The sequence below is a fragment of the Vicugna pacos genome, unplaced genomic scaffold, assembly GCF_048564905.1.
Source record: "Vicugna pacos unplaced genomic scaffold, VicPac4 scaffold_129, whole genome shotgun sequence".
NCBI lineage: Eukaryota > Metazoa > Chordata > Mammalia > Artiodactyla > Camelidae > Vicugna > Vicugna pacos.
Window position 1 is genome coordinate 2,485 of NW_027328809.1, and position 144,179 is coordinate 146,663.

Sequence of the window (144,179 nt, forward strand, 5' to 3'; positions counted from 1 at the left end):
TATTTGAATTGAATTGTTTGTTTTTCTTTCTTATTAAGTGTAAAAGCTGTGTACATATTCTGGGAATTAAGCCCCTAGCAGTTTCATTTATTGTAAATATTTTCTCCCATTCCATAGGTTGGTTGTCTTTTTGTTTTGCTTACTGTTTCCATAGCTCTGCAAAAGCTTGTAAGTTTAATTAGATCCCTCTTGTATATTTTTGGTTGTTTTTCTATTGCTTGAGTAGACTGCTCTAGGAAAACATTGCTGAGATGTATGTCAGATGTTTTGCCTATGGTTGCTTCTAAGAGGTTTATAGTGTCTTGTCTACATGTTTAAGTCTTTAACACATTTTGTATTCATTTTTGTATATTCTGTGAGGGAGTAGTCTAACTTCAATGATTTACATGCAGCTGTTAAGTTTTCCCTACACCATTTGCTGAAGAGGCTGTCTTTACTCCATTGTATGTTCTCACCTCCTTTGTCAAAGTTTCAATGACCAAAAGTTTGTGGGCCTATTCTTGGTAATTTTGTTTATCCGTTCATTGATGGATGGATATTGTTAGTAACTTTTGGCTACTCTGAATGATACTGCTATGAATATTGATGTGAAATTTTTTATGAGAATATGTTTTCATTCTGTTGGCTGTACATTTGCCCCGCCATATCTGTAGTTTCCACTACATGAATCCAGATGGTTGATTGTAAAGGGACTCGAACATCCTTGGATTATGGTATCCAGGGTGTGGGGTTCCTGAAACCAACCCCCCAAGGATATTGAGAGATGACTCTATATGTAGGAGTGGAATTGCTGAGACATATAACTCTAAGCTTTTGAGGAAATACCAGACTTCTCCAAAGAAGCTGCAACATTGTTCCTTTCCCCTGGCCACATATGAGGTTTCTCTGCCTCCTGAACGACATTTGTTATTGTCCATGTTTTGGTTATAACCATCCTAGTGGGTGTAAAATGAGATCTCATTTTGTTTTTGACTTCCCTAGTGATGCTGAGCATCTTTTCATATGATTATTGGCCATTTGTATACCTATTTAAATTCGTGGTAAATTTAAAAATTGGGTGTATTTTTTTGTATTGTTCAGTTGTAAGCATTTGTTATATATCCTGGATACTACTCTCTTATTAGATACATGCTTTGCAAAATTTTTCTTCTATTCTGCACATTGTCCTTTAACTATATTTTTTTTAAACATTAAAACAATTTCTTTACAAGGGAGGTAGTTAGATGTAAAGATTTATTTTATTTTTTTGCAAAGCACGCACTCTCTGACTTGAGATACCCTTTTCCCCTGTCATTTTACTTTCTTGATGATGTCCTTTGTAAGAAAAAGGTTTTAGTTTTGATGAAGTCCACTTTATCTGCTTTTTCCTTCTATCACTTGTGCTCTTGGGTTTGTATCTAGGAAACCAAAGCCTATCCTAGGCACACAAAGATTTATACTGTGTCTTCTTTTAGAAAGTTTATAGGTTTAATTTTTACATTTCTGTCTGTGATCTATTTTCAATTAATTTTATTTGTTATATAAAATATGGGTGTTCAGATTCCAGATTGATTCTTTTGCCTGCAGATACCCAGCTGTCCCTGAACCATTAGTTGAATAGACTATTCTTTCAATGGAGTGTTTTTGGCCCCCTAGTGGAAAAGTGTCTGTAAATGTAAGTTTTTCCCCGTGGGTTTTTATTGTGTCTTTTAGATTTATTTATCCAAAATTATGCCAGTATCATACTGACTTAGTACTATAGCATTTTAGTACACTTTAAAGTGAGTCCTCCAACTTTACTCTTCTTTTTCAAGGTTGTTTTTGCTGTCCTGGGCCCCTTGCACGTCCATGTGAATTTTGGGATCAGTTTTTCAATTTTGCATAGAAGTCAGCTGGAATTTTGATAGGGATTCCACTGAATATATAGTTCACTTTGAGGATTCTTAACATTTTTAATAATATTGTCAATCATTCCATGAAAATGGAATGTCTTCCATATATGTAGATCTTTTAAAATTTATTTTGTTGATACTTCAAAAAGTTCAATGTACAAATCTTGTAAATTTTTGTTAAATGTATCTCTCACTTTATTCTTAATGCTGTTGTTAAAGGAAAGGCACAGTTTCTTATGGGTGGTACTATATATCAATCTTCTTATTTCTAGAATTCCTTCACAGCAAATACCCTAGGTATATATTTGCTACATAAATCTATCCACAACTATTCCCCGCCCCGTGTTATAAGAAACCAAGACCCAAGGTAAGCTACTTGAAAACACCTATGTGGAAGTGAGAAATGAGACTCTTGGGTGGGTCTTTGTGCAGATGATACTGAGAGCTTATTCTGAATGGCTTCTTCTTAATTACTTTTAAACAACCCTTTCAGTGTATTTAGTCAGATACATTAAGATTATGCCCTTTTGATGTGCGGAGTAGCTAAGACTATAATTTTCAAATAAATTCTAGTGAGAGTGTTGTACTTGAAACCTAATTTGCATCAATCTTTGAAGATTTATGTTTCAGGAGCTTTGACTAAAGAACAACTGTCTTTATTCTATAATGAGAAATAAATGCTCAAGCAACATGTAAGAGTTTGAGCAAACTGCCCCCGCTCCGTACTGCTGGGTGGCTGCAGCTGTAACTGGAGTCAGCACTTACCTCTCCCAGTATGCTTGTGCTGATCTACTCAAAGTGGTTCGTCCAACAGTTTGTCAGTAGTCTGTTGGACAAAGTCATAAAACATTGATTGAAGGTTGCTAGAATGCAATATATTCTTATTAATATTAAGTAAGCACATATTGAATGCTTACTGTATGATGGAATTGTCCCTCAGCCTCACATGAATATTATTTCTCTTGAAACCTCACATATTTCCTTGTTATTCTCACTTTACAGATAAGGAGACTGAGAATTAGGTCTTCTCTCTTTTGGGGGGAGCTCATTATTAATGATGGGCAGTGGTAAGGAAAAAGATATTGATTCATCATGAGAAAACATTTTTGTGAGAGTCAGCAATGAAGAAGATGAACACTGAAGAAGGTGATCATTGTTCGAGTGAGACAAGCCCTGGGTTGTGCGGAGTCAGCATCCCTGTCCTAGACACGGCACGTGTAGAGCTGCGTGGTGGGTGAGGCGGCGCGGCCGTGCAGGGAAAGCGGATGCTGGGGCCTTAGGCTGTGCTCAGGCCTGGTTGGGCTTTCTCCTAAGGGGAGTGAACCATCATTGACAGATTTTAAGTAGGAGAGTGGGGTGCTCTCATAGTTCATATTTGTCTTCTAGAATGTTTGGAAACATTTAGAAGGCTTGGCAGGAGATGATGTGATGAGTCAGAGTAGGGTGGCTGCGAGGTGTAGCAGTGTCCAATTTTCAAGTGGTTTTCAGGCCCAGGCTTGTGGCTTAGTAGCCGTGTCAGTTTGAATGACGCACGCAAGGAAGTGAAACAATTTATCTAATCAATTGAAGCAGTGATGTACCCAATTCCCAGGACTATTGTGGAGATCCAGTGAGATACACTGTGCAGTGTGCAGCGTGATCTCCAGCAGAGGGTCAGTGCTGAGTGAGTGCCAGTGAGTATCTGGTAGGTCAGTTGAGGGTAGTGGGACTCGGTGTCTGAGGATATCTGGTCCCTGAAGGAGGGGTCCTTTCACATCTGTGAGTGATGGGCCTGAGTTGGGAGACGCAGGGAGACCTTACCCTCCGACCAGGGGCCCTGGTAAGGACGGCTATTGGAGGAACACCGTGAAGTCAGCTCTTTGCATGTGGAGTTGGAGCTGCCTTTGAGACAACTAACTGCAGTGTCACGAGCTTAAAGAGGAGATCTGGGCCCAGGTTGTGCATTTTCCTAAAATCTCAACTCCTAAGGACACCGAAGTATTGATCACTGAACGTGAAGTCATACTTTAAAGGACAAACGAATAGTAGTATTATCTCTGTCATCAAAGCTCACGTCTATTTATTCATCACTCACTTTGCTAATTGGGTGCTTACAGAGCTCACTTCACCGTCCTCCCGTGGGCTCAGGCTCCACAGAAAAGAGCTGGTGAGACTCCCTCTTTTCTAGAATAAGACACATTTAGCTTGTAGACTTCTGTACCTCGCCAGACTTAGGAAATTAGTTTGTTGGTTTAATTGTATTTTCTGTTGGCCATGTCCTGACAGGAGAGAAATTTTACCTCATGGTCATGTTTCAATTAGCTGTTACTGAGAATTGCTGATCTGATACATAGTGTATGTATTATATTAACTTTGTAGAGTAGTTATCATTTTTCTGTGTTTGCCCTTTAATTTTGTTTGCCCCTTCAGTGTTCTATTCTTTTTGGGGCCTTATTTTTTTTTAATTAAAAAATGTCTGTTAGCAGTTAAGAAAAGAAAAGCAAAGAAAAAATGCACATGAGAACTAAATTTAGAAAATGTCTAGTGTGTTTTCTGTCTCGGCAATGGAGGGTACTAGAAACTCCTGAAAACCTTCATTACACAAGTTCCTTAAAATGCTGATTGAGAAATAAAACCTTCCTTCCTCATCTTTCAAGCTGCACAACTCATTGTCAAGAAAGTGAGGGAAAATTCTCAGAAGCCAAGACAAACGGGAAAGCAGGGTTTCTGAGAGATACATGAGCGTTAGAAGCCGTGGTGTGCTGGTTGGCTCCTGAACTGATTTTCAGTTGCCTTGACAGGAGGGAAGGATGTGAGCCCCAGACCTCTCACACTAGGAGTTGGATGGGTGATCATATAATGGGCCAAGCCCATCCTGAGTATCTTGGTTTACTAAAGGGTGAAATAGGAAAAAAAAATTCCTCAAGACAAGAAAGTAAGAAAAGTCAATTTTGTTGGAAGAGGGGAAAAATAACAAATCCAAAGTAAGGATATAGTTTAAAGCTGTTCTGGCATGAGAGTGACCACAAACTCCTGGCAGAAAAGCACAGCTACTCCTTGATTGATAAGTTGTGTTTTGAATGAATCAGTGAACAGCTATTCCGAAAAAGGCCTCCAGAGTCTTGTGGATCAATATACTGGACAGCAAACACCTCTCTTCCAAGGTCTCATTCAAATAACCAGAAAGGTTTTAAAGGAAACTAACAATAATCTGAGTTGTATTTATTGACATTACTATATGCTAAGAATTCAGAGGTGACTATGGAGTTGTCTCCTCTTTTATGGACCTTATTTTCTCTTTGGGGAGAAAAATGACATAGTTGGGTATCTTGGTGGAGGGAGGTGTTAGTCTGTTGCAATTAGCCAGGAGAGGAGATTAAGGAAACAGTGAAAGATGGGTGAACTTTTTAGCTGAGGACAGTCTTGTTCACTTGGCTTTTAATTGCAGGCTCAATGAGCTGTCACTGGAGGGAATAGATCTTACGGAGGATGGACTTAGCTCAGGCCTCTTTGGAATGGACAAGTGAACCTGGAAAAAGACAGTCAAATCTGTGCAGACATTAAAGTTCACTTGAACGTGCTGCATCCCTGAGCCAAAGATAGGACAAATATGCAGCAATTCTTGAGGACAGAAGAGTGGTTTTTAAGGTTCTCCAAGAATGAATCCCATGGAACCGAGATGGCCAGTTCTCAAACTGAGAATTTGTTCTTTGGACGGTGTACCCAGCAAGGGTATTGGCCTTTTATATGTTTCCATTTGTCTTTAATACATGTCTGTTGATGAGGACATGGGCACAAATGTTTGACACCTTGTCGAGGCGATTTTGGATACCTGCCTAGAAGCACGGGCACAGTTGTGGCTGCTTCATACATCTTGCAGCCCGTCCCTTTCCCCGGCTCCGTGATCACGGCAGAGTGGTTCCTTGTTGACCTGTCCGTTTCCTCTGTGACATCATAACCCTTCAAAAGACCGGAGCATATTAACTTGGCTTTGTTAAAGTCAAAGAAACAGATCAAATATGGAGTCAGATTTATTCTTTCCTATTTCAGTAGTACCATGGAGATGGCAGTTTGGGCAGCTTTTTGTAGTGTCCTGGAGGCTTTCTCTCTCAGCTTCTGGGTGCCTCTATTGAAAACCCTTCATTGCTGTCTGGCCTGCTGGTAATGCACACTGCCTGTTTTGCCCTGAAGATGTGTTCTGTTTATAAACTCATCTCTACTCCTTGGAAAACAACTCAAGAAAAACTCAGTTGGTTTTCCACCAGCCATGGGCAGGGGTGAGGTAAACCGTGTTATTATTTCATAAAATAATAGTAATAATAGTAATAGTCATAGTAGTAGTACTTGTAGTAATAGTAATAATAATAATAATAATAATAATAATAATAATAATAATATTAATGGAAGTCTTAAAACAGGACAGAGCACATTGGAGAGAGTCAAAAAATGCTTTCTGGCTTAAATCAAAAGTGATGACTAGTGATTCCATGGCTGCTGTATTTGCTAAGCTAATTACTCCTTTGCTCCATTACACATTTCTTTTATCTGAAAAAGAAATACAAGGAAATGGTTTAAAAAAAACTCAAACAGAGCACAAAAATACACAAGTGAAAGAAGTTTTCCCTCATCCTCTGTTCTTTCAGCCCTCTCTGGAGATGCCTCTGTTTACTATCCTTTGGGTGCTTTTCCAGATATGCTTTGCACATTCCCACCTATGTATGTAAATTCCTTTAAAATTTTAGTTATTTTTAACTTAAAGGGGTTTAAATCCTCAAGTGGCATCTGGCCGGGTAATATAACAGAACAAATCTGACTCCATATTAGATTTGTTCCTTTGAATTTAACCCTATGCTCTGTCACCTAGGCTTCATCTTGCTTGTAAAACAATGTTGCCTAGAGCCTGAAATAAACAGGAGACCCTATTCTGAAGGCTCTGACCTTTAAGGATATTTAACACTTTTTCATTCATTAAAAGATAGCAAATTGCAGAATAGAAAATAACGTTTCTTTTGTTGGAGGTTTACAGGGATCTGACCCACGCAGATAGCTGCAAGAAGAAAGGATTCTAACAAGAAGGAATTCCTACACTAAGAAGTTTGCACTAACCAAGCACATAGGAAAGGAGCCTGAATTGTGACTTGGGGAGATGGTTTTCCAGGACATTAGTTTGCCATCTAGGTCTACAGAAACTTGCTATTCCATGCCCCAACATCTGGTCTCCCAACTTATTGGCCTGTCCTGCACTGAGGAGAATTAATTTCGACTTGGTAACACTCCTATCTACCTAGAAAGCTGGGCACTGGAGCTGAGTGTTATGGAAACAGGCCAGCCAAGACAAAAGCACCAATCGGAGTGTTGGAGTACTCAGAATTATTATGCCGGTGGGCTCAGAGGGGCTTCGGCTCCGAAGTTTTGAGTACCTCCAAGACGTGCACATGAGGTTTTAAAGGCTTAGTTACAAGTAAGGGGGGATTAGCCAATAAGGCTCAAAGAACAAAAAGCAAGGAATAAGTACACTGGAGCTTATCAATTTGTAACAGATCACATTACTGACACTTGTTGAGCTTGGAATTACGAGTTAGGTTGTTAGGCCAATAAACTGACACTAAACTTCAGATTTACGAGATAGCCCAGCATAATTTAGATCAGTAAACTGACACTTATCACACTTAGATTTGTGACTTAGCTTGTTAGCCCAGCTGGACTTTTCCTTCACATGAGGACAGCTCTCCCACACCCAGGGAACTACTGTGAGCCCTTGATGTTTCCACTAGGGTGGGGTATGGTTTACCCAGGAGGGATGGGGACTATGCACCAACACTCAGGCAGTCTGCTCTGTCTGGGGCTCTGATCTTGTACCATCCCGCTCCCCGCCAGCCCAACACCTGGGACAGTGGAGCTAAGGCAGAGATCCTGCCTGCCTGTTTCCCAGCGTGTAAAAGGGGAATATGTGCTCTTCCCAAGGTAGTTCTGAGCGACAACACCTGCGGGTGCTTGGTTCTCAGAGCAACAGAAAACCCAGCTCCGCGTGGGGGCAACGGGTGTGATCTCCCTAGGGTTTCTGCAGAAGCATCGGACGGAGGGTTGGATCACGGTGGTAAAATTGAGCTGCGGGGCTTGAAGGGTAACAGAAGGGTACAGAGGCAGGTCTGCCGCCTAGGGGTGCCCCAGAGGTAAAGCTTTTTTTCTCCAACTCCTCTAAGACCCTCCCTTCTCCAGATCCCTTCCTTCTCTCTGCTCATCCTGTCCATCTGTATCCCTCCAATTTTCCCGTCCTCTCCACCCGCTCCCATCTTCTCCCTCCCTCGCTGTCCCACCTTCTCTCACAGAACCCAGAGAGGATCGCTGGCCCTCCTGCGCATGCGCAGTCAGTGCCAAGTGGTCCGCTGGTTGGGAGCTCCATATCCGAGCCGGGGATCGGGCCCAAAGGCTTCTCAACTACGTCGCCCGGTAGGCCTTTGGTTCCTGCCTGGGGTCGGGGCCTCTGACTGTGGAAGTGCAAGGTGGGGGGCTCCTGGGAACGGGGTCAGGCGGCTGCGGGAGGGCGGTCCGCCTGTCACAGACCCCAAGGGCGCTAGTCAGCCCGTGTTCAGATGAATTGCTCAGGCCAGACCCCTCTGCCAGCGCCACCTGCCCCGGCGTCCCGGCCACAGTGTCCAGGGCCTGGTGTGCACCTGCCATCTCTCACCCAGCCGGGATCCCCTCAGTCCGCGGCTGGCGTCCCCTTCCCCTCTCCCTCCCGCTAGTCCTCTCCTCCCGGGCTTCCTCTTCTCGTCCGGCGGCCCGTCCCCGCCCCTGGGCGGGCTGTGTCCCGGGCGGGCGGGGTCTGCGGACCCGGACGGGGGCGGGCGCCTGGGACTGTGGCTGGGGCTGTCCTCCGAGCGAGGCTGCAGCCCGCGTCCCCCTCCCCGCTTTCCCTGCCCCGCGACCCCGGGGCTGCCCTGCTCTCCCTTTCCCGCTCCCTGAGGACCAGCTCTGTGGCGTGGGCGCTGCTACCTGGGCTGGAAGCCTCCGGCTCTAACGCCCAGCTTCTCCTGGTGGAGTCGGGAAAAGGGAGCGTCACTGCTAAGCGAGGTTCTGTCTCCCCCCTCCATGTTTCTGCCTCAGGTAAGTACCTTGAACACTTTCAGGTGTTATGATGGCGGTGCTTGTTGATGTCACGTGTTTTTATAGTGAGAGGGATTGCAGTGGTGAAAGCAGGGCTTGGTTCTGTTAAAAATGTGCTGAAGGCATGAGGCTGTGACATCCTCCTTCCTTCCCTCTCCCAGGGTGAAAGGAGTGATCCTCGATTTTCAAAAGATAGTTACAGTCCCTAACTAGCCCAGCCCAGCTATTGTGCGTTAACAGGAACAGCACCACCAGAGGCCTTGGAGACCCAGGGATATTGCAGTCCTAAAGTGCTCCTGGCATAGTTTGGCTTGTTTAGGTTTTTTGTTTTTCTTAAATTGTGGGACAGACTAGTGTATAAACTGAAAAATAATTGTCAAGAAATAATTTTCATAGGACAGTTTTATTGTGATATAGTTCACAAACCATGAATTCCATCCATTTAAATGGTACAATTCAGCAGCTTTTTGCATATTCACAGTGGTGCATCCATTATTATTCCAGAACGTTTTCATCACTTCAGAAAGAGCAGTGGAAATGAATGACCTATCCACCCCTCCCAAGTGGTGGTTCTAAAGAAATTTCTTGGCTATTCCTGACCATAAATTAACTTGTTATATTCCAAGAAAAATCTGGTAGGAATTCTAACCAGAATTGAAATGAATCTGTCTATCAAAACAGGAAGAATTTATAACTTTATGGCATAAACTTCTTCTACCCATGAATATATCTGGGACCCTATCTTTTCATCTGACCAGAGCCTGGCCCATGTGAAGTTCTCACTACTTTTTGGGCTTGTGAATGATGAGATTCTATACATCGTTAGTTGCAACTGTAGCCTTTCACAGAAGAGAAAAGTAACCTCAGTGAAGCAAGTGACTCTCTGATGGTCAGAAAGAGTGACAGCCAGTGCTGGAGTGATCCAGTGGACTTGGTGTTTGCAGCTAGATTTCTCGACCACCTACAGTTAAGGGGATTAGAGAGTTCTTTTATTTTTTCTTAATGGCGTTGCATTTATTTTTACTTATTTTTTAAAATTATTTTTTATTTAAGTGTAGTCAATTTACAATGTTATTTTCAAGTGTGCAGCAGAGATTCAGTTATAAACATATGCATATGTATATATATATGTTTTAGATTGTTTTTAGTATAAATCACTACAAGAAATTGAATATAGTTCCCTGTGTTATATAGCAGGCCCTTGTCATTTATTTTATATTTACTAATTTGTATCTGTTAATCCCCCCTTTCCTGCCTGCTAAACACAGTTTGCATTCTATGTCCATGTGTCCATTACTAGGAGCACCGTTTTTCCTAGTAATATATGCTCTTTTGCTGCTTTCAGTTTCAGTAATTCCATCTTATCTGTGGGCGCTTTTCTTCTGGTGGCCTTAATGTGGTTTGCACACGTGGTAATAGAGATCTGTATTTGGGAGAACCCCAGGCCTCGTGTAGTCCCTGGTACAGAGTGCCCACTGAATTGATGCTTGAACTGGGAAAAAAGCACAGTAAATGTTGGAATTTCCACTATGGTTGAGAATTCTATAACCTCTTTTGACAAACTTAATATTGGCTGCACCCATTGTGGGTAATTTGGTGGAAATTCATGTTATGGTGGTGAAGAGACGGGGCCTTGTATGCTTCTTCTCTTTCTGTTTTCTAACACTCATTCTCCTGGGCCTTCCAGATCCTCCCCTAGAAGTGCCAGGTCTGGCTTGGTGCTGCACTGAGGCAATATTTGTTAATAAGGCCCTTTCCTCATCTCTTCTGAGCCTCCGGTTTTTTCTCTGCACAATGAGGGCTTAGACTAGATAACTACTTTTCAGTTTCTTTTAAAGCCATGTTTCCTTTGAGAAACAGAAAATGCAAATCTCTCCTCTCAAACCAACCCTTTAGATTTTGAAAAGTCCTCCAAGGAGTGACATAGCTCTTTGTGGAAAATGAATGTGATTGTGATTCCAGGTGACACAGAAAAGACTCTTCAGAGATTGATTGCAGGGAGAGGGCAGGAAAGGGGCAGTATGTCACACTTTCTAGTGTGAGCACTGGAGCAGGGGCTTGGATTTAAATACGGTGTCTGACGTGGCCTCTCTCTAATCTTGTAGTATGTGATAAACTACTCTACCTCAGTTTCTTGATGTGTCAAGTTGGGGTGATAATATTTTAAGGCTTTTGTGAAACATTATGCACATAAGCCATTTGTGTATGGGTAGAAACAAGACCTGCTAGAGATTCAGGGATTTGTTTTAAAAAAAAAAAATCTTGTCCATAGCACTCTGTCTGTGTGTATTTAGTAGTTCCTGAAGGGGGAGGGTGAGTCTAAAGTCCATCGTGGGACAGGTGGCCCATGATTCTCTGTGCCCCTGAATGCCCCCTCCTCCCCAGTCCTCTTCCTCAGTCCAGGATGAAGTTCCCTAGTAGATTTACTCAGAGGTCTTGTGAAAATGGCTATTCATTTTATTGTTTCACCAAGAAGGGCTGCCATCATGATCTCTGTGGTCAGGTTTTGAAGGGCTGCCATCATGATATCTGGTAAGAATTCTATGGAATTGGGTGTTTCTATTTAATGAAAAGAAAAAAATTACAAATAGAAAATTAGAACAAGGATGGTCACATGGGCTCTTGGAAGTGGACACCATTAGAAGTTGGAGGGACTAGTGGGCTCAGTGGGAATGTTAAATGAGTGTATCTCATGGGCTGGGCATTGTCCTATTTGTACTGTGTGTTCCTTATTTGAGACAGTGAGCTCACCTAACCTCGAAAACCTTTTTAAAAAATTAGACTTTTTATTTTGAGATGTAATGTAGATTCCCATGTGGTAGTAAGAGATAATATGGAGAGAGCCTATGGACTCTTTGCCCAGTTTTCCTTAATGGTTCCATCTTGCAATATTGGGGTACAATTCATTAATGACTCACTAACAATTTGAGGTTTGTGTTATTGCCCTCATTTCTATCCACGATTAAATTGGGGCTTAGAGAAGCACAAAGGCCTGCCCAGGTCACCCACATTGTTAGTGCAGAGTCTGGTGAACGTGGGCTTGGGATTTCCAGGAAGTATCATTATGATGGTCTTTGGCAGGGAGCAGCATTCACTTTGCTTGTTTATTCATTCATTCAAAAAACATTTATTGAGTAAATTCTGTGGGTCAGATGCTTTCTTAGGGTTATCTGATTCTTCAGCAGTACTGAGAACCAGGTAATTTTTATATTTTTTAAACTGAGAAAATTAGCTCTGAGAGGTTATAACTCCCCCAAAGGAAGAATAGCTCATAAAGGGGGGATAGTACATTTGTACAGTCACCACTTTTTATGCAGGTGGTACCCTAGGCATTTTACATTTGCAAACATCCGTAATCCAGATATATTCTTGCAAGGCAAGGATTTTTTTTTAATTGATGTATAGTCAAGTTTACAATGTTGTGTCAATTGCAAGGTGTTTTTTGACTTTTGAATTAAAAAATACTTTTTCAGGAGGGAAATTAGGTGTATTTATTTGTTTGATTTTTTAAAATGAGGTACTGGGGTTTGAACCCAGGACCTCGTACATGCTAAGCATGTGCTCCACCAATGAACAGTACCCTCTACCCCAAGGCAAGTTTTCTTATCCATTACTATGAAGCTAAGGGGTTCAAATAAATTGAATAGAATTCCAGATCTTTTGATCCTACTGTGGTCCTTTACTTTATATTCTGCTGAAGGGGTTTGGGGAAAGCATATCCTTTGTTCATTTCTTTATTCAGCATTTTTGAGTAGTGACTTTATATCAGAGCCTTGCTAGGTGCTTGGAAATATAAAATAAGAAATGACACTTCTCTGCAGGGGCAGGAAGCCTAGACCAAAAACTGGGTAATGTGATCCGAGCTACAGTAGCCATGTGCAGACTCTGAGGACAAACTGTACCCCCGGATTTGCTTTGGCTTCCCTTGCCTTCTGTCTGGTACACACCAGGTCACCGCAACCCAGATGGGCCCATAGCACACAGCAGAGTATGTACCTCGATCTCCTCTCCTGTCTCGGCAGGGCCTGCAACATAAGCATCCCTGAATACGTGCAGTGTGCTGAGGACCACCAGACTCTTCCCGTTGTAGTCCAAACCATGGAGATCATCTCAGAGGAGAATTTCTTTTGCATCTATCAGCTACTCACCTCGGTGAGCCATATCAGCCCATGTGGCTCCCAGTGGACACTCTGTATCCACTACAGGCACCGCTATGTGCCCGAGAATGGGTGGAGCATCTTCCAGAAACACTGCAAGGTCGTGGGCCTTGTCACCATTACCGACTGTCTCTCTGCCAAGGCCTTGGAGAAGCTCCACGTGCAGAGGAGCTGTATGGCACCTCGATAATGACTCTCAGCTCTTTGTCTTTGTACTGCATGTGGAGGAAGTCGAGCAGCCGCGCACCGACGTTGCCTTCAAATTTAGAGGACTGCAGGGTGGTGGAGAAGAGGATCGAGGACTTCACTGAGTCACTCTTCATCTTGCTCAAGTCCAAGTGGCTGGATGGTGGCCCCAAGAATTCTGGGGACAAGATCCCCCTCCCCTGCATCCCCTTTGAGAAGGAGGACTTCATGGGACTGGACACAGACAGCAGGTAAGTTTACCTGGAGGCCAGTCCACCCTGGCTTTGTGCCGGATTGCTTCCCTACATCCAGAAAGGGATCAGCAAGGAAGAAGTCTGTCTTGTAGCCAAGGGGGGATGGAGATGCAGCCCGCCGGTTTACAGACATTTCAAAGTGAATCCACCTTTGTTTCAGAGAGATCCTTTTAGGGTTAGTGTGGACACTTACTCCCGCTTTACAGCCATGACCATGGTGGGACCCCTGGGGTTGCTGTCCAATAAAGTAGCCAAAGCCACTGATGCTAGGAGCACTGGGGAGGAGGCTGGACTGAGCTGAGATGTGCTGTAGGTCAAATGCACATCAGACACTGAGGCTTGTCTAGTAAAAGTATATAAACTTTCTCTTTACTTCCTATATTGCTTACATGTCAAAATGATAGTATTTTACATACAGTAGATTAAGTAAGATCTGTTCTTAAAATCAGTTTCTAGTATTTGTTTTTTGTTTGTTGGTTTGTTTCTTTGTTTACCATTTTAAACGTGGCAAATGGGAAACGTTATTTACATGGCTCTCATTTCATTTCTTTTGGGCAGCCTGTCCTGGGACAGTCTCATCCCTTTGCTTATAGATGAGATGCTGAACCCCGAGAGGCGGAACGAGGAGCTGGTTGAGCTGGGGCTGGAGCCGGTGTCTCCTGCCTCCCAGGCCCAGCACCTATTCTGCTCAGGCCCTCTCTTCTTGCCCGACAGCCTCCATGCCAAGTTAGGACATCAGAAACACCGCCGGGGACTTCCGAATGAACTCCTTATGCCGGGAAAGGCGTATCACGGTGTATGGGACAGAGCAGGGAAATGTTCATTCTCACTTTTTCCCTGTGATTAAGTCAACGGCCCCACATTGCCTCGGAAGTACAGACGAGCTCTTCTGGGCTGCCTACCCCCCCAACTTCAGCTCTGTTTCCCGGTGTATCTGTTGTGCTGTCCCTCAGGCAGAAGAGGGTGAGATGCCTTTTCCGAGACGTGGAAACCTTTGCTGGGGAGAGTGAGGGAAGCTGTGTTCCCCCGGCCTACGGCCTCTGTCCTTGAGTCTGGAGAGGGCTCATGGTGGTCCCACAGGTGACGGTCGGAGAACCTGGCACATGTTTCTGGGCCCGCTGTGAAGGAAGTGCTCTGTGACTCTTGAACTTAGCTAAGATAAGATCCTACTCTCTGGTTGTTGGTAAGTGGGAGGAGAAGATGCTAGAGAATTGATAAAAAGAATGTCTAGACCAGCCCTGTGGGTGAGAAGCACAGGGGACACGAGTCCCACCTGCGAGAGACAATGTAGCGGGCTCTGGATGAATTTTCTGTTCCTCCCAGACATACCTCTATGACTTAAGGAAGGGGAGAGGCTTGCTGTAGCCATGATCTGTACTTGTCCTCTCAGGGCCCTGTGATCTACATGCCCGCACTCCCCATCTGCTTCTTAAGATGAGCTGGCATGTATAGGAGCCTGGGCACTGCTGAGGGCATAGCTGCCAGCACCGTGCTACACCAAGTCTGGCTCCGTTCACCTCTCCTGTCAACACCTGCTGAGGCCCCAGGCATTAGTCAAGGTAGGTGCATCGGTGCAACATAAGCAGGGACCACTTCTCCCCCTGGACAGACTGGTGAGTGAGCAGTGGAAGCCTGGAGCCCTGCCCCAGCCCCCACGCCAGTGCCTCCTCTTTTGTCATAGGAGGCACTGGTGATATTTTTGCTCAACAAATGCTTGTCTCTGAGTCTGCAGCCCCACCAGAGAATGCCAGATTGTTTTTGTCTTTTGAAGTCTGCCCTTGGGACTTGGCGGAGTATCCGGATGTGTAATTAGCCCACAGTGGTTGACACTGTCCCCATTGTTTACCCAGAACCTCGTGTACCAGGCATGGCTCCCAGTATCGATATACAGCAGCGCATTAAACCTCCCTCCTTTTGGGTCTGTCTGTTCTGGTACCATAAGGGCTCAGCCAGCTTCTGAACGTCAGTGAGATAACGCGGCCAGTGAGCTCGGGTCAAGCACATTCTCCTCCAGTCACTTTTACCCCATTGTTGCTTTTAGTATTCCACAGTCATTAATTATTTAAACAATTCTTTGGTACAGGAGCAGAGCCTAATTCTCTCCTGCTACTCTTGGTGGAAGTGAGTGAAACGGTCCAGACTGAAATGCGACCACAATTTGTAGCTCAAAAGCTGCCTTGAAGCTTGTAGGTGGAATTTTGGTTAGGGGCGCTGACCACGTTGGGGTCCCCCGGCAGCGCCGCTCCCCTCAGGTCCCTGCTTTCCCTGGAGCAGGGGGTGAGGGTGGGTCTCACCATCCCCTCGTCCCTGGCCTCACACACTCACGTAAATTCTTGTACATGCTGTCAAAATCATTTTTGTTCTTGTGTGTTTCTAATTTTCTCTTGTTCCTCTTTTCCTTTTTCTTTATTCCTTTTTCATTTGTACTGCCCAGTGAGCATGTTGTTGCATCTGAAAATGTGGGCTGTGCACACCCTGCATGGGAAATAGCCAGATTGCCCTCCATACTGTCTCCATCGCTTTAAAAAGCAAAATCTTAATATCTGTCTTGATCCATGTATTATCCTAGTCATTTTGTATTTTCTAATGTTTTGGAATATTTGCTTTGTTAGCACATTACCCACTGGTGTTAGATACCTGTTAAAATCCTTGCTTTGAGGGACCTGTTTGGTCCTCCTTTTATTTGGTGACAAATGCGCCCTTATTAAATTTGTTTGATTGTTTTGAAGAAGTAAGATGCGAATTGATTTAGTCGGCTGCTCAGGGATTCTTTTCATGGAGTATTTAAACTTGTAAGGTCAAACTCTGCAGCATTTTGCTCGATTCCTGCTTTTACACAAACGTGCTCGGCACGCGGTTCCTGGCTGTCGCTGTGTGATGTGCGTGACGGCGCTTCATGGCCGGCGGTCACTGGTGAGGAAGTGGCCGCCACGGAGGTGACAGCTGCAGGGGACGCTGTTGGAGGAAGCAGTCACCGTTTGGTTCTTTAAATTTTTTTTTTGCATTCAACTTCCCCGTGCCATTTACTTTACTTTGCCTTCATAAAGGGGCAGAATTGGGTCTAAAATCCATGACACTATTTGTTCCCTTTACGAGGCTGGTTTTTCTGGGTATCAGGACAACATGACCTTCTCCTAAGTAGCTGGCTCACCTGGATCTGTTGGACACAGGGACAGCTAACAGGGCCGTAGCTTCCTCTCTGCTCCAGCCAGTGGGCATTCAGAGATGGGTCTGTGGTTTGCCTCAGCAGCCGTGCAGACCTCCCTGCCCCGGCCTTTACTTTTAACCCATGTTGGCAGTAAAGAGTTGAATCCGTTTCTGTTGCAGCTGACATCCACCACTGACAGCCGTGTCGTTAGTTTGTGGTAGTCAGTCTCCAACACCCCAGACAACCGTGAAGGAAGATGATTTGGCCGACCTAGGACCCTGGATTCTCACCCTCACCATGGTTCATCTCACCCGGTGGAAGGTTGTGGCCACCACCATCATGCTGACCATGAGGCCTTGTTTCTCCTTTCATGCTCTGGTCCAAATGTGGACACTTCATTTTTCACTGAATTTGTCTCGCTTGAGACAGGCCAGAATATCTGAATGAGTCCATCACATTCTGGGTGGGGAACAGAACAGAAGTAAGTGTCGCAAGTAGATGGAGTCTAGGCTGTCCGGGTTGGCAAATGCAGGCTGGGATCTGTGATGGCTGGGCCGTACACTGGACACAGGTCTTTCCCGTGGCTCCCGAGAGCCCAGGAGTTGGAGTGATAACAGCCTTGCGTGGGTTCCCCCATCCTCATTTGCTCACTGGCAAGTGTGTCTGCTAATTAGGAGCTCCCCCAGACCTCGGGCCCTTCAAAGCTCAGACCACGGGAAAATCTTGAGTCCCTTCTCCTGGGCCTCCTGTGTGAGAATCCAGTGCCTTCTGAGGTGACCAGCGGCAGGAGATGCCTCCCCCTCCAGGGAGCACCCTACGGCGGACTGTTAGTGAACCATGCTGTGAGCTTGTGTGTTTCCGGCCATGGTCCCTGCAAAACCACACTTGAGATCAGCTTATTGGCGAAAATAACAGGACTGATTCCAGGGCAGGGCCGGGGGGAGGGAACAGTGGAAATTGAATGTGACCTGAGACAACTAGGTGGGTGCTGAGGCTGTTACTAAAATGGGGAGTCTGGGAGGTACCTGCCAGGAATCGAATTCCAGAGTAAATGGTGGACATGAGGCATTTTTAAGATGCCATTTTTCATCCAAGTTAGGACTTCAAAGAGGCACTCGGCTCTATGAGACTGGGGCTCAGGTGAAGGAGCTGGACTAGAGATACAAGTTGGGAGTCGTCATTCTTAGCTGGTGTTCACAGCCTTGCATGTGAATTAGATCATCTCGAGAGCTGCAGACTGAGGCTGAGGGAGGGGAGGGCTGTGCCTCGGTTGGAGGAAAGCCCAGACCATGCAGCTTTGGTGTGTCAGCCAGCGGCGTTTGTCATTTTCAGAGCAATCCCATTTATCCTTAAGGGGCCTGGGGGTCAGCAGGGCCAGCCAGAAAGAAATCCAAAGGGAGAGTCTTGGCCACGTGTGCATCTTAGGAAGGTGCAGAGGCTGCAGGATACGGAAGGTTAGAATCCTCAGAAGCTGGAGTTGGAGTGGGGTGAAGGTATTCACAGTCACCTGTGAGGGAGGGAGGGAGGCCTAGGGAGTCCCCACCTTACCGGACTCGCTTTCCCATGAACAGGAGGCAGTCAGACAGAGGATCTGAGGTAAGAAGGATGGGCACTGGGAGGGGAGCCAACCTGGAGAATGGTGCTTGGAAATTTCTGGAATAGTCTCCCTGAAAAATAGAGTTAAAAATACCCAGACTCTTAAGAATATTGTTAGTGACTTGGGAGGAGGCAGTTGTTTTTCTGGCCTCCTAAGTGTAAGTCATGTATCCAGGGATACACAGAAGATACGGGCAGTCTGTTCCGGGGACTTGATCCTTACCAGGGGGATCAGTGCAAGTTTAAAGGGGCAGAAGGGCAGCGGAGGGAAACTTGCCAGGCCCCGTGTCAGGTAGCAGTCGGCCGCCCTACTTGCGTGTTTCATTCACATCCATGACTCCCAGGTAGGCGCTGACAGCCCCCTTTTGGGGATTGGGAAGCCTTCTCAGAGGGGTTAAGGAATTGGTTTGTTTAGCGGTTGATAAATGCTGTAGCAGGATTCAAGCAGAGCCTTGTCAGACTTCAAGGGCATGTTCTCTCTACTGTTTCCAGTACTTCCCTGTTATACCTGGAATGGTGAAGTGGGTCAGATTTGGAGCCTTTCAGAAAAAGTATGATTTAAGTGCCTCTGGACTGTTTCACAAAGCTCAGCGTTCTTTGATGGTTCTGAAGCATGCAGTGCTTTTCGCCCCACAGAGGTAACGTCTAACTCCATTGTCGATGATGTGGTTGCAAATGATATACAGGTGTAAAACCACACTTCGCAGCTTCTAAAGGGAAACTCTCCAATTCTCCCTTGGTCGGCTTTCTTCCACGGGGTGTAACTGTGCTGCAGCATAGGCCTGAGCTTCCGTATGGAGTGAGGATTTAATAACCGATGTTAGCATAAAATGGTCAGATGAAGAAAACCGACATTGACAATTTATTTTTGGGTTTCATTAGTCAAGATATACTATCAGTTAATGGCCCATATAGCAAATGAAATTCAGTATAGGACATTGCATTTCTTCCTTTCTATTTAGAGTTCCCTTACCGAATAAGGTTGCCTGCTTTGGAACATCAGTTTCACCACCACGGCACCTATCAGTGTGTTGGTGTGATTGCATTTACAGAGTGAATCTAATCTGGTCTTCCTCAGCCCCAAACACTTCAGTGCAGAATCACGGGCTGTAGACGTCTGTTAGTCACGCAAAAACTTCTAAAATTATATGATGCCAGAAAAGAAAGAAGAGAGAGAGAGAGAGATTGCCTTTATCAAAGTTCCTTTCAGTTCTAACTGCAAACTGTTGTTGAGCAGCTCTGGTTTTCTTTGGATATGAATATATACATTTCTTTGCATGTAACCTAGGTTTTGGACTAGAACACCAAGTTCTTGCTGTCCCCATGCCACAAAAATAGTAGCCAAATTGCACACGTGTGAAATAGTTTATACTTTTTTTCTGAGAAAGTATCCTTGAATTTGGGACTTGGACTGTGATTTCTGCGTTTTGCTTCCCTCAACCGTCTTGTAATCTCTCACTCCTTCCCACGTGGTTCCCAAGTGTTCGTGGTCTCAAAGGAGCGGGCAAACACCCAGTTGGTCACCATGTACTGCTGCTATAGATAGAGACCAGACAAGACCTAAAGGACATTATCGGAGAGGAATTCCTGGAAGAAATGGGCTCTACATTCAGTTGTGAGGACAGAGTAAGAGTCAGCCAGGAGAAGGAGTCAAGAATGTGTCTCAGATCGCAGGTGCAGCCCGGGCAGAGGCCTGGAGGCTTTTGGCGTGGGCACCCGTGGAGAGTGCCCTGTGCGGTCCAGGGTGGAGGGAGCCCCTGCTGGGGAGGACACTGGAGAGAGTCCGGGATGTAGGGCTTTGGAAGAATTTGAGTTTTACTAGAACTGACACAGTAGGCAGTGAAGGGTGTCAACAGAAGTGACCCTCAGGAAAGGTACTTCTGGTTTTGCTTCTGATATTCTACAGACCGAAGGATCGGGACGGGCGAGAGCAGTTATGTCTGTCCCTTTGAGACCCAACCGGTCATTCATTTATACATTACACGTGCACTTCTGTGAGTCTAGGGGAGAGAGCGTGTAGCCACATTAGTAAGCAAAATGTATTTGCTTCTTGAGAGCTTAGCATTGTCAGAAGTTGACTTAGCCTAGAATGTTCTAGGAAGAGAGGAACAAATTGTGGAGGTTGGAGGGAGGGAAGGCTTCCTTGGGAAACAGTCAAAATGAGACTGGAGCAAGTGGGAAGTAGGAGCAGGTCAGGGGCCCCTGTGGTCACTGGGGACCTGTGTACTTAGGTGAGGATGGGCGAGCAGGGTCTGGGGTGGGGCTAGAACTCTAACAGGGAGCCTCTAAAGGGTTTGAAGTGGGGGTTGATGTAATCAAATTTGTGATTTGGGAAGGCTGCCGTGGCTCTCTGTGTTTGTATAGCGGGGAAGAGGGGGTGGGTGCCACCAACTGGGGGATCATTAGAAGACCATTCACAGGCTGGGATATGGGCATCGGGGCTACTTGGGGATGGCAGGGGCAGTGTGGATGCCGGCTTTCCTTATTGGGGTACTTGTTAGCGGGCCGACCTAGAGGCATTTTGTGGCTGGAAGAAAACTGATGGAGGCCGCCAGGTGGATTTTCCTCTTCTCTCCTTCCCTGCCTAGTGTGATGATCTTAGCTCAGCCAACATTTGGAACAAAAGAGCTAATTTCCAGGGTTGCCAGGACTTTGTAGAGCTCCTTCGAGTGAGATCTGATAGGATTTAGGTTTGTGTTCAGATCTGGATGTTCACTTAGCTAGAAACGTCCTGTCATTTCGATTTCCATAGGGGTTTTTTACTTCATAAAGATTGCTTTCTTGGTGAGAGGAAATTTAATACAGCTGTTGTCTTTTTCAAAAAAATCATATCATTTAAGAACTTTAATATTCAAAAGAATAGAAATATATAAAATATTTAAGGAAGTCTTTGGTGTAGTTTCTTTGCTTTCTGAGCTAATGTGGAGTTAGAGCCTTTGCATTACTTAATAGCACATCCTTGTCAGTATTTAAAGAGCTGTTAGTGAGCACCCCAGGCCCCACCTCTCAAAGAATCGTTAAAGTTTTCTCTGAAATAGTGAGGTCATAAAGGTCTTGTTTTCAGAAATCAAACGGTTTATAATACGCAGCATAGCCACATTTATAAAATAATAATTAGTTCAAAATTAAGAAAGTGGAGGATAATTGATTTTTTTAAAGCCTATACATAAACTTTCTTGTGCTAATGTTGCAACTGGAAATTTTGAAAAGAAAAATCCTACTGCAATATCATCTACATGGAATACATATATGAGTTTTACGCTTGAAAAGTAACTGCGCAGTGGTTTTCAAAGTCAGGAGCATTCCAGCTCAGATACTGGCAGTGATGGTTGCTGGTTTTCAATGAAAGAGCCTAAATTTGTCTTCTTAGCTTTTTTATTTTTGTATTGAGAGGGCTGATTAGTGCTTTGCGAGCATGATTTTGGGGCAAATTGAGGGCAGATGTCGTGTAAAAACAGTGAGATATTTCCATGCATTTTATTTTCTGGACATCACCAGGGCACATGTGGGGTTTGTGCCTGCAGGCTGGAATGCTGCAGGACTCCCTAATCCATCACCATTATGTCCTGGAGCTGCTCAGGTCATTGAATGCTTTTCTGTTGCTTGGAGGAAAGGTGGTCTGATGGAGATGATCAGATGTGCAGTTAAAGTGCTATTACTTGAAATAAGAGTAACCTAGAAACATTGCTCTAACAATACAGGATGAGGGAGGAGAATTGTCTGAGCTACTTGCAGTGGGGAGTCTTCTCATGTTTCTCCCACACCGTGACTCCTGCCAATATCCGCCACAGTCCTGCACGGTAGTCCTGCCGAAGCAAGCAAGCACTTTGCTCAGAAACGCACTGAATTTCCTTGTGCCTCTGTTTGTTGGCTTTTTTTTGAAAGCACATTTTGCCCTTTGCTTAAATGCCATCCATGCTAGTCAACCCTTACACTCATTTTTCTGGAACTCGTCCATAAATAGCTGCTGAATGGATGAACAGAATGTAGTATCTCCATGTAGTGGAAGATTATTCACACGTAAGAGTGAATAAAAAAGAAAAAAAAAAAGAGGAAAATGAAAAAGGCCACCTGTTTTTGGAAGTCCACCCTGACTGTTCAACCCACACTTTTCCCTTTGAAACCCAATCACTTATGCTCCACTCTACTCTTTTTGATAGTGCTTACCACCTTCTAATAATCTTTAACGTTTTCAAAAAAAAAAAAAGAAAGAGATGCTGATACCACTTCAAAATATACAAGCCTTGATAACAGCTTGTTAATTGAAAGGAAGCAGACACAAACGGTCAAATATTGTTGATTTCAGTGATCTGAAATGCCCAGAAAAGGCACATGCAGAGGCAGAGAGCAGGTGATGGCTGGAAGGGGCTGGTTGGAGGGGGATTAGGGAGTGACTGCTAGTGATAGGCGGATTCTTTAGGGGTGATGAAGTGTTCTGGAAATAGAAGGTGATGGGTGCTACACAACCGTGATTGTGCAGAAGACTGCTGAGCGCTGTGTCTGGGAGTGCCTGTTGTTGGGGCATCTTTATTTTGTTCTCATCCTGCAATGTGAAGAGCCATCTTCTGCTGTGGCTGTTCTACTCCTGTGAGTGGTGAGGGTCAGAGACTTTGCAGAGTCATGTTTCTTTTTTCCCCCTGGGTGAGTGTAGGCAAAAAAAGATTTAAGCCTAAGAAAGTGCTCCATCTGCAGAAATGTCTTTTTGTTTTGCATGATGTAAAAACCTTGAGAGCTTTTAATCGTTGAGGCCAGTCTGTGGGAGGAAATAGCCCGTGAAGCCTGTTTGAGCCCGGGAAGCACCGTGCATCTCTCCCAGACACGGGTGGGGATTGCACCCCCGTTCAGGCAGTGAAGGGCCCAGACCCGTGAGCAGACCGACAATCGTGAATATTTACGTGTATCCGCTGTTTCATCTTGGATATTAATTTCAAGCTGAGTCAGTTTGTGGCGGCAGCCTCATCCTACATCAGGAATTTATAGTATCTGCTCTTTGAGGTGAAGACCTGACAGACTTGATTATTTAACAGTCTGCCTTGAATTGATATCTCAGATTCCTTTGTCAAAAGCAAAACAGCAGAAATACAGACGTCCTTTAATGCCAATGTGACCTGGAATGGGATTAGCCTCTGTGCCTCAGTCACCTTATCTGTGAGTGGGTAAGATGATAACAGTGCTTCCCTCAGAGGAGCTGGTGAGGGGAGAGTCAGAAGCACAAATGGAGGACTTACACGAGGTGCTCATGAATGACCTAGTTTAGTGCTGTCAGTCTGGTGAGGCCTCAGGGGCAGAGATGTCAGAACAGAGCAGTCCTAGCCGGAGCTCGATCCGTGATGGCAGCTGTTATGATCAGTATCACCACTGTTGATTATCAGGTAGTTTATGACTTGGTAATATGAATTCATGAATAATGTTAAAGAACTAGATATCTCAGATCCAGTTTACATAGTCCTCAAAATTTCCTCTGAGAAATAGATGGTATCTTCCCCATCTTAAATCTGAGATGAGTCTCTAAAAAAGTCTGTATTCCTCCATCTTTTTGCTTTAATTCCCCATTTCTTAAAAAACAAAGTTTTTAAATGGAGTTACTGGGGACTGAACTGAGTGCCTCATGTATGCTGAGCACATACTCTCCCACATGAGGTATAACCTCCTCCCTGATTTTTTTTTAATTTACTTTCTTAATTTACGGAGTTTAGAGGCCTCTAATTCTTTTTCTGGAGACTTGTCCATGAACCTGTAAATCTATAATTAATGGACAAAATTTGGTTTATTAAAAAAATCAATAGAATATTGTTCAATCCATCCAAAAAGAAATGCTCATTGACTTAAAATGCTTCTCCTTTAAGGTGATTTCTCCTTTGTGGTCTAGCTTAATTTATTAACAGGCATCCTCATCATCATAATGACCAAACTCGCTGTGAGTGGACACCTACCTAAGGCTAAAATGCTTTCCTCATGTTTTAGTTCATAGCAGGTGTTTGATTGTAGGTATCAGTGTCTCCTTTTTTGCAGCTGAGGGATTGAGAGATGGAGCAGCTTGTCCCAAATTACATGCAGCAGGCTGTGGCTAGCTCGGTGCTGGAACCCAGGCTGCACAGGATGCTTTCTTAATTGCTCCTCTAATCAGCCTCCCGTTAAGTGGTTACCCAAACACCTGTGACTCCATAAATGGCCGAGTTTAGTGATCTCAGCTTGATGATGCCTTCAAAGGAGAGACACCATTGAGAAGGTGAGACAGAGTGGCAGAAATTACAATTGTTTATTTTCACAAATTTATAATTCTCAGGTAATTACTTAAAAAGTTAATTTTATATTTTAGTGCTTTGTAAGCACTAAAAACATAACATTAAAAATAATTATAGTGCAAAAGAGAAGTGGGCTCTGAAAGTCCAACCACTGCTATTGATGTTACTTGTTTTTCTCTAGTGGCCCTTATTGACAGAAATAATTACAAAGACTGAATTGGTTTTATGTAGTCTTAATATGGAAGAAAAGATTGTCAGTGAATATTGTAAGTAAAGTCTTTACTCTTTTCTTTCCTGTTGATGAATATGTAAGTTGTTTTCATGGCTTAAGTACATTTCCTCATTTGTGAAATTTTAGTAATATTGTTTAATTTGTCTGACTGTGAGAGTTAGACGCCTTGTATACAAAGAACACAAGAGGTGCTTAATAAAAGTGCTGTCACAATGACAGATATTTTAGATTGATCAACTCTGAATACTAAAGAGTGTCGCTTATTTCTGATGCATATTTAATATGTATATGTATGATATATTTGAATATGGTTTAAAGTAACAAGGATTCATTTTTTTTTTGGTGTAGTATGAAGTTTTAATGAAATCTGTATCATTCTAGTGAGACAGGGACTAGTTAAATTGCCTTAATCAGATGACCTTGAAGATTATTTACACAGAATATGTATTGTTACAAATCAGAATTTATGTTGCCGTGTAACCATCCACTCAGATATTTAAATTCGTGGGATTCTGACCAGATCAATTAAGTTTAGAAAAATCCACATTGATCATTTTCAGGGAATAAGCTCCTCTCTTTTGTGATTAAAGAAAATTTTGATTTTTTTCTACACTCTTAACAGGTTTAAAATATCAAAACATTGATTTGACACATTACTTTTTTAATAGAGAGAATAAAGCTCATGCTGTTTTATTATGTAAATAAATATTTTTGTATGTCGACAAACTTGTATGATATCCTGGATCTTTGAGAAGTATTTTGCAAGATATTAGATAACCTACTGTTGGAAAAATACAAACGTGACTTTTATGAACATAGGCGTAGTACAGATCTGTTGGTTTTTGCTATAGTGCAAGACATGAGGCCTAGGATGCCTTTGCTGCCGATTGCCAGGAGGACACATTCCATGTCTCAGTTTCCCCTCCTGTAAAATGAAGTGGCTGAACTGGATTCTTTCCTCTTCTAAGATGAGTTTCCATGAGCCTATGTCTTCTGTTTATATTCAGGAGTATTAGCAGTATCAAATTAAATACTGAATATCCCTCCCTTCCCCCGAATCAAAGTGCAGTATATGCTACATTAGCTTTTAGTTATCTGATTCTCCTTTCTGATCCTACAGGCAATTTTTGTGTTGCATCTTTCCCGGCAACCTGGAAGGTCATTTTAGCCATAGGTGGCACTGTTGCACCTTCTTACAGTCTTAACATTCCTGTTTGTAAAAGAAGGCTTAAATAACTTTATTTTATTTTGATTTCTTTACTTAATGCTTCAGAAGAGCCCAATGTCTTTTATGTGTGTCTACCTGGAAAAGTTATTCTGCTTATATCTTAGATTTATTCTGTCATCTCACTGTGAACATTTCAGACTTGCTGTGCAAGCAATGGGAAAATCGGGCTTTTCTTCTAGTGTTAGAAACCAGTGAGCCGGGATTTTATAAAACAGCTAGAAGCGGCATCTGGACGACGTTAAAGGTGAAAAGTGTATTGAGTTCCCTGAGTTTTGACCCCGCCGCTGTGTGTTAATTGGTGGTAGGAGATTTGGTACATATACGAAGGGGTGTAGTTTTTTGACTTGGGTTTGGTTGCACGTGCTGCCACTGAGCCACGTGAGCCTGAGACAGTTCGTTTTGAGTTTTTCCCTCGTCTGTGAGATGGGGACATTCATATATGAATTGTAGAATTGTGAGAATTAGAAATTATGTGCAGTGTTTACCACAGTGAGTATGTCAAGAGGGCTCTTAAACTTTAGCTGCTGTTTTGTGTGAAGCCATCATTTGGGAGTCTTTGGCAATTACTAAGAAACAGGAAAATAAGAAGAGCTGTTTTTATGATGAAAGATATTTGAGGAGGTTCCATAGTTCCTATACCCATAATTTAGCATCAGCAGAGTCAGGACAGTTACACAGTCGCCCTGAACCAATGTTAAGCCACAGAATTATTTGTTGCTTCATATATTTTGGGGCTTAAGGAGATCCAATACTTATACACATGTTGTCTCCAGCAGCCAACTGAGAGATGACACAAAAGAGTAGACAGGCGATAAATGTCTTCTTTGTTACTGATGAAGCCACGTTCTCCATGAACTTCAAGGCTGTGGGAAAATGCGTGTCATGATACTGTGTCCCAGAAATACAGACTCACCCTTTCCCATGTAGCTCTGGGCCACAGCGAGCCTTCCCTTGAGAGGACCTGCCCCTTTCCTGCACAGGGCTTTCCTGCCATGGAGCTGAGCATCCCAGGTGCTTCCCAATGGTGACCAACACTGGAGTGAAAGGAAGGGTTTCACATGCCCCGCTTGTCTCCCCGGACTCACACCTCACTCTGTTAGTGTGATGAGTGCTAGCTGTGGGCCAGGGGCCAGGGGTGTGAAGGGAGAAGCACCCTCCATGGCCCAAAAGAGTGGTTAGGAGGCATCCCCTCCCTCAGTTTAAACAGGTGGTGGGGTGGAACATAAGGTTACTCCCCAATTGTTTATAAAAGGAGAAATAAGGATGTTCTTTGGGACTTAGGCTAGCCAGGAAACACATAAGATGATTAGAGGGGAGACTTGTAAATCACTTTGATATTAAGTTGACATTTGTTGAACACCCAAAATGTGCTACATTCTTTTCTGAGCATTTTACAGAAATGAATCCTTCAATCTTCTCAACAAGCGAGTAAGGAAGGTTTGATTGTTATCCCAGTTTTACAGTGTGGAAATTGAGGCACACAGAGGGTAATTAAGTTGGCAAAATCACAGAACTAGTAATTGGCAGAGCTGGTATTTAAACCCTGGCTGTCTGGTTTTGAGCCTCCCAGAGATGGGCTTTTTGTGTTTAGCGTTATCAGCATCCCTGAATCTTTGTACCTCTGTGCATCAGTTAGCCTATAAAGGACAGGGAAAGGAGAGTTACATGGGTGCTCATAGTCATGTCTTGCCGCTGTCCATGGAGAGTGCACCGTGATTGGCGTTAATTGTCTTCTGGGCAGTAGATCTGTTCGTATAATAGAAATTTAGTTCATTGAGTTAATCTAGAAACCCTTCCTGCTCCGTTTCTGTCCATGCTTGCCATGTGACTGCCTGCCCGTTATCGGGCAGTGGAGGAGAAAATGTACTCATGGTTGAACTCTGATATTTCAGTCTGGTTCATAGATTCACGTCTTCTGTTACATTAATAAGCTAAGTTTCTGGTTTTCTTGCATCAGTGTCTCATGACTTTGGTTAATGTGAAACCAGTCCATGGGAGCCCAGGGGTGATGACGGTATAATTTCTGAGCACGCTGTGGCACTTCTACCCATGCAGACGTGGCTGAAGGATGTCCACCTTCCTCACTGATTTCCCCCAACAGCAGGGTCCTCTCCCACCCCTGGATGTGAGGTTGGGAGCTCTCTGAGTAGGCCAGTCAGAGGCCCAGTTAACCAATCAGAAAATGATGACATACCTGGAAGTGGGTTTAATAGAAGAAAAGGGCTTCCAGGTAGTCAGATGGGCTGTTCGAGTCCATTTGGTGAAAAGCTGTCCACTGTCTGTGGTTTAGCTGCTTCTTTGCTATTGAAAAGTCTGGAGTAGATGAAGGGATTTTAAAAAGCAGAAAGGAATGATTTCAGGTGGTACGTCCACACTGGTGAGAAGTGATGGATGGCCACCAGTGTGAGGCATAGACAGAGTCTTACAAACTTCATAAAACAGCATTAAAAGCTCTTCCATCTGAGTGCACTTCATATGGGGTCCAGATCATCACTGGTGACGCAGTGAGGGCAAGTAACTGATGATGGCAGAAAGAACATGGACGCATCAAAAAGGTCTCGTTCACGTTCCCTGTTTAAGGGATGCGGCACAGTGTAATATATTTGAGCTGGTTTTTCACTGAAAAATTTTTAGTGTTTTCTGGGACTCCCCAGTACCCCAAGGTTCCATGCAGCTGGGTGTCCCCTCAGTGCAGCACTGTCAGCGCTTGCCCTGGGCTGACGCGGTGTCACACGGAGTAGGACGGTCAGCGTCCCCGGCTCCTCTGAGCTCCGTCTCCTCATCCGCAGAGCCGGGTTTCTCATCCGTGTCTACTTAGTAGGGTTGTTGAGAATCACACGTGAAGCTTCAGGGGTGACTTGGGGTTGTCTCTGTGATTGGCATATAGTGAATATTTGATAGAAACACTTGTTTTTTTAGTATAATTGTAGTACCTAGGTTGCAGTAGTTTTTAGTCTGCGTTTTTTTATAACTTTATTCTTATTTTTTTTGTTTTGCAACTTTGTTTATTTATTTTTATTTTTATTTTTTAACATTTTTTATTGATTTATAATCATTTTACAGTGTTGTGTCAAATTCCAGTGTTCAGCACAATTTTTCAGTCATTCATGGAAATATACACACTCATTGTCACATTTTTTTCTCTGTGATTTATCATAACATTTTGTGTATATTTCCCTGTGTTTATTCTTTTTTTTTACATTTTTTATTGATTCATAATCATTTTACAGTGCTGTGTCAAATTCCAGTGTTCAGCACAATTTTTCAGTCATTCATGGACATATACACACTCATGTCACATTTTTTTCTCTGTGATTTATCATAACATTTTGTGTATATTTCCCAGTGCTATACAGTGTAATCTTGTTTATTTATTCTACAATTTTGAAATCCCAGTCTATCCCTTCCCACCCTCTACCACCCCCCCGGTAACCACAAGTCTGTATTCTCGGTCCATGAGTCTATTTCTGTCCTGTATTTATGCTTTGTTTTTGTTTGTTTTTGTTTTTTAGATTCCGCATATGAGCGATCTCATATGGTATTTTTATTTCTCTTTCTGGCTTACTTCACTTAGAATGACATTCTCTAGGAGCATCCATGTTGCTGCAAATGGCATTATGTTGTCGGTTTTTATGGCTGAGAAGTATTCCATTGTATAAATATACCACATCTTCTTTATCCAGTCACCTGTTGATGGACATTTAGGTAGTTTCCATGTTTTGGCTATTGTAAATAGTGCTGCTATGAACATTGGGGTGCAGGTGTCATCCTGAAGTAGTTTTCCTTCTGGGTACAAGCCCAGGAGTGGGATTCCTGGGTCATATGGTAAGTCTATTCCTAGTCTTTTGAGGAATCTCCACACTGTCTTCCATAGTGGCTGCACTATTCTTATTTTTAAATATGCACTTAGTTTATTTATTTTTTTGGAGGTACTGGGGACTGAAGCCAGGACATTGTGCATGCTATGCAGGTGCTCTACAACTGAGTAAAACACACCCTCCTTTTCTGCACTTGAATATAAATATTGCTATACACAAAATAGCTCTTAAACACCATCATGGGACCTAGTCACTGTATAGACAATTGAACACGTATGCTAATTCAATAGGAATAAATGTTGATGAGACATACATTTCTGAATCTGTTAATGTGCTTAAAAACGATCATAGGTAGTGATAAACACGAATCTTTGATCCAGTACTTCTTAGGGTCTGTTTTGCCATCAAGGGAAATTACATTCTACAGAGAAGGCTAATTGGGTCTCTTTGATATTTGGATGGTTTAGCAGATGATGAAGACTTTCAAAAGCTGAAAGTTTTGTATTTTAAATTAACTACAAAGTTATCTTCTACAAGTTGTAAGTACTAAGCTTGTGAAGTGCTCAGTAATCCAGGGGGTATGTGTCTGTGTCTGTGTGAACGTTTGTGTGTGTGATATCAGGAAGATAGAAAGAAGTTCCATATAGACTTCTGATAACTTTCTCCTCCATTTCAAAGTGTAGGCATATATTTACATAAATAAATTGATATTCTTTTGTCATTTGGCATGTTGGGAATAAGACTTTCTCATACTTGTTTCAGAAGGGTTAGGGAGGTTGAGCTTAGGAAATGGGAGGATATAGAGACAGGGAGGTTCTTTAAACTGTGCAGAATGAGAAATAGTAACTTTTCTCTTTTCTTCTAGAGCAAACTGGCACTGAATTGTAACATAATATTACTCAGAATTGCTTTTCTGATCAGATACAAGTACCTCAGATTTTTTAAGGCAACATGAAAGATGAAATATGTTTTAGCATTTATCTTTAAAAGAAGTTTTATTTTTCAAGTAAAAGGTTATAGCCTGTTCTTTCTTCCAGCGGTACAAGAAATTCTCATTGATCTATCTAAATGACCTCTGTGCTTAGATTCTTTGTGTTTTTTTTTTCTTTAAGTGCTTGTTTCATTGTGGTTTGAATGAATGTTTAAAATTTCTGGATTTTGATCTTTAGAACATGCTGATTTATCAAAACTGTTAAAAACCTGATTGTTCTCTGCTCCTGGTTTGGTGGGACAACCTACTGATTTCTGTTGTCTGTTCAAGAGGGAAATTCTTCCTCTAGCCTGCAGATCATTAAGTGAATGGTTTGCAGTGTGCCTTTAAAATTATTTGTATGCATTGAGCATGTTTGTCCAGTGAAATTTAAATTGACTCATTGTAATGACTTTGCTTTGATTCTGTGGTTTTGATCCTCTCCACAAGAATTTGAATTCTCTGTTGCATTTTGTATACGTGTTCTTAACAGGGGAAGAAATTTTGCATTTTTTACAGAGGTGGGTTTTCCTATCCCCTCTGAATGCCTTCTAAAATTGATACATTAAAAATCTGTTATTGCAGTGCATAATTATTTCATAAACTATTTTTTGGCATAATCAGAAACAATGACCAAGAATGATAATAAAAAATACGAAAATCTTCCTTCCTTTGAAGAATAGAAATCAGGTAGTCAGGCTCCCTCATGCTTTGTGCCTGACACAATTACTCTCATGTCATTGTGTATCATGATTCGGAGATGGAGTTGCTTCAGGTTTATAGATTTTTGTTTTAAAATTTGTGTTGAATACTTTCTCCAGACTGATGTTTCCTGTTGGGTTTGTGGAAAGAGTAGAAGGGAAAAAAATGCTTTGTTTTGTTTTCAGGAGGCCTGAGTTGATGAGAAAAGTGTTGAGGGTGGGCTGAGGAAAAGAGTGACACTCCCTCTCCTCCTGGCTGAAATTGATGAACAAAGAAATCAATTAAGTATATCGATATTTGACCAATAGAATTTAGCGAGCCCAAACTGGCTAGAAATGCACAACGGAAATTACTGAATTCAGCTGCAGAATGAGGTGCTTTACCAAGTAGAAGCAGCAGAGAGCAATCAGAAAAATCAGTAATATGATGAGATATAAAAGGAATATTATATCTTTTATTTCTGAAACTTTTCTACGGAAAGTTGTGTAGAGCTAAAATTAAGTTTCAAGCATCAGGGGTTAAGAGAGTGGGTGGTTCCGTAGGATCGTTATTCTCGGATGTGCGTAGACCCTGCTAGAGTGGCTGAAGATGGCAGGAAGAGACCCACATCCAGGATTAGTCATCCTAGGGTGTCCTCCATAATGGTTCCATGTGGGAGCCCATGATTGGGTTAACAAATTATAACACAGCACAGTCGCCTCTGAAATTTAAGAAGAAAAAATATGCTTTGGTACTGCTTTGCAAGCAAGTTCCTGTGCATCTTCACTCCAGTCTCCTTTCCTTAAAAAGCAGAGACAATGCTTTGCTTGTGTAGTTGAGGTTTTAGGTAGCACTCTGCTGGTTGCAAAGCAAGGACCGAGACCCTCAGCTATAAACGCTGGGCTTGTGTGTTGTTAGTCTATTATCCTCAAAACAAAGACCTGGCTGGTCTGGTGGTGTGCTTTGTAATGAACATATCTAAAAGTGTATCTTGTTCCCCTCACCCCATGACTTCCCTAAACATACACTAATCCTTTGTACTCATTGTATATTCTACAATCTCTGCCTCATCCTGTCTTTCCCGAATTTCCTCCTTACTATCTCACAACTGTTAACGAATTTTTCCTTTGATTATACACAATAAATATGGGAACATTTGAGAGGCTCATGGAGATGGCTCCCTACTCCCTCTCGATTTCTTGACTTTTTCCACAGAGTCTTGAATAATCATTCCGTGTCGGTAAGACTTCTGCCAGCCAGAACCCACAGTTCCAGGTGAGAAGGATGCAGGCTTTATCTCTCCTACCGGAGGCAGAGACAGAAGAGAATTGAGATATGCTCCCCCGTGATCCCTTCCTGCCCCAGGTCTACTGCAGTTCACCTGCAGCCTTCTGGCCTCTGCTCACACTGCCTCTGTCCCAGGACTAAACTCATCCTTTTCTTCCCTTGCCAACATTTCCGGTACCTTTCAGAACTTGGTCTCTTCCCTGCAATTCAACCCTGGCAGATGTGATGGTGGTCAGCGTGCTGGTGGGCAGTCCTTTGGGGACCCCCAGGAGCCATGCTGATTCTCCTGAGTCTATCAATCTGGGTTACAGAACAGTCGAGCACTGAAGGAAGCCCATTCACGTGATGTCAACACAGCATTTCATCACTTTCATTTTATTTTTAAATTTTCGGTGGAGAAAATATTTGTAGCAAACTCTTCCAGATATTCGCCGCCTGCTTTCCTCACCACCATTTCCTTGTTGGCTCTGGTGCTAGTTTTATGAATCAGGATTCTTCTCTGCTCATTTCTGGCAGCAGGGCTTGCCGAATCCTTGATCTGCATTTGAAGCAGAATGCTTCTTCGTGATGTCAAGGTGATTCTCCTATTTCTGAATATTTCGTGTACACTCAGCAACTGTTTCAAGTGAAATGCTCTTGTCCAATTTCGGTTAACTCACATTTGCTGATCTCCTGCTTTCATGCTGAGGGCAGTTTCTTTTTCCTCTAATAAAAGTTAGCAATTTGCATTTACTCTGGAAGGTACTGCCCCGAGATGCTTTTGTTCTTAACAGTTTTAATACAATTCACCCATTAAAATGTACATCGGTTTTTACTCTATGCCCAGAATTGTGCATCCCATTCAATCTTAGAACATTTTCATCCCCCCAACAGGATGCCCCGTATGCATAAGCAGACATTCCCATCTTCCCCATCCTCCCCCAGCCCCAAGGAGCCACTTTTCTCTCTGTGGATTTGCCTGTGCTGGACATTTAATGTAAATCGAGTCACTTCATGTAAGTGGAACCGTCTATTGTGACCGACTACTTTCACACTGAGTAACGTTTTCAATGTTTGTCCATTTTGTGGCCTGAGTCACTATTCTATGCTTTGCTATTGCTGAATAACATTCCACTGTATGGCTGGGCCCCTCTGTTTACCCATTCACCAGGTGATAGGCATTTGGGTTGTTTCTGCTTTTTGGCTGTGATGAGTAATGTCGCCGTGGACACTCATGTGGGATTTTTTATGTGGATATCTGTTTTCACTTCTCTTTCGTGTGTGCCCAGAGAGCAGAATTGCTGGGTAAGTCAGAAACGAAATGTTCAACTCTCTGAGGCCCTGCCAGGCTGTTTTCCAAAGTGGCCACGCTGTGTTACGTCCTCACCAGCAAGGGCTGTGCGCTCCACTTCCTCTGTGTCCTCATTAGTGCTTGTTACCATTTTTTTTTATTATAACCTATTGTTGTGAGTGTGAAGCGGCTTCTCCTAGTGGTTTTCACTTGATTTTCCTTACAGCTAATGCTATTGAACATCATTTCATTGTGCTTATTGGACATTTCTATGTTTTTCTTGAAAAATACCTTTTCAGAACATTTATTAATTTTTTAATTGAGTTGCCTTTTTATTGTTGAGTTGTAGGGGTTTTTTTTCTTCATTTGGAGATACAAATTCCTTATGAGATAAATGATTTGAAAAAATTTTCTCTAGTGTGTTGTTTTTTCACTTTCTGAATGGTGCCCTTTGAAGCAAAGTTTTAAATTTTGATGAACTCCAATTTATCTCTGTTTTCTTTGTTCCATTTGTTTTGGGGTATTATTTTAAATCTGAAGTATTTTATTTAAGCTTTTATGTATAAAATATCTAAATTTGTAGAAACAGTCTAGGAGATGGGTGCGGTTGTTTTCCCCCGTCTTTGGATAGGAGACTGAGGTGCAGAAAATTTCACTGAAATATCAGTGTCACAGCTACCCAGTGCTGTGGGAGTTCAGACCCCTCATGTTTTTCCCCAGAATATGTGATCTTCACCACCATGCTCCACTACTGCCTGGAATCATTAATGAAAACATCTTTCCTTTTTTGATTTCTTGTTAGTTTGTTTTCTCATTGGGGACCTCATCTCCTTATTTTCCTTTCGGATGTCAGTGTAGATTTATTATAGGGCTCATGTAGGCAGAAGCATTGCTATCAGTTAACTTCTATATTACTCACTCTCCAGTGATGATTGTTGCTAGTTGACCTAATCAAGTCATGCTTAAGTCTTTCCTGCTCATGACACTAAAAACAGTCATGACTTACAGAACGCTCAAAGAAGAAAGTACTTGATTGATTTTATTTTGCTACCCAATCAAACCAATCAAGTAAAAACCCCAGTGTTGACACAGACTATAAGCCCTCCAGAATAGGGTCACTGTCTTCCTTGTGTTTCATTTATTTGGTCACAGTGTCTGGATAGTGCTTTGCTGTCCAGCAGTTTTGTGAGGATACTGTGCTCGTGAATATTTGTAAGCACAGAATTTTGACAACAGACTGTGCTGTTCATTTCACAAGGGAAAAGATAATATAGAAATACTGCTCAGATCTATTTTAAAATTAAGCTTGGAAATTTGAGAAGAATTCAAGAAGCCATACAAAGCTCTTTTTCACTAATTTTAGATCTATCTTAGACACTTTATGGTTACATAGCAGAGTAACTTATCAAGTAGATTTGACAAGAGGAGTGTTATATTGATTATTTGATTTAGTTGAAATATTCTACCAGGGATAAAGTCATAAGTGCCCATAAATGAACAAATATGTTTGTATTTCTATGCAACATGGGAGCAGACTGCATATGTTTCTATATAATATATATGACTGTGTGTTTTAATCTGCCTGTCAGTGTTTTTTATAGTTTTTCAGCAATGTTATAACTTCAGAATTCTTCTAAGTTATTCACTCCCGATATTACTGCAGTTTGTACTGTGTATTCTATCTTATGGATGGGATTCCACTGTCCCCTCAGTGAGGAATTTCCTCTCCTATTCCGTTAGTAGCAGAGTTAAAGGAACTGTGATTTCTAGGCCTTTGCTTTCCATGTGTTTGCAGTTGGCTGTAAATCACGAATTTCCCTTTCTTGAGTTTTCATTTTTCAATAAGAATTTTTAAAATAATTGTTAATATGTTTCACCAGTCTCCCTAGAAACTTGATGTGTTTGTGCTTTTCAGTTTTCAATTTATGAAAATTGTAAATGCACACTTGTTTTTAAGTAGTCCTTTTTCACTAGATATTTGTTTACTTCTTTAGAGTTAAAATAATTTTTTCCCAATGAATGAATCGGTGTTCATGTTTTAAAAGATAACTTACTTTTTTTTTTCTTATTCTAACAGGTATATTTGTTGTACAGAATTTAGAAAATAAGGATAAACAAAATAATAACTTAAAAATGGCCTCTAATCTCACTTGGAGATACAGATGTAAGGTTTGAAATTGAGAATTACAAGTCCTCTCATGTTGTACTTCTCTTTCAAGTACGTTTTGGTTACTGAGACCCTCGAATTCCCATATGAATTGTAGCAGCAGCTAGTCAGTTACTGCAGAGGAGCCCGCTGGGATTGTGATCGAGACCACGTTGTATGTATGCATCGCTCTGGAGAGCACTGCCATCCCAAGAATTCTGTCATCTGATCCAGGAATCTGCGTGGTGTGTCTTTCCAGGTATTTAGGTATTCTTTAATTTTTTTCAGCAATGTGTATGGTTTACATAGTATTATTTTATTTATTTTTTGCCTTTATACTGAGGACAAGTGTGCAAGGTACCAGGATTAGAATTGTATTATAGCCCCGCAACTTGCTGCCACCATGGACGCTGCGGTCTCTCTTTGCCCTTTGTAAAATCTCGCACAAAATAGGACCTAAGTAACTCTCTCTTGAAAGAATGATTATATGATTGCTGGATGATGCTTGAGAGTCCTTGTGATGATGTCTTTTTCCCAGACTTTCCTCTCTTCTTAACTATGCCCTTTCCCTTCCTTTCTTCCAGCCTGGGTTTCAGCGTGCCTGTGGCATTGATTTTTCTTGTCTGTGGACTCATCCTTTCACTAGTTCATGATAATCTTACATGTGGGCTGTGGAAACTTGCTAGATGTCAAGAAAGAGCAAATCCATTGCATGCTAGATTTTTTAGAGTGTGTTATTGTATTATCGATTGAAATTAAATCAGGCTGACCCATTGAGCCATCCCCTGAGCTCTTTTCGCCTTCCTACAGGTGATACTGCTCTCGTTGCTGCATGTGCCCTTCCCCCAGACTCGGTTTTGGAGTTGAGTAAGTCACCATCACTGGAGCCCTCTCATTAAAAGATGAAGAAAACCTTTGCTCCTTCTCCCTGGTTGGGGACTTGGATGAGATGAGGTAACAGATAAAGAATGGAGCCCCACCTCATTCTGACCACCGCTCTTTCCGTTCATTTCTCCAGGGGAAGGGTACAATTCAAAAATATAAAGATTGTGAGCTAATGAGATAGACAAGACAACCGATCATTTATTAAATATCCTTTCATGCCAGAAACAAATGTATTATACACACAAAAAGCACATAAATTACGGTAGTACTGTGGTTACAAACGTGGGTCCGAGTTCGATTCCTGCTCTGGAGTGACAAGTCCTGTGAGATGGAGAAATGGTAGATCGGCTTAGCCTCTCTTGGACTTGTTTTCTGTCCTGTAGAGATGGGGTTCGCTAGGCATCCCTACCCCGTAGAGGTGCTGTGGGGTGTAAATGACGTGAGTGGGCAGCCCGAGCACACCTGCTCGTTCCTCGTAAGTGCAGGATAGCACAGCTTTTGCGGTGATGCCTTTATGACCACACCGTGTAGACTCTCAGTGCTCCGAAGGGATGCCTTGTGGATTGGAGATGGGATTCTCACTTCTGTAAATACCCAAGAATTGGGTTATTGGGCCTTGCTGATTTGAATCTATTCTTTAGAAAGTACATAATGTAGATATATTTTTCAAACATGCATGCTTTTTATCTTTTATTATTTATACTTCTACCTTCTCATCTCTTGGTGTGACATTTCATGGAATCCAGGAAACAGTCCTAAGCCACCTGCCTCTTCACACTTCTTTGTGGTGGTTTTCTTCCCTGACTAGAAGAGGGTTTTGCATAGGAAATTTTGTTTGCTCCCCTTCTCTTGGAGTCTCCCTGTTTGTCTGCCCATCTCTCACCTGTCCATCTGTCCATTTCTCTACCCACTCATTCTTCTGACTTGTTTCAATAAGCATTTCAGGCAGCTTACAGAAGAACAGATACCAAATAAACAGGTGAGAAAATGGGGCCAATTTCAGACAGTGAGGCTTGCAGTTGAGCCTGTGTGAGATTTGCAGGCGTGAGACACACGCCTCTGCCTTGTGCCTTATAAGATAGACAGCATCAATATGCCTGAGGCTCCCAGCAGACACAGGGAAACAGGGTTTGTGGGAGATGCTTACTGTCTGTGAAATAAATAAGTGGCTTAGGAGAAGCCCAGACTTTCCAACTACTAAGGCTTAGGAGAATATATTGAGTGTCTTCCAAAATCAGATTATTGCATCTTTTCTTTTTCAGAGTTTTATGTATAGTTGGTTTACATTCTATACCTGGAAATTTCTCCAAAACTGCTGCCCACGTGAGTCCCATGACTCGGGAATGGGGTGGTTCTGCTCATTGACGGGTGTTGGCCAGAAACGGAAAATGACAGCCTCAAAGGAGCCTGGGATTAAGCAGTTATGTTTTGTCAGTGCTGTAGATTTCAGAAAATACTTTTACCATTTCTCTCCGCCTGAGGAAGCAGCGTGCTCTCTTCCCAGCATCAGGAGCTCAGGGCCACGTGATGGTGGGGGCTGACTGCACTGCCGTCAAAACAGCTGTGCTAGTCACTGCAGGTGTGGTGCTTTCACGTAGTGCATTTCATGTTCTTTAATAGGTTTCAACAGGTAGTTAATTAACTGAGTTAATTAACATTTAATAAATATAATGCTTTGTTGAAAAGACAGTTATAGGCAGAATATAAGTTGTGAACAATATAAAAACTGTTTCAATACTGAAATTTCAGTAGGGAAGATTCAGTTTATCTTATTTCCGCCTCTCTTTAAAAGAGAAAAGAAACAAGACAGAAAAAGCAGAGGATGATTTCTGTTCTTCCTCTCGGCTTGCAGGTGCCTTCACCTCCAGTGGCATCCATCCAGACACCAGCACTGACACTGGCCGTGCTCAGAACTGCCTCAGCCCTGAAGACACAACTGACAAATGGAAGGGGGACGCGCCCTGTTACAGCGGGTGCTTTCAATTTTTGAGTCCTTATGTAACTGCGCGGTGTTATTCAGGATCACCCATTCTGCACTGTGTGACGGTGCTTCGGTGTCTCCTAGTTATTTATTTCTGTAAGTACTCATGTATTTTTTCCAATGTGTGTTACTAGACATCTAAAAATGCATTTTTCAGATGAAAAATAATGTGTATTTAATATAAAATTCTGAAAAAAGGGTCAAAAGGGTCTATCCTGTTCCCAGTATTCAGAGATAATAATTAACACTTTAAAATCTATTTTCTGTTCTTTTCATCAGTGTGTATTACCTCTGTCATAAAAACCAGCAAGCACTGTGTGCCTGTTTGCTGTGTGGAGACCTCCATTTTCCATTCAGCTTATGACAATTTTTTTACAGTATTCTATCTCTGCTGGCATGATTTTTAATGACCATTATAGCATTCTGTCTTGTGGAGTCCTCGTCCATTTTACTTTGGACTTAAGTAAACTTTTATATTCCAAGTATACTTAATTGAAATTCTGAAAAGAGAACTGTGGTGGTACCGAAAGTCCCCTACTTCCCTTCCCCTTTTTTCCTGAGAGTAAAAACTGCTGACAATGTGGAGTATATATTTCATGACCTTTATGCCTATGTCATATATATATACACATACATAAACGTATATGAGAAATCTATGTATATGTGTGTGTATATATGCTTTATTGAAAAATAAGGCCATACTATATGTTTTCTGCAGCTCGGTTTATTCACTCAGGTATATATCACAGACGTCCTCTCCCTCCAGACTCACCCGGTCCTTTCAGATAGAGTAGAGTGGTCTCCTGATGTGCAGGTTTGGTCTCTTGTGTAAGGACACCTTTCGTGGGAGAGAACAGTGGACAAGGCCTTGGACCACGCCGAAACACCGGAACTTTAGTGGCCACAGCTCACCGTGATTTACCGCATCATTGTCTTGATGGTGGACACTTAAGTTTTCTCCATTTTCCACTGTCAGAAAGGGTGTCTGACTGGCATCCTTCTTGTACAAACATTCCTGTAATCTTGTATAAGTATTCCTTTAGTTAAGGTTTCTGGAAATTTAGTCCTTGGATGTGACAACTACATAAATCACAGGCTCCTTTCAAGTGAATCTAGAAATTCCTTCTCCTGTGGGGAATGAAAAGATGTAGAATAAATTATGTAACCAATTCTCTATCCGTGGGTATGATTCCACTTCAGCTTTTCTTCCCACCAATGTAAACAGTGCTGTGTAAATTCTCTGATGAGTACATCTATTTGAACTGATTCTTTTTGTAAATGAAACGATTCCTAAAAGTGAAGTTCAGCCTGTGTGTACACACGTTTTCCAGGGTTTACATATCCATTGACATGTCGTCCTCCAAAAGATCGCTCACAGTTTGTTGTCTCAAAGATGGACACTAGCTAGAATATCTTTTAAAAATATTTGCCAATATGACGAGCAAAATGATTTTCATTGTTTTAGTTTGCACTTTATGACCAGTGAGGTATTGAGCATTTTTCACTCATTAGCCATCTGACTTTTAAAAAGTGAATGATCCCTTTTGTCCTTTGCAAATATTTAAGTGAGGGAGCTTCTTGTTGCTTTGTGACAGCTCTATGTATATTATGAACATTAGCCCCTTGTCTTCATCAACATGTATCACAGAGCTTTCCCTTGTCATTTTTTGCCTTTCATTTTGTTCAGTAGTTTCATTTTTGTTATGGCCCAAAATAAACTTTAGATAGTAAATGTCTTCTTTTTCGGTTTTATTCTTGATATTATTCTTAGAAATGCTTTCTTATAATGGTATAAATTTCTTCTGTAGGTTTCCTTAATCTCTAAGATGGAGATGATAATAGTGCTTGTCATAGTGAGGAGAAGCTGAATTGATATGAGCAAAGAGTTGTATTTGCTCTTATTAGTACTTTCTAATATTTACATCACTTTCTGTAATTTTTCTTGCGGTCATTTTGACCGGAATAGAATTTGTTTTTTCAAGGGGATTCTGTGATTGTCCCAAGACAATTATTGAATTCCTACTTTGCTCTTTAATTTGAAATCCCACCTGTAAAAATACTTATGTACACTAGAGTCTCTTTTTGAGCTCATGATTTATTTCTGTCAATCTTACTTTCCTACACTAGCACTATATCTTACATATTGTAAAAATTTATTTAATATCTGACAGTGCAAAGTTTTTGATTTGCTTTTCAATCCCTATTTTTCTTTGCTAGTATTATGACTTCATTTTTCCTGAAGAATTCTAATATAATTTTTTCAAGTTAAAAAAAAGGATAAGTGTTGTCATGGGATTTTTTAGTAATTTTGAATTATCTTTAGGAGAACGTAAATCTTTACAAAACTGTTTTCCTCCATACAAAGGTTGATGTCTCTACTTTCACACTTCTTACTTTACCCCTCAGTACAGTCCTGTACTTCCTCCATATACAACATGGGCATTGTTTTTGAGTTTATTCCAGATTATTGTTGATGTTTTTGTTAATTTTTTAAGTGAGAAATTTTTGCTATTATATTTTTTAACTGTTAAAACTGACACCTAGGAAGGCAGATTCGGTTTGTAAATACTCACTTTGTAACTTCTCATTTAAAATTGTAAGTGTTAAGTACTCGATACACAATCCTTTCTTTTCTGTTTTTAAAAATTTGTTTCCAAGATTCTCAAAATGGTCATAGCTAAGTAGTATAGGTGGGGAGAGAGATGGAGAGAGGTAGTGTGGCTCATGTACAAACTGTGAGCACTTTCATGGCTGCCTTTATGCTGGAAAAGCTGCTGAAGAGTCCAGGTTAGACCAGGGGTGGCTTTGTATGCACTTGAAAGCCAGCTTTCCTGCCTGTATGGTGAAGCCTGGTGGGCGTGGCAGGTAGATGATCAAGGTCGAATGGAGGTTATTGGCTGCACAGAGCGCTGTGTCTGAGAACTGGAGACCATCGCCATGGGAAATGCTTGGTGCCAGGAACAATGCAGAGGAGCTGGGGACCCTGTGTGTTAAGGATTTTCCAGCCCTCGGAGTGGGAAGTTCAGACTCTGCATTCAGATCTGAGTTTGAATTCATCCTCTTTAGTTTACTTGTCCTCTGACTTTGGTCAAGCTATATACCGTCTTTCACTTCCTGTTTCCTTGTCTCTCAAAGTAGGAGAATTACAGCCTGCTGCTAGAGTGTTTGATCAGGTTAAATAATTTGTGTCTATAAGATGTCACGTACAGTCACAAGCTCAGTGAGAAAAGGGCTGTTGCCTGTTCTTCTGCAACTCAGTGCTTGACAAGACATGGGGGAAAGCCAGTCCGTAATTTGTGTGTGATGCAAGTAGGAACAAAAATAATGCCTTGCCTTTCCCTAGCAGTACTCTTACAGCTTTGCTTCATTTACATCATTCCTACTTTCCTTTCCTCTTTCCCATCCTCCACCAAAAGAGCCTGAGACTCTCTCAGAATAATAGATTCAAATTAATTTAAAGGTAGGCTCATTCTCACGAAATAATAGTAACATAAAAAAAATCTGTGCACATCCCAGAATACGTTGTATTTGATTTACACACACACACGTGTGCACACACACACACACACACAATCAGGCTACCTCCCACTTGCAGAGGGAGAAGGACCACTTTTTCTGAGTTTTCACTCACTGAGCGTGAGAACAATGTCTCTTACACAGACTTTCACCAGGCTTCGTGCATGGTGTTTTTAATTGAATTTCGGCTTTGTAGCCATAGATATAGTCTCCTAATAGAAGAGAGAAAGTGGAGACATAGACATTCTGCTGAGATATTGGTGTTATCATATTTTAGTTGGAACGGACTTAAGACAGCATAGAGTCATAACATTTCATGGGTGAGAATCCATTATGTTGTCACTTGGACAAGAACCTGGATCTTCTGCCATCTTGTCCACGTGGGTGAAGAGGCAACTGGGCAGGGGATGGCAGGCATCCTTCTTGCTTGAGTTCCATGTTCTTGCTAGTTTTCATTGCTCAGCTGCCTTTAGTTTATGTACATGAGGCCTCACATGGGAAGGTCACTCTGTCCTGATAGAATGAGTTTCTTATCAGCAAAAAGCTCTGGACCCACTCATATTTCCCAGAGTTTTCTGCTGATCTTCTGACACTTTATATAATTGAGACTTAAGAAAATACTGAATATAAAATCCTTATTGTTATTGTTTGCCCTCGAGTTCCAAGGGAATGAGGTGCTGTCTCATGCTGTCTAAAGTTAGATCTGAACAATGATAGGGTGATAGGTTGTGCTGCTTTACCTCCAAAGTCAAAGGGGATTTCCACCTTAGCTTTTAGAATCAGGCAGATTAGTTCAAATCTTGCCTTTACCAATTATTATCTTTGTGTCTTGGGGGAGAAACTGTACTTTTTTGTGTCCAAATTTGTTTATCTGTAAATAAGTTCAGTATTTATTTTAAGGTTTCTGTTTCAGAATTGAATGAGCTAATACTCTCATTTATACCTAAAATAGTGATTGCATGGTTCTATGCTGGTGCCTTGGTAGTTGATTACTAAGGGACTCCGCAGTGAGAATGGGGGTGGGGGACTCCGGGGTAATAGAGCTTATATTCCAGGATATGCTTGTAAAAGACTGGATGTGCAGTGGATTTTTAGTAAATATCTACTCCTTTCCTAATCTGCATTGATTGTGTATATATCTTTATACTAATATATGAACAATTTTTATTGCAATTTAAATATCTTTGTAGTACTTACAATATGTAGCTTTAAAAATACGTGAAATAAAATGATTTGACTTTTATTTTCTTTTCAATAAGCATAACAAAACAAAATAAAAAGAAGAAAATGTTTGAAGGAGTAGAAATAATTTTATTTCTTGGAATCAGTTCCGTATAATAGGTTTTTTGTTCGTGTTGTTAAACAGCATATAAAACTGATAAGTTGTGACATTCTGGAAATGAGGAAACAGTGGAGACATACTACCTCTAATGCAGTCACTTTGTTACCAAGTCCAAACTCGTTCTGCTTGCTGCATGACAGGCCAATAAATCGGGAGATGAGATGTTGGAGTAAGGAATAGTGACTTTATTTGAAAAGACGGCAGACCCAGAAAATGGCATATTGATATCCAGTAGAACTCTCTTCCCCAAGGCAGAATTCAGTCTCCTTTTATACTAAAAAGCGGCGGGGATGTGGCTGGTTGTTGCAAACTTCTTGCTGTACGAATTGTTTCTATTTGAAACCCTTTGTTCCTGCAGCTGTTCATGTGGGTCAAATTATGGTGCCCCCGTATAACCTCCAAAAAAAAGAATTTTTTTGCAACTTGCCATCTGTACATAAGTGTAGAAGAGCTAATATCCTTAAAGATCAGAGCCCGGAGAATAGGCCCTCCTGGGTATTTCAGGCTAAAGGCAACATTCTTTTACAAAAGTTGCAGAAACAGCAAGTCTGAGCCTAGAAAACAAGGTACAGGTTTAAAGTCAGACGAACACATCTAACATGGAGTGAAATTTGTTCTTTTCTATTAGAATTACTTTTCTACCTCATAAATAATTTTAGTAAGAAACATGAGCAATTTTTTTATTTTTGCTTCTTAATAAAGGACTACAACTACACTTTAGTGAGCAGGGATTCTGTGCGTGCTTTGGGGTCACAGCAAACTCTTGTTGGGGGTGCTCGACCCTGCAACATGTCTGATGCCCCGTGAGTGTTGGTGAGGGTCCCCCTAACCAGGGGCTCTCTTCAGGAACCACCATATGGGCATTGACCTCTGGAGACCTGTTTTTCAGCTGCAGGAAAATTTTTCAGAATCTGTGATGGGAAAATCACTCCAGCTGGGGATAATCAGGGAATAAAGGAAGAGGAAAAGGGCTTGAATTAGAGTAGAAGAGAAAGACAGAAGATCAGGGAGCCTGGGGGCTTGGCAGCGGGGCCTCGGGAGAGAGAGTAGCAGAGAAATGGAAGTGACCGTCTACGGAACCAGCTCCTGCACCTTTCCCCGCACCCAAGCCACACAGCTCTTATTTGGACCCAGGAATCTCTCCTGTCTGGATGTCACCCTGGGCAGAACCTTGAGAATCGAAGGTAAGGGGTGGGCAGCACTCACCTAGCGAGTCACTGAGGACTTTGATCAAGTCCACATTGACATTCCCAGTCATATGCCTTCACCTGTTCTTTATCTCAGGATCTGAGAAGCAGGAGCAAGGAACACAGGGAGAGATCCAGGAAGACATCTGACTGTGTTAAGAGACGACAGTCACAGCGACACTGGGAGTGAAAACACTTGTAGCAAAATAAAATAAATTCAAAACTATTGCATCAGAGCTGCATGTGTGAGAGAGCCTAAGCCTGTCTCAGAGTGCAGGGGACAAGAGGAAAGGAATGGTAAAATTAACACTGATAATTGAAATTTTGTTAAATAGCCTGCTACAGTTAATTTTATCACGTGAATGTATGCAGGTTTATTTCTATGAGCATTTATAGGTTCACACAACCCCACCAGCCCGTCTTGCCCCCATCGGGGATGGGATTTCTCAAGCACAGTGCCCCTCCTGCTTGCGTGGACCACGCTGCGGGTCCTCGCCTGGGGCCGCACTGCTACAGGACACTGAGTCCCCGAGGCACGATCTGGGATACATGACAGGAACATCTGAGCTCTTGGCTGAGGGCCTCCGTTTCACCCTGCTGTGTAAGAATGCCGGTGACTCAGTTAGAAGCATGCATCCAAGCCGTCCTTCCGTGTCATCACCATGTAGAAGCAGTGTCTGAATCTTCTGAATTTCTGCAGAATGCGGTTTACAGTCACCTTCAACAAGTGAATGTGTGTCCTCTTCCAAGTGGAGGAATTACTGCCGTTTTCCTGGAACTTACTCACCACTAGTCCATCTGATTTTTCTCTGCTAGGATTCAGTATGGCCTGCTAATAACTCTGCAGTCAGATCTAGAAACCCTGATGAAGAGGATTATTTATTTTCTTTCCTTATATGATAGTATTTTACTTTCAAAATTGTGAGTTTTCTGTTCTTGGAGGAATTTTTTCGGGGGTTGGATAAACAACTTTGCTCTTACCATCTTTGTGACCTGTTGCTATATGCGTCTCACCTGTCTTCTGTCACTTGTGAGGCAGTTCCATTTGTGACCCTGTCCTGGTTGTTCATGTAATAAAACATAAAATCTGTAAAAGTACAGTCCCTTTTACTCCGAAGACATTCCACAAATACTCCTTTAATCTGTGTGTGGTTTTAACAAGACACAATCATTAGAACATATACTTGCAGGTTGCCAGTGCAAAATCCCCAAATCAATTGTCTAGCTCAACATCTAAAATCTTTCTAATCTACGTTGGATTTGTATGGATAAGTGAAGTTGTTTGCTAAGAACTCAAGACCAGGTTTATAATACAGGCTGATTTAGCTCAGCAGGTCCTCCCAAGCTGAAGCTCTGCCAGAGGGCGGGGCCAAGGGGAGAGGGCGGGTCCTGCCCTCCCTGAGCTGACAGTTTCATGGCAAAGACCTTCACCAGGTGAAGAAATTGAAGTTTCTTCTAAGAAAATTGGGTCTGAAGAGTCCAAAAAGCGCGGGATTGACACAATCCCATTTGTCTAAAGTAGGGAAGAGTGGCTGTGGGGCCACTTGGGAGACTCATGAGTCCAGGTGCGCAGTGTTGGTGGCTTCCACTTGAGTCGTAGGACATTCAGTGGGTAAAAGCGAACAGATTGAAGGCATGTTTTGATGGTTAAAATGAAAGGATCAATGCTGTCTGTGAAGGTAGGATGGAGTAAGGCCCAGGTTTCTGGGTGGATTAATGAGTTAAATAATGGTCCTGCTGTGTTCTGAGGACGGAAAGCTGCAGAGGGAGTTCTGGGGGAAAACTGATGAGTTCAGCTGTGGGTAAAGTGAAAAGGTATTAGATGTGTGATCTGGGAGCTCTGGTGAGAGCCAGTAGTGAGTAGGGGGCGGGGAGAGAGACTTTCAAATCATTTTGTCTTCTGAACATACATATAAGAATGAGTAATGACATAACCCCTCTATATTCTGGATTTAAAACCCAGTAACATTTTGCTATATAGGCTGCAGGGGTTCTCAATTTTTTAATAGAAATAAAATAAATTGAAACGAAACAGTGGAGTTAATGAACATCTTAGAGTTGATGTGTGTCCTTGTATGTATTTTGATTTCTCATCTGTTTATAAACATAATCTACAAAAAGTTAACTTGCTTAGCATAACTGTTAAATAGAGGGACGTGACACACTCTGTTGGTGGCTCAAGGTGATTTCTTGGGCAAATTAAGTAGCCTCTCTGTACCTTAGTTGCATCTTCTGTGACTGCCCCCGGGCCCCTCATCACAGCTGATTCCCTAGAATAGATGTTGGGAAGGAGGCTGCTGAAGGGAGTAAGAGGTGGCAACTGCTAGGGACACTGAAGAGAGAGACAAAAACAGATTAAAGCCAAGAAACTGAGTGCTAATACACTCAAAGGAGAAAGAATCCCGCAGTGTTTTGAGCCCCTTAGCATAAGGGAAACAAAATCACGTGGATCCAAACTCTTGAGCATATGAGTATTGTGGGTGGGAGGGTGTTATCAGAAAAGGGTTGAAAGAGGCCTTTTGGTTTCCCTTAACGTTTCCAGTAAGGATGGGGCACAGAAGCGAAAACCACCCGCTTCACAGTAGAAGGTGCTGTTTTGTGCAAAACTGACGAAGGTTGGAGACCAGTGATCAGTTGTGCTGGCAAATGAAGAGACTTCTGGATTGGGGCACTTGCTGTGACTTCCAGGTGACCTGCTGGCTGGGGGCTGTGAGGCGGGCAGTAGGTTTGCAGTGTGACCTGGGCATAATCCCTGGCTCTGAGGCCCCTGCAAGTTTCTGCAGCAGCTGCTCTTGCCCTGCGATGGGAGGGCATAAAAGGGCATTGTAGCACACGAGGGCAGGAAGGAGCTGCTTTAAAAGCAGACATGTAGCCTCCTGCAGCTGCAGACCTGCAGGCAGTTTGGTTCATTGTCGTGGAGTGGACTTTGGAGGCCTTAGTGTCGTCTTAAGACTTGTTTTCCCTTGGGGACCGGGTTTGCCTTTGCATATTAATATTGAAGGTTTGGGCTTCTGGCAAAGCTGTTTTCACAGATGGGTATATACGTAACATATCGTATAAAATAAAACGTTTTTATTTAATATGTGGGACTTTGCAGTTTTTGGGAACAGCTCTTTTGACCTGGTCTCCACGGAGGACACTAGCGGTCGGCAGAGCGTGCGGGAGAGCAGGCGGCCTGCAGTGCTGCTGCGGGGGGTTCTCCCCAGCATGGTGCTCTGCTGAGTTCACTCTTCTATGAGTTTGGTTGCCAGAGGAGCAGACAGCATAGTAATGAGTTCTGGTGGGATTGTATAATGACAGGAAGAAAGAGGGAGCCGTAGTTCTTCGGGACTACTACACTCTTTTGGTTCCTGATCCAGTGTGTCCCATTACAGAATTGATGAGTTGTGTCTATTTTGGGACTTGATTGAAATAAACGTGCAGCCTGAATGTTAAGAGTTATGTTTTATTTGTCAGGAGGGCTCGAGCCAGGATGACCGCCTCTCGGAGCACTCTGAGGGACTGCTCCCAAGAGTAGGGGAGAAGCTAGGATTATATAGGAGCTTTACAACAAAGACCAGGTAGTTAGAACAATAAAACATTGCTTGTTATCTAAAGAAAGCCAGGTATCTCACGTTCAAGAATTTAGTGCTTTTCAATATATGGGAGGAAGCCAACATTTGGGCTCACTGAATATATTCTTTAGACAAGCACCTAGCTATCTAGGGCCAGTAATCTGTCCTTTCTTATTCTGAGTCTGCTCAGAGGGCACCTTTGTGAGTGGCTGCAGGCCTGTTTTCACTGGGGTGCGGCAGCAGTCGCTGATGACTTGTTTTCAGCATTCTTTGTTTAGTGACATGGTTGCAGTATTTTCATTCACATTGTAGTATTTTCGTTCACAGAAAATTATGATATTACCCTGATTATGGATAATCTGGAACCTTGGAAAGGAACCGAGATGGAATTACTGCAGGTAACTTCTACTTTAATAAGCCGTGTGCAAACATGAACACGGAGGAAGCATACAAAAGGATTCGGTGGTGAATGGGAAGGGTTTCTGCACGTTACAGGAGAAGGCAAGGCAGAATTCCTCTTCTTTGTGGGCAGGGACGTGAGTCCAACTTTCCTTTCTGAAGTGCTTTCTGAGAACAGTTTATGGTAATTAAGGAACATAGACAAACGGTGGCACACATTGCATTTAAGAGCTGGCCGGTTTCAAACTTGGGTATTGGACAGGTGGATTTCATAGGCAAGTGGTCAGGTGGATGGGACAGAGATGGAGCCCAGGCCTGGGGCCATATTGACGTTGAAATCGCCATTACCTCACCATAGCACCTTGGACTAGAATGTAACCACTCTTAACCTGTTGGTGAATCTGTGAAATGGGCATGATAATATTCGTTACTTTCTGGGATTGTTGTAAGTTCTAAAGGGTATTATAGCACACATGAAACACTTAACACACTGGCACTTAGCAGTTTACACTTTGTGCGGCCACCAAGCTTGGCGTGTGTCAGAGCCGTAAAGGCAGTATTTATCTGTTGAGGATGCACTGGTAGCCCCTTGGCTAGGTTGTGAATTTGGTGATTTCCTTTAATACTTGTAACTCTGTGTTCCATGGGCAGTTATTTTCATAGACAGATGAGGAATCTCAGGGTAAAAAAGACTGTAATTTGCCCAAAGTCAGACCATAATTTTGGGTGCAGGGGCCTCGGTTCAGCATGGGCCCCTGGGACTTGTGCCTTCTCCGTTCAGCACCAGAGCCAGATGTGGGCTCGGCTGTTTCCCTGCCCAAAATATCCGGCAGGCCGCAAGACACAACTGGCCCCGTGCTGCTTGAGCAAAATCTCCGGAGGAGAGGCAGTTACAAAAGGGACATAAAAACAGACGACAGCAAACTGTGATCAGCTCTGAGAAGGAAAGGAACACGTCTCGCCGTGCAGAGCTGGGAGCTTTCCCGTCGGGCTGCTCTGGGGGCGTTCATCTCAGCTAAACAAACTCTGCTGCTGCACCAAGGCAGGAAGGCAGGGCGCGTGTGGCCAGGTAGACAGGGCCTCATTGATCGTACTCATTCCCCATTAAGCGACAGCTCTCACGGGCACTTAACTAATAAACAGATGTTGGCCATAATCGTCACGCATTTTGACTGGTAGCTTTATTGGCGCCAACTTTGAGAGGAGGTCATTGAAGCTGGGGAGTTTGCTGCATGCCCGTGATTACCATGGAAATATTCCCACTGGTCTTTCAACCTAGACTGGTGTGGCTGTCATGTCCCGGCCCTGTGAATGGCATCGTGTAGCTTCTCCCAATTGCCCCAAATAACTTACATTGATATGCTTAATTCGTAGGAAATGGTATGTGGTAATAAGGGAAAAAAGGCAGTAAGAAATTGTTTGGAAAACTAGAAAAATACCTATTCTTTCCCAGCTGGGGGAGCGTACCCTGTATCACCCACCCTAATCATTGCCTGTCACCTCCTACCTGCCGACTCCATGTTCAGAAGCCACTCTGAGCCTTGGGAGAACATTTTGCCTCATGAAACTTTTGACTAGGACCCGTGACTTCTCTGTCCCTGGTTAACTCTCTCTTCAAAGCCATGTAAATTTTTTGCAGGCTCCTCCACTCAGATGTAAGAATAGCCTCTTTAAACTTCTTGATGCAGCTCCTTAATGAAGATCTTGCGATGGAAACCTAGCCAAAACCTGGGAGGTATGCACATAGTGACTGCAACCACAGCACTTTGTGAGTTCAGAATCAGTGGGGTGGGTGACTCAGGAAAGGCTTTTTTAAGGTAATAAAGGGAAAGAGAAGGACGCAGGCTATGTGAGAAAGAAACATCTCGGTCACAGCCAGCAAGACACCTGTGTTCAGGATGGGGTGTGGCGAGTGCAGAGTTCTCACAAAAAAAGAACTGATGTGATGGGATGGAGGACAGTTGGGTACTTTATTGGGGAGGAAAAAAGTGGGCTGAACATTTCCTGGTTGAACAAGAGGATTGTGACATGATGTGCTTGTATTTTGGAGAGAAGGGTTTTGTGGGGACAGGCCTAGGAGTACGCTGTCTGGCTGGGGAGTCAGCACAACAGAGAAACACAGAGAACCGGGCAGACCCCAAGACCCATGCTGGGGGAGAGGCTGCCTGCAAGCTGGAGCCCTGGAGGCTGCTTCTGTCCCTTAGCTGGGGTCTCAGACCTCCCTTCACAGACCAGTCCTGTTGATAGAAGAATAAAAAAACGTTGGGCATGAGAAGGGCTGTGTCCCAGGCTTTTGTTGAGTCCCTGGGATGTGCCCCACCAGATTTTGTTCCTTGACTTCATGCAGTAAAGAATTCAAGAGCAAGCCAGTGTTGAGTAAAGGTATATTTATTCAGAGAGATACATTGATAGGCAAGAGAAACTTCACGAGGTGTGGGGGTAGGATGCTCAGATTAGAAGTAGGTACACACTTCACAGACAGAGTGTGGGCCTTCACCAAAGAGGGAAAGAGTGGTGACCGCGAGGTGGCGCTGTGTTGCTTGTTTTCTTGGGCTTGGTGGTTTCATATGCTAATAAGTAGAAGGACCAGCCTTAGGGCAAGGGGCTGTGATTTCCAAGGAGTTGGCCATTTCCCACCCTTTGACCTTTTGTGGCTAGCATTGGGACTGCCATGGTGCCTGGGGCATGTTATTCACCACGTTACTATTACAATGGGTGTTTACTGAATCTCAAGATCTGCTAGAAGTTAAATCTCTTCATCCTGAGCCTCAAGACCTATTGGGGTTTGAATCCTTCACCATTTCTATGTTAATTGTGGTGGCCTTCCTTGAATGGCTGTGCTCTTCCCCCTTCCATCCTGTCTCACTGTGATGACACAGAGACAGCAAAGGCCAGGCCCTACCTGTGCTCCTGCATTTAAAGGCTGCAGGTTTGGGGTGGGCTTATGATGACTCTGAGTGTTGAGAAGGATGTTTCAGATTTTCCCACGTGAGACATGGGGACCTGCCAGCAGCCACTGCAGATTTATCCCACGGGCATTATCCCTTGTGTTGTTATGGAAACAACAGGCCAGCCAAGAAACAAGAATCACTCAGAGGGTTGGAGTATTGAGATTTATTACATTGGTGGGCTCTGAGGGGCTTCTTTTCCAAAGCTCTGAGCCCCTCCAAGATGTGCACATGATGTTTTATACGGTTAATTACAAGTATAGGACTATTAGCCAATAAGGCTCAAACAACAGAAAGCAAGGAATCAGTACACTGAAGCTTATCAATTTGGAACAGATCCCGTTACTGACAATTGTTCACCTTGGATTTTCGGGTTAACTTATTAGCCCAGTAAACTGACACTAAACTTCAGACTTACCAGGTATCCCAGCAAAACTTAGATCAGTAAACCGACACTTATCACACTTAGATTTGTGACTTAGCTTGTTAGACCAGCTGTGGTTTCCCTTCACAGTGTCACTTATCTTTTCTATTTTTCTTTTTTGCTTTTTTTAAGTATTTAATCCAAATTTAATATCAGGGTTTTTTGGGAAAGAAATTTCTCTTTTTCTTTTCTTTGGTGATCTTTTATGGGGGCAGGTAATTAGACGTATTTATCTGTTAGTGGAAGCCCTGGGGCTTGAACCCAGGACCCCGTGCACGCTAAGCACACGCTCTACCACCCGCCCCATCATCTTTTCTTTTTGGTTTAGCTGCCAAGAATCCTACAGCTGAATTTCTAGTCAGCCTTTAACACTTGCTCTGACTTCATGGAATCCATTTTTATGAGTTTATCTCCCCCTGGTTTCATTTAAGTATTGAATCTCCATTTTCTCTTCATTCTCAGGTTTGCCTTTTTGTTGTTAAGGTTGTTAAGCTGTTTTTAAAAGAATTGTTTAAATTCTCTTTAGCAAGAGGCTGAATGTGAATAAATATGTAAACAAACAGCACAATTAAATGCTTTTATACATTCTAAACTATTTAGTAGTTACTTAAAAACCGAATTGAATATTAAAGTGATAACATTTTAGAAATATTTTTTAATTTTTTAGAAAGATATAGCTGATTTAAAATATGATATTAGTTTCAGGTGTACAATAGATGCTCCATTTATAGTTACTGTAAAACATTGTCTGTATTCCCTGTGTTGTAAGGTACATCCCTCTAGCGTGTTTACATTACATGTTGCAGTTTGTGTAAGAAAGTTGGGTAACGCAGAGTCTGGGACGTGGCTGTGTCTGACCCAGGTTCACGCTCACCCTGCCTGTCAGAGCTCAGGCCTTCACTCCTTTCTGCAGGGGAGCGAGTGGAGGCAGCTCTCATCAGTGCTGGCACCACCCTCTGAGTGGCAGTGACAGCAGTCACTGTGTGTGGACGTGCAAAGTGTTTTTCCAAGAGCTTTATATGCGTTTTCTGAATTTAATAATAAAAGCCCTCCTGTGAGGAAGCGTTTTAAGCTTTTAATGTATAATACATCTTATTTTGATATTGATAGATTTCAAACCACCAGAAAATTTAAAGGAGTAGTAAAATAAAACCTTAAATACAGTTCACCTTAAAGGGCACTATTTGACTTTTTGTGTCTGGCTTTTTAGCATAAAGTTTCAAGGTTCATCCATATTGTAGCCTGAATTAGTACTTTATTCTTTTTGTTTGATAATATCATTTTCCTTTTTTTCGTTTTTAGTCTATTTAAAAATATTTTCATTGAAGTCTAGTCAGTTTATAATTTTGTGTCAGTTTCTTGTGTGCAGCACAACATTTCAGTTAATTAGGAACATACCTGTATTCATTTTCATACTCTTTTTAAACACAATATACTATGAGATATTAAATATATTCTCCTGTGCTATACAGTATAAACTTGCTGTTTATTTGTTACATACTCAGTATCTGCAAATCTTGAACTCCCAATTTATTCCTTCCCACACCCTCTCCCCTCTGGTAACCATAGTTTGGTTTCTATGACTCTGTGTCTGTTTCTGTTCTGTAGATAAGTTTATCTTTTTGTTTCTTTCTTTTTTTTTTAGATTCCACCTGTGAGCAATCTCATATGGTATTTTCCTTTCTCTTTATAGCTTACTTCACTTAGAATGACATTCTCCACGTCCATTGATGTTGCTACAAATTGCATTATTTTATTATTATTTTATTGCTGAATAGTAGTCTATTGGACAAATATGCTACAACCTTTTTATCCAGTCATCTCTCAGTGGACATTTCGGTTGTTTCCATGTCTTGCTATTGTAAATAGTGCTGCTGTGAACATTGGGGTGTAGGTGTCTTTTTGAATTAGGGTTCCTTCTGGATATATGCCCAGGAGTGGCATTGCTGGGTCATCTGGGAGGTCAATTTTTTGTCTTTAGAGGAACATCTATACACTTTTCCACAATGGCTCCACCAAACTGAATTCCCTCCACAGTGTAGGAGTGTTCCCAATTCTCCGCAGCCTCTCCAGTATTTATTGTCAGTGAACTTCTGAATGATGCCTATTCTGACTGGTGAGAGGTGATACTTGATTACAGTTTTGATTTGCATTTCTCTGATAATGATATTGAACATTTTTTCATGTGCCTACTGGCCATTTGTACGTCTTCATTGGAGAAATGTTTCTTTAGGACTTCTGCCAATTTTTGAATTGATTGTTTGTTTTTTTTCATATTAACTGTAAAAGCTGCTTACATATTCTGGGAATTAAGCCCCTAGCAGTTTCATTTATTGTAAATATTTTCTCCCATTCCATAGGTTGGTTGTCTTTTTGTTTTGCTTACTGTTTCCATAGCTGTGCAAAAGCTTGTAAGTTTAATTAGATCCCTCTTGTATATTTTTGGTTGTTTTTCTATTGCTTGAGTAGACTGATCTAGGAGAACATTGCTGAGATGTATGTCAGATGTTTTGCCTATGGTTGCTTCTAAGAGGTTTATAGTGTCTTGTTTACATGTTTAAGTCTTTCACAGATTTTATTTCTTTTTTGTGTATGCTGTGTGGCAGTAGTCTAGCTTCAATGATTAGCATGCAGCTGTTCAGTTTTCCCTACACCATTTGCTGAAGAGGCTGTCTTTACTCCATTGTATGTTGTCACCTCCTTTGTCAAAGTTTCAATGACCAAAAGTTTGTGGGCCTATTCTTGGTAATTTTGTTTATCCGTTCATTGATGGATGGATATTGTTAGTAACTTTTGGCTACTCTGAATGATACTGCTATGAATATTGATGTGAAATTTTTTATGAGAATATGTTTTCATTCTTTTGGCTGTACATTTGGCCCGCCATATCTGTAGTTTCCACTACATGGATCTAGATGGCTGATTGTAAAGGGACTCGAACATCCTTGGATTATGGTATCCAGGGTGTGGGGTTCCTGAAACCAACCACCCAAGGGTATTGAGGGATGACTCTACATATAGGAGTGGAATTGCTGAGCCATACAACTCTAAGCTTTTGAGGAAATACCAGACTTCTCCAAAGAAGCTGCAGCATTGTCCCTTTCCCCTGGCCGCATATGAGGTTTCTCTGCCTCCTGAACGACATTTGTTATTGTCCATGTTTTGGTTATAACCATCCTAGTGGGTGTAAAATGAGATCTCATTTTGTTCTTGATTTCGCTAGTGAAGCTGAGCATCGTTTCATATGCTTATTGGCCATTTGTATATCTATTTAAATTCATGGTAAATTTAAAAATTGTGTCTATTTTCTTGTATTGCTCAGTTGAAAGCATTCGTTATATATCCTGGATACTACTCTCTTATTAGATACATGCTTTGCAAAATTTTTCTTCTATTCTGCAAACTGTCTTTTCACTATATTTTTTTAAACATTAAAACAATTTCTTTACAGGGGAGGTAGATAGATGAAATGATTTATTTTATTTTTCTTACTAAGCACGCCCTCTCTGACTTGAGATAACCATTTCCCCTGTCATTTCACTTTCTTGATGATGTCCTTTGTAATAAAAAGATTTTAATTTTGGTGAAGTCCAGTTTATCTGCTTTTTTCTTCTATCACTTGTGCTCTTGGTTTTGTATCTAGGAAACCAAAGCCTATCCTAGGCCCACAAAGATTTATACTGTGTCTTCTTTTAGAAATTTTATAAGTTTAATTTTTACATTTTGTCTGTGATGTATTTTCAATTAATTTTATTTGTTATATAAAATATGGGTGTTCAGATTCCAGATTGATTCTTTTGCCTGCAGATACCCAGCTGTCCCTGCACCATTTGTTGAATAGGCTATTCTTTCAATGGAGTATTTTTGGCCCCCAGGTGGATAACTGTCTGTAAATGAAAGTTTTCCCCGTGGGTTTTTATTGTGTCTCTTAAATTTATTTATCCAAACTTATGCCAGTTTCATACTGACTTAGTGCTATAGCATTTTAGTACACTTTAAAGTGAGTCCTCCAACTTTACTCTTCTTTTTCAAGGTTGTTTTTGCTGTCCTGGGCCCCTTGCACGTCCATATGAATTTTGGGTTCAGTTTTTCAATTTTTGCAATGAAGTTGGCTGGAATTTTGATAGGGATTCCACTGAATATATAGATCACTTTGAGGAGTCTTAACATTTTTAATAATATTGTCAATCATTCCATGAAAATGGAATGTCTTCCATATATGTAGATCTTTTAAAATTTATTTTGTTGATACTTCAAAAAGTTCAATGTACAAATCTTGTAAATTTTTGTTAAATGTATCTCTCACTTTATTCTTAATGCTGTTGTTAAAGGAAAGGCTGAGTTTCTTATGGGTGGTACTATATATCAATCTTCTTATTTCTAGAATTCCTTCACAGCAAATACCCTAGGTATATATTTGCTACATAAATCTATCCACAACTATTCCCCGCCCCGTGTTATAAGAAACCAAGACCCAAGGTAAGCTACTTGAAAACACCTATGTGGAAGTGAGAAATGAGACTCTTGGGTGGGTCTTTGTGCAGATGATACTGAGAGCTTATTCTGAATGGCTTCTTCTTAATTACTTTTAAACAACCCTTTCAGTGTATTTAGTCAGATACATTAAGATTATGCCCTTTTGATGTGCGGAGTAGCTAAGACTATAATTTTCAAATAAATTCTAGTGAGAGTGTTGTACTTGAAACCTAATTTGCATCAATCTTTGAAGAATTATGTTTCAGGAGATTTGACTAAAGAACACCTATCTTTATTCTATAACGAGGACTAAATGCTCAAGCAACATGTAAGAGTTTGAGCAAACTGCCCCCGCCCCGTAGTGCTGGGTGGCTGCAGCTGTAACTGGAGTCAGTGCTTACCTCTCCCAGTACGCTAGTGCTGATCTGCTCAAAGTGGTTCATCCAACAGTTTGTCAGTAGCCTGTTGGACAAAGTCATAAAACATTGATTGAAGATTGCTAGAATGCAATATATTCTTACTAATATTTAGTAAGCACACATTGAGTGCTTACTGTATAATGGAATTGTCCCTCAGCCTCACATGAATATTATTTCTCTTAAAACCTCATATATTTCCTTGTTATTCTCACTTTAAATATAAGGAGACTGAGAATTAGGTCTTCTCTCTTTTGGGGGGAGCTCATTATCAATGATGGGAAGTTGTAAGGAAAAAGATATTGATTCATCATGAGAAAACATTTTTGTGAGAGTCAGCAATGAAGATGAACACTGAAGAATGTGATCATTGTTCGAGTGAGACAAGCCCTGGGTTGTGTGGAGTCAGCATCCCTGTCCTGGACACGGCACGTGTAGAGCTGCGTGCTGGGTGAGGCAGCGCGGCCACGCAGGGAACGCGGATGCTGGGGTCTTAGGCTGTGCTCAAGCCCGGTGGGGCTTTCTCCTAAGGGCAGTGCACCATCATTGACAGATTTTAAGTAGGAGAATAGGCTGCTCTCGTAGTTCACATTTGTCTTGTAGAATGCTTGGAAAAGTTTAGAAGGCTTGGCAGGAGGTGATGTGCTGAGTCAGAGTAGGGTGGCTGCGAGGTGTAGCAGTGTTCAATTTTCAAGTTGTTTTCAGGCCCAGGCTTGTGGCTTAGTAGCCGTGTCAGTTTGAATGACACACACAAGGAATTGAAACAATTTATCTAATCAATTGAAGCAGTGATGTACCCATTTCCCAGGACTGTTGTGGAGATCCGGTGAGATACACTGTGCAGTGTGCAGCGTGGTCTCCAGCAGAGAGTCAGTGCTGAGTGAGTGCCAGTGAGTATCTGGTAGGTCAGTTGAGGGTAGTGGGACTCGGTGTCTGAGGATATCTGGTCCCTGAAGGAGGGGTCCATTCACATCTGTGAGTAATGGGCCTGAGTTGGGAGACGCAGGGAGACCTTACCCTCCGACCAGGGGCCCTGGTAAGGACGGCTATGGGAGGAGCACCGTGAAGTCAGCTCTTTGCAGGTTGAGTTGGGAGTGCCCTTGAGATATTTACGCAGAGTCACGAGCTTAAAGAGGAGGTCTGGGCCCAGGCTGTGCATTTTCCTAAAATCTCAACCCCTGAGGACACCGATGTATTGATCACTGAAAGTGAAGTCATACTTTAAAGGACAAATGAATAGTAGTATCATCACTGTCAACAAAGCTCACGTCTATTTATTCATCACTCACTTTGCTAATTGGTTACTTACAGAGCTCACTTCACCGTCCTCCCGTGGGCTCCGGCTCCACAGAGAAGAGCTTGTGTGTCTCCTTCTTTTCCAGAAGAAGACACATTTAGCTTGTAGCCTTCTGTACCTTGCCAGACTTAGGATATTAGTTTGTTGGTTTAATTGTATTTTCTGTTGGCCATGTCCTGACAGGAGAGAAATTTTACCTCGTGGTCATGTTTCAATTAGCTGTTACTGAGAATTGCTGATCTGATACATAGTGTATGTATTATATTAACTTTGTAGAGTAGTTATCATTTTTCTGTCTTTGCCCTTTAATTTTGTTTGCCCCTTCAGTGTTCTATCCATTTTGGGGCCTTATTTTTTTTTAATTAAATAATGTCTGTTAGCAGTTAAGAAAACAAAAGCAAAGAAAAAATGCACATGAGAGCTAAATTTAGAAAATGTCTAGTGTGTTTTCTGTCTCGGCAATGGAGGGTTGTATAACCTCTTGGAAACCTTCATTAGACAAGTTTCTTAAAATGCTGATTGAGAAATAAAACCTTCCTTCCTCATCTTTCAAGCTGCACAACTCATTGTCAAGAAAGGGGAAATCCTCAGAAGCCAAGACAAACGAGAAAACAGGGATTCTGGGAGATAAGTGAGCGTTAGAATCCGTGGTGTGCTGGTTGGCTCCTGAACTGATTTTCAGTTGCCTTGACAGGAGGGCAGGAGTTTAGCCCCAGGCCTCTCACACTAGGAGTTGGATGGGTGATCATATAATGGGCCTTGCCCATCCTGAGAATCTTGGTTTACTAAAGGGTGAAAGAGGAAAAAGAAAATTCCTCAAGACAAGAAAGTAAGGAAAGTCAATTTTTTGGAAGAGGGGGAAAATAACAAATCCAAAGTAAGGATATAGTTTAAAGCTGTTCTGGCATGAGAGTGACCACAAACTCCTGGCAGAAAAGCACAGCTACTCCTTGATTGATAAGTTGTGTTTTGAATGAATCAGTGAATAGCTATTCCGAAAAAGGCCTCCAGAGTCTTGTGGATCAAGATACTGGACAGCAAACACCTCTCTTCCAAGGTCTCATTCAAATAACCAGAAAGGTTTTAAAGGAAACTAACAATAATCTGAGTTGTATTTATTGACATTACTATATGCTAAGAATTCAGAGGTGACTATGGAGTTGTCTCCTCTTTTATGGACCTTACTTTCTCTTTGGGGAGACAAAATGACATAGTTGGGTATCTTGGTGGAGGGAGGTGTTAGTCTGTTGCAATTAGCCAGGAGAGGAGATTAAGAAAACAGTGAAGGGTGGGTGAACTTTTTAGCTGAGGACAGTCTTGTTCACTTGGCTTTTAATTGCAGGCTCAATGAGCTGTCACTGGAGGGAATAGATCTTACGGAGGATGAGCTTAGCTCAGGCCTCTTTGGAATGGACAAGTGAACCTGGAGAAAGACAGTCATATCTGTGCAGACATTAAAGTTCACTTGAACGTGTTCCATCCCTGATCCAAAGATAGGACAAATATGGAGCACTTCTTGAGGGCAGAGGAGTGGTTTTTAAGGTTCTTCAAAATGAATCCCAGGGAACTGAGATGGCCAGTTGTCAAATTGAGACTTTGTTCTTTGGACGGTGTACCCAGCAAGGGTATTGGCCTTTTATATGGTTCCATTTGTCTTTAATACATGTCTTTTGATGAGGACGTGGGCACAAGTGTTTGACACCTTGTCGAGGCGATTTTGGATACCTGCCTAGAAGCACGGGCACAGTTGCGGCTGCGTCATACATCTTGCAGCCCATCCCTTTCTCCGGCTCTGTTATCAGGGCAGAGTGGTTCCTTGTTGACCTGTCCATCTCCTCTGTCACATCATAACCCATGAAAAGACCGGAGCATATTAACTTGGCTTTGTTAAAGGCAAAGGTACAGATCAAATATGGAGTCAGATTTGTTCTTTCCTATTTCAGTAGTGCCATGGAGAAGGCAGTTTGGGCAGCTTTTTGTAGTGTCCTGGAGGCTTTCTCTCTCAGCTTCTGGGCGCCTCTGTTGAAAACCCTTCATAGCTGTCTGGCCTGCTGGAAAAGCACTCTGCCTGTTTTACCCTGAAGATGTGTTCTGTTTATAAACTCATCTCTACTCCTTGGAAAACAACTCAAGATAAACTCAGTTGGTTTTTCACCAGCCATGGGCAGGGGTGAGATAAACCATGTTATTATTTCATAAAATAATAGTAATATTAGTAATATTAATAGTAGTAGCAGTAGTAGTAGTAGTAATAATAATAATAGTAATAATTATATTAAAAGAATTCTTAAAACACGACTGCACATTGGAGAGAGTCAATAAATGCTTTCTGGCTTAAACCAAAAGTGATGACTCAGTGATTCCATGGCTGCTGTATTTGCTATGCTAGTTACTCCTTTGTTCCATTACACAGTTTTTTTAACTGAAAAAGAAATACAAGCAAATGGTTAAAAAAAAAAACTCAAACACAGCACAAAAATACACAAGTGAAAGAAGTTTTCCCTCATCTTCTGTTCTTTCAGCCCTCTCTGGAGATGCCACTGTTTGCTATCCTTTGGGTGCTGTTCCAGATATGCTTTGCACATTCCCACCTATGTATGTAAATTCCTTTAAAATTTTAGTTATTTTTAACTTAAACGGATTTAAATCCTCAAGTGGCTTCTGGCCGGGTAATAGAACAGAACAAATCTGACTCCATATTAGATCTGTTCCTTTGAATTTAACCCTATGCTCTGTCTCCTAGGCTTCATCTTGCTTGTAATCAATGTCGCCTGGAGCCTGAAATATACAGGAGAGCCTATTCTGAAGCCTCTGACCTTTAAGGATATTTAACACTTTTTCATTCATTTAAAGATAGCAAATTGCAGAATAGAAAATAACGTTTGTTTTGTTGGAGGTTTGCAGGGATCTGACCCACGCAGATAGCTGCAAGAAGAAAGGATTCTAACAAGAAGGTATTCCTACACTAAGAAGTTTGCAACAACCAAGCACATAGGAAAGGATCCTGAATTGTGACTTGGGGAGATGGTTTTCCAGGACATTAGTTTGCCATCTAGGTCTACAGAAACTTGCTATTCCATGCCCCAACATCTGGTCTTCCAACTTATTGTCCTGTCCTGCACTGAGGAGAAAGAATTTCGACTTGGTAACACTCCTATCTACCTAGAAAGATGGGCACTGGAGCTGAGTGTTATGGAAACAGGCCAGCCAAGAAAAGCACCAATCGGGGTGTTGGTGTACTCAGAAGTATTATGCCGGTGGGCTCAGTGGGGCTCCTGCTCTGAAGTTCTGAGCACCTCCAGGACGTGCACATGAGGTTTTAAAGGCTTAATTACAAGTAAGGGGGAATTAGCCAATAAGGCTCAAAGAACAAAAAGCAAGGAATCAGTACACTGGAGCTTATCAATTTGTATCAGATCACATTACTGACACTTGTTGAGCTTGGAATTACGAGTTAGGTTGTTAGCCCAATAAACTGACACTAAACTTCAGATATATGAGATAGCCCAGCAGAATTTAGATCATTAAACCGACACTTATCACACTTAGATTTGTGACTTAGCTTGTTAGCCCAGCTGGACTTTTCCTTCACATGAGGACAGCTCTCCCACACCCAGGGAACTACTGTGAGCCCTTGATGTTTCCACTAGGGTTGGGTATGGTTTACCCAGGAGGGATGGGGACTATGCACCAACACTCAGGCAGTCTGCTCTGTCTGGGGCTCTGATCTTGTACCATCCCGCTCCCCGCCAGCCCAACACCTGGGACAGTGGAGCTAAGGCAGTGATCCTGCCTGCCTGTTTCCCAGCGTGTAAAAGGGGATTATGTACCTTTCCAAGGTAGTTCTGAGCGACAATACCTGCGGGTGCTTGGTTCTCAGAGCAAGAGAAAACCCAGGTCCGCGTGGGGGCAATGGGTGTGATCCCCATAGAGTTTCTGCAGAAGCATCCCATGGAGGGCTGGATCAGGGAGGTAAAATTTGAGCTGCGGAACTTGAAGGGTTACAGAAGGGTACAGAGGCAGGTCTGCCGCCTAGGGGTGCCCCAGAGGTAAAGCTTTTTCTCTCCAACTCCGCTAAGACCCTCCCCTCTCCAGATCCCTCCCTACTCTATGCTCATCGTGTCCATCTGTATCTCTCCAATTTTCCCGTCCTCTCCACCCGCTCCCATCTTCTCCCTCCCTCCCTACCTGTCCCACCTTCTCTCACAGAACCCAGAGACGATCGCTGGCCCTCCTGCGCATGCGCAGTCAGTGCCAAGTGGTCCGCTGGTTGGAAGCTCTATATCCTAGCCGGGGATCGGGCCGAAAGGTTTCTCAACTCTGTCGCCCGGTAGGACTTTGGTTCCTGTCTGGGGCCGGGGCCTCTGGCTGTGGAAGTGCAAGGTGGGGGGCTCCCGGGAAAGTGGTCAGGCGGTTGCGGGAGGGCGGTCCGCCTGTCACAGTCCCCAAGGGCGCCAGGCAGCCCGTGTTCAGATGAATTGCTCAGGCCAGACCCCTCTGCCAGCGCCACCTGCCCCGGCGCCCCGGCCACAGCTTCCAAGGGCCAGGTGTGCCCCTGCCACCTCTCACCCAGCCGGGATCCCCTCAGTCCGCGGCTGGCGTCCCCTTCCCCTCTCCCGCCCGCGAGTCCTCTCCTCCCGGGCTTCCTCTCCTTGGCCGCCGGCCCGTTCACGCCCCTGGGAGGGCTGTGTCCGGGCGGGCGGGGACTGCGGACCCGGACGGGGCGGGGGGCTGGGGCTGGGGCTGGGGCTGACCTCCGAGCAGGGCTGCAGCCCGCGTCCCTCCCCTTTCCCTCCCCCCCCGGGGCAGCCCTCCTCTCCCTTTCCCGCTCCCGGAGGACCAGCTCAGTGGCCTGGGCACTGCTCCCTGGGCTGAGAACCTCCGGCTGTAACGCCCTGCTTCTCCAGTTGGAGTCGGAAAAAGGGAGCCTCAGTGCTGAGCGAGCTTCTGTCTCCTCCCTCAGTTTTTCTGCTGCAGGTAAGTACTTTTAACACTTTCAGGTGTTATCATGGCTGTGCTTGTTGATGTCACGTGTTTTTATAGTGAGAGTGATTACAGTGGTGAAAGCAGGGCTTGGTTCTGTTAAAAATGAGCTGAAGGCATGAGGCTGTGACATCCTCCTTCCTTCCCTCTCCCAGGGTGAAAGGAGTGATCCTCGATTTTCAAAAGATAGTTACAGTCCCTAACTAGAACAGCCCAGCTAGTGTGTGTTAAGAGGAACAGCACCACCAGAGGCCTTGGAGACCCAGGGATATTGCAGTCCTAAAGAGCTCCTGGCACAGTTTGGTTTGTTTTGGTTTTTTGTTTTTCTTAAATTGTGTGATAGACTAGTGGTATAAACAGAAAAATAATTGTCAAGAAATATTTCTTCATGTAACAGTGTTATTGTGATATAGTTCACACACCATGAATTCCATCCATTTAAATGGTACAATTCAGCAGCTTTTAGCATATTCACAGTTGTGCAACCATTATTATTCCAGAACGTTTTCATCACTTCAGAAAGACCAGTGGAAATGAATGACCTATCCACCCCTCCGAAGTGGTGGTTCTAAAGAAATTTCTTGGCTATTCCTGATCATAAATTAACTTGTTACATTCCAAGAACAATCTGGTAGGAATTCTAATCAGAATTGCAATGAATCTGTCTATCAAAACTGGAAGAATTAATGTCTTTATGGCATAAACTTCTTCTACCCATGAATATATCTGGGACCCTATCTTTTCATCTGTCCAGTGACTGGCCCATGGGAAGTCCTCACTACTTGTTGTACTTGTGAATGATGAGATTCTATACATTGTTAGTTGCAACTGTAGCCTTTCACAGAAGAGAAAAGTAACCTCAGTGAAGCAAGTGACTCTCTGATGGTCAGAAAGAGTGACAGCCAGTGCTGGAGTGATCCAGTGGACTTGGTGCTTGTAACCAGAATTCTCCACCACATACAGTTAAGGGGATTAGAGTGTTCTTTTATTTTTTCTTAATGGCGTTGCTTTTATTTTTACTTATTTTTTAAATTCTTTTTTATTTAAGTTTAGTCAATTTACAATGTTAGTTTCAGGTGTACAGAAGAGATTCAGTTATAAACATATGCATATGTATATATATGTTTTAGATTGTTTTTAGTATAACTCATTACAAGAAATTGAATATAGTTCCCTGTGTTATACAGCAGGTCCTTGTCATTTATTTTATATTTACTAATTTGTATCTGTTAATCCCCCCTTCCCTGCCTGCTAAACACAGTTTACTTTCTATGTTCATGAGTCCATTTATAGGAGCACCGTTTTTCCTAGTAATATATGCTCTTTGGCTGCTTTCAGTTTCAGTAATTTCATCTTATCTGTGGGTGCTTTTATTCTGGTGGCCTTTATGTGGTTTGCACACGTGGTAATAGAGATCTGTATTTGGGACAAATTCAGGCCTCTGTAGTCCCTGGTACAGAGTGCCCACTGAATTGATGCTTGAACTGGGAAAAAGGCACAGTAAATTTTGGAATTTCAACTATGGTTGAGAATTCCAGGGTTCTATAACCTGTTTAGACAACCTTAATATTGGCTGCACCCATACTGGGTAATTTGGTGGAAATTCATGGTATGGTGGTGTAGAGACAGGGAATTGTATGCTTCTTCTCTTTCTGTTTTATTACACTCATTCTCCTGGGCCTCCCAGATCCTCCCCCAGAAGGGCCCAGGGCTGGCTTGGTGCTGCGCTGAGGCAATATTTGTTAATAAGGCCCTTTCCTCTACTCATCTGAGCCTCCGGTTCTTTCTCTGCACAATGAGGGCTTAGACTTGATAAGTACTTTTCAGTTTCTTTTAAAGCCATGTTTCCTTTGAGAAACAGAAAATGCAAATCTCTCCTCTCAGCCCAACCCTTTAGATTTTGATAAGTCCTCCAAGGAGTGACATAGCTCTTTGTGGAATATGAATGTGATTGTGATCCCAGGTGAAACAGAAAAGACTCTTCAGAGATTGATTGCAGGGAGAGGGCAGGAAAGGGGCAGTATGTCACACTTTCTAGTGTGAGCACTGGAGCAGGGGCTTGGATTTAAATATGGTGACTGACGTGGCCTCTCTCTAATCTTGTAGAATGTGATGAACTTCTCTACCTCAGTTTCTTGATGTGTCAAGTTGGGGTGATAATATTTTAAGGCTTTTGTGAAACATTATACACATAAGCCATTTGTGTCTCGGTAGAAACAAGACCTGCTAGGGATTCAGGGATTTGTTTAAAAAAAATCTTGTCCATAGCAGACTGTCTGTGTGTATTTTAAGTTCCTGGAGGGTGAGGGTGAGTCTGAAGCCCATTGTGGGACAGGTGGGCCATAGTTCTCTGTGCCCCAGATTACCCCCTCCTCCCCAGTCCTCTTCCTCAGTCCAGGATGAAGTTCCCTTGTAGATTTTCTCAGAGGTCTTGTGGAAATAGCTTTTCATTTTATTGTTTCACCAAGAAGTTCTGCCATCATGATCTCTTTGGTCAGGCTTTGAAGGGCTGCCATCATGATATCTGGTAAGAATTCTATGGAATTGGGAGTTTCTATTTAATGAAAAGGAATAAAAATTACAAATAGAAAATTAGAACAAGGGTGGTTTCAGGGGCTCTTTGAAATGGACACCATTAGCTTTGTTAGCTTCAGGTGCTGTGGCCTGTTGCCACGAGGACCCATTGTCTTGCTCTGAAGTTGGAGGTACCAGTGGGTCCAGTGGGAATGATAACTGAGTGTATCTCATGGGCTGGGCATTGACCTATTTGCACTGTGTGTTCCTAATTTGAGACAGTGAGCTCACCTAACCTCAATAACCTCTTTAAAAAATTAGACTTTTTATTTTGAGATGTAATGTTGATTCCCATGTGGTAGTAAGAGATTATATGGAGAGGGCTTATGGATCCTTTTGCCCAGTTTTCCTTCATGGTTCCATCTTGCAATGGTGAGGTACAATTCATTACTGACTCACTAACAATTTGAGGTTTGTGTTATTGCCCTCATTTCTATTCATGATTAAACTGGGGCTTAGAGAAGCACACAGGCCTACCCAGGTCACCCACTTTGTTAGTGCAGAGTCGGGTGAACGTGGGCTTGGGATTTCCAGGCAGTACCATTATGATGGTCTGTGGCAGGGAGCAGCATTCACTTGCTTGTTTATTCATTCATTCAACAAACATTTATTGAGTAAACTCTGTGGGTCATATGCTTTCTTTGGCTTATCTGATTATTCATCACTACTGAGAATCAGGCAATGTTTATAATTTTTAATCTGAGAAAATTAGCTCTGAGAGGTTATAACCCTCCGAAAGGAAGTATAGCTCATTAAGGAGGGATAGTACATTTGTACGTCACCTCTTTTTATGCAGGTGGTACCCTAGACATTTTACATTTGCAAACATCCGTAATTCAGATATATTCTTGTAAGGCAAGGATTTTTTTTTTAATTGAAGTATAGTCAAGTTTACAATGTTGTGTCAATTGCAAGGTGTTTTTTGACTTTTGAATTAAAAAATACTTTTTCAGGAGGGTAATTACGTGTATTTATTTGTTTCATTTTTTAAAATGAGTTACTGGGTTTTGAACCCAGGACCTCGTACATGGTAAAAATGTGCTGTTCCACTGAACTGTATCCTCTTCCCCTAGGCAAGTTTTCTTATCCATTATTATGAATCTTAGGGGATCAAATAATTTGGATACAAATCCAGATCTTTTAATCCTACTGTGGTCCTTTTCTTTATATTCTGCTGAAGGGGTTTGGGGAAAGCATTTTCTTTGTTCATTTTTTATTCAGCATTTTTGAGCAGTGACTTTGCATCAGGGCCTTGCTAGGTGCTTGGAAATAGAAAATAAGAAATGACCCTTCTCTGCAGAGGCAGGAAGCCTAGACCAAAAGCTGGGTAATATGATCCGAGATACATTAGCCATGTGCAGACTCTGAGGACAAACTGTACCCCCGGATTTGCTTTGGCTTCCCTTGCCTTCTGTCTGGTACACACCAGGTCACCGCAACCCAGATGGGCCCGTAGCACACAGCAGATTATGTACCTCGATCTCCTCACCCCTCTCGGCAGGGCCAGCAACATGAGCATCCCTGACTACGGCAGTGTGCTGAGGACCACCAGACTCGTCCCGTTGTGGTCCAACCAATGGAGATCATCTCAGAGGAGAATTTCTTTTGCATCTATCAGCTACTCACCTCGGTGTGCCATATCAGCCCATGCGGCTCCCAGTGGACATTCTGTATCCACTACAGGCACCACTATGTGCCCGAGAATGGGTGGAGCGTCTTCCAGACACACCGCAAAGTCGTGGGCCTTGTCACCATTACCAACTGTCTCTCTGCCAAGGCCTTGGAGAAGCTGCACGTGCAGAGGGGCTGTATGGCACCGCGCTTAAAGACTCTCAGCTCTTTGTCTTTGTGCTGCATGGGGAGGTAGCCGAGCAGCCGTTCACCGACGTGTCCTTCAATCTACGAGGACTGCAGGGTGGTGGAGAAGAGGATCGAGGACTTCACTGAGTCACTCTTCATCTTGCTCAAGTCCAAGTGGCTGGATGGTGGCCCCAAGAATTTTGGGGCAAGATTCCCCTCCTCTGCATCCTGTTTGAGAAGGAGGACTTCATGGGACTGGACACAGACAGCAGGTAAGTTTACCTGGAGGCCAGCCCACCCTGGCTTTGTGCCGGATTGCTTCCCTACATCCAGAAAGGGATCAGCAAGGAAGAAGTCTGTCTTGTAGCCAAGGGGGGAGGGAGGTGCAGCCCGCTGGTATACAGACATTTCAAAGTGAATCCGCCTTTGTTTCAGAGAAATCCTTTTAGGGTTAGTGTGGACACTTACTCCCGCTTTACAGCCAGGACCATGGTGGGAACCCTGGAGTTGCTGTCCAATAAATTAGCCAAAGCCACTGATGCTAGGAGCACTGGGGAGGAGGCTGGACTGAGTTGAGATATGCTGTAGGTCAAATGCACATCAGACGCTGAGGCTTGTCTAGCAAATGTATATAAACTATCTCTTTACTTCCTACATTGATTACATGTCAAAATGATAGTATTTTACATACAGTTGATTAAGTAAGATCTGTTCTTAAAATCAGTTTCTAGTATTTGTTTTTTGTTTGTTGGTTTGTTTTTTTGTTTACTATTTTATACGTGGCAACTGGGAAACTTTCTTCACATGGCTCTCATTTCATTTCTGTTGGGCAGCCTGTCCTGGGACAGTCTAATTCCTTTGCTTTTGGATGAGATGCTTAACCCCGAGAGGCGGAACGGGGCACTGATTGAGCTGGGGCTGGAGCCGGTGTCTCCTGCCTCTCAGGCCCAGCACCTGTTCGGCTCAGGCCCTCTCTTCTTGCCAGACAGCCACCATGCCAAGTTAGGACATCAGAAACACCGCCAGGGACTCCCGAATGAACTCCTTATGCAGGGAAAGGCGTATCACGGTTTATGGGACAGAGCAGGGAAATGTTCATTCTCAGTTTGTCCCTGTGATTAAGTCAAAGTCCCCACTTTGCCTCGGAAGTACAGACGAGCTCTTTTGGGCTGCCCACCCCCCCACTTTCTGCTCTGTTTCCCGGTGTATCTATCGTGCTGTCCCTCGGGCAGAAGAGGGTGAGATGTCTTTGCCGAGAAGTGGTCCCCCTTTGCTGGGGAGTGTAAGGGAAGCTGTGTCCCCCCGTCCTATGGCCTCTGTCCTTGTGTCTGGAGAGGGCTCATGGTGGCCCCACAGGTGACGGTCCGAGAACCTGGCACATGCTGCTGGGCCTGCCGTGAAGGCAGTGCTCTGTGATTACTGAACTTACCTAAGATCAGATCCTACTTTCTGGTTGTTGGTAAGTTGGAGGAGAAGATGCTAGAGAATTGATAAAAAGAATATCTAGACCAGCCCTGTGAGTGAGAAGAGAAGTGGACCCGAGTCCCACCTGCGAGAGCCCACCTAGCGGTCTCTGGATGAATTTTCTGTTCCTCCCAGATATACCTGTATGGCTTAAGGAAGGGGAGAGGCTTGTCGTGGCCATGATCTGTGCTTGTCCTCACAGGGCCCTGTGATCTACATGCCCGCACTCCCCTTCTGCTTCTTGGGGATGTGCTGGTATGTTTAGGAGCCTGGGCACTGCTGAGGGCATAGCTCCCAGCACCGTGCTACACCGAGTCTGGCTCTGTTCACCTCACCTGTCAACACCTGCTGAGGCCCCAGGCATTAGTCAAGGTAGGTGCATCGGTGCAACGTAAGCAGGGACCACCTTCTCCCCCTGGACAGACTGGTGAGTGAGCAGTTGAAGCCTTGAGCCCTGCCCCAGCCCCCACGCCAGTGCCTCCTCTTTTGTCATAGGAGTCACTGGTGACATTTTTACTCAACAAATGCTTGTCTCTGAGTCTGCAGAGCCACCAAAGAATGCCAGCTTGTTTTTGTCTTTTGAAGTCTGCCCTTGGGACTTGGCGGAGTAGCCGAATGTGTACTTAGCCCACAGTGTTTGACACTGTCACCATTGATTACCCAGAACCTCATGTACCAGGCATGGCTCCCGGCATCAAAATACAGCAGCGCATTAAATCTCCCTCCTTGTGGGTCTGTCTGTCCTGGTACCATAAGAGCTCAGCCAGCTTCTGAACGTCAGTGAGATAACGCGGCCAGTGAGCTCAGGTCAAGCACATTCTCCTCCAGTCACTTTTACCACATTGTTGCTTTTAGTATTCCACAGTCATTAGTTTTTTAAACAATGCTTTGGTGAAGGAGCAGAGCCTAATTCTCTCCTGCTACTCTTGGTGGAAGTGAGTAAAACGGTCCAGAATGAAATGCGACCACAATTTGTAGCTCAAAATCTGCCTAGACGCTTGTAGGTGGAATTTTGGTTAGGGGCGCTGACCACGTTGGGGTCGTCCAGCAGCACCACTCCCCTCAGGCCCCTGCTTTCCCTGGAGCAAGAGGTGAGGGTGGGTTTCACCATCCCCGCGTCCCTGGCCTCACACACTCACGTAAATTCTTGTACATGCTGTCAAAATCATTTTTGTTCTTGTGTGTTTCTAATTTTCTCATCTTCATCTTTTCCTTTTTCTTTATTCCTTTTTCACTTGTACTGCCCAGTGAGCATGTTGTTGCATCTGAAAATGTGGGCTGTGCACATCCTGCATTGGAAATAGCCAGATTGCCATCCGTGCTGTCTCAATCATTTTAAAAAGCAAAAACTTAACAGCTGTCTTGATCCATGTATTATCCTCGTCATTTTGTATTTTCTTAATTTTTGGAATATTTACTTTGTTTGCACATTACCCACTGGTTTTTGATACCTGTTAAAATCCTTGCTTTGAGGAACCTGTTTGGTCCTCTTTTTATTTGGTGACAAATGTGCCCTTATTAAATTTGTTTCATTGTTTTGAAGAAGTGAGATGCGAATTGATTTAGGCGGCTGCTGAGGGATTCTTTTCATGGAGTATTTAAATTTGTAAAGTCAAATTCTGCGGCAACTTGCACGATTCCTGCTTTTATACAAACGTGCTCGGCACGAGGTTCCTGGCTGTCGCTGTGTGACGTGCGTGACGGCGCTTCCTGGCCGGTGGTCACTGGTGAGGAAGTGGCCGGCTCGGGGGTGAGCATCTGCAGGGGACGCTGTTGGAGGAAGCAGTCACCGTTTGGTTCTTTAATTTTTTTTTTTTTGCATTCAACTTCCCCGTGCCATTTACTTTACTTTGCCTTCATAAAGGGGCCGAATTGGGTCTAAAATCCATGCCACTATTTTGTTCCCTTTACGAGGCTGGTTTTTCTGAGTATCAGGACAACATGGCCTTCTCCTAAGTAGCTGGCTCACCTGGATCTGTTGGACACAGGGACAGCTAAAAGGGCCATAGCTTCCTCTCTGCTTCAGCCAGTGGGCATTCAGAGCTGGGTCTGTGGTTTGCCTCAGCAGCCGTGCAGACCTTCCTACCCAGGGATTTACTTTTAACCCATGTTGGTAGTAAATAGCTGAATCCGTTTCTGTTGCAGCTGACGTTCACCACTGACGACCGTGTCATTAGTTTGTGGTAGTCAGTCTCCAACACCCCAGACAACCATGAAGGAAGATGATTTGGCCGACCTAGGACCTTGGATTCTCACCCTCACCATGGTTCATCTCACCCGGTGGAAGGGTGTGGCCACCACCATCATGCTGACCATGAGGTCTTGTTTCTCCTTTCATGCTCTGGTCCAAATGTGGACACTTCATTTTTCACTGAATTTGTCTCACTTGAGACAGGCCAGAATATCTGAATGAGTCCATCACATTCTGGGTGGGGAACAGAACAGAAGTAAGTGTCACAAGTAGATGGAGTCTAGGCTGTCCGGGTTGGCAATTGCAGGCTGGGATCTGTGATGGCCGGGCTGTACCCTGGACACAGGCCTTTCCCGTGGCTCCCATGAGCCCAGGAGTTGGAGTGAGAACAGCCTTGCCTGGGTTCCCACATCCTCATCTGCTCACTTTCAAGTGTGTGTGCTAATTAGGAGCTCCCCCAGACCTCGGGCCCTTCAAAGCTCAGACCACGGGAGAACCTTGAGTCCCTTCTCCTGGGCCTCCTGTGTGAGAATCCAGTGCCTTCTGAGGTGGCCAGTGGCAGGAGATGCCTCCCCCGCCGGGGAGCACCCTACGGAGGACTGTTATTCAGTGCACCATGCTGTGAGCTTGTGGTGTTCCGACCATGGTCCCTGCAGAACCACACTTGAGATGGACTTATTGTCATAAATAACAGGACTGATTGCAGGGCAGGGCCGGGGGGAGGGAAGAGTGGAAATTGAATGTGACCTCAGACAACTAGGTGGGTGCTGGGGCTGTTACTAAAATGGGGAGTCTGGGAGATACCTGCCAGGAATCGAATTCCAGAGTAAATGGTGGACATGAGGCATTTTTAAGATGCCATTTTTCATCCAAGTTAGGACTTCAAAGAGGCACTCGGTTCGATGAGCCTGGGGCTCAAGTGAAGGAGCCGGACTAGAGATACACGTTGGGAGTCGTCATTCTTAGCTGGTGTTCACAGCCTTGCATGTGAATTAGATCTTTTCGAGGGCTGCAGACTGAGGCTGAGGGGGGGCAGGGCTGTGCCTGGGTTGGAGGAAAGCCCAGACCATGCAGCTTTGGTGTGTCAGTTAGCTGCATTTGCCATTTTCAGAGCAATGCTATTTATCCTTAAGGGGCCAGGTGGTGGGCAGGGCCAACCAGGAAGAAATCTGCAGGGAGGGTCGTGGCCACATGTGCGTCTTGGGAAGGTGCAGAGGCTGCAGGGTCTGGGAGGGTAGAGTCCTCAGAAGCTGAAGTTGGAGTGGGGAGTGGGGAGAATGTAGTCACAGTCACCTGTGAGGGAGGGAGGGAGGCCTAGGGAGTCCCCACCTTACCGGACTCTCTTTCCCATGAACAGAAGGCAGTCAGACAGAGGATCTGAGGTGAGAAGGGATGGGCAAAGGGAGGGGAGCCAACCTGGAGAATGTTGCTTGGAAAGTTCTGGAGTAGTCTCCCTGAAAAATAGAGTTAAATATACCCAGACTCTTAAGAACATTGTTAGTGACTTGGGAGGAGGCAGTTGTTTTTCTGGCCTCCTAAGGGTAAGGCATGTATCCAGGGATACACAGAAGATACGGGCAGTCTGTTCCAGGGGCTTGATCGTTACCGGGGGAACAGTGCAAGTTTAAAGGGGGAGAAGGGCAGCCGAGGGAAACTAGCCAGGCCCCGTGTCAGGTACCAGTCGGCCGCCCTACTTGCGTGTTGCATTCACATCCATGACTCCCAGGTGGGCAGTGGCAGCCCCCTTTTGCAGATTGGGAAACCTTCTCAGAGGGGTTAAGGAATTGGTCTGTTTAGCGGCTAGTAAATGCTGTAGCAGGATTCAAGCAGGGCCTTGTCAGACTTCAAGGTCATGTTCTCTCTACTGTTTCCAGTACTTCCCTGTTATGCCTGGAATGGTGAAGTGGGTCAGTTTTGGAGCCTTTCAGAAAAAGTATGATTTAAGAGCCTCAGGACTGTTTCACAAAGCTCAGCGTTCTTTGATGATTCTGAAGCACGCAGTGCTTTTCGCCCCACAGAGGTAACGTCTAACTCCTTTGAAGATGACGTGGTTGCAAATGATGTACAGGTGCAAAACCAGACTCTGCAGCTTCTGAACGGAAACTCTCCAGTTCTCCCTTGGTCAGCTTTCTTCCGCGGGATGTAACTGTGCTGCAGCGTAAACCTGAGCTTTCCGTATGGAGTGAGTGTTTAATATCCAAAGTTAGCATAAAACGGTCAGATGAAGAAAACCGACGTTGACAATTTATTTTTGGGTTCCATTAGTCAAGATATACTATCAATTAATGACCCATATAGCAAATGAAATTCAGTATAGGACATTGCATTTCTTGCTTTCTATTTAGAGTTCTCTTACAGAATAAGGTTGCCTGCTTTGGAACATCAGCTTCACCACCACGGCACCTATCAGTGTGTTGGTGTGATTGCATTTACAGAGTGAATGTAATCTGGGCTTCCTCAGCCCCAAACACTTCAGTGCAAAATCACGGGCTGTAGCCACCTGTTAGTCACGCAAATACTTCTAAAATTATATGATTCCAGAAAAGAAAGAAGAGAGAGAGAGAGATTGCCTTTATCAAATTTCCTTTCAGTTCTAACTGCAAACTGTTGTTGAGCAGCTCTTGTTTCCTTTGTATATGAATATATACATTTCTTTGCATGTAACCTAGGTTTTGGACTAGAACACCAAGTTCTTGCTGTCCACAAGCCACAAAAATAGTAGCCAAATTGGACCCGTGTGAAATAGTTTATACTTTTTTCTGAGAAAGTATCCTTGAATTTGGGACTTGGGCTGTGATTTTTGCTTTTTGATTCCCCCACCCGTCTTGTAATCTCTCACTCCTTCCCACGTGGCCCCCAAGGGTTCGTAGTCTTATTAGGAGCAGGCACCCAGTTGGTCTCCATATATTGCCGCTATAGATAGAGCCCAGACAAGACTTAAGGACATTATCAGAGAGGACTTCCTGGAAGAAATGGGCTCTAAATTCAGTTGTGAGGACAGAGTAAGAGTCAGCCAGGAGAAGGAGTCAAGAATGTGGCTCAGGTCGCAGGTGCAGCCCGGGCAGAGGCCTGGAGGCTTTTGGCGTGGGGACCCGGGGAGAGTGCCCTGTGCAGTCCAGGGTGGAGGGAGCCCCTGCTCGGGAGGGCACTGGAGACAGTCCGTGGTGTAGGGCTTTGGAAGAAGTTGAGTTTTACTAGAACTGACACAGTAGGCAGTGAAGGGTGTCAACAGAAAGTGACCCTCAGGAAAGGTACTTCTGGTTTTGCTTCTGATATTCTACAGACAGAAGGATCGGGATGGGCGAGAGCAGGTATGTCTGTCCCTTTGAGATCCAACCCGTCATTCATTTATTCATAACACGTGCACTTCTGTGAGTATAGGGGAGAGAGGGTGTAGCCACGATAATAAGCAAAATGTATTTGCTTCTTGAGAGCTTAGCATTGTCAGAAGTTGACTTAGCCTAGAAAGCTCTAGGAAGAGAGGAACAAATTGTGGAGGTTGGAGGGAGGGAAGGCTTCCTTGGGAAACAGTCAAAATGAGCCTGGAGGCAAGTGAGAGGTAGGAGCATGTCAGGGGACCCCTGAGGTCACTGGGAAAATGTGTACTGAGGTGAGGCTGGGCAAGCAGGGTCTGGGGTGGGGCTAGAACTCTAACAGGGAGCCTCTGAAGCATTCGAAGTGGGGTTGATGTAATCAAATTTGTGATTTGGGAAGGCTGCCGTGGCTCTGTGTGTGTAGCGGGGATGAGGGGGTGGGTGCCACCAACTGGGGGATCATAAGAATACCATTCACAGGCTGGAATATGGGCATCGGGGCTACTTGGGGACGGCAGGGGCAGTGTGGATGCCGGCTTTCTTTATGGGGGGCTTGTTAGCGGGGCCGCCCTTGAGGCACCTTGTGGCTGTATGAAAACTGATGGAGGCTGCCAGGTGGACTTTCGTCTTCTCTCTTTCCCTTCCTTGTTTGATGATCTTAGCTCAGCCAACATTTGGAACAAAAGAGCTAATTTCCAGGGTTGCCCAGGACTTTGTTGAGCTCGTTCGAGTGAGATCTGATTGGATTTAGGTTTGTGTTCAGATCTGGATGTTCACTAAGCTAGAAACGTCCTGTCATTTCGATTTCCATAGGGGTTTTTATTCTTGATAAAGATTGCTTTCTTGGTGAGAGGAAATTTAAAACAGCTGTTGTCTTTTTCAAAAAATCCTCTTTAAGAATTTTAATATTCAAAAGAATACGAATATATAAAATATTTAAGGAAGTCTTTGGTGTGGTTTCTTTGCTTTCTGAGCTAATGTGAAGTTAGAGCCTTTGCATTACTTAATAGCACATTCTTGTCAGTATTTAAAGAGCTGTTAGTGAGCGCCCCAGGTCCCACCTCTCAAAGAATCGTTAAAGTTTGCTCTGAAATAGTGAGGTCATAAAGGTCTTGTTTTCAGAAATCAAACGGTTTATAATACACAGCATAACTCCATTTATAAAATGATAATAAGTTCAAAACTAAGAAAGTGGAGGATAAATGATTTTTTTAAAGCCTAAACATAAATTTTCTTGTGCTAATGTTGCAAGTGGAAATTTTGAAAAGAAAAATCCTACCGCAATATCATCTATTTGGAATACATATATGAGTTTCACGTTTGAAAAGTATCTGCGCAGTGGTTTTCGAAGTCAGGAGCATTCCTGCTCAGATACTGGCAGTGATGGTTGCTGGTGTTCAATGGAAGACCCTAAATTTGCCTTCTTAGCTTTTTGGTTTTTTTATAGTGAGAGGGTTGAGTAGTGCTTTGCCAGCATGATTTTGGGGCAATTTGAGGGCAGATGTCGTGTGCCAGCAGTGAGAAATTTCCATGCATTTTATTTTCTGGACATCACCAGGGCACATGTGGGGTTTGTGCCTGCAGGCTGGAATGCTGCAGGACTCCCTGATCATTCACCTTTATGTCCTGGAGCTGCTCCGGTCAGTGAATGATTTTCTGTGGCTTGGAGATAATGTGGTCTGATGGAGATGATCAGATGTGCAGTTAAAATGCTATTACTTGAAATAAGAGTAACCTAGAAACATTTCTCTAACAATACAGGATGAGGGAGGAGGATTGGCTGAGCTGCTTGCAGTGGGGAGTCTTAGTTGACTCCCTCACCGTGACTCCTGCCAATATCCACCCCAGCCCTGCACGGTAGTCCTGCCGAAGCAAGCAAGCACTTTGCTCAGAAACAGACTGAATTTCCTTGTGCCTCTCTTTGTTGGATTTTTTTGAAAGCACATTTTGCCCTTTGCTTCAATGCCATCCATGCTAGTCACCTCTTACACTCATTTTTCTGGCCTCGTCCATAAATAGCTGCTGAATGGATGAACAGAATGTAGTATCTCCATATAGTGGAACATTATTCACACGTAAGAGTGAATAAAAAAGACAAAAAAGAAGAGGAAAATGAAAAATGCCACCTGTTTTGGGAAGTCCACTTTGACTGTTCAACCCACACTTTTCCCTTTGAAACCCAATCACTTATGCTCCACTCTACTCTTTTTGATAGTACTTACCACCTTCTAATAATCTTTAAATTTTTCAAAAAAAAAAAAAGAAAGAGATGCTGATACCACTTCAAAATGTACAAGACTTGATAACAGCATGTTAATTGAAAGGAAGCAGACACAAATGGCCACATATTGTTGATTTCAGTGATATGAAAAGCCCAGAATAGGCACATGCTGAGGCAGAGAGCAGGTGATGGTTGGAAGGAGCTGGTTGGAGGGGGATTAGGGAGTGACTGCTAGTGACAGGGGGATTCTTTTGGGGTGATGAAGTGTTCTGGAAATAGAAGGTGATGAGGGCTGCACAACCGTGAGTGTGCAGAAGACTGCTGAGCACTGTCTCTGGGAGTGCCTGTTGTCGGGGCATCTTTATTTTTTTCTCATCCTGCAATGTGAAGAACCATCTTCTGCTCTGGCCATTCTACTCCTGTGAGTGGTGCGGGTCAGAGACTTTGTAGAGTCATGTTTCTTTTTTCCCCCTGGCTGAGTGTAGGCAAAAAAGATTTAAGCCTGAGAAAGTGCTCCATCTGCAGTAATGTCTTTTAGATTTGCATGGTGTAAAAATCTTGAGATCTTTTAATCATTGAGGCCAGTCTGTGGGGGGAAATACCCCGTGAAGCCTGGGTGAGCCGGAGAAGAGCCGCGCTTCTCTCCCAGACACGGGTGGGGATTGCACCCCCGTTCAGGCAGTGAAGGGCCCAGACCCGTGAGCAGACTTGACAATCGTGAATATTTACGTGTATCCGCTGCTTCATCTTGGATATTAATTTCAAGCTGAGTCAGTTTGTGGCGGCAGCCTCATCCTACATGAGGAATTTATAGTATCTGCTCTTTGAGGTGAAGACCTGACAGACTTGATTATTTAACAGTCTGCCTTGAATTGATATCTCAGATTCCTTTGTCAAAAGCAAACAGCAGAAATACAGAATTCCTTTAATGCCAATGTGACCTGGAACGAGTTTAGTCTCTGTGCCTCAGTGGCCTTATCTGTGAGTGGGAAAGATGATAATAGTGCTTCCCTCAGAGGAGCTGGTGAGGGGAGAGTCAGAAGCACAAATGGAGGACTTACAAAAGATGCTCTTGAATGACCGAATTTAGTGATCTCAGCCTGGTGAGGCCTGAGGGGCAGAGATGTCAGAACAGAGCAGTCCTAGCCGGAGCTCGATCCGTGATGGAAGCTGTTATGATCAGTATCACCACTGTGCGTTATCAGGTAATTTTAAGACTTGGTAATATGAATTCTTGAATAATGTTAAAGGACTAGACATCTCAGATCCAGTTTACATAGTCCTCAAGATTTCTTCTGAGAAATGGATGGTTTCTTCCCCATCTTAAATCTGAGATGAGTCTCTAAAAAACTCTGTATTCCTCCATCTTTTTGCTTTAATTTTCCATTTCCTAAAAAACCATGTTTTTAAATGGAGTTAATGGGGACTGAACTGAGTGCCTCATGCATGTTAAGCACTTACTCTCCCAAATGAGGTATCATCTCCTCCGTGATTTTTGTTAAAATTTACTTTCTTAGTTTACAGAGGTAAGAGGCCTCTAATTCTTTTTCTGGAGACTTGTCCATGAACCTGTAAATCTATAATTAATGGACAAAATTTGGTTTATTAAAAAATCATTAGAATATTCTGCAATTCATCCAAAAAGAAATGCTCATTGACTTAAAATGTTTCCCCTTTAAGGGGATTTCTCCTGTTTGGTCTAGCTTAATTTGTTAACAGCCATCCTCATCATCATAATGACCAAACTCACTGTGAGTGGACACCTACCTAAGGCTAAAATGTTTTCCTCATGTTTTAATTCATAGCAGGTGTTTGATTGTAGGTATCAGTGTCTCCTTTTTTGCAGCTGAGGGATTGAGAGATGGAGCAGCTTGTCCCAAATTACACGCAGCAGGCTGTGGCTAGCTCGGTGCTGGAACCCAGGCTGCACAGAATGCATTCTTAATTGCTCCTCTTATCAGCCTCCCGTTAAGTGGTTACCCGAACACCTGTGACTCCATAAACGGCCGAGTTTAGTGATCTCAGACTGATGAGGCCTTGAAAGGAGAGACACCATTGAGAAGTTGAGACAGAGTGGCAGAAATTAAAATTGTTCATTTTCACAAATTTTTAATTCTCAGGTAATTACATAAAAAGTTATTTTTTTTATTTTAGTGCTCTGTAAGCACTAAAAACAAAACATTAAAAATAATTATAGTGCAAAAGAGAAGTGAGCTCTTAAAGTCCAACCACTGCTAATGATGTTGCTTGTTTTTCTCTTGTGGCCCTTTTTGACAGAAATACTTACAAAGACTGAATTGGTTTTATGTAGTTTTAATATGGAAGAAAAGATTGTCAGTGAATATTGTAAGAAAAGTCTTTACTCTTTTCTTTCCTGTTGATGAATATGTACTTTATTTTCATGGCTTAAGTACATTTCCTCATTTGTGAAATTTGAGTAATATCGTTTAATTTGTCTGACTGTGAGAGGTAGATGCCTTGTATACAAAGAACCCAAGAGGTGCTTAATAAAAGTGTGTTGTCACAATGACAGATATTTTAGAAGGATCAACTCTGAATACTAAAGAGTGTCGCTTATTTCTGATACATATTCAATATGTATTTGTATGATATATTTGAATATGGTTTAAAGTAACAAGGATTCATTTTTTTTTTGGTGTAGTATGAAGTTTTAATGAAATCTGTATCATTCTAGTGAGACAGGGACTAGTTAAATTGCCTTAATCAGATGACCTTGAAGATTATTTACACAGAATATGTATTGTTACAAATCAGAATTTATGTTGCCGTGTAACCATCCACTCAGACATTTAAATTCGTGGGATTCTGACCAGATCCGTTAAGTTTAGTAAAATCCATATTGATCATTTTCAGGGAATAAGCTCCTCTATTTTGTGATTAAAGAAAATTTTGATTTTTTTCTACATTCTTAACAGGTTTAAAATATCAAAACATTGATTTGACATGTCACTTTTTTAATAGAGAGAATAAAGCTCATGCTGTTTTATTATGTAAATAAATGTTTTTGTATGGCAACAAAATTGTATGATATCCTGGCTCTTTTAGTATTTTGCAAGATATTTAGATAACCTACTGTTGGAAAAATACAAACGTGAATTTTATGAATATAGGCCTAGTACAGATCTGTTGGTTTTTGCTACAGTGCAAGACATGAGGCATAGGAGAACTTTGCTGCTGATTGCCAGGAGGACAGATCCCATGTCTCAGTTTCCCCTCCTGTAAAATGAAGTGGCTGAACTGGATTCTTTCCTCTTCTAAGATGAGTTTCCATGAGCCTATATCTTCTGTTTATATTCAGGAGTATTAGCAATATCAGATTAAATACTGAATATCCCTCTTTCCCCCGAATCAAAGTGCAGCATGTGCTATATAAGTTTTATTTATCTGATTCTCGTTACTGATCCTACAGGCAATTTTTGTGTTGCATCTTTCCTGGTAACCTGGAAGGTCATTTTACCCATAGGTGGCACTGTTGCACCTACTTACAGTCTTAACTTTCCTGTTTGTAAAAGGAGGCTTAAACAACGTTATTTTATTTTGATTACTTTACTTAATGCTTCAGAATAGCCCAATGTCCATTATGTCTGTCTAACTGGAAAAGTTATTCTGCTTATATCTTAGATTTATTCTGTCATCTCACTGTGAACATTTCAGACTTGCTGTGCAAACAATAGCAAAATCGGGCTTTTCTTCTAGTGTTAGAAACCAGTGAGCCGGGATTTTATAAAACAGCTAGAAGCGGCATCTGGAGGACCTTAAAGGTGAAAAGTGTATTGAGTTCCCTGAGTTTTGACCCCGCCGCTGTGTGTTAATTGGTGGTAGGAGATTTGGTACATATACGAAGGGGTGTAGTTTTTGATATGGTTTGCCTGCACGCGCTGCCACTGAGCCACTTGAGCCTGAGTCAGTTCGTTTTGAGTTTTTCCCTCGTCTGTGAGATGGGGACATTCGTATCTGATTTGTAGAATTGTGAGAATTAGAAATTATGTGCAGTGTTTACCACAGTGAGTATGTCAAGAGGGCTCTTAAACTTTAGCTGCTGTTTTGTGTGAAGCCATCATTTGAGAGTCTTTGGCAATTACTAAGAAACAGGAAAATAAGAAGAGATGGTTTTATGATGAAAGATATTTGAGGAGGTTCCATAGTTCCTATACCCATAATTTAGCATCAGCAGAGTCAGAACTGTTACACAGTCGCCCTAAACCAACGTTAAGCCACAGAATTATTTGTTACTTCATATATTTTGGGGTTTAAGGAGATCCAATACTTATACATATGTTGTCTCCAGAAGCCTACTGAGAGATGACACAAAAGAGTATACAGGCAATAAATGTCTTCTTTGTTACTGATGAAGCCACGTTCTCCATGAACTTCAAGGCTGTGGGAAAATGCGTGTCATGATACTGTGTCCCAGAAATACAGACTCACCCTGTCCCATGTAGCTCTGGGCCACAGCGAGCCTTCCCTTGAGAAGACCTGCCCTTTCATGCACAGGGCTTTCCTGACATGGAGCTGAGCATCCCGCGTGCTTCCCAATGGTGACCAACACTGGAGTGAAAGGAAGGGTTTCACATGCCCTGCTTGTCTCCCCGGACTCACACCTCACTCTGTTAGTGTAATGAGTGCTAGCTGTGGGCCAGGGGCCAGGGGTGTGAAGGGAGAAGCACCCTCCATGGCCCAGAGGAGTGGTTAGGAGACATCCACTCCCTCAATTTAAACAGGTGGTTGGATGGAACATAAGGGTGCTCCCCAAGAGTGTGTAAAAGGAGAAATAAGGATTTTATTTGGGACTTAGGCTAGCCAGGAAACAGATAAGATGATTAGAGGGGAGACTTGTAAAACAATTTGATATTAAGTTGACATTTGTTGAACACCCAAAATGTGCTACATTCTTTTCTGAGCATTTTACAGAAATGAATCCTTCAATCTTCTCAACAAGCGAGTAAGGAAGGTTTGATTGTTATCCCAGTTTTACAGTGTGGAAATTGAGGCACACAGAGGGTAATTAAGTTGGCAAAATCACAGAACTAGTAATTGGCAGAGCTGGTATTTAAACCCTGGCTGTCTGGTTTTGAGGTTCCCAGAGATGGGCTTTGGGTGTTTAGCATTATCGACATCCCTGAATCTTTATACCTCTGTGCATCAGTTAGCCTAGAAAGGACAGGGAAAGGAGTGTTACACAGGAGCTCATAGTCATTTCTTGGCCGCTGTCCACGGAGAGTGCACCGTGATTGGCGTTAATTTACTTCTGGGCAGTAGATCTGTTTGTATAATAGAAATATAGTTCATTGAATTAATCTAGAAACCCTTCCTGCTCCGTTTCTGTCCATGCTTGCCATGTGACTGCCTGCCCGTGATTGGGCCGTGGAGGAGAAAATGTACTCATGGTTGAACTCTGATATTTCAGTCTGGTTCATAGATTCACGTCTTCTGTTACATTAAAAATTTAAGTTTCTGGTTTTCTTGCATCAGTGTCTCATGAGCTTGGTTAATGTGAAACCAGTCCATGGGAGCCCAGGGATGATGACGGTATAATTTCTGAGCACGTTGAGGCACTTCTACCCATGCAGACGTGGCTGGAGGATGTCCAGCTTCCTCACTGATTTCCCCCAACAGCATGGTCCTCTCCCACCCCTGGATGTGAGGTTGGGAGCTCTCTGAGTAGGCCAGTCAGAGGCCGAGTCCACCAATCAGAAAATGATGAAGTACCTGGAAGTGGGTTTAATAGAAGACAAGGGCTTCCAGGTTGTCAGATGGGCTGTTCGAGTCCATTTGGTGAAAAGCTGTCCACTGTCTGTGGTTGAGCTACTTCTTTGCTGTTGAAAAGTCTGGAGTAGATGAAGGGATTTTAAAAAGCAGAAAGGAGTGATTTCAGGTGGTACGTCCACACCGGTGAGAAGTGATGAATGACCGCCTTTGTGAGTCATAGACAGTCTTACAAACTTCATAAACCAGCTTTAAAAGCTCTTCCATCTGAGTGCACTTTATATGGGGTCCAGATCATCACTGGTCGCACTGTGAGGGCAAGTAACTGATAATGGCAGAAAGGACACGGAGGCAATTAAAAGGTCTCAGTCACTTTCCCTGATTAAAGGATGCAGCACAGTGTAATATATTTTAGCTGGTTTTTCACTGAAAAGTTTTTAGTGTTTTCTGGGACTCCCCAGTGCCCCAAGGTTCCATGCAGCTGGGTGTCCCCTCAGTGCAGCTCTGTCAGCGCTTGCCCTGGGCTGACGCGGTGTCACGGGGAGCAGGACAGTCAGCGTCCCCGGCTCCTCCGAGCTCCGTCTCCTCATCCGCAGAGCCGGGTTTCTCATCCGTGTCTACTTAGTAGGGTTGCTGAGAATCACACGTGATGCTTCAGGTGTGACCTTTGGTTGTCTCTGTGATTGGCATATAGTGAATATTTGATAGAAACACTTGTTTTTTTAGTATAATTGTAGCACCTAGATTGCAGTGGTTTTTAGTCTGCATTTTTTATAACTTTATTCTTATTTTTAAATATGCACTTATTTTTATTTATTTTTTTTGGAGGTACTGGGGACTGAAGCCAGGACATTGTGCATGCTAAGCAGGTGCTCTACAACTGAGTAATACACACCTTCCTTTTCTGCACTTGAAAGTAAATATTGCTATACACAAAATAGCTCTTAAACACCATCATGGGACCTAGTCACTGTATAGACAATTGAACACGTATGCTATTTCAATAGGAATAAATGTTGATGAGACATACATTTCTGAATCTGTTAATGTGCTTAAAAACGATCATAGGTAGTGATAAACACGAATCTTTGATCCAGTACTTCTTAGAGACTGTTTTGCCATCAAGGGAAATTACATTCTACAGAGAAGGCTAATTGGGTCTCTTTGATATTTAGATAGTTTAGCAGATGATGAAGGCTTTCAAAAGCTGACAGTTTTGTATTTTAAAGTAACTACAAAGTTACCTTCTACAAGTTGTAAGTACTAAGCCTGTGAAGTGCCCAGTAATCCAGGGGGTATGTGTCTGTGTCTGTGTCTGTGTCTGTGTGAACGTTGGTGTGTGTGATTTCAGGAAGGTAGAAAGAAATTCCGTATAGACTTCTGATACCTTTCTCCTCCATTTCAAAGTGTTGGCATATATTTACACTAATAAATTGATATTCAGTTGTCATTTGGAATATTGGGAATAAGACTTTCTCATACTTGTTTCAGAAGGATTAGGGAGCATGAGCTTAGGAAATGGGAGGAGATAGAGGCAGGGAGGTTCTTTAAACTTTGTGCAGAATTAGAAACAGTAACTTTTCTCTTTTCTTCTAAAGCAAACTGGCACTGAATTGTAACATACTATTACTCAGAATTGCTTTTCTGATCAGATACATGTACCTCAGATTTTTAAATGCAACATGAATGATGAAATGTGTTTTAGCAGTTATTTTTAAAAGTAGTCTCTTTTCAAGTAAAAGGCTATAGCCTGTTCTTTCTTCTAGCGGTACAAGAAATTCTCATTGTTCTGTTGCAATGATCTATGTGCTTACTTTTTTTTTTTCTTTAAGTGCTTTTTTCATTGTGGTTTGAATGAATGTTTAAAATTTCTGGATTTTGATCTTTAGAACATGCTGATTTCTCAGAACTGTTAAAAACCTGATTGTTCACTGCTCCTTGTTTGGTGGGGCACCCTATTGATTTCTGTTGTCTGTTAAAGAGTGAAATTCTTCCTCTAGCCTGCAGATCATTAAGTGAATGGTTTGCAGTGTGCCTTTAAAATTATTTGTATGCATTGAGCATGTTTGTCCAGTGAATTTTAAATTGACTCATTGTAATGACTTTGATTTGATTCTGTGTCTTTTGCTCCTCTCCACAAGAATTTGAATTCTCTGTTGCATTTTGTATACGTGTTCTTAACAGGGGAAGAAATTTTGCATTTTTTACAGAGGTGGGTTTTCCTATCCCCTCTGAATGCCTTCTAAAATTGATACAATAAAAATCAGTTATTGCAGTGCATAAATATTTCATAAATTATTTTTTGGCATAATCAGAAACAATGACCAAGAATGATAATAAAAAATACGAAAACCTTCCTTCCTTTGAAGAATAGAAATCAGGTAGTCAGGCTCCCTCATGCTTTGTGCCTGACATACTTACTCTCATGTCATTGTGTATCATGATTCGGAGATGGTATTGTTTCAGGTTTATAGATTTTTGTTTTAACATTTGTGTTGAATTCTTTCTCCAGGCTCATGTTTCCTGTTGTGTTTGTGGAAAGAGTAGAAGGGAAAAAAATACTTTGTTTTGTTTTCAGGAGGCCTGAGTTGATGGGAAAAGAGTTGAGGGTGGGCTGAGGAAAAGAGTGACACTCCCTCTCCTCCTGGTTGAAATTGATAAACAAAGAAATCAATTAAGTATATCGATATTTGACCAAAAGAAGTTAGCGAGCCCAAACTGGCTAGAAATGCACAATGGAAATTACTGAATTCAGCTTCAGAATGAGGTGCTTTACCAAGTAGAAGCAGCTTAGAGCAATCAGAAAATCAGTAATATGATGAGATATAAATGGAATATTATATCTTTTATTGCTGAAACTTTTCTACGTTAAGTTGTGTAGAGCTAAAATTAAGTTTCAATCACCAGGAGTTAAGAGAGTGAGTGGTACTGTAGGATCATTATTCACGGATGTGCCTAGACCCTGATAGAGTGGCTGAAGATGGCAGGAAAAGACCCACATCCAGGATTTTCATCCTAGGGTGTCCTCCATAATGGTTCCATGTGGAAGCAGATGATTGGGTTAACAAATTGTAACACACCCCAGTCGCCTCTGAATTTTAAGAAGAAAAAATATGCTTTGATACTGCTTTACAAGCAAGTTCCTGTGCATCCTCACTCCAGACTCCTTGCCTTAAAAGCAGAGACAATGCTTTGCTTGTGTAGTTGAGGTTTTAGATAGCACTCTGCTGGTTGTAAAGCAAGGACCGAGACCCTCAGCTATAAACGCTGGGCTTGTGTGTTGTTAGATAATGTATTATCCCCAAAACAAGGACCTGGCTGGTCTGGTGGTCTGCTTTTTAATGAACATATCTAAAAATGTATCTTGTTCCCCTCACCCCATGACTTCCCTAAAGATACACTAATCGTTTGTACTCATTGTGTATTCTACAATCTCTGCCTCATCCTGTCTTTCCCGAATTTCCTCCTTACTATCTCACAACTGTTAACGAAGTTTTCCTTTGATTATACCCTATAAATATGGGAGCATTTGAGAGGCTCATGGAGATGGCTCCCTAATCCCTCTCGATTTCTTGACTTTTTCCACAGAGTCTTGAATAATCATTCCTTGTCAGTAAGACTTCTTCCAGCCAGAACCCACAGTTCCAGGTGAGAAGGATGCAGGCTTTATCTCTCCTACCGGAGGCAGAGACAGAAGAGAATTGAGATATGCTCCCCCGTGATCCCTTCCTGCCCCAGGTCTACTGCAGTTCACCTGCAGCCTTCTGGCCTCTGCTCAGAGGGCCTCTGTCCCAGGACTGACCTCAGCGTTTTCTTCCCTTGTCAATATTTCCTGTGCCTTTCAGAACTTGGTCTCTTCTCTGCAATTCAAACCTGGCAGATGTGATGGTGGTCAGCGTGCTGGTGGGCAGTCCTTTGGGGACCCCCAGGAGCCATGCTGATTCTCCTTAGTCTCTCAATCGGGGTTACAGAACAGTCGAGCACCGAAGGAAGCCCATTCTCGAGATGTCAACAGAGCATTTCATCACTTTCATTTTATTTTTCAATTTTTGGTGGAGAAATTATTTGTAGTGAACTGTTCCAGATATTTGCCGCCTGCTTTCCTCATCACCATTCCTTGTTGTCTCTGGTGCTAGTTTTATAAACCAGGTTTCTTCTCTGGTCATTTCTGGCAGCTGGGCTTGCCGAATCCTTGATCTGTATTTGAAACAGAATGCTTCCTCGTGATGTCAAGGTGATTTTCCTATTTCTGAATATTTCGTGTACACTCAGCAACTGTTTCAAGTGAAATGCTCTTGTCCAATTTCGGTTAACTCACATTTGCTGATCTCCTGCTTTCATGCTGAGAGCAGTTTCTTTTTCCTCTAATAAAAGTTAGCAATTTGCATTTACTATGGAAGATACTGGCCCAAGGTCCTTTTGTTCTTAAGAGTTTTAACACAATTCACCCATTAAAATGTACATCGGTTTTTACTCTATGCCCAGAATTGTGCATCCCATTCAATCTTAGAATATTTTCATCCCCCCAACAGGAAGCCCTGTATGCATAAACAGACATTCCCATCTTCCCCATCCTCCCCCAGCCCCAAGGAGCCACTTTTCTCTCTGTGGATTTGCCTGTGCTGGACATTTCATGTAAATCGAGTCACTTCATATAAGTGGAAACGTCTATTGTGACTGACTTCTTTCACACTGAGTAACGTTTTCAATATTTGCTCATGTTGTGGCCTTAGTCACTATTCTATGCTATGCTATTGCTGAATAACATTCCACTCTATGGCTGGGTCCCACTGTTTACCCATTCATCAGGTGATACGCATTTGGGTTGTTTCTGTTTTTGGCTGTGATGAGTAATGTCACCGTGAACACTCATGTGGTATTATTTATGTGGATATTTGTTTTCAGTTCTCTTACGTGTGTGCCCAGAGAGCAGAATTGCTGGGTAAGTCAGAAACGAAATGTTCAACTCTCTGAGGCCCTGCCAGGCTGTTTTCCAAAGTGGCCACGCTGTGTTACATCCTCACCAGCAAGGGCTGCGTGCTCCGCTTCCTCTGTGTCCTCTTTAGTGCTTGTTACGCTTTTTTTTTTATTATACCCTATTGTAGTGAGTGTGAAGCGGTTTCTCCTAGTGGTTTTGACTTGATTTCCCTTACAGCTAATGCTATTGAACATCATTACATTGTGCTTTATGGACATTTGTATATTTTCCTTGAAAAATACCTTTTCAGATACTTTATTAACCTTTTAATTGAGTTGCCTTTTTATTGTTGAGTTGTAGGGGTTTTTTTTCTTCATTTTGAGATACAAATTCCTTACCAGATAAGTGATTTGAAAAAATTTTCTCCTCTGTGTTGTTGTTTCACTTTCTGGATGGTGCCCTTTGAAGCAAAGTTTTAAATTTTGATGAACAGCAATTTGTCTCTGTTTTCTTTGTTTCTTGTGCTTTTGGGGTATTATTTAAACTCTGAGGTATTTTATTTAAGCTTTTATATATAAAATAACTTAATTCTTAGGACCGTTATAGGAGATGGGTGCAGTTGTTGTCCCCAGTCTATGGATAGGAGACTGAGATGCAGAAAATTTCACTGAAATATCAGTGTCACATCTACCTAGTGCTGTGGGATTTCAGACCCTCATGTTTGTCCCCAGCATTTGTGATCTTCACCACCATGCTCCACTACTGCCTGGAATTGTTAATGAAAATGACTTTCATTTTTTGATTTCTTGATAGTTTGTTTTCTCATTGGGGACCTCATCTCCTTATTTTCCTTTCGGATATCAGTGTAGATTTATTTTAGGTCTCATGTAGGCAGAAGCATTGCTATCAGTTAACTTCTTTATTACTCACTCTCCAGTGATGATTGTTGCTAGTTGACCTAACCAAGTCATGCTTAAGTCTTTCCTGCTAATGACACTAAAAACAGTCATGACTTATAGAATGCTCAAAGAAAGTACTTGATTGATTTTATTTTGCTACCCAATCAAACCAATCAAGTAAAAACCCCAGTGTTGACACAGACTATAAGCCCTCCAGAATAGGATCACTGTCTTCCTTCTGTTTCATTTACTTGGTCACAGTGTCTGGATAGTGACTTGCTGTCCAGCAGTTTTGTGAGGATATGGTGCTCGTGAATCATTGTAAGGACAGAATTTTGACAACAGGCTGTGTTGTTCATTTCACAAGGGAAAAGATAATATAGAAATACTGCTCAGATCTATTTTAAAATTAAGCTTGGAATTTTGAGAAGAATTCAAGAAGCCATACAAAGCTCTTTTTCACTAATTTTAGATCTATCTTAGACACATATGGTTACATAGCAGAGTAAGTTATCAAGTACATTTGACAATAGGAGTGTAATATTGATTATTTGTTTTAGTTGAAATATTCTACCTGGGATAAAGTAATCAGTGCCCATAAATGAACAAATATGTTTGTATTTCTATGCAACATGGGAGCAGAGTTCATGTTTCTATATAATATGTATGACTGTGTGTTTTAATCTGTCTGTCAGTGTTTTTATAGTTTTTCAGCAATGTTGTAACTTCAGAATTCTTCTAACATATTCACTCCCGATACTACTGCAGTTTGTACTGTGTATCCTATCTTATGCATGGGATTCCACTGTCCCCTCAGTGAGGAATTTCCTCTCCTATTGAGCTAGTAGCAGAGTTAAAGGAACAGTGATTTCAAGGCCTTTGCTCTCCACGTGTTCGCAGTTTCCTGTCAATCACGATTTTCTCTTTCTTGTGTTTTCATTGTGCAATTAGAATTTTTGAAAATAATTATTAATATGTTTCACCAGTCTCCCTAGAAATTTGATGTGTTTGTGCTTTTCAGTTTTCAATTTATGAAAATTGTAAATGCAGACTTGTTTTTAAGTAGTCCTTTTTCACTAGATATTTGTTTACCTCTTTATAGTTAAAATAATTTTCCCCAATGAATGAATCGGTGTGCATGTTTTAAAAGATACTTTAGTTTTTATTTTTCTTATTCTAACAGGTATATTCGTTGTACAGAATTTAGAAAATAAGGATAAACACAATAATACCTTAAAAATGGCCTCTAATCTCACTTGTAGATACAGTTGTAATGTTTGAAATTGAGAATTACAAGTCCTCTCACTTTGTTCTACTCTTTCAGGTACGTTTTGGTTACTGAGACTCTCGAATTCCCATATGAATTGTAGCAGAAGCTACTCAGTTATTGCTGAGGAGCCCGCTGGGATTGTGATCAAGACCACGTTGTATGTGTGCTTCACTCTGGGGAGCACTGCCATCCCAAGAATATTGCCATGTGATCCAGGAATTTGCGTGGTTTGTCTTTCCAGGTATTTAGGTCTTCTTTAATTTATTTCAGCAATGTGTATGGTTTACATAGTATTATTTTACTTTAATTTTTGCCTTTATACTGAGGACAATTGTGCAAGGTACCAAGATTAGAATTGTATTATAGCCCCGCAACTTGCTGCCACCATGGACGCTGTGGTCTCTCTTTGCCCTTTGTAAAATCTCGCACAAAATAGGACCTAAGTAACTCTCTCTTGAAAGAATGATTATATGATTGCTGGATGATGCTTGAGAGTCCTTGTGATGATGTCTCTTTCCCAGACTTTCCCCTCTTCTTAAATATGCCCTTTCTCTTCCTTTCCTCCAGCCTGGGTTTCAGCCTGCCTGTGGCATTGATTTTCCTTGTCTGTGGACTCTTCTTTTCACTAGTTCATGATAATGTTACATGTCGGCTGTGGAAACTTGCTAGATGTCAAGAAAGAGCAAATCCATTGCATGCTAGTATTTTTAGAGTGTGTTATTGAATTATCAATTGAAATTAAATCAGGCTGACCCATTGAGCCATCCCCTGAGCTCTTTTTGCCTTCCTACAGGTGATACTGCTCTCGTTGCTGCATGTGCCCTTCCCCCAGACTTAGTTTTGGAGTTGAGTAAATCACCATCACTGGAGCCCTCTCTTTAAAAGATGAAGAGAACATTTGCTCCTTCTCCCTGCTTGGGGACTTGGATGAGATGAGGTAACAGATAAAGAATGAAGCCCCACCTCATTCTGACCACTGCTCTTTCCGTTCATTTCTCCAGGGGAAGAGTACAATTCAAAAATATAAAGATTGTGAGCTAATGAAATATACAAGACAACCGATCATTTATTAAATGCACTTTCATGCCAGAAACAAATGTATTATACACACAAAAAGCACATAAATTACGGTAGTACTGTGGTTACAAACGTGGGCCGAGTTCGAGTCCTGCTCTGGAGTGACAAGTCCTGTGAAATGGAGAACTTGTAGGTCGGCTTAGCCTCTCCCGGACTTTTTCTTTCCTGCAGAGACAGGGCTCGCTAGTCATCCCTCCCCCGTAGAGGTGCTGTGGGTTGTAAACGACGCGCGTGGGCAGGCCAAGCACAGCTGCTCGTTCCTCGTAAGTGCAGGATAGCACAGCTTTTGCGGTTACGGCTTTATGATCGCACCGTGTAGACCCTCAGTGCTCCGAAGGGATGTCTTGCGGATTGGAGATGGGATTCTCACTTCTGTAAATACCCAAAGATTGTGTTATTGAGCCTTGCTGATATAAATCTATTCTTTAGAAAGTAGATAATGTAGATATATTTTTCAAACATGCATGCTTTTTTCTTTTATTATTTATACTTCTACCCTCTCATCACGTGGTGTGACTTTTCATGGAATCCAGCAAACAGTCCTAAGCCACCTGCCTCTTCACACTTCTTCGTGATGGTTTTCTTCCTTGACTAGAAGAGGGTTTTGCATAGGAAATTTTGTTTGCTCCCCTTCTCTTGGAGTCTCCCTGTTTGTCTGCCCATCTCTCACCTGTCCATCTGTCCATTTCTCTACCCACTCATTCTTCTGACTTGTTCCAAGAAGCACTTCAGGCAGCTTACAGAAGAACAGATACCAAATAAACAGGTGAGAAAATGGGGCCAAGTTCACAAATTGAGGCTCGGAGTTGAGCCTGTGTGAGAGTTGCAGGCGTGAGACACACGCCTCTGCCTTGTGACTTATAAGATAGACAGCATCAATGTGCCTGAGGCTCCCAGCACACACAGGGAAGCAGGGTTTGTGGGAGATGCTCACTGGCTGTGAAATAAATAAGTGGCTTAGGAGAAGCCCAGCCTTTCCAAATACTAAGACTTAGGAGAATATTTTGAGTGTCTTCCAAAATCTGAGTATTGCATCTTTTCTTTTTCAGAGTTTTATGTATAGTTGGTTAACATTCTACAACTGGAAATTTCTCCAAAACTGCTGCCCACGTGAGTCCCATGACTCGGGAATGGGGTGGTTCTGCTCATTGACGGGTGTTGGCCAGAAACGGAAAATGACAGCCTCAAAGGAGCCTGGGATTAAGCAGTTATGTTTTGTCAGTGCTGTAGATTTCAGAAAATGCTTTTACCGTTTCTCTCCATCTGAGGAAGCAGCGTGCTCTCTTCCCAGCATCAGGAGTTCAGGGTCTCGGGATGGTGGGGGCTGACTGCACTGCCGTAAAGACAGCTGAGCTAGTCACTGCATGTGTGGTGCTTTCACGTAGTGCATTTCATGTTTTTTAAAAGGTTTCAACATGTAGTTAATTAACTGAGTTAATTAACATTTAATAAATATGAGGCTTTTTTGAAAAGACAGTTATAGGCAGAATATAAGTTGTGAACACTTTAAAAATGGCTTCATTACTGAAATTTCAGTAAGGAAGATTCAGTTTATCTTATTTATGCCTCTCTTTAAAAGTAACAAAGAAACAAGACAGAAAAAGCAGAGGATTACTTCTGTTCTTCCTCTCGGCTTGCAGGTGCCCTCACCTCCAGTGGCATCCATCCAGACACCAGCACTGACACTGGCCGTGCTCAGAAATGCCTCAGCCCTGAAGACACAACTGACAAATGGAAGGGAGCCGCGTCCTGTTACAGCGGGTGCTCTCACTTTGTGGGTCCTTATGTAACTGCGTGGTGTTATTCAGGATCGCCCTTTCTACACTCTGTGACGGTGCTGCGGTGTCTCCTAGTTATTTGTTTCTGTAACTACTCATGTATTTTTTCCAATGTGTGTTACTAGACATCTAAAAATGCATTTTTCAGATGAAAAATAATGTGTATTTAATATAAAATTCTGAAAAAAGGGTCAAAAGGGTCTATCCTGTTCCCAGTATTCAGAGATAATAATTAACACTTTAAAATCTATTTTCTGTTCTTTTCATCAGTGTGTATTACCTCTGTCATAAAAACCAGCAAGCACTGTGTGCCTGTTTGCTGTGTGGAGACCTCCATTTTCCATTCAGCTTATGACAATATTTTTTACAGTATTCTATCTCCGCTGGCATGAGTTTTAATGACCATTATAGCATTCTGTCTTGTGGAGTCCTCGTCCATTTTACTTTGGACTTAAGTAAACTTTTATATTCCAAGTAAACTTAACTGGAATACTGAAAAGAGAACTGTGGTGGTACCGAAAGTCCCCTACTTCCCTTCCCCTTTTTTCCTGAGAGTAAAAGCTGCTGACAATGTGGAGTATATATTTCATGACCTTTATGTCTTTGTCATATATATATACACACATACATACACGTATATGAGAAATCTATGTATATGTGTGTGTATATATGCTTTATTGAAAAATAAGGCCATACTATATGTTTTCTGTAGCTCGGTTTATTCACTAACGTATATATCATAGACCTCCTCCCACTCCAGGCTCACCCGGTCCTTTCAGATAGAGTAAAGGGGTCTCCTGATGTGCAGGTTTGGTCTCTTGTGTAACACCTTTCGTGGGAGAGTACTGTGGACAAGGCCTTGGACCACGCTGAAACGCTGCAACTTTAGTGCCCACAGCTCTCCGTGATTTACCGCATCATTGTCTTGATGGTGAACACTTAAGTTTTCTCCATTTTCCACTGTCAGAAATGGTGTTTGACTGGCATCCTTCTTGTACAAACATTCCTGTGATCTTGTATGAGTATTCCTTTAGCTAAGGTTTCTGGAAATTTAGTCCTTGGATGTGACAACTTCATACATCACAGGATGCTTTCAAGTGAATCTTGAAATTCCTTCTCCTGTGGGGAATGAAAAGATGTAGAATAACTTATGTAACCAATTCTCTATCACTGGATATGATTTCACTTCAGCATTTCTTCCCACCATTGTAAACAGTGCTGTGCAAATGTTCTGATGAGTACATCTTTTTGAACTGATGTTTTCTAAATGTAACGATTCCTAAAAGTGGAATTCAGCCTGTGTGCACACACGTTTTTCAGAGTTTACATATCCATTGACATGTCATCCTCCAAAAGATCGCTCACAGTTTGTTGTCTCAAAGATGGACACTAGCTATAATATCTTTTAAACATATTTGCCAATATGACGAGCAAAATGATTTTCATTATTTTAGTTTGCACTTGATGACCAGTGAGGTTTTGAGAATTTTTCACTCATTAGCCATCTGACTTTTAAAAAGTGAATGATCCCTTTTGTCCTTTGCAAACATTTAAGTGGGGGAGCTTCTTGCTGCTTTGTGACAGCTCAATGTGTATTATGAACATTAACCCCTTGTCTTCATCAACATGTATCAGAGAGCTTTTACTTGTCATTTCTTGCCTTTCATTTTGTTCAGTAGGTTCATTATTGTTGTGGCCCAAAATAATCTTAAGATAGTAAATGTCTTCTTTTTGGGTTTTATTCTTAGAAATGCTTTCTTATAATGGTATAAATTTCTTCTGTAGGTTTTTTTAATCTCTAAGATGGAGATGATAATGGTACTTGTTACAGTGAGGAAAAGCTGAATTGATATGAGCAAAGAGTTGTATTTGCTCTTATTAGTACTTTCTAATATTTACATCATTTTCTGTAATTTTTCTTGTGGTCATTTTGACGGGAATAGAATTTGTTTTTTCCAGGTATTCTCTGATTATAACAAGACAATTATTAAATTCATACTTTGGTTTTTAATTTGAAATCCCACCTGTAAAAAATACTTATGTATACTAGAGTCTCTTTTTGAGCTCATGATTTAATTCTGTCAATCTTACTTTCTTACTCTAGCACTATATCTTACATATTGTAAAAATTTATTTAATATATTACAGTGCGAATTTTTTGATTCTTTTTTCGATCCCTAAATTTCTTGGCTTGTATTATGACTTTATTATTCCTGAAGAATTCTAATATAATTTTTTCAAGTTAAAAAAAAACAGATAAGTGTTGTCATGGGATTTTTTAGTAATTTTGAATTATCTTTAGGAGAACGTACATCTTTAAAACTGCTTTCCTCCATACAAAAGGTTGATGTCTCTACTTTCACACTTTTACTTTACCCCTCAGTACAGTCCTGTACTTTCTCCATGTACAACATGGGCATTGTTTTTGAGTTTATTCCAGATTATTGTTGATGTTTTTGTTAATTTTTTAAGTGAGAAATTTTTGCTATTATATTTTTTAACTGTTAAAACTGACACCTAGGAAGGCAGATTCGGTTTGTAAATACTCACTTTGTAACTTCTCATTTAAAATTGTAAGTATTAAGTACTTGTTACAGAATCCTTTCTTTTCTGTTTTTAAAAATTTGTTTCCAAGATTCTCAAAATGGTCATAGCTAAGTAGTATAGGTGGGGAGACAGATGGAGAGAGGTAGTGTGGCTCATGTACAAACTGGGAGCACTTTCATGGCTGCCTTTATGCTGGAAAAGCTGATAAACAGTCCAGCTTAAACCAGGGTGGCTTTGTATGCACTTGAAATCCAGCTTTCCTGCCTGTATGGTGAAGCCTGGTAGGCGTGGCAGGTAGATGATCAAGGTCGAATGGAGGTTATTGGCTGCACAGAGCGCTGTGTCTGAGAACTGGAGACCATCGCCATGGGAAATGCTTGGTGCCAGGAACAATGCAGAGGAGCTGGGGAACCTTGTGTTAAGGATTTTCCAGCCCTGGGAGTGGGAATATCAGACTCTGCATTCAGATCTGAGTTTGAATTCATCCTCTTTAGTTTACTTGTCCTCTGACTTTTGTCAAGCTATATACCGTCTTTCACTTCCTGTTTTCTTGTCTCTCAAATTAGGAGAATTACATCCTGCTGCTAGAGTGTTTGATCAGGTTAAATAATTTGTGTCTATAAGATGTCACATACAGTCACAAGCTCAGTGAGAAATGGGCTGTCGCCTGTTCTTCTGCAGCTCAGTGCTTGACAAGACATGGGGGAAAGCCAGTCCCTAATTTGTGTGTGATGCAAGTAGGAACAAAATTAATGTCTTGCCTTTCCCTAGCAGTATTCTTACAGCTTTGCTTCATTTACTTCTTTCCTCCTTTCCTTTCCCCTTTCCCATCCTCCACCAAAAGAGCCTCTCAGAAAAATAGATTCAAATTACTTTAAAGGTTAGCTCATCCTCATGAAATGATAGTATCTTAAAAAAAACTGTGCAAATCCCAGAATATATTTTATATGATTTACACACACACATGTGCATGCAAACACACACACACACAAAATCAGTCTACCTCCCACTTACAGAGGGAGAAGGTCCACTTTTTCTGAGTTTTCATTCACAGAGAGTGAGAACAATGTCTCTTACACAGACTTTCACCAGGCTTCGTGCATGGTGTTTTTAATTGAATTTCTGTTTGTGGCCATAGATATAGTCTCCTAATAGAAGAGAGAAAGTGGAGACATAGACATTCCGCTGAGATATTGGTGTCATCATATTTTAGTTGTAAAGGACTTAAGACAGCATAGAGTCGCAACATTTTATGGGTGAGAATCCATGATGTTGTAACTTAGACAAAAACCTGGGTCTTCTGCCATCTTGTCCACGTGGGTGAAGAGGCAACTGGGCAGGGGATAGTAGGGATCCTTCCTGCTTCACTTCCATGTTCTTGCTAGTTTTCATTTCAGCTGCCTTTAGTTTATGTTCATGAGGCCACTCATGGGAAGGTCACTCTGTCCTGATAGATTGAGTTTCTTATCAGCGAAAAGCTCTGGACCCACTCATATTTCCCAGAGTTTTCTGCTGACCTGCTGACACTTTATATAATTGAGACCTATGAAACTACTGAATATAAAATCCTTATTGTTATCGTTTCCCCTCGAGTTCCATAGGAATGGGGTGCTGTCTCAGGCTGTCTAAAGCCAGATCTGAACAAAGATAGGGTGATGGGCTGTGCTGCTGGACCTACACAGTCGAAGGGGATTTCCACCTTAGCTTTATAATCAGGCAGATTAGTTCAAATCTTGCCTTTACCAATTATTATCTTTGTGTCTTGGGGGAGAAACTGTACTTTTTTGTGTCCAAATTTGTTTATCTGTAAATAAGTTCAGTATTTATTTTAAGGTTTCTGTTTTAGAATTGAATGAGCTAATTCATTCATTTATACCTAAAATAGCGATCGCATGGTTCTATGCTGGTGCCTTGGTAGTTGATTACTAAGGGAATCGGCAGTGAGAATGGAGGTGGGGGACCCCTGGATAATAGAGCTTATATTCCAGGATATGCTTGTAAAAGACTGGATGTGCAGTAGATTTTTAGTAAATATCTACTCCTTTCCTAATCTGCATTGATTGTTTATATATCTTTATACAAATATATTAACAATTTTTATTGCAATTTAAATATTTTTGTAGTATTTACATTATGTAGCTATAAAATTACATGAAATAAAATGATTTGACTTTTATTTTCTTTTCAATAAGCAAAACAAAATAAAATAGAAAAGAAAAAAGTCTTGAGGGAGTAGAAATAATTTTATTTCTGTGGAATCAATTCCGTATAATAGGTCTTTGTCATGTTGTTAAACAGCATATAAAATTGATAGGTTGTGACATACTGGAAATGAGGAAACAGTGGAGACATACCACCTCTAATGCAGTCATTTTGTTACCAAGTCCAAACTCGTTCTGCTTGCTGCATGACAGGCCAATAAATGGGGAGATGAGATGTTGGAGTAAGGAATAGTGACTTCATTTGAAAATCTGGCAGACCCAGAAAATGGCATATTGATATCCAGTAGAACTGTTTTCCCCAAAGCAGAATTCAGTCTCCTTTTATACTAAAAAGCGGCGGGGATGTGGTTGGTTGTTGCAAACTTCTCGCTGTACGAATTGTTTGTCCTTGGAATCCTTTGTTCCTGCAGCTGTCCATGGTGGGTCAAATTAAGGTGCCCCCGTAAAACCTCCAAATGAAAGAAAGGTTATTATCTATTTTGCAACTTGCCATCTGTACATAAGTGTAGAAGAGCTAATATCCTTAAAGATCAGAGCCCGGAGAATAGGCTGTCCTGGATATTTCAGGCTAAAGGCAACTTTTTTTTACAAAAGGTGCAGAGATAGCAAGTCGGAGCCTAGAAAATAAGGTACAGGTTTAAAGCCAAACGAACACATCTAACATGGAGTCAAATTTGTTCTTTTCTTTTACAATTTCTTTTTCTAACTCATAAATAATTTTAGTAAGAAACATGAGAAATTTTTTTTATTTTTGCTTCTTAATAACGGATTACAACTACACTTTGGTGAGCAGGGATGCTGTGCGTGCCTTGGGGTCACAGCAAACTCTTGTTGGGGGTGGTCGACCCTGTAACATACCTGATGTCCCGTGAGTGTTGGTGAGGGTCCCCCTAACCAGGGGCTCTCTTCAGGAACCACCATATGGGCATTGACCTCTGGAGACCTCTTTTTCAGCTGCAGGAAATTTTTTCAGATTTTGTGATGGAAAAATCTCTCCAGCTGCAGATAATCAGGGAATAAAGGAAGAGGAAAAGGGCTTGAAGTAGAGTAGAAGAGAAGGACAGAATATCAGGGAGCGTGGGGGCTTGGCAGCGGGGCCTCGGGAGAGAGAGGAGCAGAGGTGTGGAGGGTCCCGGCTACGGAACTAGCTCCTGCACCTTTCCCCGCACCCAAGCCACACAGCTTTTAATTGGGCCCAGGACTCCCTCCTGTCTGGATGTCACCCTGGGCAGAACTTTGAGAATCGAAGCTAAGGGGTGGTCAACACTCACCTAGGGGGTCACTGAGGACTTTGCTCAAGTCCACATTGACTTTTCCAGTCATGTGCCTTCACCTGTTCTTTATCTCAGGATCTGAGAAGCAGGAGCAAGGAACTCATGGAGAGATCCAGGAAGATATCTGACTGTGTTAAGAGACGACATCCACAGTGACACGTGGAGCGAAGACACTTGCAGTAAAGTAAAATAACTTCACAACTATTGCATCAGAGCTGCAAGTGTGAGAGAACCTAAGCCTGTCTCAGAGTGCAGGGGACAAGAGAAAAGGAATGGTAAAATTACCACTGACATTTGAAATTTTGTTAAAAAGAATGCTACTATTAATTGTATCACTTGAATGTATGCAGGTGTTTTTCTATGAGCATTCATAGGTTCACAAAACCCCACCAGCCACTCTTGCTCCCATCTGGTGTGGGCTTTCTCAAGCACAGTGCCCTTCCTGCTTGGGTGGGCCACGCTGCTGGTCCTCGCCTGGGGCCGGACTGCTACAGGACACTGAGTCCCCAAGGCACGACCTGGGATACATGACAGGAACATCTCTGCTCTTAGCTGAGGGCCTCCGTTTCCCCCTGCAGTGTAAGAATGCCGGTGACTCAGTTAGAAGCATGCATCCAAGCCATCCTTCCGTGTCATCACCATCTAGAAGCGGTGCCTGAATATTCTGAATTTCTGCAGAATGTTGTTTACAATCACCTTGAACAAGTGAGTGTGTGTCCTCTTTCAAGTGGAGGAATTACTGCCGTTTTCCTGGAACTTACTCACCAGTAGTCCATCTGATTTTTCTGTGCTAGGATTCAGTATAGCCTGCTAATAACTCTGCAGTCAGATCTTGAAACCATGATGAAGAGGATTATTTATTTTCTTTCCTTATATGATAGTATTTTACTTTCAAAATTCTGAGTTTTCTGTTCTTGGAGGAATTTTTTTGGGGTTTGGAGAAACAACTTTGCTCTTACCATCTTTGTGACCTGTTGCTATATGCGTCTCACCTGTCTTCTGTCACTTGTGAGGCGGTTCCATTTGTGACCCTGTCCGGGTTATTCATGTTATAAAACATAAAATCTGTAAAAGTACAGAACCCTTTTACTCCGAAGACATTCCACAAATACTCCTTTAATCTGGGTGTGGTTTTAACAAGACACAAACTTTAGAACATATACTTGCAGGTTGCCAGTGCAAAATCCCCAAATGAATAGTCTAGCTCAACATCTAAAATCTTTCTTATCTACCTTGGATATGTATGGATAAGTGAAGCAGTTTGCTAAGAACCCAAGACCAGGTTTAGGATACAGGCTGATGTAGCTCAGCGGGTCCTCCCAAGCTGATGCTCTGCCAGAGAGTGGGGTTGAGGGGAGAGGGCGTGCCCTGCCCTCCCTGAGCTGACAGTTTCATGGCAAACACCTTCACGAGGTGAAGAAATTGGAGTTTCTTCTATGAACAGTGGGTCTGAAAAGAGCCCAAAAAGCATGGGAGTGACACAATCCCATTTGTCTCAAGTAGGGGAGAGTGGCTGTGGGGCCACTTGGGAGACTCGTGAGTCCAGGTGGGCTGTGTTGGTGGCTTCCACTTGAGCGGTAGGATAGTGGGTAAAAGCGAACAGATTGAAGGCATGTTTAGATGGTAAAAAGAAAGATTTAAAGCTGTCTGTGAAGGTAGGATGGAGTAAGGCCCAGGTTTCTGGGTGGATTAATGAGTTAAATGATGGTCCTGCTGTGCTCTGAGGAGGGAAAGCTGCAGAGGGATTTCTGGGGGAAAACTGATGAGTTCAGCTGTGGGTAAAGTGAAAGGTTGTTAGATGTGTGGTCTGGGATCTCAGGTGAGAGCCAGTAGTGAGTAGGGAGAGGGGAGAGAGACTTTCAAATAATTTTATCTTGTGAACATACATATAAGGATGAGTAATGACACACTTAACCCCTCTATATTCTGTATTTAAAACCCAGTAACATTTTGCTATATTGGTTGCAGGGGTTCTTAATTTTTTAATACAAATAAAATAAATAGAAACAAAATAGTGGAGTTAATGAATATCTTAGAGTTGATGTGTGTCCTTGTGTGTATTTTGATTTCTCATCTTTATAAACATAATCTACAAAAAGTTAACTTGCTTAGAATAAGAGTTAAACACAGGGACATGACACACTCTGTTGGGGGTTGAAGGTGATATCTTTGGCAAATTATATTGCCTCTCTTTGCCTTTGTTGCATCTTCTGTGAATGCCCCCGTGCCCCACATCACAGCTGATTTCCTAGACTAGAAGTTGGGAGGGAGGCTGCTAAAGGGAGTAAGAGGTGGCAACTGCTAGGAACAAAGAAGACAAAGACAAAAACAGATTAAAGCCGAGAAACTGAGTCCTAATACCCTCAAAGGAAAAATAATCCCGCAGTGTTTGGAGCCACTTATCGTAAGGGAAACAAAATCACGTGGATCCAAATCTCTTGAGCATATGTATATTGTGGGTGGGAGGGTATCATCAGAAAAGGGTTGAGAAGAGGCTTTTTGGTTTCCCTTAACGTTTTCAGTAAGAATGGGGTGCAGAAGCAAAAACCACCCGCTACACAGTAGAAGGTGTTGTTTTGTGCGAAACTGACCAGTTTGGAAACCAGTCATCAGTGGTGCTGGGAAATGAAGAGGCTTCTGGATTGGGTGGGGCACTTGCTGTGACTTCCAGGTGACCTGCTGGCTGGGGTCTGTGAGGCGGGCAGTAGGTTTGCAGTGTGACCTGGGCATAATCCCTGGCTCTGAGGCTGCTGGTCTGACTAGCAGACCTGGGCAGATGCAGTCCTATTGGGGCATCTCGCGATGTGGCCTGGGACACCTGCCATGCTGAGGGCGAGAGGAGGGATCCCCTAAGGGGGTGTCCCTGTGAAGAGTAGAAACGTCCTCCTGCAGGGGAGGAAGAGCCTCTGAGCAGCGGGCCTGATGCACAGGCAAGAGCAGCCTGAGCACGGAGATTTCGGGGACCTGGAATTCATAAAGTGGCCCGAACAGCCTTGTTCCTGAGAAACTGGAGGGAAAAGATGCTGCAAATGCAGGCTAATTTCAGACCCTGTGGTGGGTCATGAGTGATAGGAAAGAACTGGTCAGGCAGGCACGAAAGAACCCTGTGGTTGTCCCAGTTGGGGCGTCACACCAGAGGGAGGAGCAGAGTTATAGACTTTGTCACTTTTTATCTGTGTGACTTTGAACAATAACACCCCACCTCTCTCTATATATATCTTCATCTGTAAAGTGACAGAGTGACAACTCGTGTCATCAGAAGGCTTAGTTTAGCTCTGATCCTCATTGTCCAGTCCTGTCAGTGCTGCCCTGCAAGGTTCTGCAGTGGGTGCTCTTACCCTGAGATGGGAGGGCATAGAAGGGCATTGTAGCACCCGAGGGCAGGAAGGGGTTGCTTTAAAAGCAGACATGTAGCTTCCTGCAGATGCAGACCTACAGGCAGTTTGGTTTATGGTCGTGGAGAGGACTTTGGAGGTCTTAGCATCGTCTTAAGACTTGTTTTCCCTTGGGGACCTGATTTGCCTTTGCAGATTAATGTTGAAGATTTGGGCTTCTGGCAAAGCTGTTTTCAGAGATGGGTATATATGTAACATATAGTATAAAATGAAAGGTTTTATTTAATATTTGGGACTTTGTAGCTGTAGGGAACAGCTCTGTTGGCCTGGTTTCCACGGAGGACACTAGCGGTCGTCAGAGCGTGCGGGAGGGCAGGCAGCCTGCAGTGCTGCTGCGGGGGTTCTCCCCAGCAGGACGCTCTGCTGAGTTGACTCTTCTCTGAGTTTGGTTGCCAGAGGAGCAGACAGCAAAGTAATGAGTCCTGGTGGGATTGTATAATGACAGGAAGAAAGAGGGAGCCGTAGTTCTTAGGGACTAGTACACTCTTTTGGTTCCTGATCCAGTGTGTCCCATTACACAATTGATGAGTTGTGTCTATTCTGGGACTTGATTGAAATAAACGTGCAGCCTGAATATTAAGAGTTATGTTTTATTTGTCAGAAGGACTCGAGCCAGGATGACCGCCTCTCAGAACACTCTGAGGGACTGCTCGCAAGAGTAGGGGAGAAGCTAGGTTTATATAGGAGCTTTACAACAAAGACCAGGTAGTCAGAACAATAAAACATTGCTTGTTATCTAAAGAAAGCCAGGTATCTCAAGTTCATGAATTTAATGCTTTTCAATATATGGGAGGAAGCCAACATTTGGGCTGACTGAATATATACTTTAGACAAGCACCTAGCTATCTAGGGCCAGTAATCTGTCCTTTCTTATTCTGAGTCTGCTCAGAGGGCACCGTTGTGAATGGCTGCAGGCCTGTCTTCACTGGGGGGTGGCGGCATCCGCTGATGACTTGTTTTCAGCATTCTTTGTTTAGTGACATGGTTGCAATATTTTCATTCAATTTGTAGTGTTTTCATTCACAGAAAATTATGGTATTACCCTGATTATGGATAATCTGGAAGCTTGGAATGGAACCGAGATGGAATTACTGCAGGTAACTTCTACTTTAATAAGCCATGTGTAAACATGAACACAGAGGAAGCATACAAAAGGATTCGGTGGTGAATGGGAAGGGTTTCTGCATGTTACAGGAGAAGGCAAGGCAGAATTCTTCTTCTTTTTGGGCAGGTATGTGAGTCCAACTTTCCTTTCTGAAGTGATTTCGGAGAACTGTTTATGGTAATGAACCAACATTGACAAACGGTGACACACATTGCATTTAAGAGCTGGCTGGCTTCAACTTGGGTATTGGACAGGTGGAATTCATAGGCAGTGGTCAGGTGGATGGGACAGAGATGGAGCCCAGGCCTGGGCCCATATTCAGGTTGAAATCGCCATTTACTCACCATAGCGCCTTGGACTTGAATGTAACCTCTCTTAAACTGATGGTGAGTCTGTGAAATGGGCATGATAATATTCGTTACTTCCTGGGCTTGTTGTAAGTTCTGAAGATTATTATAGCACACATGAAGCACTTAACACACTGACACTTAGCAGTGTACACTTTGTTCGACCACCACGCTTGGTGTGTGTCAGAGCCTTAAAGGCAGCATGTGTCTGTTTAGGATGCACTGGTAGCCCCTTGGCTACTTTGTGAATTTGGTGATTTCCTTTAATACTTGTAACTCTGTGTGCCATGGGCAGTTATTTTTATGGACAGATGAGGAATCTCAGGGTAAAAAAGACTGTGTAATTTGCCCAAAGTCAGACCATAATTTTGTGTGCAGGGGCCTCGGTTCAGCATGGGCTCCTGGGCCTTCTGCTCTCTCCGTTCAGCACCAGAGCCAGATGTGGGCTCGGTTGTTTCCCAGCCCAGAATATCCGGCAGGCCACAAGACACATCTGGTCCTGTGCTGCTTGAGCAAAATCTCCGGAGGAGAGGCAGTTACAAAAGGGATAAACATAAAAACAGACGACAGCAAATTGTGATCAGCTCTGAGAAGGAAAGGAACACGTCTGGCCGTGCAGAGCTGGGAGCTTTCCCGTCGGGGCTGCTCTGGGGGTGCTCATCTCAGCTAAACAAGCTGTGCTGCTGCACCAAGGCAGGAAGGCAGGGCGCGTGTGGCCAGGTAGACAGGGCCTCGTTGATCGTACTCATTCCCTATTAAGTGGCAGGTGTCACAGGCACTTAACTAATAAACAGATGTTGGCCAAAATCATCACGCATTTTGCTTGGTAGTTTTATTGGCGCCAACTTTGAGAGGAGGTCATTGAAGCTGGGGAGTTTGCTGCATGCCCGTGATTACCATGGAAATACCCCCACTGGTCTTTCAACCTAGACTGGTGTGGCTGTCATGTCCCAGCCCTGTGAATGGCATCGTGCAGCTTCTCCCAAGTGGCCCAAATGACTGACATTGATATGCTTAATTCGTCGGAAATGGTATGTGGCAATAAGAGAAAAAGGTAGTAAGAAATTGGAAAACTAGAAAATAACTAATTCTTCCCCTGCTGGGGGACCGTACCCTGTGTCTCTCACCCCACTCACTGCCTGTCACCTCCTCCCTGCCGACTCCGTGTTCAGAAGCCACTCTGAGCCTTTGAAGAACATTTTGCCTCATGACACTGTTGACTAGGACCTGCGACCTCTCTGTCCGTGGTTAACTCTCTCTTCAAAGCCATTTAAATTTCTTGCAGGCTCCTCCACTCAAATGTAAGAATAGCCCCTTTAAACTTCTTGATGCAGCTCCTTAATGAAGATCTTGGGAAGGAAACCTAGCCAAAACCTGGGAGGTATTCACAGAGTGAATGTAACCTGAGCATTTTTTGACATTCAGAATCAGAGCGGTGGGAGACACAGGAAGCCCTTTTTAAGTTAGAAAGTGGAAAGAGAAAGGACTCAGGATGTTTGAGACTGAAACATCTCGGTCCCAGCCAGCAAGGCACCTGAGTTCAGGATGGTGTGTGGGGAGTGCAGAGTTCTCAAAAAGAAAGAAGTGGTGGGATGGCAGGGAGGACATTTAGGTACTTAACTGGGGAAGGAAAAAGTTGGCTGAACAATTCATGGTTGAACAAGAGGATTGTGACATGATGTGCTTGTATTTTGGAGAGAAGGGTTTTGTGGAGCCAGGCCTAAGGAGAAATCTCTCTGACTGGGGAGTCAGCACAACAAAAAAACACAGAGAACCAGGCAGACCCCATGGCCCCTGATGGGGGAGAGGCTGCCCACCAATTGGAGACCTGGAGGCTGCTTCTGTCCCTTAGCTGGGGCCTCAGACCTCACTTCACATCCCAGTCCTGTTGATACAAGAAAAAATATGTGGGGCATGAGAAGGGCTGTGTCCCAGGCTTCCGTTGAGCCCCTGGGATGTGCCCCACCAGATTTTGTTCCTTGGCTTCATGCAGTAAAGAATTCAAGAACAAGCCAGTGTTGAGTAAAGGTAGATTTATTCAGAGAGATACATTGACAGGCATGAGAAACGTCACGAAGTATGGGGGTTTGATGCTCAGATTAAAAGTAGGCACACACTCCACAGAAATAGTGTGGGCCTTCCCCGAAGAGGTAGAGAGAGGGGTTCCTGGGATGTGGCTCTGTGTTGCTCCTTTTCTTGGGCTTCGTGGTTTCATATGCTAATAAGTAGAAGGACCAGCCTTAGGGCAAGGGGCTGGGATTCCAGGGAGTTGGCCATTTTCCACCCTTTGACCTTTTGTGGCTAGCCTTGTGACTGCCATGGTGCCTGGGGCCATGTTATTCACCATGTTATTATTACAATGGGTGTATAATGAAGCTCAGGATCTACTAGAAGTTAAATCTCTTCATCCTGAGCCTCAAGACCTATTGGGGGTTGAATTCTTCACCATTTTGATGTTAATTGCTGTGGTCTTTCTTGAATGGCTTGCTCTGCCCCCTTCCATCCTGTCTCACTGTGATGACACAGAGAGAGCAAAGGCCGGGCCCTGCGTGTGTTCCTGCATTTAACAGCGGGAGATGTGGGGTGGGCTGAGGATGACTCTGAGTGGTGAGAAATATGTTTCAGATTTTCCCACATGAGACATGGGGACCTGCCAGCAGCCATCGCAGATTTATCTCACGGGCATTATCGCTTGTGTTGTTATGGAAACAACAGGCCAGCCAAGAAATAAGCAGCACTCAGAGGGTGGGAGTACTGAGATTTATTATGCCAGCGGGCTCAGAGGGGCTTCTGTTCCCAAGCCCTGAGCACATCCAAGACGTGCACATGAGGTTTTATAGGGTTAATTACAAGTATGGGGCTTTTAGCCAATAAGGCTCAAACAACAAAAAGCAAGGAATCAGTACACTGAAGCTTATCAATTTGGAACAGATCACGTTACTGACAATTGTTGACCTTGGATTTACGAGTTAGCTTGTTAGCCCAGTAAACTGACACTGAACTTCAGATTTACGAGTTAGCCCAGCAAAACTTAGATCAGTAAACCGACACTTATCACACTTAGATTTGTGACTTAGCTTGTTAGCCCAGCTGGGGTTTTTGTTCACAGTGTCACTCATCTTTTCTATTTTCCTTTTATTTTTAAAGTATTTAATCCAAATTTAATATCAGGATTTTTTTGGAAAGAAATTTCTCTTTTTCTTTTCTTTGGGGCTCTTTTGGGGGGTAGGTAATTAGGTATATTTATCTGTTAGTGGAGGCCCTGGGGCTTGAACCCAGGACCCTGTGCACACTAAGCACACGCTCTACCACCTGCCCCATCATCTTTTTCTTTTTTGCTTTAGCTGCCAAGAATCTTACAGCTGAATTTCTAGTCGGCCTTTAACACTTGCCCTGACTTCATGGAATCCATTTTTATGAGTTTACCTCCCCCTGGTTTCATTTAAGTATTGAATCTCCATTTTCTCTTCACTCTCAGTTTTGCCTTTTTGTTGTTATGGTTGTTAAGCTGTGTTTAAAAAATTGTTTAATTTCTCTTTTAGCAGGAGGCTGAAGTAAATAAATATGTAAACAAACATCACACTTAAATGCTTTTATATATTCTAAGCTGTTTAGTAGTTAATTAAAAACCAAATTGAATATTAAAGGGATAACATTTTTAAATTATTTTTTAATTTTTTATAAAGACATAGCTGATTTAAAATATATGTTTCAGGTGTACAATAGATGCTCCATTTATAGTTACTGTAAAACATTGTCTGTATTCCCTGTGTTGTAAGATACATCCCTCTAGAGTGTTTACATTACATGTTGCAGTTTGTATAAGAAATTTGGGTAACGCAGAGTCTGGGACGTGGCTGTGGCTGACCCAGGTTCACGCAAACCCTGCCTGTCAAAGCTCAGGCCTTCACTCCTGTCTGCAGGGGAGCGAGTGGAGGCAGCTCTCATCAGCGCTGGCACCACACTCTGAGTGGCAGTGACAGCAGTGACTGTGTGTGGACGTGAAAATTGTTGTTCCAAGAGTTTTACATGCTTTTCTGCATTTAATAATTAAAGCCCTCCTGTGAGGAAGGGTTTTAAGTTTTTAATGAATAATACATTTTATTTTGATATTGATAGACTTCAAAACTCCGGAAAATTTACAGGAGTAGTACAATAAATGCTTAGATACAGTTCACCTTAAAGGGCACTATTTGCCCTTTTGTGACGGGCTTATTTTAGCATAAATTTTCAAAGTTCATTCATATTGTAGCCTGAATCAGTACATTATTCTTTTTGTTTGATAATATCCTTTTCCTTTTTTTTCGTTTTTGGTCTATTTAAAAATATTTTCATTGAAGTCTAGTCAGTTTATAGTGTTGCGTCAGTTTCTTGTGTACAGCACAAAACTTCAGTTAAATAGGAACATACCTGCATTCATTTTCATATTCTTTTTAAACATAAGTTACTATAAGTTATTAAATATATTCTCCTGTGCTATACAGTATATACTTGCTGTTTATTGTATACATACTCAGCATCTGCAAATCTTGAACTCCCAATTTATTCATTCCACACCCTCTCCCCTCTGGTAACCATAGTTTGGTTTCTATGTCTCTGTGTCTGTTTCTGTTCTGTAGATAAGTTTATCTTTTTGTTCCTTTGTTTTTGTTTTTTTGTTTGTTTGTTTTAGATTCCACATGTGAGCGATCTCATATGGTATTTTTCTTTCTCTTTCTGGCTTATTTCACTTAGAATGTCATTCTCCTGGTCCATTCATATTGCTGCAAATGGCATTATTTTATTATTATTTTATTGCTGAATAGTAGTCTATTGGACATATATACTACAACCTCTTTATCCAGTCGTCTGTCAGTGGACATTTAGGTTGTTTCCATGTCTTGATATTGTAAATAATGCTGCTGTGAACATTGGGGTGAAAGTGTCTTTTTGAATTACGTTTCCTTTCGGATATATGCCCTGGAGTGGGATTGCTGTGTCATCTGGGCCCCCAAGGTTTTGTCTTTTGAGGAACCTCTATACAGTTTTCCACAATGGCTCCACCAAACTGCATTCCCACCACAGTGTAGGAGTGTTCCCAATTCTCCACAGCCTCTCCAGCATTTAGTGTCTATGAACTTCTGAATGATGGCTATTCTGACTGGTGAAAGGTGATACTTGTTTGCAGTTTTGATTTGCATTTCTCTGATAATGATATTGAGCATTTTTTCATGTGCCTATTGGCCATTTGTATGTCTTCATTGGAGAAATGTTTCTTTAGGTCTTCTGCCCATTTTTGGATTGAATTGTTTGTTTTTCTTTTTTATCAAGTGTAAAAGCTGTTTACATATTCTGGGAATTAAGCCCTTGTCACTTTCATTTAATGCAACTATTTTCTCCCACTCCATAGGTTGTCTTTTTGCTTTAATTTTTGTTTTCTTTTCTGTGCAAAAGCTTGTAAGTTTAATTAGAACCCACTTGTATATTTTTGCTTGTATTTCTATTGCTTGAGTAGACTGCTCTTGGAAAATATTGTTGAGATATATGTCAGATGTTTTGCCTATGTCTTCTTCTAAGAGGTTTATAGTGTCTTGTCTACAATTTTAAGTCTTTAAGCCATTTTGAATTCACTTTTTTGTATTTTGTGAGGGGGTAGTCTAACTTCATTGATTTACATGCAGCTGTGCAGTTTTCCCTGCACCATTTGCTGAAGAGGCTGTCTTTGCTCAATTGTATGTTCTCACCTCCTTTGTCAAAGATTCAATTACCAAAAGTTTGTGGGACTATTCTTGGTAATTTTGTTTATCCATTCATTGATGGATGGATATTTTTAGTGACTTTTAGCTACTCTGAATGATACTGCTATGAATATTGATGTGCAAGTTTTTGTGAGAATACATTTCCATTCTGTTGGCTGTAGAGTTGGCCCACCATATCTGTAGTTTCCACTTCATGGATCCAGATGGCTGATTGCAAAGGGACTTGATCATCCTTGGATTATGGTATCCAGGGTGGGGGGTTCCTGAAACCAACCCCCCGAGGACACTGAAGGATGACTCTACATGTAGGAGTGGAATTGCTCAGCCACATAACTCTAACCTTTTGAGGAAACATCGGGCTCTTCCAAAGAAGCTGCACCATTGCCCCTTTCCAACGGCTGCATATTGAGGGTATCCATTTCTCTGCCTCCTGACTGACACTTGTTATTGTCCATGTTTTGATTATAACCATCCTAGTGAGTTTAAAATGAGATCTCATTTTGATTTTGATTTCGCTAGTGATGCTGACCATCTTTTCAGATGCTTATTGGCCAATTGTGTATCTATTTAAATCCTTGGCAAATTAAAAAATTGGGTCGATTTTCTTTGTATTGTTCAGTTGTAAGCATTTGTTTTATATCCTGGATACTAGTCTCTTATTAGATATATGCTTTGCAAGATTTTTCTCCTATTCTGCAGATTGTCATTTCACTTTAATTTTTTTAAACATTAAAACAATTTCTTTATAGGGGAGGTAATTAGATTTATTCATTTTGTTTTTCTTCCTTAGCACACACTCTATCATTTGAGCTACCCATTTCCCCTTTCATTTCACACTCTTGATGTTGTCCTTTGTAACAAATGATTTTAATTTGATGAAGTCCATTTTATCTATTTGATGAAGTCCATTTTATCTATTTTGTTTTATCACTTGTGCTCTTGGTATTGTATCTAGGAAGCCATAGCCTATCCTATGACCACAAAGATTCATACTATGTCTTCTTTTAGAAAGTTCATATATTTAGTTTTTACGTTTCTGTCTGTGATCCATTTTGAATTAATATTTGTTATATAAAATACGGGGTCCAGATTCCAGATTCATTCTTTTGCCTTCAGATACCCAGGTGTCTCTGCTCCATTTGTTGGATAGACTATACTTTCAATGGAGTGTTGTTGGCACATTTCTGGAAAACTGACTGTAAATGTAAGTTTCCCCCCAGGATTTTTTATTGTGTCTCATAGATTTCTGCATCCAGACTTATGACAGAAGCATAATGACTTGAGTGCTATAGATTTGCTGTAACCTTTGAGTGAGTCCTCCAAATTTGCTCTTCTTTTTCAAGATTGTTTTGGCTGACCTGGGTCCCTTGCTTTCAATATGAATTTTGGGATCAGTTTTTCAATTTTTGCAAAGAAGTCAGCTGGAATTTTGATAGGGATTCCATTAAATATGTAGATTACTTTGGGAAGTCTTAACATTTTTAACAATATTTTCTACCATTGCATGATCATGGGATGCCTTCCATATATGAAGATATTTTAAAATTTTTTTGGTGATACTTCAAAATATTCAATGTACAAATCTTGTAAACTTTTGTTAAATGTATCTCTCATTTTATTTTTTATGCAGTTGTAAATGGAACGGCTTAGCTTCATAAGGGTGGGACTATATATATCAATTTATTTATTTCTAGGATTCCTACATAGCAAATACACTAGGTTTATATTTGCTACATTGATCTATCCACAATTCTTCCCACCCCCGTGTCATAAGAAACCAAGACCCAGCTTAAGCCATCTGAACACCTATGTGGAAGTGAGAAATGAGACCTTTGGGTGGGGTTTGTGTAGATGATACTGAGATCTTATTCAGGATGGCTTCATCTTAATTTCTTTTAAACAATCCTTTCAGAGTACATAGTCAGATACATTAGGAAAATGCTGTTTTGATGTGCGGAGGAGCTAAGACTATAATTTTCAAGTAATTTCTAGTGAGAGTGTTGTACTTGAAACATAATTTGCATCAATCTTTGAAGATTTATGTTTCAGGAGCTTTGAGTAAATAATACCTGTCTTTATTCAATAACTACAACTAAATGCTCAAGCAACATGTAAGAATTTGAGCAAACTGCTCCCGCCCCGTAGTGCTGGTTGGTTGCAGCTGTAACTGGAGTCAGCGCTTACCTCGCCCAGTACACTTGTGCTGATCTGCTCAAAACAGTTCGTCCAACAGTTTGTCGGTAGTCTTTTAGACAAAGCCATAAAGCATTGATTTAAGGTTGCTGGAATGTAATCTATTCTTATTAATATTAAGTAAGCACATATTGAGTACTTACTGTATGTTGGGAATTGTCCCTCAGCCTCACATGAATATTACTTCTAATAAAACCTCTCATATTTCCCTGTTATTTGCACTTTACAGATAAGGAGACTGAGGATTAGGTCTTCTCTCTTTTGGGGAGAGCTCATTATCAATGATGGGAAGTTGTAAGGAAAAAGATATTGATTCATCCAGAGAAAATATTTTTCTGAGATTCAGTATTGAAGAAGGTAACCACTGAAGAGGGTGATCATTGTTTGAGTGAGACGAGCCCCGGGTTGTACGGAGTCAGCATCCCTGTCCTGGACACTGCACGTGTAGAGCTGCGTGGTGGGTGAGGCGGCGCGGCCACGCAGGGAAAGCGGATGCCGGGCCGTTGGGCTGTGCTCAGGCCCGGTGGGGCTTTCTCCTAAGAGCAGTGGACCGTCATTGACAGATTTTAAGTAGGCTAGTGCGATGCTCTCGTAGATCACTTTTGTCTTGTAGAATGCTTAGAAACATTTAGAAGGCTCGGCAGGAGGTGATGTGATGAGTCAGAGTAGGGTGGCTGCGAGGTGTAGCAGTGCTCAATTTTCAAGTGATTTTCAGTCCCAGGTTTGTGGCTCAGTAGCCGTGTCACTTTGGATGACACACCCAAGGAAGTGAAACAATTTATCTAATCAATAGAAGCAGTGATGTACCGAACTCCCAGGACTGCTGTGTAGATCCAGTGAGATAACGTGTGCACAGTGTGCAGCATGGTCCCCAGCACAGAGTCAGTGCTGAGGGAGTGCCAGTGAGTACCTGGTAGGACAGGTGTGGGTGGTGGATCTCGTTGACTGAGGAAATTTGCCCCTGAAGGAGGGGTCTTGTCACATCTGTGAGTGATTGGCCTGAGCTGGGAGAGGCAGGGAGACCTTGCCCCCGACCAAGGGCCCTGGGCAGGATGGCTATGGGAGGAACACCGTGAAGTTAGCTCTTTGCAGGTGGAGTTGGAGGTGCCCTTGAGACATCTAAGTGCAGTGTCACAATCACAGAAGTGGTCTGGTCCCGGGCTGTGCATTTTCCTGCTGAGATATTGATCTCTGAACGCGAAGACATACTTTACAGGACAAGTGAATAGTAGTATCATCTCTCATCAAAGCTCACATCTCTTTATTCATCACTCACTTTGCTAATTGGGTACTTACAGAACACACTTCACTGTCCTCCCCTGGGCTCAGGCTCCACAGAAAAGAGCTGGTGAGTCTCCCTCTTTTCCAGAAGAAGACACACTTAGCTGGTAGACTTCTATACCTCGCCAGACTTAGAATTTTAGGTTGTTGATTTAATTCTATTTTCTGTTGGTCATCTCCTGACAGGAGAGACGTTTTACCTCATGGTCAGGTTTCAATTAGCTGTTACTGAGAATTGCTGGTCTGATCCATAGTGTATTTATTCTATTAACTTTGTAGAGTACTTATCATTTTTCTGTCTTTGCTCTTTAATTTTGTTTGCCCCTTCAATTTTCTATCTTATTTGGGACCTTATTTTATTTTTTAATTAAAAAATGTCTAATAGCAGTTAACAAAACAAAAGCAAAGAAAAAATGCACATGATAGCTAAATTTAGAAAATATCTTGTGTGTTTTCTGTCTCAGCAATGGAGGGTTCTAGAAACTCGTGAAAAGCTTCATTACATAAGTTCCTTTAAATTCTGATTAAGAAATAAAACCTTCCTTCCTCATCTTTCAAGCTGCACAGCTAATTGTCAAGAAAGTGAGGGGAAATTCTCAGAAGCCAAGACAAACCAGAAAGCAGGGATTCTGGGAGATACGTGAGCCTTAGAAGCCCTGGGGTGCCGGTTGGCTCCTGAACTGAGTTTCAGTTGCCCTGGCAGGAGGGCAGGAGGTGAGCCTGTGGCCTCTCACACTGGGAGTTGGATGGCTGTTCTTATATAAGGCCAAGCACATCCTGAGAATCCTGCTTTATAAAAGGTTGAATTAGAAAGAAAAGAATAAAAGCATTCCTCAAGGCAAGGAAGTAAGGAAAGTAAAATTTTTTGGAAGCGGGAAAAAATAACATATCCAAAGTAAGGATTTAGTTTAAAGCTGTTCTGGCATGAGAGTGACCACAAACCCATGGCAGAAAATCACAGCTCCTCCCGGAAAGAGAAGGTGTGTTTTGAATGAATCAGTGGACAGCCATTCTGAAAAAGGCCTCCAGAGTCTTCTGGATCAAGATACTGGACTCAAACACCTCCCTTCCATGGTCTCATTTAAATAACCAGAAAGGTTTTAAAGGAAAGAAGCCATAATCATAGTTCTATTTATTGACATTACTTTATGCTAGGAATTCAAAGGTGACTATGGAGTTGTCTCCTCTTTTATGGACCTTACTTTCTATTTGACATAGTTGGGGAACTTGGTGGAGGGTGGTGTTAGTATGTTGCAATTAACCAGGAGAGGAGTTTAAGAAAGCAGTGAAGGGTTGGTGACATTTTTCGCTGAGGACAGTCCTGTTCAGTTGGCTTGTAATTACAGGCTCGTTGAGTTGTCACTGGAGGGAATTAATCTTAAGGAATTTGGACTTAACTCAGGCCTCTTCAGAATGGACAAGTGAACCTGGAGAAAGACAGTCAAATCTGTGCAGACATTGAAGTTCACTTCAACATGTGGTATCCATGAGCCAAAGATAGGACTAGTAGGCAGCACTTCTTGAGGACAGAGGAGTGGTTTTTAAGGTTCTTCAAGAATGAATCCCAAGGTACCGGGATGGCCAGTTGTCAAACTGTGACTTTGCTCTTTGGACGGTGTATCCACCAAGGGTATTGGCCGTTTATAAGTTTCCATTTCTCCTTAATACATGTCAGGTTATGAGGACGTGGGCATAAACGTTTCACACCTTGTCAAGGTGACTTTGGGTACCTGCCTAGAATCATGGGCACAGTTGCGGCTGCGTCATACATCTTGCCGCACATCCCGCTCCCCGGTTCCGTGATCACGGCAGAGTGGTTCCTTATTGAGCTGTCCATCTCCTCTGTGACATCGTAACCAAACAAAAGATTGGAGAGTATTAGCTTGGCTTTTTTCTTTTCTAACATTCCCTTCAAATTATGATGACTGATAGTGGACCCAGTTACGTTTGCAGATGATTTACAAGTAGGGCTGTCAGTACAAACCTTGTAATCCCCGCTGTGTGATCTAGAGAAGAAAGTTACACTCTTTCCAAATTGTTTTGATGCACTTATGTGGGAAAATGATGTATGTTTGAATATGTATTTCCTCTCTTAATCATCATGGCTAGAGATGAATATTTGTAGACATGGAATGAGTACTCTGTATTTGAACTGTATGGTCCCCTAAATTCTCCCCAGCTTTTTAAAGTCATCACTGGAGTGCTACCTCCAGAGTGCCGCAAAGCATCCAACACTGCCTGCTCTTCGGACACTGTAAGTTTCCAAGTTGGAGAAGGCTGCTGGCTGGTGAGGCATTCTCTCGCACATCTCTGGTTGGGTGATGTGAGCTGAGAACACAAGAATTGGCAGACAGTAACTAACCACGATCACGTCCATTTCTGGAACACTCATGGAGGATTTTACACCTATGCTAGTGGAATACGTTATTTCATTTAGTTTTCCCAAAAATCATAATTAGATTTTATCACCTGTATTAAAAAGGAAACTGTCAAAGCGAGTGACGTGCAGACTTTGGACTGGAACACGGGTCTTTCTGATCCCTGTCTCTGTTCCCTCCCCGGCCTATCCTTGCAAATGACCAGGAGACTCTTCCTCAGTCTTGAGTTTCCCTCTGATGTTACCGCTCTCTTTGTTTCTAAGAGAGGAAAACAAGTCTAAACTTACTTTCCAGTTGGAAATGGAATGGAGAGTTAACGTTGGAAGCCGGGAGAATCTGTCCTGTGATGAAGTGGTCTCCGAGCCACTTCCACTGGGATGTCACATCACTGTCTGGGCCCCTTGCTCAGCCTGTGCACAGGTGACAGCGCAGTTGTGCCGAGCAGTCCTCCCGGACAGGGCAGTGGGTTGGAAATGAGTTTGGGGATTTGGTTTCATTACACAAGTTCCTGAGGGCCTTGACCTGGCACTTCGAGTGGGAGCATTCCCTGTCCCACAGACTGTGCTCTGGGCCCGTGCAGACCTGACGTGGCCTCAGCCTGAGTCTCAGGGCCCGTGGTGATGAGGAGCATTTTAGCCCAGGGTCTGCCGGAGGCTCTGAGACTACTGGGCTGTGGGACTTTGTCCAGGATGATAATAATTCCTCCCCGAGTTTCAGATTTCCTTGCCTGTGAGCCGGGGTAGTAGTTGTTTCTGAGATGATTGTAATGATTCAGTAATGGGCGCAGCGTGTGCTGACAGGTAGCTGGGTGCTTTAGGAGCAGAAGTCGCAGTCACTCTGTCAGCCTCTCCCTGTGCGCTCTGTGCTTTGAGAAGTTGTGTGTTTGGTGAAAGTCCCGCCCAGACCCTAGGGTCTAGATGAACTGTTGTTCCTTTACTTTCCCTTCCTTTTCCTCTTTCCCTTCTCTGTGTCCCATGTTTAGGTAGCAGATTCCTCTATTTCAGGGAATACGGGCTTTTCTAGTAAAGGGACAGGTGGAATGCGGAGAGGTGGGGCCCAGAGGGGGTCTGGAGTGTCTGCACAGTGCTGCTTCCCTGCGTTTCTGCATCCGGTCCCATCAGTGCACTAAGTCAGCCTTCCTCTTCCTTCCTGTGTCATCGGGTCTCTGTTTTAAGGGAAAACCATTTTTATGGGTCTTTTTTCACTTACGTGTTTCATTCAGATGCTTGTTGCTTTTCTCCCTGTGCTTCAGCGTTCCGAGGAGAAAATTCAGCCGTGCAGCATCCTCTCTGTGCTCTACGAGTTGATCGGCTTCCACTGCAAGTCCACCTTCTTCAAGCGGGTGGCCCCCGTGCGGCACGCGGCCCCCGGCATCCCGGAGCCTGGCGGGAAGGCCTGCTCCCGACTCCTCCTGCAGACGCTTCCTGGCTACAGTCTGTCACTGGACTTGCAGGACTTCAGCAGATGTGTTGGAACTAAAACATTGCTTCAGCCCCATTAACCATGCCTGGTTTGGGCCCTGCTGTCCTGCCTCATCAGGGTGAATCTTGATTCATTTAGAACAGGGCTCAGCAGACTTTTCCTTTCAAGGGCTTGGGGGTAAATATTTCAGGGTCTGAAAACCTCCTGATCTCTGGTGCAGCTGCTCAGCTCTACTGTTTAGATGCCAGAACAGCCAGATAGTCCACACACCCATAGAGCTTTATTAACAGCGGTGGCTGGGGCTGGATTGGGTGTATGAACTGCAGTTTGCCCCCACAGCCTCCTCAATATTGACACCTGCACCAGAGTGTACATTTGTGACAATGGGTGAACCTACACTGACATGTCATCAACACCCATAGCCCATAGTTGACACTAGGATTTACACATTGTGTTGTGCACTCTGTGGGTTTGGACAGATGTACAATGACATGTATCCACCATCACAGCATCATACAGAGTCGTGTGTCTTAGTGACCTTAAAATGCTCCGTGCTGCACCTCATTCATTGCTCTTTCCCCTCTAGCCTCTGGCAGCCACTGATCTTTCAGTCTCTGTGTTTTTCCCTTTCCCAGAACACCATACAGTTGGAATCAGACAGTTGCTGAAACTTCCCAGATTGGCTTCTTTCACTTGGTAATATGCATTTAAGGTTCCTCCATGTCTTTCCATTCCTTGATAACTCATTTCATTTTAGCACCAAATAATAGTCCATTTTCTGGCGGGACCACAGTTTATTTATCCATTCACCTACTGAAGAAGAGCTTAGTTGCTTCTGAATCCTGTTGAGTATGAATAAAGCTGCTATTAACATCTGTATGCAGATTTGTGTGTGAACATAAGTTTCCATTTCATCGAGTAAACACCAAGGAGCACAGTTGCCGGATCATATGTTAGAATTACGTCTAGCTCTGTAAAAAATTGCCAGACCGTCTTCCAAAGTACCTGGGCCATTTTTCATTCCCACCAACAATGCATTATAATTTCTGGTGCTCCACATCCTCACCAGCATTCGGTGCTGTCAGTGTTCTGCATTTTGGCAGTTCTGACAGGTGTGCAGTGGTATCTCGCTGTTTCAGTCTGCATCCCCTTGATGACAGGTGCTGTGGAGCATCTTTCCAAAGGCTTCTTTGGCATCCAGATTTCTTCTTTGATGAGGTGTGTGTTCAGGCATTTTGCTCATTTTTTAATCAGGTTATTCATCCTTCTTGTTGAGTGTAAAGAAATTTTGGTATATTCTGGATTTCAGCCCTTTATCAGTGTGTCCCTGCCCTTCACCTTCAGTGCCAGAGTTGTCCTTTGGGTCTCAGTGGAGTGTCAGATCTTCAAAGAGATTCCCTGTCTTCCCTCAGCCTAAATACTGTCCTTGTATTTTTCACTTTCATTGACTCATTTTGTTCTTTTTAAATAGCATTTCCCATAATTTGTAAGTATATTAAAGAGAAAAGGGCAATGATTGAACACCGCCTGCCCCACCAGGCTGTGTGCCCTGTGAGAGCAGAGGCCCTGTCCCCACTCACCGTTTCCCATGACAGCACATGGCACATGTCCATGTAAAAGTGTGTAACGTGGGGCCAAACCTGATGAGCAGCTATGACGACATGTGTTGTCTACCATTTATTGAGTAGACTTTGTTTCTGATCTTAATTATTAAATCATATGAATGAAACTTGGTTGTTTTGAAAAATAAAACAACAAAGCACACCTCAATGTGATTGGTAATTTCTACTTAGATTTCTGACCCAGGAGGGGATGTTCACCATCATTTTGTGGAGGAGGTTGGGAAGGTAAAGTAAGAGAGTGAGATCAAATAAAATAAAAATGATAACAGTCAGTTGGCTTTATTTTCACTGAAATAAAAGTTATTTTAAACCCTATCTCAGCTGTTGTTCTGTGGTTTTAAACATATCTCATAGAATTAAATGGAAGCCCACTAAACCCTGAAAGGGAAACTGTGTGCTCAGGTCCTGAAAATTGTTTATGTCTATTTCTTGAGATACAAATTTCCCTGCTGGTTACAGAAATTCGAGGCGGGAACACAACAGTGCACTGCATGTGTCTGCCGGCTTCACGGGCTGCTCAGTGTCAATTTCATTTTCTTGGGTTGCAGTTTAGGACGGATTTCCATGAGAAATATTGCTCAGCCTTTTCCTGAATGAAGGATTGAATTTTCCACAGGAAATATTATGAAAGAGAGTGACAAGGCACAAGGGTTTCCCATAAAGGAATAGTTGATGTAATAAACTCTCACTATGGTGAATATTTTTAATAAAAGCCAGTTGAAAATTTTATCAACGTCAAATGGCAAAAATCCGTCTGAAGAAAAAAGATTCAAATTTTATAGAAGAAGTGGTTTGAATCAAGTAGAAATTATGATTTCTACACTATTTGTTGTAAGAACTTATACTCAGTCTTATCATAATTGCCGGTGGTAGGAAGTGGATCATTATTCATTTATTAAAAAAAATCCACAAGGTGCTATTTGCCCCATTCTTGATGCGGCAGTCCTGTGGTTAGTTAAGTTGGGACATTTAGGAAACTTAGCTAGGTTTTCCGGACATTGATTTCAGCCACTTTATCTTAACTACAATCTCTTCTTCTGTGTCGGCATATGGTCCATACATATATAAGGGGAGGAACAAACTCCAACTCAGTTTTACACTGCAAACGGCAGGCACTTCAAACCGGCACTAGGAAACAGACTGAGAAACCAGAGTAAGGGTTTCTCCTGCAACCCGTTCCCTTTGTGCTGGATGAACGAACGTCTCTCCACATGCTCAGTTCTGAGAGATAAGTGTGTGTGAAAGCCGTCCTTCACCTAGCTTGAAGGGAACACAAAGTTTCTTTTCACTTGCCAACTCCACTCCATACATATATATGGGGAGGTACAAGCTCCAACTCGGTTTTACAGTGAATACGGCAGGCACTTCAAACCGGCACTAGGAAACAGACTGAGAAACCAGAGTAAGGGTTTCTCCTGCAACCCGTTCCCTTTGTGCTGGATGAACGAACGTCTCTCCACATGCTCAGTTCTGAGAGATAAGTGTGTGTGAAAGCCGTCCTTCACCTAGCTTGAAGGGAACACAAAGTTTCTTTTCACTTGCCAACTCCACTCCATACATATATATGGGGAGGTACAAGCTCCAACTCGGTTTTACAGTGAAAACGGCAGGCACTTCAAACCGGCACTAGGAAACAGACTGAGAAACCAGAGTAAGGGCTTCTCCTGCAACCCGTTCCCTTTGTGCTGGATGAACGAACGTCTCTCCACATGCTCAGTTCTGAGAGATGTGTGTGTGTGAAAGCCGTCCTTCACCTAGCTTGAAGGGAACACAAAGTTTCTTTTCAGTTGCCAACACCACTCCATACATATATATGGGGAGGTACAAGTTCCAACTCGGTTTTACAGTGAAATCGGCAGGCACTTCAAACCGGCACTAGGAAACAGACTGAGAAACCAGAGTAAGGGTTTCTCCTGCAACCCGTTCCCTTTCTGCTGGATGAACGAACGTCTCTCCACATACTCAGTTCTGAGAGATAAGTGTGTGTGAAAGCCGTCCTTCACCTAGCTTGAAGGGAACACAAAGTTTCTTTTCAGTTGCCAACTCCACTCCATACATATATATGGGGAGGTACAAGCTCCAACTCGGTTTTACAGTGAAAACGGCAGGCACTTCAAACCGGCACTAGGAAACAGACTGAGAAACCAGAGTAAGGGCTTCTCCTGCAACCCGTTCCTTTTGTGCTGGATGAACGAACGTCTCTCCACATGCTCAGTTCTGAGAGATGTGTGTGTGTGAAAGCCGTCCTTCACCTAGCTTGAAGGGAACACAAAGTTTCTTTTAACTTGCCAACTCCACTCCATACATATATATGGGGAGGTACAAGCTCCAACTCGGTTTTACAGTGAAAACGGCAGGCACTTCAAACCGGCACTAGGAAACAGACTGAGAAACCAGAGTAAGGGCTTCTCCTGCAACCCGTTCCCTTTGTGCTGGATGAACGAACGTCTCTCCACATACTCAGTTCTGAGAGATGAGTGTGTGTGAAAGCCGTCCTTCACCTGGCTTGAAAGGAACACAAAGTTTCTTTTCAGTTGCCAACTCCACTCCATACATATATATGGGGAGGTACAAGCTCCAACTCGGTTTTACAGTGAATACGGCAGGCACTTCAAACCGGCACTAGGAAACAGACTGAGAAACCAGAGTAAGGGTTTCTCCTGCAACCCGTTCCCTTTGTGCTGGATGAACGAACGTCTCTCCACATGCTCAGTTCTGAGAGATAAGTGTGTGTGAAAGCCGTCCTTCACCTAGCTTGAAGGGAACACAAAGATTCTTTTCACTTGCCAACTCCATTCCATACATATATATGGGGAGGTACAAGCTCCAACTCGGTTTTACAGTGAAAACGGCAGGCACTTCAAACCGGCACTAGGAAACAGACTGAGAAACCACAGTAAGGGCTTCTCCTGCAACCCGTTCCCTTTGTGCTGGATGAACGAACGTCTCTCCACATACTCAGTTCTGAGAGATAAGTGTGTGTGAAAGCCGTCCTTCACCTAGCTTGAAGGGAACACAAAGTTTCTTTTCAGTTGCCAACTCCACTCCATACATATATATGGGGAGGTACAAGTTCCAACTCGGTTTTACAGTGAATACGGCAGGCACTTCAAACCGGCACTAGGAAACAGACTGAGAAACCAGAGTAAGGGTTTCTCCTGCAACCCGTTCCCTTTGTGCTGGATGAACGAACGTCTCTCCACATGCTCAGTTCTGAGAGAGAAGTGTGTGTGAAAGCCGTCCTTCACCTAGCTTGAAGGGAACACAAAGTTTCTTTTCAGTTGCCAACTCCACTCCATACATATATATGGGGAGGTACAAGCTCCAACTCGGTTTTACAGTGAAAACGGCAGGCACTTCAAACCGGCACTAGGAAACAGACTGAGAAACCACAGTAAGGGCTTCTCCTGCATCCCGTTCCCTTTGTGCTGGATGAACGAACGTCTCTCCACATACTCAGTTCTGAGAGATAAGTGTGTGTGAAAGCCGTCCTTCACCTAGCTTGAAGGGAACACAAAGTTTCTTTTCAGTTGCCAACTCCACTCCATACATATATATGGGGAGGTACAAGCTCCAACTCGGTTTTACAGTGAATACGGCAGGCACTTCAAACCGGCACTAGGAAACAGACTGAGAAACCAGAGTAAGGGTTTCTCCTGCAACCCGTTCCCTTTGTGCTGGATGAACGAACGTCTCTCCACATGCTCAGTTCTGAGAGATAAGTGTGTGTGAAAGCCGTCCTTCAACTAGCTTGAAGGGAACACAAAGTTTCTTTTCACTTGCCAACTCCACTCCATACATATATATGGGGAGGTACAAGCTCCAACTCGGTTTTACAGTGAAAACGGCAGGCACTTCAAACCGGCACTAGGAAACAGACTGAGAAACCAGAGTAAGGGCTTCTCCTGCAACCCGTTCCCTTTGTGCTGGATGAACGAACGTCTCTCCACATGCTCAGTTCTGAGAGATGTGTGTGTGTGAAAGCCGTCCTTCACCTAGCTTGAAGGGAACACAAAGTTTCTTCTCACTTGCCAACTCCACTCCATACATATATATGGGGAGGTACAAGCTCCAACTCGGTTTTACAGTGAAAACGGCAGGCACTTCAAACCGGCACTAGGAAACAGACTGAGAAACCAGAGTAAGGGTTTCTCCTGCAACCCGTTCCCTTTGTGCTGGGTGAACGAACGTCTCTCCACATACTCAGTTCTGAGAGAGAAGTGTGTGTGAAAGCCGTCCTTCACCTAGCTTGAAGGGAACACAAAGTTTCTTTTCAGTTGCCAACTCCACTCCATACATATATATGGGGAGGTACAAGCTCCAACTCGGTTTTACAGTGAAAACGGCAGGCACTTCAAACCGGCACTAGGAAACAGACTGAGAAACCAGAGTAAGGGTTTCTCCTGCAACCCGTTCCCTTTGTGCTGGGTGAACGAACGTCTTTCCACATGCTCTGTTCTGAGAGATGTGTGTGGGTGAAAGCCGTCCTTCACCTAGCTTGAAGGGAACACAAAGTTTCTTCTCAGTTGCCAACTCCACTCCATACATATATATGGGGAGGTACAAGCTCCAACTCGGTTTTACAGTGAAAACGGCAGGCACTTCAAACCGGCACTAGGAAACAGACTGAGAAACCAGAGTAAGGGTTTCTCCTGCAACCCGTTCCCTTTGTGCTGGGTGAACGAACGTCTCTCCACATGCTCAGTTCTGAGAGATGTGTGTGTGTGAAAGCCGTCCTTCACCTAGCTTGAAGGGAACACAAAGTTTCTTTTCACTTGCCAACTCCACTCCATACATATATATGGGGAGGTACAAGCTCCAACTCGGTTTTACAGTGAAAACGGCAGGCACTTCAAACCGGCACTAGGAAACAGACTGAGAAACCAGAGTAAGGGTTTCTCCTGCAACCCGTTCCCTTTGTGCTGGATGAACGAACGTCTCTCCACATGCTCAGTTCTGAGAGATAAGTGTGTGTGAAAGCCGTCCTTCACCTAGCTTGAAAGGAACACAAAGTTTCTTTTCAGTTGCCAACTCCACTCCATACATATATATGGGGAGGTACAAGCTCCAACTCGGTTTTACAGTGAATACGGCAGGCACTTCAAACCGGCACTAGGAAACAGACTGAGAAACCAGAGTAAGGGTTTCTCCTGCAACCCGTTCCCTTTGTGCTGGATGAACGAACGTCTCTCCACATGCTCAGTTCTGAGAGAGAAGTGTGTGTGAAAGCCGTCCTTCACCTAGCTTGAAGGGAACACAAAGTTTCTTTTCACTTGCCAACTCCACTCCATACATATATATGGGGAGGTACAAGCTCCAACTCGGTTTTACAGTGAAAACGGCAGGCACTTCAAACCGGCACTAGGAAACAGACTGAGAAACCAGAGTAAGGGCTTCTCCTGCAACCCGTTCCCTTTGTGCTGGGTGAACGAACGTCTCTCCACATGCTCAGTTCTGAGAGATGTGTGTGTGTGAAAGCCGTCCTTCACCTAGCTTGAAGGGAACACAAAGTTTCTTTTCACTTGCCAACTCCACTCCATACATATATATGGGGAGGTACAAGCTCCAACTCGGTTTTACAGTGAAAACGGCAGGCACTTCAAACCGGCACTAGGAAACAGACTGAGAAACCACAGTAAGGGCTTCTCCTGCAACCCGTTCCCTTTGTGCTGGATGAACGAACGTCTCTCCATATACTCAGTTCTGAGAGATAAGTGTGTGTGAAAGCCGTCCTTCACCTAGCTTGAAGGGAACACAAAGTTTCTTTTCAGTTGCCAACTCCACTCCATACATATATATGGGGAGGTACAAGCTCCAACTCGGTTTTACAGTGAAAACGGCAGGCACTTCAAACCGGCACTAGGAAACAGACTGAGAAACCAGAGTAAGGGTTTCTCCTGCAACCCGTTCCCTTTGTGCTGGATGAACGAACGTCTCTCCACATGCTCAGTTCTGAGAGATAAGTGTGTGTGAAAGCCGTCCTTCAACTAGCTTCAAGGGAACACAAAGTTTCTTTTCAGTTGTCAACTCCACTCCATACATATATATGGGGAGGTACAAGCTCCAACTCGGTTTTACAGTGAAAACGGCAGGCACTTCAAACCGGCACTAGGAAACAGACTGAGAAACCAGAGTAAGGGCTTCTCCTGCAACCCTTTCCCTTTGTGCTGGATGAACGAACGTCTCTCCACATGCTCAGTTCTGAGAGATGTGTGTGTGTGAAAGCCGTCCTTCACCTAGCTTGAAGGGAACACAAAGTTTCTTTTCAGTTGCCAACACCACTCCATACATATATATGGGGAGGTACAAGTTCCAACTCGGTTTTACAGTGAAATCGGCAGGCACTTCAAACCGGCACTAGGAAACAGACTGAGAAACCAGAGTAAGGGTTTCTCCTGCAACCCGTTCCCTTTGTGCTGGATGAACGAACGTCTCTCCACATACTCAGTTCTGAGAGATAAGTGTGTGTGAAAGCCGTCCTTCACCTAGCTTGAAGGGAACACAAAGTTTCTTTTCAGTTGCCAACTCCACTCCATACATATATATGGGGAGGTACAAGCTCCAACTCGGTTTTACAGTGAAAACGGCAGGCACTTCAAACCGGCACTAGGAAACAGACTGAGAAACCAGAGTAAGGGCTTCTCCTGCAACCCGTTCCCTTTGTGCTGGATGAACGAACGTCTCTCCACATGCTCAGTTCTGAGAGATGTGTGTGTGTGAAAGCCGTCCTTCACCTAGCTTGAAGGGAACACAAAGTTTCTTTTCACTTGCCAACTCCACTCCATACATATATATGGGGAGGTACAAGCTCCAACTCGGTTTTACAGTGAAAACGGCAGGCACTTCAAACCGGCACTAGGAAACAGACTGAGAAACCACAGTAAGGGCTTCTCCTGCAACCCGTTCCCTTTGTGCTGGATGAACGAACGTCTCTCCACATACTCAGTTCTGAGAGATAAGTGTGTGTGAAAGCCGTCCTTCACCTTGCTTGAAGGGAACACAAAGTTTCTTTTCAGTTGCCAACTCCACTCCATACATATATATGGGGAGGTACAAGCTCCAACTCGGTTTTACAGTGAAAACGGCAGGCACTTCAAACCGGCACTAGGAAACAGACTGAGAAACCAGAGTAAGGGTTTCTCCTGCAACCCGTTCCCTTTGTGCTGGATGAACGAACGTCTCTCCACATGCTCAGTTCTGAGAGATAAGTGTGTGTGAAAGCCGTCCTTCAACTAGCTTCAAGGGAACACAAAGTTTCTTTTCAGTTGTCAACTCCACTCCATACATATATATGGGGAGGTACAAGCTCCAACTCGGTTTTACAGTGAAAACGGCAGGCACTTCAAACCGGCACTAGGAAACAGACTGAGAAACCAGAGTAAGGGCTTCTCCTGCAACCCTTTCCCTTTGTGCTGGATGAACGAACGTCTCTCCACATGCTCAGTTCTGAGAGATGTGTGTGTGTGAAAGCCGTCCTTCACCTAGCTTGAAGGGAACACAAAGTTTCTTTTCAGTTGCCAACACCACTCCATACATATATATGGGGAGGTACAAGTTCCAACTCGGTTTTACAGTGAAATCGGCAGGCACTTCAAACCGGCACTAGGAAACAGACTGAGAAACCAGAGTAAGGGTTTCTCCTGCAACCCGTTCCCTTTGTGCTGGATGAACGAACGTCTCTCCACATACTCAGTTCTGAGAGATAAGTGTGTGTGAAAGCCGTCCTTCACCTAGCTTGAAGGGAACACAAAGTTTCTTTTCAGTTGCCAACTCCACTCCATACATATATATGGGGAGGTACAAGCTCCAACTCGGTTTTACAGTGAAAACGGCAGGCACTTCAAACCGGCACTAGGAAACAGACTGAGAAACCAGAGTAAGGGCTTCTCCTGCAACCCGTTCCCTTTGTGCTGGATGAACGAACGTCTCTCCACATGCTCAGTTCTGAGAGATGTGTGTGTGTGAAAGCCGTCCTTCACCTAGCTTGAAGGGAACACAAAGTTTCTTTTCACTTGCCAACTCCACTCCATACATATATATGGGGAGGTACAAGCTCCAACTCGGTTTTACAGTGAAAACGGCAGGCACTTCAAACCGGCACTAGGAAACAGACTGAGAAACCACAGTAAGGGCTTCTCCTGCAACCCGTTCCCTTTGTGCTGGATGAACGAACGTCTCTCCACATACTCAGTTCTGAGAGATAAGTGTGTGTGAAAGCCGTCCTTCACCTAGCTTGAAGGGAACACAAAGTTTCTTTTCAGTTGCCAACTCCACTCCATACATATATATGGGGAGGTACAAGCTCCAACTCGGTTTTACAGTGAAAACGGCAGGCACTTCAAACCGGCACTAGGAAACAGACTGAGAAACCAGAGTAAGGGTTTCTCCTGCAACCCGTTCCCTTTGTGCTGGATGAACGAACGTCTCTCCACATGCTCAGTTCTGAGAGATAAGTGTGTGTGAAAGCCGTCCTTCACCTAGCTTGAAGGGAACACAAAGTTTCTTTTCACTTGCCAACTCCACTCCATACATATATATGGGGAGGTACAAGCTCCAACTCGGTTTTACAGTGAAAACGGCAGGCACTTCAAACAGGCACTAGGAAACAGACTGAGAAACCAGAGTAAGGGCTTCTCCTGCAACCCGTTCCCTTTGTGCTGGGTGAACGAACGTCTCTCCACATGCTCAGTTCTGAGAGATGTGTGTGTGTGAAAGCCGTCCTTCACCTAGCTTGAAGGGAACACAAAGTTTCTTTTCACTTGCCAACTCCACTCCATACATATATATGGGGAGGTACAAGCTCCAACTCGGTTTTACAGTGAAAACGGCAGGCACTTCAAACCGGCACTAGGAAACAGACTGAGAAACCACAGTAAGGGCTTCTCCTGCAACCCGTTCCCTTTGTGCTGGATGAACGAACGTCTCTCCATATACTCAGTTCTGAGAGATAAGTGTGTGTGAAAGCCGTCCTTCACCTAGCTTGAAGGGAACACAAAGTTTCTTTTCAGTTGCCAACTCCACTCCATACATATATATGGGGAGGTACAAGCTCCAACTCGGTTTTACAGTGAAAACGGCAGGCACTTCAAACCGGCACTAGGAAACAGACTGAGAAACCAGAGTAAGGGTTTCTCCTGCAACCCGTTCCCTTTGTGCTGGATGAACGAACGTCTCTCCACATGCTCAGTTCTGAGAGATAAGTGTGTGTGAAAGCCGTCCTTCAACTAGCTTCAAGGGAACACAAAGTTTCTTTTCAGTTGTCAACTCCACTCCATACATATATATGGGGAGGTACAAGCTCCAACTCGGTTTTACAGTGAAAACGGCAGGCACTTCAAACCGGCACTAGGAAACAGACTGAGAAACCAGAGTAAGGGCTTCTCCTGCAACCCTTTCCCTTTGTGCTGGATGAACGAACGTCTCTCCACATGCTCAGTTCTGAGAGATGTGTGTGTGTGAAAGCCGTCCTTCACCTAGCTTGAAGGGAACACAAAGTTTCTTTTCAGTTGCCAACACCACTCCATACATATATATGGGGAGGTACAAGTTCCAACTCGGTTTTACAGTGAAATCGGCAGGCACTTCAAACCGGCACTAGGAAACAGACTGAGAAACCAGAGTAAGGGTTTCTCCTGCAACCCGTTCCCTTTGTGCTGGATGAACGAACGTCTCTCCACATACTCAGTTCTGAGAGATAAGTGTGTGTGAAAGCCGTCCTTCACCTAGCTTGAAGGGAACACAAAGTTTCTTTTCAGTTGCCAACTCCACTCCATACATATATATGGGGAGGTACAAGCTCCAACTCGGTTTTACAGTGAAAACGGCAGGCACTTCAAACCGGCACTAGGAAACAGACTGAGAAACCAGAGTAAGGGCTTCTCCTGCAACCCGTTCCCTTTGTGCTGGATGAACGAACGTCTCTCCACATGCTCAGTTCTGAGAGATGTGTGTGTGTGAAAGCCGTCCTTCACCTAGCTTGAAGGGAACACAAAGTTTCTTTTCACTTGCCAACTCCACTCCATACATATATATGGGGAGGTACAAGCTCCAACTCGGTTTTACAGTGAAAACGGCAGGCACTTCAAACCGGCACTAGGAAACAGACTGAGAAACCACAGTAAGGGCTTCTCCTGCAACCCGTTCCCTTTGTGCTGGATGAACGAACGTCTCTCCACATACTCAGTTCTGAGAGATAAGTGTGTGTGAAAGCCGTCCTTCACCTAGCTTGAAGGGAACACAAAGTTTCTTTTCAGTTGCCAACTCCACTCCATACATATATATGGGGAGGTACAAGCTCCAACTCGGTTTTACAGTGAAAACGGCAGGCACTTCAAACCGGCACTAGGAAACAGACTGAGAAACCAGAGTAAGGGTTTCTCCTGCAACCCGTTCCCTTTGTGCTGGATGAACGAACGTCTCTCCACATGCTCAGTTCTGAGAGATAAGTGTGTGTGAAAGCCGTCCTTCACCTAGCTTGAAGGGAACACAAAGTTTCTTTTCACTTGCCAACTCCACTCCATACATATATATGGGGAGGTACAAGCTCCAACTCGGTTTTACAGTGAAAACGGCAGGCACTTCAAACCGGCACTAGGAAACAGACTGAGAAACCAGAGTAAGGGCTTCTCCTGCAACCCGTTCCCTTTGTGCTGGATGAACGAACGTCTCTCCACATACTCAGTTCTGAGAGAGAAGTGTGTGTGAAAGCCGTCCTTCACCTAGCTTGAAGGGAACACAAAGTTTCTTTTCAGTTGCCAACTCCACTCCATACATATATATGGGGAGGTACAAGTTCCAACTCGGTTTTACAGTGAATACGGCAGGCACTTCAAACCGGCACTAGGAAACAGACTGAGAAACCAGAGTAAGGGTTTCTCCTGCAACCCGTTCCCTTTGTGCTGGATGAACGAACGTCTCTCCACATGCTCAGTTCTGAGAGAGAAGTGTGTGTGAAAGCCGTCCTTCACCTAGCTTGAAGGGAACACAAAGTTTCTTTTCAGTTGCCAACTCCACTCCATACATATATATGGGGAGGTACAAGCTCCAACTCGGTTTTACAGTGAAAACGGCAGGCACTTCAAACCGGCACTAGGAAACAGACTGAGAAACCACAGTAAGGGCTTCTCCTGCATCCCGTTCCCTTTGTGCTGGATGAACGAACGTCTCTCCACATACTCAGTTCTGAGAGATAAGTGTGTGTGAAAGCCGTCCTTCACCTAGCTTGAAGGGAACACAAAGTTTCTTTTCAGTTGCCAACTCCACTCCATACATATATATGGGGAGGTACAAGCTCCAACTCGGTTTTACAGTGAATACGGCAGGCACTTCAAACCGGCACTAGGAAACAGACTGAGAAACCAGAGTAAGGGTTTCTCCTGCAACCCGTTCCCTTTGTGCTGGATGAACGAACGTCTCTCCACATGCTCAGTTCTGAGAGATAAGTGTGTGTGAAAGCCGTCCTTCAACTAGCTTGAAGGGAACACAAAGTTTCTTTTCACTTGCCAACTCCACTCCATACATATATATGGGGAGGTACAAGCTCCAACTCGGTTTTACAGTGAAAACGGCAGGCACTTCAAACCGGCACTAGGAAACAGACTGAGAAACCAGAGTAAGGGCTTCTCCTGCAACCCGTTCCCTTTGTGCTGGATGAACGAACGTCTCTCCACATGCTCAGTTCTGAGAGATGTGTGTGTGTGAAAGCCGTCCTTCACCTAGCTTGAAGGGAACACAAAGTTTCTTCTCAGTTGCCAACTCCACTCCATACATATATATGGGGAGGTACAAGCTCCAACTCGGTTTTACAGTGAAAACGGCAGGCACTTCAAACCGGCACTAGGAAACAGACTGAGAAACCAGAGTAAGGGTTTCTCCTGCAACCCGTTCCCTTTGTGCTGGGTGAACGAACGTCTCTCCACATACTCAGTTCTGAGAGAGAAGTGTGTGTGAAAGCCGTCCTTCACCTAGCTTGAAGGGAACACAAAGTTTCTTTTCAGTTGTCAACTCCACTCCATACATATATATGGGGAGGTACAAGCTCCAACTCGGTTTTACAGTGAAAACGGCAGGCACTTCAAACCGGCACTAGGAAACAGACTGAGAAACCAGAGTAAGGGCTTCTCCTGCAACCCGTTCCCTTTGTGCTAGGTGAACGAACGTCTCTCCACATGCTCAGTTCTGAGAGATGTGTGTGTGTGAAAGCCGTCCTTCACCTAGCTTGAAGGGAACACAAAGTTTCTTTTCACTTGCCAACTCCACTCCATACATATATATGGGGAGGTACAAGCTCCAACTCGGTTTTACAGTGAAAACGGCAGGCACTTCAAACCGGCACTAGGAAACAGACTGAGAAACCAGAGTAAGGGTTTCTCCTGCAACCCGTTCCCTTTGTGCTGGATGAACGAACGTCTCTCCACATGCTCAGTTCTGAGAGATAAGTGTGTGTGAAAGCCGTCCTTCACCTAGCTTGAAAGGAACACAAAGTTTCTTTTCAGTTGCCAACTCCACTCCATACATATATATGGGGAGGTACAAGCTCCAACTCGGTTTTACAGTGAATACGGCAGGCACTTCAAACCGGCACTAGGAAACAGACTGAGAAACCAGAGTAAGGGTTTCTCCTGCAACCCGTTCCCTTTGTGCTGGATGAACGAACGTCTCTCCACATGCTCAGTTCTGAGAGATAAGTGTGTGTGAAAGCCGTCCTTCACCTAGCTTGAAGGGAACACAAAGTTTCTTTTCACTTGCCAACTCCACTCCATACATATATATGGGGAGGTACAAGCTCCAACTCGGTTTTACAGTGAAAACGGCAGGCACTTCAAACCGGCACTAGGAAACAGACTGAGAAACCAGAGTAAGGGCTTCTCCTGCAACCCGTTCCCTTTGTGCTGGGTGAACGAACGTCTCTCCACATGCTCAGTTCTGAGAGATGTGTGTGTGTGAAAGCCGTCCTTCACCTAGCTTGAAGGGAACACAAAGTTTCTTTTCACTTGCCAACTCCACTCCATACATATATATGGGGAGGTACAAGCTCCAACTCGGTTTTACAGTGAAAACGGCAGGCACTTCAAACCGGCACTAGGAAACAGACTGAGAAACCACAGTAAGGGCTTCTCCTGCAACCCGTTCCCTTTGTGCTGGATGAACGAACGTCTCTCCATATACTCAGTTCTGAGAGATAAGTGTGTGTGAAAGCCGTCCTTCACCTAGCTTGAAGGGAACACAAAGTTTCTTTTCAGTTGCCAACTCCACTCCATACATATATATGGGGAGGTACAAGCTCCAACTCGGTTTTACAGTGAAAACGGCAGGCACTTCAAACCGGCACTAGGAAACAGACTGAGAAACCAGAGTAAGGGTTTCTCCTGCAACCCGTTCCCTTTGTGCTGGATGAACGAACGTCTCTCCACATGCTCAGTTCTGAGAGATAAGTGTGTGTGAAAGCCGTCCTTCAACTAGCTTCAAGGGAACACAAAGTTTCTTTTCAGTTGTCAACTCCACTCCATACATATATATGGGGAGGTACAAGCTCCAACTCGGTTTTACAGTGAAAACGGCAGGCACTTCAAACCGGCACTAGGAAACAGACTGAGAAACCAGAGTAAGGGCTTCTCCTGCAACCCTTTCCCTTTGTGCTGGATGAACGAACGTCTCTCCACATGCTCAGTTCTGAGAGATGTGTGTGTGTGAAAGCCGTCCTTCACCTAGCTTGAAGGGAACACAAAGTTTCTTTTCAGTTGCCAACACCACTCCATACATATATATGGGGAGGTACAAGTTCCAACTCGGTTTTACAGTGAAATCGGCAGGCACTTCAAACCGGCACTAGGAAACAGACTGAGAAACCAGAGTAAGGGTTTCTCCTGCAACCCGTTCCCTTTGTGCTGGATGAACGAACGTCTCTCCACATACTCAGTTCTGAGAGATAAGTGTGTGTGAAAGCCGTCCTTCACCTAGCTTGAAGGGAACACAAAGTTTCTTTTCAGTTGCCAACTCCACTCCATACATATATATGGGGAGGTACAAGCTCCAACTCGGTTTTACAGTGAAAACGGCAGGCACTTCAAACCGGCACTAGGAAACAGACTGAGAAACCAGAGTAAGGGCTTCTCCTGCAACCCGTTCCCTTTGTGCTGGATGAACGAACGTCTCTCCACATGCTCAGTTCTGAGAGATGTGTGTGTGTGAAAGCCGTCCTTCACCTAGCTTGAAGGGAACACAAAGTTTCTTTTCACTTGCCAACTCCACTCCATACATATATATGGGGAGGTACAAGCTCCAACTCGGTTTTACAGTGAAAACGGCAGGCACTTCAAACCGGCACTAGGAAACAGACTGAGAAACCACAGTAAGGGCTTCTCCTGCAACCCGTTCCCTTTGTGCTGGATGAACGAACGTCTCTCCACATACTCAGTTCTGAGAGATAAGTGTGTGTGAAAGCCGTCCTTCACCTAGCTTGAAGGGAACACAAAGTTTCTTTTCAGTTGCCAACTCCACTCCATACATATATATGGGGAGGTACAAGCTCCAACTCGGTTTTACAGTGAAAACGGCAGGCACTTCAAACCGGCACTAGGAAACAGACTGAGAAACCAGAGTAAGGGTTTCTCCTGCAACCCGTTCCCTTTGTGCTGGATGAACGAACGTCTCTCCACATGCTCAGTTCTGAGAGATAAGTGTGTGTGAAAGCCGTCCTTCACCTAGCTTGAAGGGAACACAAAGTTTCTTTTCACTTGCCAAATCCACTCCATACATATATATGGGGAGGTACAAGCTCCAACTCGGTTTTACAGTGAAAACGGCAGGCACTTCAAACCGGCACTAGGAAACAGACTGAGAAACCAGAGTAAGGGCTTCTCCTGCAACCCGTTCCCTTTGTGCTGGATGAACGAACGTCTCTCCACATACTCAGTTCTGAGAGAGAAGTGTGTGTGAAAGCCGTCCTTCACCTAGCTTGAAGGGAACACAAAGTTTCTTTTCAGTTGCCAACTCCACTCCATACATATATATGGGGAGGTACAAGCTCCAACTCGGTTTTACAGTGAAAACGGCAGGCACTTCAAACCGGCACTAGGAAACAGACTGAGAAACCAGAGTAAGGGTTTCTCCTGCAACCCGTTCCCTTTTTGCTGGGTGAACGAACGTCTCTCCACATGCTCTGTTCTGAGAGATGTGTGTGGGTGAAAGCCGTCCTTCACCTAGCTTGAAGGGAACACAAAGTTTCTTCTCAGTTGCCAAATCCACTCCATACATATATATGGGGAGGTACAAGCTCCAACTCGGTTTTACAGTGAAAACGGCAGGCACTTCAAACCGGCACTAGGAAACAGACTGAGAAACCAGAGTAAGGGTTTCTCCTGCAACCCGTTCCCTTTGTGCTGGAAGAACGAACGTCTCTCCACATGCTCAGTTCTGAGAGATGTGTGTGTGTGAAAGCCGTCCTTCACCTAGCTTGAAGGGAACACAAAGTTTCTTTTCAGTTGCCAACTCCACTCCATACATATATATGGGGAGGTACAAGCTCCAACTCGGTTTTACAGTGAATACGGCAGGCACTTCAAACCGGCACTAGGAAACAGACTGAGAAACCAGAGTAAGGGCTTCTCCTGCAACCCGTTCCCTTTGTGCTGGATGAACGAACGTCTCTCCACATGCTCAGTTCTGAGAGATGTGTGTGTGTGAAAGCCGTCCTTCACCTAGCTTGAAGGGAACACAAAGTTTCTTTTCAGGTGCCAACACCACTCCATACATATATATGGGGAGGTACAAGTTCCAACTCGGTTTTACAGTGAAATCGGCAGGGACTTCAAACCGGCACTAGGAAACAGACTGAGAAACCAGAGTAAGGGTTTCTCCTGCAACCCGTTCCCTTTGTGCTGGATGAACGAACGTCTCTCCACATACTCAGTTCTGAGAGAGAAGTGTGTGTGAAAGCCGTCCTTCACCTAGCTTGAAGGGAACACAAAGTTTCTTTTCAGTTGCCAACTCCACTCCATACATATATATGGGGAGGTACAAGCTCCAACTCGGTTTTCCAGTGAAAACGGCAGGCACTTCAAACCGGCACTAGGAAACAGACTGAGAAACCAGAGTAAGGGTTTCTCCTGCAACCCGTTCCCTTTGTGCTGGGTGAACGAACGTCTCTCCACATGCTCAGTTCTGAGAGATGTGTGTGTGTGAAAGCCGTCCTTCACCTAGCTTGAAGGGAACACAAAGTTTCTTTTCACTTGCCAACTCCACTCCATACATATATATGGGGAGGTACAAGCTCCAACTCGGTTTTACAGTGAAAACGGCAGGCACTTCAAACCGGCACTAGGAAACAGACTGAGAAACCAGAGTAAGGGTTTCTCCTGCAACCCGTTCCCTTTGTGCTGGATGAACGAACGTCTCTCCACATGCTCAGTTCTGAGAGATGTGTGTGTGTGAAAGCCGTCCTTCACCTAGCTTGAAGGGAACACAAAGTTTCTTTTCACTTGCCAACTCCACTCCATACATATATATGGGGAGGTACAAGCTCCAACTCGGTTTTACAGTGAAAACGGCAGGCACTTCAAACCGGCACTAGGAAACAGACTGAGAAACCAGAGTAAGGGCTTCTCCTGCAACCCGTTCCTTTTGTGCTGGATGAACGAACGTCTCTCCACATGCTCAGTTCTGAGAGATGTGTGTGTGTGAAAGCCGTCCTTCACCTAGCTTGAAGGGAACACAAAGTTTCTTTTAACTTGCCAACTCCACTCCATACATATATATGGGGAGGTACAAGCTCCAACTCGGTTTTACAGTGAAAACGGCAGGCACTTCAAACCGGCACTAGGAAACAGACTGAGAAACCAGAGTAAGGGCTTCTCCTGCAACCCGTTCCCTTTGTGCTGGATGAACGAACGTCTCTCCACATACTCAGTTCTGAGAGATGAGTGTGTGTGAAAGCCGTCCTTCACCTAGCTTGAAAGGAACACAAAGTTTCTTTTCAGTTGCCAACTCCACTCCATACATATATATGGGGAGGTACAAGCTCCAACTCGGTTTTACAGTGAATACGGCAGGCACTTCAAACCGGCACTAGGAAACAGACTGAGAAACCAGAGTAAGGGTTTCTCCTGCAACCCGTTCCTTTTGTGCTGGATGAACGAACGTCTCTCCACATGCTCAGTTCTGAGAGATAAGTGTGTGTGAAAGCCGTCCTTCACCTAGCTTGAAGGGAACACAAAGATTCTTTTCACTTGCCAACTCCATTCCATACATATATATGGGGAGGTACAAGCTCCAACTCGGTTTTACAGTGAAAACGGCAGGCACTTCAAACCGGCACTAGGAAACAGACTGAGAAACCACAGTAAGGGCTTCTCCTGCAACCCGTTCCCTTTGTGCTGGATGAACGAACGTCTCTCCACATACTCAGTTCTGAGAGATAAGTGTGTGTGAAAGCCGTCCTTCACCTAGCTTGAAGGGAACACAAAGTTTCTTTTCAGTTGCCAACTCCACTCCATACATATATATGGGGAGGTACAAGTTCCAACTCGGTTTTACAGTGAATACGGCAGGCACTTCAAACCGGCACTAGGAAACAGACTGAGAAACCAGAGTAAGGGTTTCTCCTGCAACCCGTTCCCTTTGTGCTGGATGAACGAACGTCTCTCCACATGCTCAGTTCTGAGAGAGAAGTGTGTGTGAAAGCCGTCCTTCACCTAGCTTGAAGGGAACACAAAGTTTCTTTTCAGTTGCCAAATCCACTCCATACATATATATGGGGAGGTACAAGCTCCAACTCGGTTTTACAGTGAAAACGGCAGGCACTTCAAACCGGCACTAGGAAACAGACTGAGAAACCAGAGTAAGGGTTTCTCCTGCAACCCGTTCCCTTTGTGCTGGGTGAACGAACGTCTCTCCACATGCTCAGTTCTGAGAGATGTGTGTGTGTGAAAGCCGTCCTTCACCTAGCTTGAAGGGAACACAAAGTTTCTTTTCACTTGCCAACTCCACTCCATACATATATATGGGGAGGTACAAGCTCCAACTCGGTTTTACAGTGAAAACGGCAGGCACTTCAAACCGGCACTAGGAAACAGACTGAGAAACCAGAGTAAGGGTTTCTCCTGCAACCCGTTCCCTTTGTGCTGGATGAACGAACGTCTCTCCACATGCTCAGTTCTGAGAGATATGTGTGTGTGAAAGCCGTCCTTCACCTAGCTTGAAAGGAACACAAAGTTTCTTTTCAGTTGCCAACTCCACTCCATACATATATATGGGGAGGTACAAGCTCCAACTCGGTTTTACAGTGAATACGGCAGGCACTTCAAACCGGCACTAGGAAACAGACTGAGAAACCAGAGTAAGGGTTTCTCCTGCAACCCGTTCCCTTTGTGCTGGATGAACGAACGTCTCTCCACATGCTCAGTTCTGAGAGAGAAGTGTGTGTGAAAGCCGTCCTTCACCTAGCTTGAAGGGAACACAAAGTTTCTTTTCACTTGCCAACTCCACTCCATACATATATATGGGGAGGTACAAGCTCCAACTCGGTTTTACAGTGAAAACGGCAGGCACTTCAAACCGGCACTAGGAAACAGACTGAGAAACCAGAGTAAGGGCTTCTCCTGCAACCCGTTCCCTTTGTGCTGGGTGAACGAACGTCTCTCCACATGCTCAGTTCTGAGAGATGTGTGTGTGTGAAAGCCGTCCTTCACCTAGCTTGAAGGGAACACAAAGTTTCTTTTCACTTGCCAACTCCACTCCATACATATATATGGGGAGGTACAAGCTCCAACTCGGTTTTACAGTGAAAACGGCAGGCACTTCAAACCGGCACTAGGAAACAGACTGAGAAACCACAGTAAGGGCTTCTCCTGCATCCCGTTCCCTTTGTGCTGGATGAACGAACGTCTCTCCACATACTCAGTTCTGAGAGATAAGTGTGTGTGAAAGCCGTCCTTCACCTAGCTTGAAGGGAACACAAAGTTTCTTTTCAGTTGCCAACTCCACTCCATACATATATATGGGGAGGTACAAGCTCCAACTCGGTTTTACAGTGAATACGGCAGGCACTTCAAACCGGCACTAGGAAACAGACTGAGAAACCAGAGTAAGGGTTTCTCCTGCAACCCGTTCCCTTTGTGCTGGATGAACGAACGTCTCTCCACATGCTCAGTTCTGAGAGATAAGTGTGTGTGAAAGCCGTCCTTCAACTAGCTTGAAGGGAACACAAAGTTTCTTTTCACTTGCCAACTCCACTCCATACATATATATGGGGAGGTACAAGCTCCAACTCGGTTTTACAGTGAAAACGGCAGGCACTTCAAACCGGCACTAGGAAACAGACTGAGAAACCAGAGTAAGGGCTTCTCCTGCAACCCGTTCCCTTTGTGCTGGATGAACGAACGTCTCTCCACATGCTCAGTTCTGAGAGATGTGTGTGTGTGAAAGCCGTCCTTCACCTAGCTTGAAGGGAACACAAAGTTTCTTCTCAGTTGCCAACTCCACTCCATACATATATATGGGGAGGTACAAGCTCCAACTCGGTTTTACAGTGAAAACGGCAGGCACTTCAAACCGGCACTAGGAAACAGACTGAGAAACCAGAGTAAGGGTTTCTCCTGCAACCCGTTCCCTTTGTGCTGGGTGAACGAACGTCTCTCCACATACTCAGTTCTGAGAGAGAAGTGTGTGTGAAAGCCGTCCTTCACCTAGCTTGGAGGGAACACAAAGTTTCTTTTCAGTTGCCAACTCCACTCCATACATATATATGGGGAGGTACAAGCTCCAACTCGGTTTTACAGTGAAAACGGCAGGCACTTCAAACCGGCACTAGGAAACAGACTGAGAAACCAGAGTAAGGGTTTCTCCTGCAACCCGTTCCCTTTGTGCTGGGTGAACGAACGTCTCTCCACATGCTCTGTTCTGAGAGATGTGTGTGGGTGAAAGCCGTCCTTCACCTAGCTTGAAGGGAACACAAAGTTTCTTCTCAGTTGCCAACTCCACTCCATACATATATATGGGGAGGTACAAGCTCCAACTCGGTTTTACAGTGAAAACGGCAGGCACTTCAAACCGGCACTAGGAAACAGACTGAGAAACCAGAGTAAGGGTTTCTCCTGCAACCCGTTCCCTTTGTGCTGGGTGAACGAACGTCTCTCCACATACTCAGTTCTGAGAGATGTGTGTGTGTGAAAGCCGTCCTTCACCTAGCTTGAAGGGAACACAAAGTTTCTTTTCACTTGCCAACTCCACTCCATACATATATATGGGGAGGTACAAGCTCCAACTCGGTTTTACAGTGAAAACGGCAGGCACTTCAAACCGGCACTAGGAAACAGACTGAGAAACCAGAGTAAGGGTTTCTCCTGCAACCCGTTCCCTTTGTGCTGGATGAACGAACGTCTCTCCACATGCTCAGTTCTGAGAGATAAGTGTCTGTGAAAGCCGTCCTTCACCTAGCTTGAAAGGAACACAAAGTTTCTTTTCAGTTGCCAACTCCACTCCATACATATATATGGGGAGGTACAAGCTCCAACTCGGTTTTACAGTGAATACGGCAGGCACTTCAAACCGGCACTAGGAAACAGACTGAGAAACCAGAGTAAGGGTTTCTCCTGCAACCCGTTCCCTTTGTGCTGGATGAACGAACGTCTCTCCACATGCTCAGTTCTGAGAGAGAAGTGTGTGTGAAAGCCGTCCTTCACCTAGCTTGAAGGGAACACAAAGTTTCTTTTCACTTGCCAACTCCACTCCATACATATATATGGGGAGGTACAAGCTCCAACTCGGTTTTACAGTGAAAACGGCAGGCACTTCAAACCGGCACTAGGAAACAGACTGAGAAACCAGAGTAAGGGCTTCTCCTGCAACCCGTTCCCTTTGTGCTGGGTGAACGAACGTCTCTCCACATGCTCAGTTCTGAGAGATGTGTGTGTGTGAAAGCCGTCCTTCACCTAGCTTGAAGGGAACACAAAGTTTCTTTTCACTTGCCAACTCCACTCCATACATATATATGGGGAGGTACAAGCTCCAACTCGTTTTTACAGTGAAAACGGCAGGCACTTCAAACCGGCACTAGGAAACAGACTGAGAAACCACAGTAAGGGCTTCTCCTGCAACCCGTTCCCTTTGTGCTGGATGAACGAACGTCTCTCCATATACTCAGTTCTGAGAGATAAGTGTGTGTGAAAGCCGTCCTTCACCTAGCTTGAAGGGAACACAAAGTTTCTTTTCAGTTGCCAAATCCACTCCATACATATATATGGGGAGGTACAAGCTCCAACTCGGTTTTACAGTGAAAACGGCAGGCACTTCAAACCGGCACTAGGAAACAGACTGAGAAACCAGAGTAAGGGTTTCTCCTGCAACCCGTTCCCTTTGTGCTGGATGAACGAACGTCTCTCCACATGCTCAGTTCTGAGAGATAAGTGTGTGTGAAAGCCGTCCTTCAACTAGCTTCAAGGGAACACAAAGTTTCTTTTCAGTTGTCAACTCCACTCCATACATATATATGGGGAGGTACAAGCTCCAACTCGGTTTTACAGTGAAAACGGCAGGCACTTCAAACCGGCACTAGGAAACAGACTGAGAAACCAGAGTAAGGGCTTCTCCTGCAACCCTTTCCCTTTGTGCTGGATGAACGAACGTCTCTCCACATGCTCAGTTCTGAGAGATGTGTGTGTGTGAAAGCCGTCCTTCACCTAGCTTGAAGGGAACACAAAGTTTCTTTTCAGTTGCCAACACCACTCCATACATATATATGGGGAGGTACAAGTTCCAACTCGGTTTTACAGTGAAATCGGCAGGCACTTCAAACCGGCACTAGGAAACAGACTGAGAAACCAGATTAAGGGTTTCTCCTGCAACCCGTTCCCTTTGTGCTGGATGAACGAACGTCTCTCCACATACTCAGTTCTGAGAGATAAGTGTGTGTGAAAGCCGTCCTTCACCTAGCTTGAAGGGAACACAAAGTTTCTTTTCAGTTGCCAACTCCACTCCATACATATATATGGGGAGGTACAAGCTCCAACTCGGTTTTACAGTGAAAACGGCAGGCACTTCAAACCGGCACTAGGAAACAGACTGAGAAACCAGAGTAAGGGCTTCTCCTGCAACCCGTTCCCTTTGTGCTGGATGAACGAACGTCTCTCCACATGCTCAGTTCTGAGAGATAAGTGTGTGTGAAAGCCGTCCTTCAACTAGCTTCAAGGGAACACAAAGTTTCTTTTCAGTTGTCAACTCCACTCCATACATATATATGGGGAGGTACAAGCTCCAACTCGGTTTTACAGTGAAAACGGCAGGCACTTCAAACCGGCACTAGGAAACAGACTGAGAAACCAGAGTAAGGGCTTCTCCTGCAACCCTTTCCCTTTGTGCTGGATGAACGAACGTCTCTCCACATGCTCAGTTCTGAGAGATGTGTGTGTGTGAAAGCCGTCCTTCACCTAGCTTGAAGGGAACACAAAGTTTCTTTTCAGTTGCCAACACCACTCCATACATATATATGGGGAGGTACAAGTTCCAACTCGGTTTTACAGTGAAATCGGCAGGCACTTCAAACCGGCACTAGGAAACAGACTGAGAAACCAGATTAAGGGTTTCTCCTGCAACCCGTTCCCTTTGTGCTGGATGAACGAACGTCTCTCCACATACTCAGTTCTGAGAGATAAGTGTGTGTGAAAGCCGTCCTTCACCTAGCTTGAAGGGAACACAAAGTTTCTTTTCAGTTGCCAACTCCACTCCATACATATATATGGGGAGGTACAAGCTCCAACTCGGTTTTACAGTGAAAACGGCAGGCACTTCAAACCGGCACTAGGAAACAGACTGAGAAACCACAGTAAGGGCTTCTCCTGCAACCCGTTCCCTTTGTGCTGGATGAACGAACGTCTCTCCACATGCTCAGTTCTGAGAGATAAGTGTGTGTGAAAGCCGTCCTTCAACTAGCTTGAAGGGAACACAAAGTTTCTTTTCACTTGCCAACTCCACTCCATACATATATATGGGGAGGTACAAGCTCCAACTCGGTTTTACAGTGAAAACGGCAGGCACTTCAAACCGGCACTAGGAAACAGACTGAGAAACCAGAGTAAGGGCTTCTCCTGCAACCCGTTCCCTTTGTGCTGGATGAACGAACGTCTCTCCACATGCTCAGTTCTGAGAGATGTGTGTGTGTGAAAGCCGTCCTTCACCTAGCTTGAAGGGAACACAAAGTTTCTTCTCAGTTGCCAACTCCACTCCATACATATATATGGGGAGGTACAAGCTCCAACTCGGTTTTACAGTGAAAACGGCAGGCACTTCAAACCGGCACTAGGAAACAGACTGAGAAACCAGAGTAAGGGTTTCTCCTGCAACCCGTTCCCTTTGTGCTGGGTGAACGAACGTCTCTCCACATACTCAGTTCTGAGAGAGAAGTGTGTGTGAAAGCCGTCCTTCACCTAGCTTGGAGGGAACACAAAGTTTCTTTTCAGTTGCCAACTCCACTCCATACATATATATGGGGAGGTACAAGCTCCAACTCGGTTTTACAGTGAAAACGGCAGGCACTTCAAACCGGCACTAGGAAACAGACTGAGAAACCAGAGTAAGGGTTTCTCCTGCAACCCGTTCCCTTTGTGCTGGGTGAACGAACGTCTCTCCACATGCTCTGTTCTGAGAGATGTGTGTGGGTGAAAGCCGTCCTTCACCTAGCTTGAAGGGAACACAAAGTTTCTTCTCAGTTGCCAACTCCACTCCATACATATATATGGGGAGGTACAAGCTCCAACTCGGTTTTACAGTGAAAACGGCAGGCACTTCAAACCGGCACTAGGAAACAGACTGAGAAACCAGAGTAAGGGTTTCTCCTGCAACCCGTTCCCTTTGTGCTGGGTGAACGAACGTCTCTCCACATACTCAGTTCTGAGAGATGTGTGTGTGTGAAAGCCGTCCTTCACCTAGCTTGAAGGGAACACAAAGTTTCTTTTCACTTGCCAACTCCACTCCATACATATATATGGGGAGGTACAAGCTCCAACTCGGTTTTACAGTGAAAACGGCAGGCACTTCAAACCGGCACTAGGAAACAGACTGAGAAACCAGAGTAAGGGTTTCTCCTGCAACCCGTTCCCTTTGTGCTGGATGAACGAACGTCTCTCCACATGCTCAGTTCTGAGAGATAAGTGTGTGTGAAAGCCGTCCTTCACCTAGCTTGAAAGGAACACAAAGTTTCTTTTCAGTTGCCAACTCCACTCCATACATATATATGGGGAGGTACAAGCTCCAACTCGGTTTTACAGTGAATACGGCAGGCACTTCAAACCGGCACTAGGAAACAGACTGAGAAACCAGAGTAAGGGTTTCTCCTGCAACCCGTTCCCTTTGTGCTGGATGAACGAACGTCTCTCCACATGCTCAGTTCTGAGAGAGAAGTGTGTGTGAAAGCCGTCCTTCACCTAGCTTGAAGGGAACACAAAGTTTCTTTTCACTTGCCAACTCCACTCCATACATATATATGGGGAGGTACAAGCTCCAACTCGGTTTTACAGTGAAAACGGCAGGCACTTCAAACCGGCACTAGGAAACAGACTGAGAAACCAGAGTAAGGGCTTCTCCTGCAACCCGTTCCCTTTGTGCTGGGTGAACGAACGTCTCTCCACATGCTCAGTTCTGAGAGATGTGTGTGTGTGAAAGCCGTCCTTCACCTAGCTTGAAGGGAACACAAAGTTTCTTTTCACTTGCCAACTCCACTCCATACATATATATGGGGAGGTACAAGCTCCAACTCGTTTTTACAGTGAAAACGGCAGGCACTTCAAACCGGCACTAGGAAACAGACTGAGAAACCACAGTAAGGGCTTCTCCTGCAACCCGTTCCCTTTGTGCTGGATGAACGAACGTCTCTCCATATACTCAGTTCTGAGAGATAAGTGTGTGTGAAAGCCGTCTTTCACCTAGCTTGAAGGGAACACAAAGTTTCTTTTCAGTTGCCAAATCCACTCCATACATATATATGGGGAGGTACAAGCTCCAACTCGGTTTTACAGTGAAAACGGCAGGCACTTCAAACCGGCACTAGGAAACAGACTGAGAAACCAGAGTAAGGGTTTCTCCTGCAACCCGTTCCCTTTGTGCTGGATGAACGAACGTCTCTCCACATGCTCAGTTCTGAGAGATAAGTGTGTGTGAAAGCCGTCCTTCAACTAGCTTCAAGGGAACACAAAGTTTCTTTTCAGTTGTCAACTCCACTCCATACATATATATGGGGAGGTACAAGCTCCAACTCGGTTTTACAGTGAAAACGGCAGGCACTTCAAACCGGCACTAGGAAACAGACTGAGAAACCAGAGTAAGGGCTTCTCCTGCAACCCTTTCCCTTTGTGCTGGATGAACGAACGTCTCTCCACATGCTCAGTTCTGAGAGATGTGTGTGTGTGAAAGCCGTCCTTCACCTAGCTTGAAGGGAACACAAAGTTTCTTTTCAGTTGCCAACACCACTCCATACATATATATGGGGAGGTACAAGTTCCAACTCGGTTTTACAGTGAAATCGGCAGGCACTTCAAACCGGCACTAGGAAACAGACTGAGAAACCAGATTAAGGGTTTCTCCTGCAACCCGTTCCCTTTGTGCTGGATGAACGAACGTCTCTCCACATACTCAGTTCTGAGAGATAAGTGTGTGTGAAAGCCGTCCTTCACCTAGCTTGAAGGGAACACAAAGTTTCTTTTCAGTTGCCAACTCCACTCCATACATATATATGGGGAGGTACAAGCTCCAACTCGGTTTTACAGTGAAAACGGCAGGCACTTCAAACCGGCACTAGGAAACAGACTGAGAAACCAGAGTAAGGGCTTCTCCTGCAACCCGTTCCCTTTGTGC

General features: G+C 43.4%; 1 long non-coding RNA gene across 1 annotated transcript; it reads left to right on the forward strand.

The window, feature by feature from the left end:
* Positions 1–13,308: 13,308 nt before the first annotated feature.
* Positions 13,309–116,577, forward strand: LOC140695064 (uncharacterized). The gene is made up of 13 exons (XR_012070746.1): positions 13,309–13,551; positions 36,249–36,434; positions 36,986–37,129; positions 38,323–38,383; positions 38,913–39,137; positions 90,016–90,202; positions 90,755–90,898; positions 92,088–92,148; positions 92,679–92,812; positions 98,935–99,134; positions 99,438–99,564; positions 103,281–103,351; positions 116,549–116,577. It is a non-coding gene; the product is annotated as an uncharacterized lncRNA (long non-coding RNA).
* Positions 116,578–144,179: the final 27,602 nt, after the last annotated feature.